The sequence below is a fragment of the Vigna angularis genome, chromosome 1 (assembly GCF_016808095.1).
Source record: "Vigna angularis cultivar LongXiaoDou No.4 chromosome 1, ASM1680809v1, whole genome shotgun sequence".
NCBI lineage: Eukaryota > Viridiplantae > Streptophyta > Magnoliopsida > Fabales > Fabaceae > Vigna > Vigna angularis.
In genome coordinates, this window is record NC_068970.1 from 46,074,782 (window position 1) to 46,206,699 (window position 131,918).

Genomic DNA, 131,918 nt, shown 5'->3' on the forward strand with positions numbered 1-131,918 from the left:
TAAAACAACACCACCCTTGAGAACGACCGAACAAAACGATCTATAAGTCTTAATGAACAAGACCAGACGGAAAATCACTACCCATAAGATCATGATCGACTGGTCATTTAAAGAATAAGACTCAAGCATGAGCTAAACACAATTTTAGGGTCGAACACTAAAACAACCAAATATTATCGCCTTAGATCGATCACTATTTGCTTTGGCTGAACACTATCAGCTTAGGCCTAACACTTAGAATTTAGATCTAACCCAATACATACCGAGTGCTAGTACAAGAACGAGCACTATTGAGACCGAGCACTTAGTATAATACTGAGCACTACTGAGACCGAGCGCTTAGTATAAGATTGAGCACTACTGAGACCGAGTGCTTAGTATAAGACTGAGCACTACTGAGATCGAGCGCTTAGTATAAGACTGAGCACTACTAAGACCGAGCGCTTAGTATAAGACTGAGCACTACTGAGGTCGAGCGCTTAGTATAAGACGGAGCACTACCGAGATCAGTATGTGACCGAACACTGTTTACATTCAATTGTTATGTCTAGACCAACTACTATATTCCCTAAATATCAATACAAGACAGATCGATTATCAACTAAGGATCCTCAAAGTAAACTCTTAAGAGACCGATCACCAATACAAACCGAATACTACTAAGAACGAGTGCTAACCTATTATGACTATTATTAAAAGATAATACCTACCCTACAACTGTCGAGATCAAAACAAATACCTTTAAAACCGAACGTCAATACCACACTTAACCAGATTATCACTACGAAACTGAATATTGTTTAAACATGATACCAAACCGATCGTTCTATACTGATCGCTAGATTTTCTACAAAACGTGTAGAACCCATCAACCACCTCACATGTTTCGTTCAAACACAGAATATTTCATACAATTCAATCAAACATACAATTGTTCATACATGCAACCGCTCAAACATAGATTCCAAACACAAACACAGAAAATGTAATTAAATTACTAGCTTCCTTTACCTCGAAACCTAGAAAACTTCTATGCTTCCACCGTATTGCCTACACTGTCAGTAACTTCTGTAACCTCCAACAACTGCTGATTGGTGAAAATGAACCAATCATAGATCCAAAGACAGAAGATAGATTCAAAGGGAGAGTTTGATGAACACATGCAAGCTAAACAATGCTTGCATGTAACAGTAAATGCATAAATCCTAAAAGGACGAAGGGGTTTAACTTACCAACTCCAAAACAACAACTTGATCGGCTTAAAAGAGAGAGCTTGACACCCAGAATACTTAGGTGTTGCCTGAATGATGATCGGAAGAAGGAAAAGGTAAGAATTTGTAGAGAGAAGGAGAAGAAATTTAGAGAGAAGGAGGAGAAAACTGAAACTCAGAAGGTTGAAGAGAATGAGTGCATGTAGAAAGTGGCACGACATTTGAAAAATTTGCTTATATACTACCATCAATAAACCGATCAGTCACTCAGCTCTGCACACATATCTTCCACTTACACCTAGATTGCACTATCTACTGAATTTAAAGGTCCTGACACTCTAACTAATTAAATTTTATTTTTTGACTAAAACAAAAGAGAGTAAATTTTTCTTTTAGATTAAATTAGGTTTTAAGTTAGTCTTTGTTTTAAATTCTCAATTCACCCTAACATATTATTTTACATTTAAAAAGTAAAAAAAATGTAAATAACCGGTTTTTCCATATTTATATTATTAAATTATATTGTATGCTTTTATGTTATTTTATATATATTGTTATCGTTAATACATGCTGAATTATGATCCAATTACGAGTTCCAATTTTAGACTACTATGTTATGATGTGGTGGTGCAAACTCATATACGTGATGCACGTTCTTAATAGATTTTAGGGAAAACAATAGGTAGATATGACGAGGTTATGTATCAATTCACCCAAAAACAGAAAGGAAGTTACTTATCAGATTCAACTTAATGTTATTTGACTTTCTCAATATAATATTTGGTGTCAATCCTTATCAAACAAAACTAATGCCAATATACTCTGTTCTATTTTATTATTTTGACAACAATGTTCGTTCAATCTTTAAATTATTTATTATTTCTAAGACGTATTGATCAAGATTTATAAACCCATTTCATCATCTTTTTTCTAATTTTAAAAGATTATGCAATCATAAATTGTTGGACTTTTTTGTTTGGATAATATTTTCAAACTTAGAGTTGGTTTAAGTATATGTTGATTGCCTTGGAGTAATTTTTGTTTTGGTCCAAAATTTAGTTTTTAATTTCTCAAATTATAAATATATGATTAGAATTTATAAGTCTAAATTCGAGTGACTGAAATTAGTTGTATGGGGTTTAGGATTCAAACTTTAAGATTTAGAGACTAGGTTTGTGGTTTAGGATATAAGATTTATGGTCTTGTCTAAAAATGATTTAAATTTTTCAAATTTAATTATATTTTTTCAATAGTGATAAAAAAAATTAAAAAAAAATTGGAGATCAAACGAAAAATTATTTTAAATTTTTGGACTAAAACATAATTAAATCCTTTGTCATTTTTTTTATTATGATTGGATTTAAACAATTAAAATTACAGTTTTTTCTACATAGTAGTATTTAAACAATCAAAATACATAGCATAAATGTATTTACTATATTTAATGGAAGAATAAAGTGTCTACCGAAAGAAGATGAAGAAAGAGAAAGATAAAAAGTGTAAGAGTTTGAATACAACTATTTGATGCTTGAATAAACAGAAATCATATGAAAGTAGCTGTTGGAATTTTTATTTTTTTGAAAAACCAAAAAAATTGTTGCAAAAGTCTTAATTTAATACTGTCACATGTCGTTGTACTTCTTTTCTTAAAATTTTGATAAAATCAATACAAAACTTTAGTTATATATATTATTATAAAATCATAATTAAGTGGCATAAAGCGGTTTAGTTAATGTCATGTCAAATCTTAATTAAATAGGACAAAACCTTCCATTAAAAGTATTTTAAAATCATAATCTAGTGCATGTCCTTCTTGAAAGGACTAATATATTTAAACATATGTATCACACCGTGGAAGATATCTATCTTTTTACCTTTGAAAATCTCTACCAAATGACCTGTGAAAAGTAAATAAAACGATAAAATTTAAATTCTTGTTTGGACGTATAGCTATAATACGTCATGCATGACTGCAGCGTAAGTGACAGAAAAATAAACATAAAACCATGACTATCATAGATAAAATCGAAACTTCACATTCGGTTTCAGCGTTCAGATCTTGCAATTATGTGTCCTTACATAGAGTTTTGACATGATGTGTCCTTACATATAAAATATGAAAATTATATTTTGAAAGTTTCATTTTTTTTTTCACTTTACAATCCTTTTTAATAATAAAATATTGTATTTAATTAATAAAAATAAATATAAATTAAATTTATAAGATTTAGTTTAAAAATTAAAATGACTGTAGATTTATTTGAGTAAATAACTTTTAAAACAAATATATTTTGGAAAATAATTTGTGTGATATGGACCCATATGATACTTTTTATTTAGGTAAAATACATGGTCGCCTAGTAGCTTATTAATAAATTACGTAAATATTTAGTTAATTAATATTTTTTATTAAATAATTTAAAAGTATTATTATTAATAATTAAAAATTATTTTATAAATAATAATATATTGGTATATTTTAAAAAATAATATAAAAATATTTTTTGAATTATTTTTATTTTTATTTTAATTTAGAAAAGCTTGCAAATTAATACCATCATTGACAAGTCAGTGTCCAAGTTGGAGACTACCACGGAGTTTATTTTGCCATCTAAAATATAAAACACAAAAGTTTCATATTATGTAATTTATTTTCTTTTAAAGAGTTTATTTAATAAGAAATTATAACGAGTGTGTGATGTAGAATTTGTCCCATATATATACCAACAAAGACGAAGATATATGAATGAATCCGTAGTTAAAGAAAGTCAAATTTTCAGTTTCCCAAAGTGTGAAAGCCTCCAATATTCCATTCAAGGTGATTGTTTTTATATAAATGAAGTTGAGTGAAGAATTTGTACAAGTGTGCTCTAATAAATGGATCCACACTGTGATCCTGCTACCTTTCGCTATTTAAACAAAGCCTTCGACAGTGGGGTTTTCTAAGCTCTCACTTACGTAGGGTACGCAAATATTTTTCCTAATTACTTTTCTGTGGTTTTTTGTCATAATTAATTATGTTCACTTTTTCATAATAAGTGCGTTTATTAGCTTTCTTCTTTTGAATTTTGTTGTGCAAACTTTTTTGGCTTAATTTAGTGACTCAAATTCAGAGGACTATACCATCCCTGTGTGTCTAAATCTAAGTTTCTCTGATTTCTGATTGAATAATTATATTATAAGTGCATTTCTTTGGAATCTGCATCTGTTCAATTTCTTTAATCGATGGATAATTAGATACTGATTAAGTTTTTGTTAACAGATGAAAATGGAATTGGTTATGCCGTTGACGATACTTGTGGTGATATTGGGCACAACTTGTGGTGCTTTTGGGGAGTTGGAAAGTAACGTGAAAACAGCAGTTCTTCTTTCCCCCAAGTTTGAACTTGGACCGGGATCGGTTGCTAATAAATATGATTACGATATTGATTTTCCCAGAGGTCATATAGCTCTTAAGAGTTTCAACGCGGAAGTAGTTGATGAATCAGGGAACCAAGTGCCTCTCCATGAAACCTATCTGCATCACTGGGTTGTCGAAAGATACTACGAACCAAAACATGTGACAACACAAACAAGGTACGATGGTCATAGGTTGCTTCGCCCATCTGGCCATGTATTGGTGAGGAACAGCGGAGTATGCCAGAGAAATACGCTGGGACAATACTATGGTCTTGGATCCGAAACACGTGGAACAGCTACGGATGTTCCTGATCCCTTTGGGATAGTTGTGGGTGATCCAGCAGAAATTCCAGATGGGTATGAGGAGAAATGGATGCTGAATATCCATGCCATTGATACACGCGGTGTGGTGGATAAATTGGGGTGTACTGAGTGCAGGTGTGACCTTTACAATGTTACAGAGGATGAATATGGGAAGCCTATCAGGTCAGACTATAAAGGAGGTTTGTTTTGTTGCTACGATCAAACCCAGTGCATGTTGAGGGAAGGTTTTGATGGCCCAAAGAGGACTCTCTATCTCAGATACACAGTCAAGTGGGTTGATTGGGACAAGTTTATAGTGCCTGTTAAGATTTACATATTCGATGTCACTGATACTTTCAAAATACCAGATGATTCTTCAGGAGCCATTCCTCAGCATAATTGTTTGGTAAGTGAATTTGTAGATTGTATCAACTTGAATTTTATAAAACATAAACTAGATCGTAGAATTGACCAGCAAAACATTGTTACAGACCGAGTACAATGTTGAATCTTGCAGCCCTGGTGAAGAAAAGGACTGTGTTCATGTTAAGAGAACGAGTTTCCCTATGCAAAAGGGTGGTTATCTCATCTATGGTGTTGCTCACCAGCATTCAGGTGGTATTGGATCGAGTTTATATGGAAAGGTAATATTCAATGTTGCAGTCGTTGTTAATTTCCAATTGATGTGGATCAAAAGTTTAATTTACATGAATATTATGCTACGTGACGTTTTCAGGATGGAAGGGTAATATGTTCTTCAATAGCTACGTATGGAAATGGAAAAGATGCAGGAAATGAGGAAAACTACATTGTAGGAATGACTACATGTTATCCAAAACCAGGTTCTTTAAAAATAAAGGATGGTGAAACTGTGACTCTAGAGTCTAACTATAGCAGCAGTCGTGGTCACACTGGAGTAATGGGGCTTTTCTACCTGTTGGTGGCAGAACAACTTCCACACCAAGACTTCAGACACTCTACTCGTTCTTCATTCTTTACCAATATAAATACTTTATTTGCTTGATACATAAGTAGTGAAAGATAGTTTTAGATTAAGGAATGTAGAAATGGGATTATCAATAATTTGTGTTTATGTGTCCTTTGTATTAAGTCAGTATTCCTTATGATACTTCCATTTGTTTTATTTTATGTATTTGTATTCAATATATCAATACTCTTTGATATTTCTGTGATATGTATTGTGAAGTACCCAAATTACACTTTTGAGATAATAATACTTTATAATTTGTTATTTTCAGAATGTTTAAGGTATATTGTTGTAATTTAAATCTGTTTATGTATTATTATGTTTTAATATTTTTAATATGCTTTTAAATATCCATGTCACGTATTATTTTTGTTATTTTTAAAATAAGTGTATTATCCTATTTTATTGGCGTATTATAGTAATTATGTGATGCCCAATATTTTATTTTTACATAAATCATTATCCGTCATAGACACTGTTTGGCATGAATATTAGCAAAATAAGTTAAGAATTCTAAGCAGTTATTTGGTAACTCAAGAGACAACGAAGATGAGTAAAAGAGTTTTTTTTTTCTTTCTTTATTTTTTTTAAAGAATGCTTATAATTTGATTAGCTAAAAAGTATGAATAATTTGGTTTAAACTTGACATTTTAGATAAAGATTAAGATTGATTTATAAAATATGAATGAGAACCATTTCTATTTTACAACTTGATTTACTTGCTTCGTAATGCTATTTTATTTTTTACTTTTTCCAGGAGATTGAAATCAAGTAATCATATGATACGATGTCGTAAATGAAAAAACATAATTTTTTTGATATTTAATAAATTAAAACTTTGTTTATAAAAACTTAATTAAAAGTATTAAAATTTATAATAAAACTTAAACAAAAACATTTTTATCTGAATTTCTCAATTTTCCAATAAATATTTATTTTCCAATTTTACCCTTCAATAAATATATTTTTTAAATTAAAATAATTGCTTTATCAATTTCACTTTTTTTAAGTGTTTATTTTTTAAAGAAAATTTAACCCTTTTTTTTAATTTGATTATTTTTTAAACTTAATTATTTTACCGTAAAATAAATAAAAATAATTTACAATAAAAATATAAAAATTATTTCAATTTTATAATTATAATAATAACAACAATAATAATAATTTTATTATTTTCTATTATCATAACAAACGTAATGCATGTATTTTTACTAATATAAAATAGTATCAATATATCAGATAAATAACAATAAAATTATTTGAAAACATAAATAACAATAAAATTAATTAACATGAATTCAAGTAAAATTGTCATCCACTCAATTAAATAAATATTTTAGTAAATTAATAGTTAAATTAATAAAAACATATAAAACTTAATTAAACATAAAAGGAAAGGATAAAGTAAAAGTTTATATTTTTATTATTTTAAAATGCTAAAATTCATCCCTATTTGGATTTGAATATGAATTTGGAAAAAATAATTTGAAGAGAAATGGATGTGAAAAGTGATATTGATTGAATTAAGAGAAAGATGATAAAAAAAATAAGGATTTGAGATAAAAAATTATAAAAGTTAATAAGTAAAGTGACATAGATTAATAAAATTATATTAACATTTTACTTCTATCATAAAAATAATTTACAATAAAATAAAATAAAATTAGTACTAATTGTATTAAAATGAAATACAATTATTGTAATAATTATTATAATTATAATTATATATTACTTTATTATATTATATTAATTAATTAATTATTAATATTTTATATATAAAAAATTAAAAATACATGTATAAAGAAATCAATTTATATATAAGAAAAATGAAGGAATCAATTCACTTTGTCTGCCATAATCGATTTTAATATCATATATTTTCTCTTTTGAGTCAAGTAATCCGCCAACTGAAAAGCAAGAGTTTTGTAATCTTTTTCCAAACTAATTATATATATATATATATATATATATAAACGTAATTAAAATATTAAAATTTACAATAATTTATTTTTTTATTTTTTATTATCGTAATCTATGTATTTTCACTAATATAAAATAATATCAATACATCACATAAATAACAATAAAATTAATTAACATAACTTCAAGTAAAAAATAAATGTCATCCGCTCAATTAAATAAATAATTTAATAACAAATTAATTAAAAATACCTAAATTAATAAAAACATATAAAACTTAATTAAACACAAAATGAAAGGATAAAGTAAAAATTTATATTTTTATTATTTTTAAATGCTGAGAAACTAAATTTTAGCCGTATTTAAATTTGAATATGAATTTGCTAAGGTGGATTTGAAAAAAATAATGTGAAAAATGATATTGTTTGGATTAAGAGGAAGATAGTAAAAAATGAATGATTTAGGATAAAAATTAATTATTAATAAATAACGTGACAATAAAAATGAAAATTACCATTTTATTCTTATCATAAAAATAATTTAAAATGAAATAAAATAAAATTAGTGCTAATTAAATTAAAATGAAATATAAATTATTATAATTATATTACTTTATTATAATAATTAATTACTTATTAATATTTTATGTATAAAAAAATAAAAATATATGTATAAAGAGAGCGAAAATCAATTTATTTATACATATAAGCAAAGGTTGTGCAGGAACAAAATTCTTTGCACACGACTCACAAATAATTCTATCAATATATTTTTAAATAAATATAAGAATGCTATTGAATCACAAACTATCGTCTTTAGTTAGGTTAGCTCCACAACCTATACTAATAAATACATTCACATTTCATGCAATAAAATAAAATAAAATATAAACCAAAAACTATCACCTAAAAAAAGTTTCTGAATTTCTAAAATAACTAGTGGTTGATGGATTAAAAACTTTTATACAAAACAATAAAATCTGTTTCTCATTGGCTTGGGAAATAGAGAAAAATAAAATGTCTTATCTTGAGCATTGTGCTATTATGGAACATAATAGAATAGCTGATAAATTTGGTGAAAAATAGGCTTCATTTATGATGAAAGGTACTTACCATATTGAAAAGGCCACTTATCAGATTGAGTGTCTCAAAGTTGCTCATGCCAACATCATTTCTACTTTCTAGATCATAGTAGCATTATCAAGAAAGCAATGTGCATTTGTTCAAATCTTTAAATCAATTATTATTTTTAAACATTAACCTTTGTTTTTTCAATTCCAATACATTTATTGACAATTATCAAAGAAAAACGTTAATGATTATATTTTAATTAAAATTTTCATTTTAATACTATTAGAATCAACCTCTGGTTATATCTCTACACTGTATCCATATACAGGCCATAACTTACAATAATTATCACAAAAAAATACTCAGAAAAAATATATACATATGTATTTATCTTTAATAAATTTCGAACTAATAATAAAAATTAAGCTTATTGTATTTATTTTTCTTTTATCATTCCCATTTGTCCGGACTATGAGATGGGAATTCCTATAATTTCGCTTAAGTAATTAACTCACTTTTATCATATTTCAACAATTAGTTTTATATATTGATTATTCGTAGTGTCTTGATTAAAAGAATCTTAATTATAAATTGTGGTTTTATTGGTATTTTGAAGAATAAATGGTTGCATTCAAAAAGCTTCTCTTCTCAAATAAAGTGTTGGGTATGTGTTGGCTTATTTTACAGGAGTTAACTCTAATCTATATGGTTTATGCTAATCTATATGGTTTATGACTAAAAACGTTTATAAGATAAAAAAGTTTTTATTAGAAAATTCCACAATATTAAAATGTCCAAAATAAACTCTGAATCATGGTTAGCTCATAAACTTTCTTTTTTACATAAACAAAATGTTAATTATTTTAAAATATATTATTGGACTTGTATAAAAAATCAAAACTTTAATTCAAATCGATTTTTGAATCGGTCTCGTTTGTTTCAAACTTCATTTTATGTCAGTTTGTTTCATTTTTTGCTTGGACTGACTCATCATGATCTTCGTCTAAACTAGCTCATTGATAAATGTTCAATTTAAGTGAATTTTAAAATAATTTTGACACTTATCTTGTTTTGATTTCGTTTATATTATGCTTCATTCACCCCTATTTAGGTTGTTTTACAGTTCTTGATATTAATAGGGAGTCAAAGTGAAAAACTAAAGAAAATGGATGAAATTCAAGCAATTTTAGACAAGACTAACACCAGTGCAGTTGAGTAGAAGAGTTAGCTTGAGCTAGACAAGCAAACCATAATGGGAAACTTCAAGAACTAAACCTACGGCTAAGCCATGAAGACTCCTTCTCAAAGAAGTTACTTAGAGGCTGGAGCACGAGAGCATGAGGCTAAAGCCTCAAGAGCAAACCCTCATGGGAAGGAAACCTTAAGCACCCACTATTGAAAATATTCGGAATGTAACTTTTACAACTTTAGCTCATAATGTGCAACTTAAGCCCTAAGAAAGGCGGTTTAGAAAGACCTGAATAAAACCTCTACGGCTTAAGCACAACTGTAGCTGAGCACTACCCTAAATAATTTATAAAAATAGACCTCGTGTCCTCATTTCAGACATTACGTGGAAGATCAAGTTTGTAGTAGTAGAGTAGGAATGAGTTTGTGAGGCTCAGAGAGATGCTTTCATTGTAGATCTTATGTCTAGATGTTGTTGGAATTATGTTACAATATGATATGAGTAGCTAAACTCTCTCGTGTTTAAGTTGGATGTAATCAATTCTAATTCTCTATACTTTTATTTCTTGAATATGTATTTATGCTTTCATTTAATCTATTTGTAAATTAGTATGTTTTTGTTGTTGGATGAACTGCTCACTTGTTTTATTTCACTGGTTTAGGATCAAGTGAGAATTGGTTCTGAGTTGTAGTTCAACTAGTTCTCTTTATGCTTTTAGATGCTAGGAATAGATCTAAAGCTCTAGCTGGTTATAAAGTCATGACCTTAATACAAATGATTCATTTTAGCAATCACTAAGAATCCTATTGAAGTTTGATTACCTTAGTCTCTAGGTGCTAGAAATGAGCGTAGAGTTACATTTAAAGAGCACTCCTGAGAAAATGAATGATTTTTTTAAGTACATAGGCAAGATCAATAATGGTGTAGTGGAAGAGGATGAGATGAAATCCACTCATATCATGTACTTCACTCAATCTATATAATATATGCTACTATCAATCTTTTTCAAATACAAAAACTAAAAAATAAATAACCAATATGCTTGATAAATCCTTGTGGTACGATAACCATCATTCAAACTTGGTTCACTTTCCAATAAGTCACACAACTGGATAAATCTTTTAAAACTTGATATTTTGTGATGTTACGGATTTTGGGGGCTTAAGCCTAATGAACATAAAAATTAGAACCCATGTTTACCTCCATCACCTATCTCAACATTCGACCAAGAACAACTTGTCTTGACTATTAGCGCGAGGTGACCCCCGTGACCTTTAGCCAAAGATGACTTAGTACAACCTTCGACTCAAGATGACCTTTCTCAAATATTGGTCCGAGTTGGCTTGTCTCGACTTTGGCTTAGGTTGGTCCCTTCGATCGGGGTCTACCCATCTTGATATTTGGCTTGCATCATCTCTTCTTGAATTTGGCCTAGGTTGGCCTTTCTCGACATTTGATTCAGGCAGGCCCCTCTCGACCTTCTGTATGGGCTATCCCCTCTTGTCCTTCAGCTCGTGATGACCCATCTCGACATTTGGCCCAAGTTGACTCGTCTTGACCTTTAACCCGAGTCATCTTGTCTCAGGTCGGTCCATCTTGACCTTCAACCTAGGATGACCTGTCTTGAGCTTTAGTCTAGGTTGGCTCGTCTCGACCTTCTACTTAGATTTCTCTGTCTCGACCTATGGCCTTGACTGATCTATCTCAACCTTTGATCCGGACTAGTTAGTTTTCACCTTCAACGTAGTTCAACTCATCTCATCTTTTGTCCTAGGTCGCTTTTTCTGAATTTTTAATTTGAGTCAATCCATTTTTACTTTCAACCTAGATTAATTTATCTCAAATTTCAGTTCGAATTAACTTGCTCAACTTTTAACTCATATTAATATATTTCTAAAAAGTAATGAAAGTCTTTGTAATGGGCAATTCTTCCTTAATTCAAACCCTAACTACAGGATAGATGTTTTAGGTTTGAGACTTTTTTTTTTTAGAAGAATTCCCAAAAGGAAGCATATTCCCATATGAGCTAAAGTTTACCCATGAACCATGATCAAATTAACAACTCTAACTGTGTTGAGCGTTCACGCTTACGGGCTACAACAAAAACAAACAAATGGTTCCATCATGGAAATGGGAACACTTTCAGAATAGGAAAACCAAAAATTGAAACTCTGGTAGAGAGTTCCACACGTCGTTCTTTGCATGATCGAATCAGTACGAATTTTGAAGAGTTTTGCTATTATTTGAGAAAAAATCTCCTATTGTAGAGACAGAATTTGAAAACAACGTATGAATAAGAAACTATTCTCATATTATAATTCGGATTTATAATTTTTAAGTAGGTCTAAATTAATGTATTAATATAATATCGTAGTCTCATAAATTCCTTGAGAACGTAAATTAATCACCATATTATTCCCATTGGACATTCCATCCTCTTTGGTTAAGCCAATGGAAAATAACTTAAGTCTTACTTTAATTTAGTGGGCAGCAGTTCTCATCTGCTATTTTAAAGAGTAAATTTTAGTTTAAATTCACATTTCAAACATCAAGGACTTATTTAAAAGAACTTTGTCGTAAACATTTAAGAACAAATTATTAAATTAATTTTCTTATACGCTAAATTAATTTATTTATGAGTAAAAACTATATTTGAAGAAGCCAATAAAAGATAGTTTTTTTTTTCAGAAGAGTTCAGAAATATTTAATTTTTATCTTATACGAAAATATTTCTCCAAATAGTTATTAACGTCCGTAGTTTTAGAATATATTAGAAAAGGAGTAATAATATTTTTATATTTGTAAATTCTAGGGCACTAGACATGTATTCCTTCTCCAAAATATGTATACACTTTTAAATCACAACTTATTTTATTTTCTAAACACATTTTAAATCAACTTCCTTTTAGAAAAAGAACATTCATATTATTCTTTATTTTTTAATAATAGCTCGAGTTATAAGACTTTTGTCAAAAGACAATTTAAGAGATTGTTGAAGTCGATATAACGATATTGGTTTACTTAAAAATTTAATTTTTCTTATTTTTTATCTAAATTATCCATTGCATCACTAGTTAAATCAAGTTGAAGATTTTTACATTTTTATCAAAGGGAAACTTCATTATTAATATCTTTTTATTACATTGAATCAATTGGATTACGAAGTAGTTTATTAGTTGTTCTCTTATCTGCATGTCATCTAAGGTTTTTAATATCTTTGGTATTCTCAAACAAACGTTTAAGTTTGGTCACGATAAAAGATATCAAACTACTTTCAAAGCGGAACCATCATTTTCTATCTGACCACTATCTCTACTGTTTTTTTTTTGGCTTGTATCATGATAACCTACATTTCAGACATTTTTATAAACCTTAAAATTCTTTCATGTATAATATGCAATCATTTGGGCATGTATGTATCCTTTTATACTCCATAACCCATTGGACAAAAAAATTTCTTTGCTCACAATTATGAGTGGGTAGTGTATTTCCATCTCGTAGCATTTCATTCAACAACAACAATTTTGTGAAACTCTTATCGATCCATCCATTGGTCACTTTCAAATTCATGAGCCTTATAACACCACTGACAATCGTGTGAACTTAATTGAACCGACATACAAAGGAGTTTTTGCATCAGTGGACATCGTCTCATACACATATGCTTGGAGAATAGCTTATGCGCCAACATCGTGGATTATGTCCTATAATTTGTCTTCTTCTAGTCAATCTTCTATGGTACAATCTAATACGTATTCAGTTTGGGAGACAATTGGAAAGTCTATTAATTCATCATTTCATGTCCATGTTGTATAACTTTCTCTCATTTAAACAGTTGACATAAGAACATATAAACTTCACGTCATCAACATTTCTACCCTCATTACGTTGTGCATATTGTATAAATTATGCTACCCCTCTTTCATACTCAACATTGATGCACGGTGAATTAATCCTCGATACATACGTATGTATATTGAATTTGTTTACAAAATTTTAGTAATCTTTGATGATCACTTTTGTATTCAAGATTTGACCATATTCTATTCAAGAAGATTCACTTTCTTTAGTTTATTGAACATATAAATTTTAAACAACATATATAAAATTTCACAAAATTTTTTCAACATTACGCATTGGTCTTTAGGTTACATGAAATGAAAGTGATTATAAAACAAAATTATAAATATTCACGAATTTTAAGACATGTATGTTAAAATTTATATGCAGTAATAAATTATGAAAAAGTGATTACTCTTCTTAAATTGTCTAACTGGATAATTCAAGATTCAATACTACAAATTATTATTACCGTCTCCTCTCTTATATTCATTTTTAAAAAATACATTTCTTCAAAAAACTTGGAGACAGTAAATAAATTTTGTATTTAATCTTAAATGGAAAACTCAGGCTAATAGAACTATATTTTTAAGCATACAACTAATCACATATTCAACATATAAAAAATGAACAACCTACTACAAAATTATATAAAATTATATGTTTATATTAAAAAGTAAATTTTAAAGATAATAACAGGAACATGGAAGCGTCAAAGGCGCACAACAATGGAGAATGGTGCAACAACTTGCGTTTTAGAATGATACAAAATCTCACAAAAAAAAAATACTTGGACACAAATACAAACAACATATTAGTCTTGAGAACCAAAACAAACTAAAAAAATGCCTAAAAGAGGTTATGAACGAAGCAACCAAAGCTCACCACAAATGACGGAGAATCGCGCTCACGAATGAAAGAAGAGGTGTGGGACAACTTTAGACCAATGAGGACGGGTTCAGACCACTGACGACGGTGTTGGAGACAAGCAGTGTGTTCGGAGTGATGAAGCATAAATCAACATTGGTTCGCGAGCAACAAAGAAGAAAATTGTACATAGGTCTTTGACTTTTCGCGAATTGTTAACCTTATGAACACATATTGTCTCGATTATTTAAAAAACTAAGCAATAATTATTCTATGACATTGATTCTTCTAAGAATCTTACCTAAAGCCTACTAAAAAAATTAAAAAAATAAAAATTTTAGAGGTATTTTTGAAATTTGGTTCACACTTTTGGTCTCGGTTCTTCGTGAAACTAAAGGTGCTTACATGTAAAGGAAGCCACTCACGTTCTTTTCGTATGTGTTTTAGTAATGAGAAGAAGTGGTTTATCTACAACACCTTATGCAACACCATATTGGCCAATATATTAGTCTAACTCATGATCCTTTCGCTCCAAAAGTCTTTGACATCACCAATTGTATCGAACATTAGTTGTACTCCTTTAATGCCTTATTATCATTAGTGATTCCATCGTAGGAATACTGGAAAAAAGTTTACTTTCATTTTCCTCGTGTTGACTAATGAACATGACTTAGTGATAAACACCGAAATGACTTATCTACATGTTCAAGTTGAAACCGCAATGAGTTGGAAGAGCCCATACATGTCAATACCCTTGTGTGATTGGGATGGAGTTTTGCCCTAAGATTTTATTCACGTTGCTTTACTGATGTCACCTCTAGGATGCATGGAGGACACAAACTGTCATCGCCACCGTTGAATTGCATGGCATCGCCACAATGTGGTGTGGCTTTATAATGTGAAAGAAGTGACACTCAACGAGAGAATCTAAGAGTGTGTGCACTTGTAAAATCACAATTAAGCATGTTTATCGAGAGAGGATAAACCCAATATGCAAGACTATAAAAACTATTTCACGTCTCCAATTTCATGTTCCATATTATAGAATAGGTTCCGAATTGGAGTGCTTTTCGGAATGTTCAATTTGGAATTCAAGTGTGATTTTTGGATTATCAATTTGGAATGTATTTTCTGATCTGAAAATGCATTCCATATTGTTCAATTCGAAACTCTGATATGATTTTTGGATTGGTTAACCCAAAATGCATTTTTAGATCTAAGAATGCATTATGGATTGTTCAATTTGGAATTCAAGTGTGATTTTTGGATTATCAATAATTAAAATGTGTTTTTCAAGGGTATGAGTATTTGTGTGACTGCTTGTGTCGTGTTAGTGCTTGATACCTTTCTTTTTCCAAAAAAGCCAACAAACACAAATTTTCAAAAATTAAAAATATCAACATTTCATAGTTTATTTTGTAAGGATTGTGTGATTCTTCTCTCTCCATTGTGAATGGAGATACATAGGAACGAGGTTAGTTATTGTCACGTTCACTTTAAAAAAATCCAAATAAGTTTTAAATAGTTTTTCACAAAGAACTATGTAACCCTGATTTCTCATTTTAAATAACAATATGTAGGCGATTAACCCAACTGAAGCTTTCGGTCTCGTAAAGCGTCTGGGGGAGCCCTTCCCTGCTAAGCGTACGTTTATTACCAAATTCAATAACAAGGATTCTCCGTCTTTGACCAAGTGGTATCACATCTACATACATTTACTCCAAAGGCTAGCTCACATTATTGCTTAATAGTAATTCACTACATCATGCTTTTGAGGAAGCTATTCAAGCTTCCTGCCACTATTTGTCAATTCTTTCGGTTTGATGGGCGTGCTTGTTTCTAGGTTTGGATGTTCAAGGATTAATTTTTGTTAGTCCAAAAAATATTTTTTGTTTATTCTTTTCTTATTTTTTGGAAAAAAATAAACATTTTAAGAAGTACATCAATTTTTCACATTTGATTAGAGGTACTCACTTCAGGCGGGCGCTATAAGGTGCTAACACTTTCCTTACCCATAACAGACTACCAAACCCAAAATTCGATTTTTGTATATCATGTCTTATATTATGACTTTTCATAGTTTTTTTAGAAACGACTCCAAAACCTTTTTTTTTTAAAATAATTATTTTTTGTTCATCGTTCCATCACGATTTTGGTTGCAACACTTAGACTCATCCAATATAGTTGTCAATGATGATTATATTATATCTTTTGTCAACATCAAAGTAAATTCCTTATGGACCAAATAGATGAATATGCATTAACATAAAAGGTCATTTAGAAAAAATATAATGTTCTTGTTAGGAAAAGACATTTTCACTTGTTTTCCTGTAATGTTTGCTTCATAGATAAAATCGCCTTTGAACAAGATATTGGGCAATCCTTACAAGCTCTAACTTTTATATCTATGATAGAGATTAATCTCAAATTTACATATATTTCTTGTTCTTGTGTTAGACTCAATGATATGCTTCAAAACATGCTAGACAAAATACTTCTTAGTTTAGTTGATTACACAAATTTATCTCATACAAGTTGCATTGTCCCTTTGTAGAAAATATATGGTAGATTTGTCATTTTTCTGGGTACATAAATATTTACTAAAAGGAAACATTATAAATGTTGTCACGCATTTGGCCCGTTCATAACAAATTATGTTTAAGAACTTCAACAAATAAAATATTATTAGAGAAAAAAGTGTTAAGACAAGATCGTCTATAAGATTGAATTGTCTAAACGTCCTCACATGTTTTGAAGTTTAACAAGTAGGAATAAAAGAAACGTGCATACGACAGAGTGTCATCTTTGGAAAAGTACTATAGCTAAGATATAAGTGTTTTATGAAAAAGCTTTGTGAAATCTAAATATCTTGAGAAAAACTTTAGTAAAAGCGTCAATACATGAACAGACGCATTACTAAACGGTTTTCTTATTAAAAGCATCATTGAGAGTTTTGCTAAACGTACTCTTACTATACTTTTCTAAAAAAAAGCTAAACGAGCTTTCACTATGATTTATAAAATGATATTTTTGGTAAACGTGCTAAAAGGTACACACATTTTCCAAAAACACATGTTGAAAGGTATCTCACTAAACGCATTCTTCAATAAAATGAGTACTTACTAAACAAGGCGTTGTTAGGAAAAGCCTTTCATAGGCTAAATGATACCATGTGCTAAACAAAGTTTTCATCCAACAATGAAACTCTCATGATTTGCTAGGTATCCATTTTTAAGAATGCTTAAATGATCAAATGTTGATTGAGTAATAAAAAATTGAAATGCTTATAGTTGTTCTAAACGCGCATTAAATGCCATTAAATGCATAACGTCTCAAAATAACAAAAGTGTTAAGAGAAATGACATATTTACCTGTATGCATATCTACTTTATTATGTGTAGAATAACTATGTCAAGTATCCACCTACTTCATCATATACAAATCAAAAGTGGACGTTGGAGACAAAGAAGACATTCACGGAATGTTTTTTCTATCAGAAGTCGTGTTAGAAAGTTCGTACAACTTACTTGTGATAAAAAAAAACTTAAAAGACATGTTTGTTATGACAAGTTGACTTTAACCAATGGTTGTTACCTACGACAAGGCTAAGAAGATTCGAATATCAAAGCAAAGTATTATTTAACAGACATTTTCTTAAAGCCTATATATGTAAAAATGTCGAAGAAAAGAGTAAGAGAATAAACACATGAACACGAAAGAAAATATTTGAGAAGAAAAGAAAATCTTAAAAGAAAAAGAAAAACACTCTCAAGCTTCATAGAATCATAAGCTTATTGTTGTAAAAAGAGAGAAAACTGTAAGAGTCTGTTAGATTGAATTGTATTGTATACACATCCTCTCTACGAGAGTAATCGTCTAAGGACTTGTAAGCGATCTGTTTGATTGTAAATTATGAAGAGAATTCAAACACTTAACGCTTAACTTGGTGGGGTTAAATGGTAGTTAGACGATTTTTCTAGTGGAAACTAGGAAAGAGTGAAAACTCAACTAGACAGTGTGTCAGGAAGATATCGGGAGTGTTTAGGGATACTACGAGTGGTGAAGAATACTGCACAACCAAGAATGGGTGAAACTCAGTTCTAGTCAGAGTAACGAGGTTACTTTGAGGGACTAGGTGATACCAGGAGTGATGAGAATACTCGATTGTAATCTTGTTGAAGATTTTAGTGGAATCCTCTAAGAGGTCTTTGAGGAGAAGTAGACATAGCTCGATGGAGTGCACCAATATAAAAATACCCGTGTGTTTATTATTTCAATTCTGCTAAACACTTTTCTCACTAATCCTGTAGTTGTGTATTATCTTAACCACTATAAAAGCTCTTGTCACCAAACACTACTTTTATTAAGAGTTAGCTTTATTAAAACGCTGCATCAAATTTGATTAAACAATTGAAAAATATTTGCTTGAGAATTTATAGTTTGGACAGATATTTCAAGTCAAGCGTTTAATAACTTATATAAATCTTTTAATCCTTGACAAGGCTGTTAAACTATCTCCTTTTGAGAAAATTTTCCTATAAAATCATTCAACTTCCCTTATAGTGTTTTTCAGATACTTCACAAAGATCCATACATATTCTCAATTGCTAGTATTTTTCCTCTTTTTATTTCCTCCAAAGATGATTTTTTTCTCTTTTCCTTTTCTTTAGGTAAAATAACATAAAACTTTCACTCTTCATATGACATTCGAATCCATTATTCAAGTATCATGATAAGGTTTTTCTTCCTCGTTTAAGCATATATTCAAATAAGATTATATCTTTCTTAGGTAGCCAAATGGACTATGGCCCCTTTTTATTAGTTTTGAAATGCTTAGACACATTTTGTGCAACATGATTATGTGATGTATGAGATTTAGCATTTTTCTCCTCAAAACCTACACTTCATTTCTCAAAAGGTTTTTGGGAATATTCTATTAATAGATTAATATGTTATTTCTTCCCACTCAATTATGACTTTTCTATGACTTTCATTCCCAAAGAGTAATCCTTTATTATTTAAGAGTGGTTCTCTTTCGTCAATTTTTTTTCTCAAAAGCTTTTATTTTAAAAAGAAAAGAGATATTTTCTTTTTATGTTAAAGTATATATGGAGCTTTTCATATTTATCCTTTCCATTCTTGTTAACATTTGTTAGGTATTTTGTCAAGTAAAGTCTTCTAATACAATATAATTCAATTTTAAAAATGCAATATCTCCTCTTTTGACAGGTAAATTATGTTATCCTTAATGTAACGTAATAAGAAAATTTAAGACAATAAAAATAAATTTAATTTTTATGTAAGAGATGAAATTTTTGAAAAAACTCCCTTGTCAACTATATTGTGTCATTCATAAGTAATTATCAACTATGTTGAATCATTCATAACCAAACCTCATTGATGATATTGAATTCCATGTCGTCATGAAAAGAACTTCAAGTTGTGGCATTCTCAATGAAGGGTTTATCTATCCTAGCTCTACAATTGCATTGCTTTATTAGGATATTTTTTTTTGTTATAATATAATGTCTAGAATGAAGCTTATAAGAAAATAATTTTAGGCATGAATTGTGGAGAAATACTTTTTATTTATTTTGGGATAGTAGGGACCAGGCTTGTAAATAGTCTTCAACACTGAATATTGTTGATTTATGATGTGTTTGTCCTTACCGTTCAGGTGCCTTTGTTGCGTTTTGTGGTCGGACGGGTAATGGGTCGTTAGTTACTTGGTTTCCACGCCGTCCAAAGTTCGTTTAGATAGTATATGCAGAAGGTACTCCGATATTAAAGTCAATAGATGACTGGTTGGGTAGCAATTAATGCAATGATGCATGTTATGTGCATGTATATGAAAGTCACCCCTAAGACCTTTATTAATAGTGGTTGCTATGAGTTTTTACGTTTTTGTCAACCTAATTACGACCCAATCATACCTTAATCAAAATTAACAAATTGATTCTTCATTATCATTGTTAATTTGATCATTTTGTAATTGTTGGTTGGCCACGAGGTTATGTTCAAGAGGTTGACCCTCAGTGGTCGGCGAAGAGCAGTTAGCTTACAAGAGCTCGGTTCTAAGTGGTCTCCCAAGAGTAGTTGGCCTAGAGTGATCAGTTCCAAGGTGCTCGGACTAGAGGAGCTTGCCTTGAAGTGGTCAATTCATAGGAGCTCGACCCAGGGCAGTCGGTGTAAAGGGTCATTGGTCTTTGGAGTTAGATAATTTAGTTGATAATTGGTCATTCAAGTTTTATCGGACGAATATACGATACACATGCCCCCAAGTTCGAGCATAAAATAATTTGTGAAGGGGTTTGGATTTGGTCATTCGGTAACCGACACTCCCATATGTTGAAAGTTGTAACCCGATCAGGAGGGGTTCCATAGTTGAAACTCATCCTTAACCATTGATTGTGCACTTTGTTGTATGTTGATTAGGTGAACTTCAACAATTTTTAAGGGATCGTTTCAACAAGGGTTCATTTAGATCATATCTTTTAAAAGTTGATGTTCCTTCATGAGTAGCGCGTGAGGGGAATAAAGGGTCGAACATTTCTCCTGGAGATTCCACAACTAGGACCGAGCGGGATACGCCCAACTCTTAGGATTGTGTTCTTTTGCTTGAACGAGATATTTTGGTTTTTGATTAGTCTAAGTTGGTGGTTGTCATGCTGACTTTTTGTATAGAGTACAATTTGTCTAATGAATACACTTTACGCCAATTCATTGTTCTTTTTACTTGGTGGCTTTCACATCTTTACTTTATTTGATCAATGCATTTTCATAAAAATGTTTGACTGTGTTGTGACGAGTCCCTAAAATAATAAGTCATAAAAGTTTTTATTAAATCGTTCGGGTTGTGCTTCTAATGGGGTTTTTTTAGAACTTTTTCGTCTTCATTCAAACCAAGCAGTGGGGGTTCTTTTAAGAATGTTCCCATAATTGACCTATTGAAGGTGTGATTGAGGTTCATTTGAGAATGCTCCCATGACCGACTTGTTGATTGACTAAGTATGCTGAGAAGTTGAGGTTAATTGAGACCATTTGGTAAAGGCAAAACGACTTTGATTGAATGTTTGTTAGACGATAAAGGTTATTTTCATAACTTTCCCTTTATCTACTTTCGTTAAGGTCGAGTAGTAGGGGTTCTATAAAGAACTCTCCCTTCATTCGTGTTAGTATAAAGCTGAAGAGTAGAAATTTTGATGATGTCTCAAAGTCAAGTCTCAAGTGCTCTTTTTGTAGGAAGATCTTCATGAAGACTTGTTTTTATATAAAAGCTTTTGTAATTTAGTAGATTTATATATAGGATGTAGTTTATCTCTGATTCTATGTATTGTTTGCTTTAGGTTGCGTTAAAATTTATTTTGAATCAGAAAACCTCATTTTATACTCAAGATAATTGATTATCAAATTACAATAATCGATTATCAATAATCAAATATGACTTGCCATAATTGATTATCACGAGCAATTATGTAAATTTCTAAGCAAGTGTTTTACTATTGTGCATTCATTAAATGCATAATCAATTACCATAATTAGAGAATTGACTATCACACGTTAATTAGTTGACAACGAATTTTTGGAGGTATCCTTAAGTGAGATCTCTATAAATTAGATTGGGACTCTCATTCTAAAATACGAAATACAAAATACGAAATAAGTTTATTTCGGAAAATCTTATATGCAGTGTGTAGTGATAAGTGTTCTAGGGTTTTTTGAACCCTTATGTCGTGGCTTTGAGAACTTAGCGTGTTGGCGTAGAGCGAGAACTTTTACAGGGAGTGTGATTGAAAGTTGTTGCTATTGACATAGAGTTAGATCTTTCATAGTGAGTGTGATTGAGTGTTGTTGTTGTTGGCATAGATCGATAACTTTCACAGGAAGTGTGATTGAGTGTTGTTGCTATTTCTGAGTTAAAAGCCTATCATCCTTCGTGAAACATTCGGAGGAGGTGTTCATCCTTTGTGAAGATTCAGAGAAGGTGTTCATCCCTTGTGGGTTACAGGAAAAGTGACTTTCATCTCTTGGGGTAACAAGAGAGGTGTTCTAAGCTTCAACTTGTTTATTTTCTTTGTGATTGTAACATTTTGTTGGTTTGTGCTAGTAAAGCTTTAATTCTTGGTTGAGATTAACAACTAGATGTAGGATCTGCTTGATCCGAACCAGGATAAAAATTATCTGTGCAATTTTCTCTCTTCCTTACTCTTTAAATTTGTTTAAATTGTTTAAAGGAATTTTTTTTACGAGAAAATTTATAAAAAGAATGATTTGAGATAAGAAAACAATTCACCCTCCTTGGTTTGTTGGAAGTGTTAACCATTCTGGTTCACCACTCTAACAATTGGTATCAGAGCTTGCTTTGATAGTAATTCAAAATGAGGGTGCCTATATCAATATACCTTCGTTGTTTATTGGAGAAAACTATTCTTTTTGGAAAGTGAAAATGCAAATTTTCATGGAATCTATTGATAGTGAAATTTAGGAAATTGTCACTAATTGTCCTTTTTTTCCTACTATGCTTATTAAAAATTTGTAAGAACCCAAACCGTGATAACAATGGAATGCTAAAGATAGAAGAAGATTCCAACTTGATGTTAAAGCTCGTAATATTATATCATCTACTCTAACTGTTGATGAGTTTTATAGGATCTCAACATGTAAAAAGGCTCAAGAAATGTGGAAGACGCTGAGAGTCACCCATGAAGGAGCTATGATGTTAGAAGAGCTAGAAGAAATACTCTAATCCAAGAGTACGAGATGTTCCACATGAAGCAAAGGGAAACAATTATAGATGTCCATAAACGCTTCACGCATATTGTGAATCATCTCATTGGGTTAGGTAAGTCCTTGAAAATGAGGAATTAAATATAAAAGTTCTTAAATCTTTGGACAGGTCTTGGTAACCAAAGGTGACGACAATCAGTGAGTCACAAAATCTCAACACATGTCAATGGCTGCATTGTTTGGTAAGTTAAGAGAACATGAACTAGATCTCGGAAGATTGAACGAGGATAACGAAAAAGGAAAGAAAAAGACTTTGGCATTCAAAGCAAATCTTGATAAAAGTCTTAAGGAAGACGACGACTCTGAGGAAGATGAAGAAATGGGCCTCTTCATTAAGAAATTTAATATGTTCATGAAGTTCAAAGGAAGAAGAAGATTCAAAGGAAAAATGAAGGAAAACAAGGAATCTTCGTCAAATTATCGTTGCTATGATTGCGATAAGAAATGACACATGAAGGCTGATTGTCCAAATCCAAAGAATGGTGAAGAAAGAGGCCAAAAGAAATTCTTTAAGAAAAAGAAGGCATGTATTGCTTGGGAGGAAGACAATGAATCTACAACAAGCTCAAGCGACTCTGATGAGCAAGCTATGTTGAATGGTTGATGACCTCTCTAAAAATCAAGTAAGTTCCTCTAACGATTATGAAGATTCAAATTATAATGAAAGTGAATTACTTAACACATATAAACAATTATTAATTGAATCAGAGAAATTAGATAATGCTCATAAGAAATTGAAGAAAAAATTTAAAGAATTAAAATCAAATCATGATTATAATTATAAAAATAAAAATAAAAATAAATATAAAAGAACCCATAGAGTTTGGGTTAAAGAAGGAACTACGTATAAGAACCCAAATGTTGTTACTTGTTTTTATTGCATGAAAAAGGTCATACATCAAATAAATGTAGAATAAAACATTATGGTGTTTCAAGTGGAGAGTTTACTTGGGTTATAAAATAATTTAAATATTTGTCTAAGTAACCCAAAGGACCCAAATAAGTATTTTTGGATACCAAAATATTATTTCTCTATTTTGCAGGTTATTTCAAAATTAAGGAAGAAGCTTTTGGGTGTGCACAAAGTATGGTTTGTCAAATTAAGGGGGGAGGTTTTAGAATGAAAAAAAAATTAAATGTTTTTAAAGCTCTTTCTCCTTCTTCCTTAAGGTTTCAAATTTAGGGCAGTTTAATTTTGTTTAAGTTATTTAAAGGATTTTTAATTTACGAGAAAATTTATTAAAAGAACGATTTGAGATAAGAAACCAATTCACCCCCCTTGGTTTGTTGAACGCATTAACCATTTCGTTGCACCGCTCTGACAATTCGCTTTCGTTGAAGTTGAGCGGTAGAGGCTCTTTATAGAGCTCTCCCTTCATCCACTTTTGTTGAGGCCAAGCAGCAAGGGTTCTTTATAGAGCTTTCACTTCATCCACTTTCATTGAGGTCAATCGATAAGGGTTATTTACAAAACTATCCCTTTATCCGGTTTCATTGAAGTCGAGCGGTTGAGGTTCTTTAAAGAACTTTCCCTTCATCCCTTTTCGTTGAAGTTGAGCCAAAAGAAGCCAAGATGCAAATGAGACCAGACAACCGAGTTGTCAAGATTGAAGAGTGGACATGTTGAGGCTGAAAAAGACCAAGATATAGATGAGGCCGAACGACCAAACTGTCATGACTAAAGCCAAAATGAGGTTGAGATATCAAGTGGATGAGACTGGATGGTTGATTTGTTGAAGCGAATAATGAGTTTGAAATATGAAGTTGAATAAGGTTATGTTAGTACTACATGAATGAGTCAAGAGTAAAAAGTTGATAGGTTAGGGCCGAAAGCCTTATGGTTAGAGCACTCTCTGCCTGCTTTCATAAACCTCATGTATTACTCTACTCATATTAAGGTCTCATGGTATAAACCAAATATTCTATTTCTGGTAGTAAACATCATTTCTTATATTCACCCGAACATTTCAACAAATCATATCTTCTCATCCACCTAACTCAATCATGTTCGTTCTCTAATCATAAATTGATAATAATCCATTTTCGTGTCAATATCCAAAATAAAATAAACCTATTGTCATATATCATACTCTTCTTATAATCTTATCTTTCTCATAACGAGTACAAACTCAACATAATTTCACCAATCAAAGGTTATAGATCAACCAAATTTTTTTTATGACGTTACAAAAAAAAATTGTTCTTAATACAAGTTCCACATTTAGGATCTAAACTAGTAAATTGAATCATAATTTACCTATAATCTTGGGTAAAAATTCAGTTCAATCATTAATAAAGTGAAAATTTGAAATTTTGCATCCATAATTTCAGGAACATAAAATTTAGATCCTTAATAAACACCACTTAGTTTTTAAGAAAATGGAACAGTCAAAATACATCAACATGTCTTAGGAATTACATATCTAAATTTTAGGTTAATTTAACAGTTAACTAGGTAGAGATTGAGATTCATACAACTCGAAAACATTATTCAATTGGGTTGTCGCCTCTATAAAAATTGCGGAGTTAATTCCTCCAAGTACAGACATCTAGTTACAAATCTGAGTGGTCAAAATATAGTAATATATTTCTGGAATCATTTATCAAAATTTCCAACTTAATCTATCGACAAAAGAAGGGGAATTTAGATTTTTCGAATATAAATTAGAGATAGAAATAAAGTGATAGTCATTCTACCTAAAATTTTAATATTATTTCCTCTAAGTACAATTCTCAAATTAAAGATTCTGATGTTCAAAATTAATTTCTATGTCTTATAAACTATGTATTAAATTTCCATATTGATGTAACGATAGACTAAGTAGCAATTTCCATATGTAAAAAAAGACATGATCAAAATTTTAAATTTTACAATTTGATTGAGTATTTACTCCCACAATTTTATAGTTTACTTATTCAACATAATAAAATGTATTCATCACAGATTTTATACAAAATGAATATATTACAAAATAAATTAACAATAATAAAATATCATAATATAAATATTAAGAGAAACTAAGAAGTTGAATCTGGCATAGTTGGTTAGACAACTTCTTATCCTTCTAAAAAAATGTAATAAAAAAAACACAATAAAAATCATGGGGAAACAAGAAGTTGAATCTGGCATAGCCGGTTAGACAACTTCTTAAAGATTTCAAATCATACAAAAAAAAAAATAAAAGACTCAAGGTTAGCTTCTCTTACCTGATTCTCGCTCCTTCTTGGAAGAAGAACACCTCTTTAGAAGCTCTTGCTACCTTCTCTACAACTCAAATTCTAGTCCTAATATCTCCTTATTTTCGAAGAAAGTCTTTCTCAATTTCACTCTCCCTCCCCCTCCCCCAAAACTTCATTTCTCACCCCTATTTATAGTTGAAGTTCGGGTTACAGTAGCAGTACTGTAGTTGTACTACATTTTACTGTAGCAGTATTGTAGCTATACTACAATTCATTGTACTACATTTTTCCTGTAACAGTATTGTAGCAACACATGATTCACAAGGTATTCTTACTGTAGCACTGTACATATTTCACTATAGCACTATACATATTTTACTGTAGCATTTTACTGTAGCATTATACATAAAATTATTATTTTATTTCAAAAAAATCTAGAATCTTAATTACAACTATTTTCAAGGGTCTTATAGACTTCTTCTAGTATACCGCTCATATGGTTTCTTGTGATTACAATGCGAGTAATGAGAGATGCTCGTTCATCCCACAATGGGCACCAAAATGTTTCAAAATGGTAGGGTACAAACTTGTAGACAGTCTCCATCATTGAATATTATGAGTTTTGACATGTTTGTCCTTACCGTTTCGGTGCCCTTGCTGCGTTTTGTGGTTGCACGGGTGCTGGGTCGGTAACTGCTCAATTTTCATGTTGTCCAAAGTTTGCTTGGATGGTACCCGTAGAAGGTACTCCAATTTTAAAGTTAGTAAATAACTGATCAGTTAACAATTAATATAGTGATGCATGTTATGTGCATGTATATGAAAGTTATACCTTAAAACTTTATTTATAGTAGTTGTTACAGGCTTTTATGGTTTTATCGATCTAATCACGACCCAACCATATAGACATTAATAGATTGATTCTTCATTGGCTACAAGGTGATGTCCAAGAGGATGGCCTTGAGTGGATTGCCAGAGCAGCGACTCACAAGAGCTCGTCCTCGAGTTGTCGTCCAAGAGTAGTCAGCCTAGAGGAGCTCGACCAAGAGGAACTCTACCTAGAGGAGCTCAACCAAGAGGATCTCTACCTAGAAGAGCTTGACCTAGAGTGGTCGATCTTGAGGAGCTCGAACCAGAGGAGCTCGACTTAGAGTGGTTAATCCATAAGAGTTTGACCAAAAGGAGCTCGACCTAGAGTGATCAGTCCAGAAAGTCACCAGTCTTTGGAGTTAGATCGTTTAATTTATGATTGACCATCCGAGCTTGACTGGACAAACATACAATACACTATCCAATAAGTATCTCCTTCCAAAACAAAAACCTTATCATGGATGAATTTGCTTTTTTCTTCGTATAAGCTTCCTTCTATGTTGGAAATCTAAATAAGTGTAAGTTTCACATTGAATAAAAATGAGAAAGTTAAACACTATATAAAAATAAAAATTCATAAATTTAGTGTTTTTAAGGTTTTGATTTGAGATTATTTCAATTATGTGAGTTGAATTTGTTTTATTGATACTGTATTTTTTACTAATGAGTTGAATTTCTATTTTATTGATATTGAATGTTTTCGATAATCAATCTCTAACAAAAGACCAACAATTACTAACTCTTCGAACTTTTGAAGTTAGAGCTTCTTATTGATCAACTTGCCTCAAATCAAGGTTGCAATTCTTGATTGTTCAGGAAAAAGTGCGAAAAGTCATATGCTAGTTTTATTTTATCACGAGCACCAAAGGGTCTTGCATAAGAACATGTTATCATGACCCATATATCCAACAAAACTCATAAATTTAAGAGATTATAAAGTTAAAATAAAAAGTTATAACACCAGCATTTATTAAAATTGAATTAGAATAATAAACTACGTCAAAATATGTACAATCAATAACAATATCAATGAAAATAAAAAGTTATAGAGAAAAAAATTTAAAAACTTAGTAAATTTCAACACATAGATAATCAATTCCATCTTTATTTGAACATTGGACTTTCATCTCAATTTGAACTCTGAAATTCACCTTTAGTGCCTACATTTTAGGAAAATCATCAAACAAATTCTCATACACATCAATTAATAAATGATATGTAAATGAAACATATCTCATGGTATCAAGCAAATTAAATTGCACCTTAATATCCAAAATTTCATGAATAATATCTCAAAATGAACATTAATCTTAGTTTTAATGGTTTTAAGAAATAATTTACTTAAGATCAATGTTGATTAGTTACCCTGTAGCTCATTCTCCATGTCTAGCAAATGGGGAAAATGAACTCATTTACTATTTGTTTGAATTTGAAGACCGATTCGCCATTTACTCCAAAAGTAAAAGAATGTATAAAAACCAAAATGTAATATACACAGAAATCGAGAAAAGTTAATGATAAATATATGATAAAAGAGGAGAAACTTACTAATATAATGGATTATGAATAAAATTACAATCAATTATGTAAGTTAATAATTTATTAATAATTATAATTAAAATAGAAATATTAAAATAATAAATAAGCTAAATAAATTTGAATTTTAATAACTTATATAATAATTTATTTTGATATGCTATTGTCAGACCTTAGAAATTTAACTCAAACCCCACTTGTTTAATCGCATTTAATGCGCCCAAAACCCTGTTCAGATTCATTTAAAATCCACCCAAAACTCTGCACACTGACGCCAAGTGTCAAGAATGGAAGGTTCGAAAATCAGTAGTGGAATACCGGTGTCAGCAGGAGAGCGGACGATCGTTTCACATGGGAAGAAAAACGATTTTCTGAAACCTTCTTCCCACTCTCTCTGCATGCACCCTTCATCTTCCAAAAATCTGATCTTTCATTTTCCTCCTCCTTCTCTCTAGAAAACCTTTTCTTCTCTCTACTGTAACTCACTACTCCCTTCTCCGATCCCATTTCAGAAACCATAGAAGAAGTCTCGGCGTCGTGAGCTTCATTCTGAACCGAACAGCTTTAGAATCTGAAATTGGTAAGTCGCTCGTCCCTAGTTGTTGTTCGTATGAACATGCAAACCAAGCCTGGTTGCATGCATTCACTTTGTCTGAATCAAATCTTGGTTCTGTAACTTGTTCTAGTTTGAAAGAGTTGAGTGATCTTGAGGGTAGAAGTTGTAGTTGGGCGAACCAAGAACAATACGTTAGGACGTTTTCACTCACGAATCTAGGTAAGGGAAGCTTAATTAATTTAATTGGCATTTGTATGTTGTTTTACTGTATGAACGTCTGTTGATTGAAGGAATGGATATGATGCATGCTGCTTGATATACATGATAATGGTTGATATGTATGATTGTGAATATGAGTAATCGTTTGGAGTATGAATCATAAATGTGAAATTCTATAAAGTCTGTAAATTGATATTTGATATGAATGTATAAGGTATGGACTGATATGTTGAAAACTTGAGTTCAAAATAGATGAAATTCTGAATATGATATCCTCATTATGATAATGTACGTTCGTTATCGAACGGTCCTCTACCATTCGGTTTGTTCTAGTAAATTATTTTAAAATGGAACTCTTTCATTTGGAGAGAATTTTAGTCAAGAACGAGCGTCCTCGTGTGGAAATACTATGTTTGAGCGTTCGGCTCAGCATAGTTGTACCTCGACATCTGAAATAGAGTAATACGTATATATAAACCCTTTTATGTTAAGATTAGTAGCGTTCGGTCTTATACCTAGCGTTCGTAATAATTAGCGCTCGGTATTACACCTAGCGTCTGTCCTAAGTAGTGTTTGGTCTTATACCAAACGCTCGCATTATTGTATAACCAACCTTGATAAAATAGCGTTCGTTCAACTGTAATAATATTTCCCTTTTTCCATGTTCGGTCATTTACTAGCATTTGACTTCCGTATTTACTAGCATTTGACTTCCGTATGTGAATTATTCTAAAGATAGTCCTTAACACCTTGATTTTCTTCTTGCATTGGATCCGGTCTAAAGCCTCCATACTTGACTTATTTCTTGAGTATTGGTTTGAATTCAAGAGAGTTAGTTCATTTAACTGACTCACGTGGTAATTACCATTCGTCACCGATTTCCTTAGTTTACTCAATCCATTTCTTAAATCTATAAGATATTCTCTTAGTTTTCTTCTGTTCTGAACGGGAGAATTATTGGTCTTATTCTTATCGTTCGTCCTCGTTCTGAAGAGGGCTGAACGTTCGTTATTTTATGTCCTTGTAACTGATGATGAAAATGATAATAAAGTGGAAGATTTTAAAGGATGAATATTATATGAGATGAATAAGCGATTATGGATTTTGAACGAGCGTTCCGGGGAGGAACGACTCCTGTATTGAATATTGGAATTGGTAAAGTATGACTGTGGTTATGCTAATGCTGGCAGTTCATCCTGATGTTCCGTGAGTACTCATCCTCACGTAGAGGGGGTAGGTCATGTGTGGGAACGGCAGGAGGTCCTAGTCCTTAGGGGTACTTTGGATAGGGCTAACCTCGGGTGGCAGCTGTTGAGTGTATCCCAGTTACTACATCACCCGGGTGCAAGAACGCCTGTAGCTACACAGATTCATACAGTCCGGACGGTCCGTCTAGTGATGTTTTTCATATGGTCATATACATGTTGAACTATTCTTGTGTTGTTATAAATGTTTAATTTATATGTTGATGTGTGAATTAAATTACTTAAGCTTACCCTGTGTATTTCTTTGTGTTGTCCTGTATCTGTACGTCCGTCTTGTCATTGCAATGATCATCCGTGTGGATGTGAGCAGACGGCGATGCACTGTTGGAGGACGCGCTGGAAGAGGAAAACCTAATAGAAGTAGAAGTGAAGGCTGAGCAATAGAAGCGTTCGTCTTGTATTTCGTTTTGTATCGTTCGACTGCTTATTTTTCTTTTCTTCTAATTGAACGTTCGATAATTGTTTTGGTTGTAAACCGTTCGTTCATGTTTTCTCGTATCCGTATTGTTTAAGTTGTAAATGACTTAAGTAAGGCCATTCGGCCATAGACGTGCGTTACTTTTATTATAAGACTGAACTGAATTATTATCAAATGTAATTAATTGTATTATATGGTTATTACTGTATTTTGGGATGTTACATTAGTGGTATCAGAGCAGTTTTGTTCTCTTAAGGACACTGTAGGTTATGAGTGCACTATGTTTTGCTGTGTGCTTAATATGTGTTTGATGAGTTATTCTTCAACTCTTTGAACATGACTAACGTTCGTTTTCTTTGCTTCTCAGAGAACTAATGGCACCAAGACCTCCTCCTCCACCTCAACCCACCGACCGTGATACGTCCGACAACACCAGGTTGTTGGAGTCGGTGATTGAAAGACTACAACAGCAGAACACTACCCTGATGCAGCAGAACGCGACGGCTTTGCAGAGTTTGGAAGTCGCTCGCGAAAACTCTGAAGCTACTCAGAGGCAATTGATGGAGATCATTGCCGCTACCAGGAATACACAGGGAGCGTCTTCTTCCAACGCTACCCAACATGCTGAATGGAGCTTGGAAAGCTTCCTTCAACACCACCCCGCCAAGTTTAATGGGAAGTGCCTTCCTGATGAGGCAAATCAGTGGCTGCGGGACATGGATAGAATTTATAACGCTAAGAGGTGCCCGGATGAGAATAGCTTAGCATTCACAGAGTATCTACTGACTAGGGAAGCAAGTCACTAGTGGGCGAGTATGAGGGCTATTTTGACGGACGCCCAAAGTCCCATCACATGGGAAGTATTCCGGAACAAATTTTATGAAGAATACTTCCCAGATAGCGTCCGTTTTGCAAAGGAGGTGGAATTCCTTCAGCTGGTACAAGGTGGGATGTGTGTCTCGGAATATACCAATAAATTCAAGCATCTCGTCCGTTTCAATACGGTGGCCACCAGTGAAGAGTGGCAGTGTAGGAAATTTGAGAACGGACTAAGGAGTAATCTGAAGGTGTTGATCTCTAGTTTATGTATTCGGTCATTTCCTGCCATGGTGGAGAGAGCCAAAGTACTGGAGAAGAATATGGCAGAGGTAGAACGACAAAAGAAGCAACAACAGGTGGTTAGGGGACCGATCGTATCCAGAGGCAATGTTAATCCGAGAAGAACACCTTACACCCGTCCAAACCAACCATCAAATACAAGTGGATCTCAAGCGCTGGTCACTACCAGACAACCTGGACAACAAGGAAACGTTACTTGTTTCCAGTGTGGAGGACCACATTACCGTTCGTCATGTCCTCAGCTGGTGGGAGGAAAACATTGCACTCGTTGTGGAAGAAATGGACACTTGGAAAATGAGTGCAACTTTGGAGGACGAGCGGTGACGAGACCACTGAACGCGGGAAGGAATCAACCAAGAGGTGGTCGAGCCCAAGCGGTTGGGCGTGTATATGCTATAACGGGCGCGGAAGCAGCAAGCTCAGGTACACTTATCACCAGCACCTGCTTAGTGTATGGAATACCCTGTTGTGTATTGTATGATTCGGGGGCGACTCACTCCTTCATCTCGAAGGCGTGTGTTGAAAAACTGGGTTTAGAAGTGAGAGAGATGCAGTTCGACCTGGTGGTATCAACCCCAGCGGCTGGCGAGGTTAGGACGTCCACTATGTGCGTCAGATGTCCTATAGAAGTGGAGGGGCGTAAGTTTAAAGTTAATCTCATCTGCTTACCTCTTCAAGGTTTGGAGGTGATTTTAGGAATGGATTGGTTGGCTACCAATCGCATTCTCATAGATTGTGGTAAGAAGGGATTAGTATTTCCTGATGAAGAAGAAGAAGAGTTATCAGTGACGCTCGGTCAATTGAAGGAAGATATCATGGAGGGCGCCAGCTGTTTCCTGATAATGACGCACGCAGACGAGGAGTTTGGAGGATTAATACTTGAGCGATCGTCCAGTAACGAACTCGGTGGAGGACGATCGGTTGTGGGCGAGTTCCCTGATGTCTTTCCGGAAGAAATACCTGGACTAGCTCCTACTCGCGAGGTTGAGTTCACGATCGACTTGGTGACGACCGCAGCACCCATCTCCGTTCAACCTTATCGTATGTCGCCTACGGAGTTAGATGAACTCAAGAATCAGATTGAAGAGTTGATGGACAAGCAGTTTATCAGGCCGACCGTATCCCCCTGGGTAGCGCCTGTTCTTTTAGTGAAGAAGAAGGATGGCAGCTCTCGGCTTTGTATTGATTACAGACAATTAAACAAGCTGACCATCAAGAATAAGTACCCATTGCCAAGGATAGATGATTTGTTGGATCAACTGCATGGGGCCACAGTATTCTCGAAGATTGATTTGCGATCGGGATACCATCAAATCAGAGTTAAGGAGGAAGACATTCAGAAGACTGCTTTCAGATCTCGTTACGGACACTACGAATATGTAGTGATGTCGTTCGGTGTGACGAATGCACCAGCAATCTTCATGGATTATATGAACCGCATTTTCAGGCCGTACCTAGACAAATTTGTGGTCGTCTTCATCGACGATATACTCATCTACTCCAAGACCCAGGACGAACATGATGAACACTTGAGAATTGTACTTGGCGTATTGAGGGAGAAGGAGTTGTATGCCAAGCTATCCAAATGTGAATTCTGGATGAAAGAAGTTCAATTCTTGGGGCACGTGGTGTCGGCTGGAGGTATATCAGTAGATCCGGCCAAGGTACGAGCGGTATTGGAATGGGAGAGTCCCCGTTCGGTCACTAAAGTTCGTAGCTTCGTGGGACTTGCGGGCTACTACAGACGTTTTATTGAGGGATTTGCTAAGATAGTAGCTCCGCTAACTCAGCTGACCAGGAAAGACCAACCGTTCGCTTGGACCGATCGGTGTGAAGAAAGTTTTCAAGAGATGAAGCACAAGTTGACGATTGCTCCAGTTCTAATTATTCCAGACACAGCCAAATCGTTCGAGGTATACTGTGACGCTTCTCATCAAGGTTTGGGCTGTGTGTTGATGCAAGAGAAGAAAGCGGTACCATACGCTTCTCGTCAACTGAAGATTCACGAGAGAAATTACCCAACGCACGACCTGGAGTTGGCAGCGGTCGTTTTCGCACTGAAGATTTGGAGGCATTACTTGTACGGATCCACATTCCAAGTCTTCAGTAACCACAAGAGCCTCAAGTATTTATTTGATCAGAAGGAGTTGAACATGAGGCACAGACGTTGGCTTGAGTTCTTGAAGGATTATGATTTTGAACTGCTTTATCATCCGGGAAAGGCTAATGTAGTGGCGGACGCATTAAGCAGAAAAGCAGTTCATGTCTCGGTTATGATGGTGAAAGAACTCAGTCTGGTTGAAAGCTTTAGAGATTTAAGGTTGCAGTTCGAGTTGGAACCGAACAGTATTAGGTGCTGTAACCTTAGAATAGCCAGTGACGTATTCGACCGGATCAGAGTGAAGCAGCGAGCGGATGAGGAATTGATGAAAATATTAGTCACGCTCGGTACAGATCAAGCTAAGGATTTCAATATTGGAACGAACAGTCTCTTACGCTATAGGGACCGGACGTGCGTTCCTAATGATGGCGAACTGAAGAGGGTTATCTTGGAGGAAGGACATCACAACCGCCTTAGCATGCACCCTGGCATGACTAAGATGTATCAAGACCTCCGGAAGTCCTTCTGGTGGCCGGGAATGAAGAGCGATATCTCTCGTTTTGTAGCATCATGCCTAACTTGTCAACGAGCGAAGGCGGAACACCAGAGGCCGGGCGGTTTACTTCAGCAGTTGGAAATTCCTGAATGGAAGTGGGACAGCGTCTCCATGGATTTCGTGACCCACTTACCACGCACGGCCAGAAATCATGACTCAATTTGGGTGATCGTGGATCGACTAACGAAGAGCGCTCACTTCTTGGCAGTCAACTTGAAGATGTCGATGACCAACCTGGCCAAGCTGAATATCAGGGAGATCGTTCGTCTGCATGGAGTACCTTCGAGCATCATTTCTGACCGAGACACGAGATTCACATCTCGATTTTGGCAGTCTTTGCAAGGCGAATTGGGAAGCAAACTTCAGATGAGTTCAGCTTATCACCCTCAGACGGACGACCAATCTGAGAGGACCATTCAGACGGTTGAAGACTTATTGAGGACGTGCGTCCTAGATCATCTGGGCGCATGGGATGAGATTCTACCGCTAGTGGAGTTCACTTACAACAACAACTTTCAGCCTAGCATTGGGATGGCGTCGTTCGAAGCTCTATACGGAAGGAAGTGCCACACTCCTTTGTGTTGGTTTCAAGAAGGGGAGAAAGTATTGACGGGACCCGAACTTATTCAACAGACAACCGAGAAGGTGAAACTGATACAAAAGAGGTTGAAGACGTCTCGAAGCAGGCAGAAATCGTACGCTGACAGGAGAAGAAGGCCTTTGGAGTTCGCTGCAGGAGATCACGTTTTCCTGAGGTTGAATCCGACCACGGGAGTAGGCAGAGCCATGCGACCAAAGAAGCTATCCCCTAAGTTCGTCGGACCTTATCAAATTTTGAGAAAGATTGGGCTAGTGGCGTACGAGTTGGCCCTACCTCCTCAACTGTCCATCTCACATACTAGAGTTGGAAGACGTTCGTCTTAGTCAAGACCGGACGCTGGAGATGCAACCAGTCCGTGTGGAAGATAGCCGCACCAAGTACTATAAGGGAAATGACGTTCGTTTAGTGAAAATGGTGTGGGACGAAAAGACTGGCGACGCTACTTGGAAAGTGGAAGATGCCATGAAGGACTTGTACCCTCACCTATTTCCGGGTAAGATTTAATTTTCGAGGACGAAAATTTTTGTAGTTAGGGGGAATGTCGAACCTTAGAAATTTAACCCAAACCCCACCTGTTTAATCGCATTTAATGCGCCCAAAACCCTGTTCAAATTCATTTAAAACCCACCCAAAACTCTGCACACTGACGCCAAGTGTCAAGAATGGAAGGTTCGAAAATCAGTAGTGGAATGCAGGTGTCAGCAGGAGAGCGGACGATCGTTTCACATGGGAAGAAAAACGATTTTCTGAAACCTTCTTCCCACTCTCTCTGCATGCACCCTTCATCTTCCAAAAATCTGATCTTTCATTTTCCTCCTCCTTCTCTCTAGAAAACATTTTCTTCTCTCTACTGTAACTCAGTACTCCCTTCTCCGATCCCATTTCAGAACCATAGAAGAAGTCCCGACGTCGTGAGCTTCATTCTGAACCGAACAGCTTCAGAATCTGAAACTGGTAAGTCGCTCGTCCCTAGTTGTTGTTCGTATGAACATGCAAACCAAGCCTGGTTGCATGCATTCACTTTGTCTGAATCAAATCTTGGTTCTGTAACTTGTTCCAGTTTGAAAGAGTTGAGTGATCTTGAGGGTAGAAGTTGTAGTTGGGCGAACCAAGAACAATACGTTAGGACGTTTTCACTCACGAATCCAGGTAAGGGAAGCTTAATTAATTTAATTGGCATTTGTATGTTGTTTTACTGTATGAACGTCTGTTGATTGAAGGAATGGATATGATGCATGCTGCTTGATATACATGATAATGGTTGATATGTATGATTGTGAATATAAGTAATCGTTTGGAGTATGAATCATAAATGTGAAATTCTATAAAGTCTGTAAATTGATATTTGATATGAACGTATAAGGTATGGACTGATATGTTGAAAACTTGAGTTGAAAATAGATGATATTATGAATATGATATCCTCATTATGATAATGTACGTTTGTTATCGAACGGTCCTCTACCGTTCGGTTTGTTCTAGTAAATTATTTTAAAATGGAACTCTTTCATTTGGAGAGAATTCTAGTCAAGAACGAGCGTCCTCGTGTGGAAATACTATGTTTGAGCGTTCGGCTCAGCATAGTTGTACCTCGACATCTGAAATAGAGTAATACGTATATATAAACCCTTTTATGTTAAGATTAGTAGCGTTCGGTCTTATACCTAGCGTTCGTAATAATTAGCGCTCGGTATTACACCTAGCGTCCGTCCTAAGTAGTGTTCGGTCTTATACCAAACGCTCGTATTATTGTATAACCAACCTTGATAAAATAGCGTTCGTTCAACTGTAATAATATTTCCCTTTTTCCATGTTCGGTCATTTACTGGCATTTGACTTCCATATGTGAATTATTCTAAAGATAGTCCTTAACACCTTGATTTTCTTCTTGCATTGGATCCGGTCTAAAGCCTCCATACTTGACTTATTTCTTGAGTATTGGTTTGAATTCAAGAGAGTTAGTTCATTTAACTGACTCACGTGGTAATTACCATTCGTCACCGATTTCCTTAGTTTACTCAATCCATTTCTTAAATCTAAAAGATATTCTCTTAGTCTTCTTCTGTTCTGAACGGGAGAATTATTGGTCTTATTCTTATCGTTCGTCCTCGTTCTGAAGAGGGCTGAACGTTCGTTATTTTATGTCCTTGTAACTGATGATGAAAATGATAATAAAGTGGAAGATTTTAAAGGATGAATATTATATGAGATGAATAAGCGATTATGGATTTTGAACGAGCGTTCCGGGGAGGAACGACTCCTGTATTGACTATTGGAATTGGTAAAGTATGATTGTGGTTATGCTAATGCTGGCAGTTCATCCTGATGTTCCGTGAGTACTCATCCTCACGTAGAGGGGGTAGGTCATGTATGGGAACGACAGGAGGTCCTAGTCCTTAGGGGTACTTTGGATAGGGCTAACCTCGGGTGACAGTTGTTGAGTGTATCCCAGTTACTACATCACCCGGGTGCAAGAATGCCTGTAGCTACACAGATTCATACAGTCCGGACGGTCCGTCTAGTGATGTTTTTCATATGGTCATATACATGTTGAACTATTCTTGTGTTGTTATAAATGTTTAATTTATATGTTGATGTGTGAATTAAATTACTTAAGCTTACCCTTTGTATTTCTTTATGTTGTCCTGTATCTGTACGTCCGTCTTGTCATTGCAATGATCATTCATGTGGATGTGAGCAGACGGCGATGCATTGTTGGAGGACGCGCTGGAAGAGGAAAACCTAATAGAAGTAGAAGTGAAGGCTGAGCAATAGCATCGTTCGTCTTGTATTTCGTTTTGTATCGCTCGGCCGCTTATTTTTCTTTTCTTCTAATTGAACGTTCGGTATTTGTTTTGGTTGTAAACCGTTCGTTCATGTTTTCTCGTATCCGTATTGTTTAAGTTGTAAATGACTTAAGTAAGGCCGTTCGGCTATAGACGTGCGTTACTTTTAGTATAAGACTGAACTGAATTATTATCAAATGTAATTAATTCTATTATATGATGATTACTGTATTTTGGAATGTTACAGCTATTATTTTAAAAATATTGTTTTTATTTATTAAATTTTATAATCACTTTTATTTTAATTTATCAATAAAAAATGAGCTACAGGTAACTAATCAACATTGATCTCAATAAGTTTTCACTCTGCATAGCTTTAAATTTAATTTATAATTTATTTTAAAACTATTTTTATATTAAAAGAATTTTGAAAATTTATTTTACAAGTTATTTTTTAAATATGTACTAACAATTTCTTTCTTACTTTAAATAATTTAACTTTTCACTCTTTTTATTCTTTTCTTTCATTTGTTTTACTCTCTTCTTCGTCCAAAAGACACAACATTTATTATTTGCACTAGTTTAATCCTTCTTATTTATTAGTATTTATATATTCTATAGTTATTTTTTTTTAATTTTCATTACAAAAAAACGACTAATAAAAATTAAAGTTTTTTTATATAATTATCTATACTACTATATAAATTAAATTCTCTCTTTTAATATATACATTTTATTTCTAATTTTACTCTTTTAATATTATTTTAAATATAAATAATTATTTTATTAATTTTATCCTGGTTGTTACTTTTAAAATGTAACTGTTTTTTGGTTTTTTATTATTATATTTGACTATTCTCTTAAACTAAAATATCTATTTATAATAAAATATTCATCTAAAAAATTACCACAGTAAAATTATAAAAGTTATTTAAATTTATTTTTATAACTATAATAATAATAATAATAATTTTATTACATTGTTATGATAAAAAAATTGAATATAAATATGTTTTAAATAATTTAAATAATACTTTTTAATTAATTTTATTTTAGAAAAAGTTTGCAGACACCAACATGGTTTAGGTGTTTTGACCTGTCTGTATACATTCACAGTCAATAAAAAACTTATGAAGCAAGTAGTTAGCACGCGACCACGCGTAGAGGCATGATTCGGTTCGCAATTGCCACTGACTCCATTTGAAAGGAAAACAAAACCTTTTCCTCTTCTCTTCTCTTTTCTTCTCCATCACTTCACTCATACTTTCCAACAATCCTTCATTTTCCTTCCCATTACAAACAAACCCCATTGCTCACTCAACCAAGGTTCTCATTTCTTTCTTTTTCTTTCTTTCTTTCGTTCATTGTTCTCTTTCTCTTTTTCAATGTTGAAATGTATATGCTTTCAACCACTCTTACGTCCTCAATTTGCTCCTCTGTTCTTATTTCCCTCGCATTCGCTTAGGTATTCCGCGTTTAGTTTCCTTCGTGTCATTTGCTTTTCTGCTTTCTTGTTTGCTTTTATTACTTTCATCATAAATGCATGCTTCTTTGCTTGGGCTTCTTTATGCTGGTAATCGAGTACGTAATGATCGATTTTTAGTTTCCTTTTATAGTTAATATTGGAGAGTGTGTAAAACTACGAATTCTGATGTGTTTTTGTTGGTGAATATATATTTGGGAGTTTACTGCAAATGTTAATTTGGATTAACAAGGATTGATGCTTAGGGGTTAGATTCCCCCTCGCCTTCCAAATACCGATTACAGAAAAAGTTAGGTTTTAGTTTAATGCTTTTCAAACATCCTTCAGTTAAATATTTTACTATCCCTTTAAAGAAAATGCGAAGGTAATGTCTGTGGTTTGTATTTATTCTGTATATGCTAATAACCACTTCAAAAGTAATCTATTGTTAATATGATGACCAGTTTGAAGTGTGTTGCAATAAAACAAGTTCTTGTTGATTTATTTATTTTTTTTGGATTTTCTAGGTTAGTGGATGGTCTGAGCTTTTTGTCATGGAGACTAGGGAACATATTGTTGTTTCACACAAAAAAGCAACCCTTACACCTAAGGCCATAATACACCAAAATTTTGGCAATAAGGCTTCCTATGTGGTAGAGGAAGTGAAGGAGGTTCATCAAATTGAATGTCCTGGATTGAGTATTCCACAAATGGGTCCCTGCCTTTATCGTTGCACATTACAGCTTCCAGAACTTTCTGTCATTTCAGGGACCTTTAAAAAGAAGAAGGATGCAGAGCAATCTGCTGCCGAGATTGCTATAGAGAAGGTATCACTCATTCTGATCAGTCTTAAAAACAAGCATAAGATACAGCTTATGATATAAACAGCATTTACTTGTATTCAGTTACAGTTATTTTGAATCGAGCTACTGCCTTATCTCACATGCCTTTTGGAATTTATTTATTTATTCGAACAAGCATTCTGTAAGTCAACAAGAAGAGGTAGAACCAGTAAATGACTAATTGCTCATGCTGTTACATTTGGCTATAACTTATTTTTTTTAGTCATGCTCTGAAGATGATTGTGGTCAAGTTTGTAGGATGGTTTTGTTTTCTTGAAATTGAGAAAGTCAGTGAGTTTGCCATTGTGTGAATCGTAGTCTTTTGTCTCTTCCAGTGTAATTGAGTGAGTCTTTTAAGTAATATAATGATGTTTGTGTAATGTATCATTCAATTCACTGGAATTTTCCATTAATGTTTCTTGTTTTTTGATTGATGCCCTGTTTTGGAGACTGGGGTGCACTTTTAATGTGGCCTTGATTCCATTTTCCTGATTCATTGTCTCATTGTTTCCAATAGATTTGATGCTTTAGAGAAAAACTATCGAATTTGTTTGATTCTGAAAAGTGAACAAGTAGTGGTACAACGTGCAGACTCATGTATATATAAATCAAAGCTATGGTAAAGACTGGCTAACTAAGCTTCATAACAGACTGATTAAGATGCAGCTGTCACTAAAAGATCTTAACATATCAAGATCCAGCTATCCACTGATTACTTATACTTACGCAAACAGAAAGAGAAAGAAAAACATACAGTATAGACACAAGTATGTGAGGTGCTAATACATCTGAGTAAGTATACACTAAACGTTTCAAACTAAATATAATTTCTCAAAAATGTTATGGATATGCATATATCTTTTTGCCCAACAACGAATGTATTACTACAGTATGTTTTGCATGTGTACATTGTGGTATGGTATTATTGTGATATTTTCTTATATTTATTTCTGCTACATTGGAACTGGATTTATACTGTTATTATATCTTTTATTCAAGTGTTTATTGTCATAAGGATTATGTCATTTTAACTTCCATAATACTACGCAGCTTGGCATATGTACAGAGACCATTGATCCCACTCCACAAGGAGCACAAGAAAGTTTAGTAGCTCGAATCGACTTCATATTTTCCGAAAAGGTAGGTAAGGCATTTCAACTTTGTAGATTAGGTCATGAAGCAAGGACACTCCTCTTTGAAGTGTTGTAGTGTTAAACACATTTCTGATATGAACACATCCCTAACACCCATTAGATATGTGTCTTACCCTCCCAATTAGGTTTGCTATTAAAAATTTATTTTGTTAGTTCAGAGATGTAAGATGACATGTTTGTATGTCTTAGACAATTGAGTTGAAAAGCCAGCAAAGTATAATATATTGTATGTAAAAATGATGTCTCACTTTTTTGTCTTGTTCTTCTATAATTTAATTTTAGTAAAGAGTTTACAATTATCTTTGGCAGCTATATCATGGTTACAAATTACTCAAAACGAAATTTAATTTTTTTATGGCATGCTGCTCTGACATTATCTATTAGTGAATTTTAAATCAGTCTGATACCCAATTTTCTTTTCCATTTGGTACATCTACAGTTTCTTTTATGTGATCATCCTCTTAGTGGTCACATTCGAGCAACTTTGCGGAGTAAAGGTGATCTTTGTGGTTCAATTCCTATTTCTGTCCTTGCTGTGTATGATGCAAAGCTTCTCAGCTTGTGTAAATGTATTAATCCTGATGTGGAAACCAACCCATTTTTGGTTATTTCATACATAAAGAGTGCCACTGCAAACTTGTACCAGTATCTTGCTACTTCTGAACAACATCTCTGTATTAGAAGGCTGACTCCGTATCCACAAGATATTGTAGAGTCATTGATGAAGGAGCATGATTCACTAGAATGCATTCAGGTTGCTGCGATACGCATTCCTAGTTCAGTGGAACAATCTATTGAACAAGTTACTCTTCGTATTTCTTTAAGAGAATACTACCTTGATGTCATTGCAAATGAACTTGGTTTAGAAGATGCTGCCAATGTTATGATTTCAAGGTATGGTGATTGATGACATTACAGCAAAGTTTCTGAGTTTCATTGATAACTTATTCTTGACTTCTTGTTCTCTACAGGAATTTAGGTAAAGCTTCTTCTGAGACAAGACTGTTCTTTACTGCTCCAAAACCATATCTACTAGATCTGTCTTCTAAATTTGCAATCGGAAAAGAAACCCTTTATTTAATGGGATCTCTGAATGTAAGGGCAAGTTACTTTGCTGGGCAAGATATAGCTGGAGATGCAATATTAGCATCGATTGGATATACACGAAAATCTAGAGATATTTTCTATGAGGATGTATCGGTTCGGTTATATTACAGGTCTCTTTAAATTCAAGTGATTTATTGAATTGTTTATTGCATAGTTGTCAAACTTAAATTGGCTTTCAGAGTAAATTACAAGTTATACTTGATTAAAAAAAAGATGTTATTATCTCATGCACTTTTGCTGTTTCATAGTGGCCTACCAAAATATTCTTTTGCTCATGAATCTATGTCTCTGCAAATTGAATGTTTGCAATTGGACTATATGAAAGAGTCTATTATTCTTAAACTCAAGTCTTCCTGCTCTTCTGATAGAACTGAACCAGGGGTTGTAAAAGAATTTTATTGAATATTTAGGATATTGGATAGACCCTGTTTTCTCCCCACTCTTTTCTCCAGATGGCAGATATTTCTCTCTAGCGCCTCTTATTTATAAGCAACATAACATATTTAAATTACTCCAGCTCAATAAACTAGCTACGCAACTAAGAATGGTGTATGGATGCCTAACATCTTCAGAGTTTCGTATGTCATGTGTTACTCATTTTGAGTCTGAGTCATTTGTCCCATGAATTCATTTGTCAAATATTTATTTTGATGAACATCAACTTGTAATTTTGTCTTTTATAGGCAATAGCCAATGAAAATTTTCAACATCTATGTCTGTAAAATTGTTTTAGTTTGCATCATTTACGGATGGTTAGATTTCCATCACAGGATGCTTCTAGGGAAGACACCAGGTGGCATTTATAAATTATCCAGGGAGGCAATACTTGCATCTGAGTTGCCATCAAAATTCACAACAAGAGCAAACTGGAGGGGTTCTCTTCCCAGGGATATACTTTGTATGTTTTGCCGCCAGCACCGTTTGTCCGAACCTCTCTTTTCATTTCATCCTTTCAAAACATCGTCATTATTATCAGGATCATGTTTGAAGGTTGCAGAATCTGGTGACAACGTGATTGAGCATATCAATGGGGTCTGTGTAACAAGTTCAATGCATTCAGATTCAGAGTTGTTTAAATGTGAAATAAAATTACTCTCTAGGTGTGGAGATTTAATAATTTTGTGTTCTCCAAAGGATGGTTATAAAAAGCAGAATGACGCTATTCAGAACGCTTCATTGAAAGTTCTATCATGGCTGAATATGTGGTTTAAGAGTAGGATTGTTACTTTTGAGCGGCTTTGTGAGACTGCAGACGACTTCAATATCCAGATTTATTCCAACAACATTATCAGTGAGATTTTAGCAGGTCAATCAACACACAATGGTCAGCTTAATGCAATTCAATGCAATAATATAGTTGAACCAACCTATATGAATTCATCATTTGACATGCTGGGGAATATGGTGCAGTCTTTAAAGATAGAAGGACCATATTCTGGTGTCTGTCCATGCAATGGATCTTTACCTTGTATAAGGTATTCAGTGTCTTTGGCTGTGGAGAGTCAGAATGTCAAAGAAGTTATTGAAGTATGTGATGAGTTTGAATTTGAAGTGGGAGTCGGTGCTACAGTTTCATACATTGAGGAGGTTGTGATGCAGATGTCTGTTGGCCAGTACGCTTACTTCTCTATAAACTTCCTCTCTTCTGATTTGATTTTTGCTTCAGCTGGTGAATCAGTCAAAATGTTGTCGTTGTTATCTTCTAGTGAGTTGTTTTCTCTCAATTCTCACCCCTTCCCTGGTTCAGTTTGGGGTTAAATTGCTGACTGTCATGGCTTTATATTTTATTGTTCAGAAGACTGTTGTGTAGAATATGAAATAAGTTTGATCAAGGTTGCTGAACCTCCAGAAGAAAGAATGGAGCAGGCTCTTTTCAGCCCTCCTCTTTCGAAGCAAAGGGTCGAATTTGGAGTGCAACAAATTCTAGAATCTCATGCTACTACGTTGGTATACAAAATGTTTCATCTTTGATCTTCTTTGGTTAACCTAAATTATTAATTTGACACTCTCCTTCATGACAGATTGATTTTGGATGTGGATCTGGAAGCTTGTTGGAAGCTTTGTTAAATTATCCAACGTGTTTGGAGAAAATGGCAGGTGTTGATATTTCACAGAAGGGTCTTACCCGTGCTGCAAAGGTCACATTACATTCACTTTCTTTTAACAAAGTTTTTATTTGTTAGGGTTTGTTGGAAGTCTCACATCAACTAGAGATAGGACCAATTCAGTGTATATAAGTGGGTGCAAACCTCACCCTAAAAGCCGGTTTTATGGGGTTAAGTTAGGTTTAAAGTCCACTTCTAACATGGTATCAAAGCTATGGTTACAACCTATCCTAGCGATAATTTGTTGGTTACTGGACATATTGTTCCACCCGTCGGGCCGCTATCGGACCACCCATGTCTAATTCCACGCTCGAGATGTATATACCTCGGCGTGAGGGGGTGTGTTGGAAGTCCCACATCGACTAGAAATAAGGCCAATTCAGTGTATATAAGTGGGTGCAAACCTCACCCTAAAAGCTGGTTTTGTGGGGTTGAGTTAAGTTTAAAGTCTTACAATATGTGCATTGAGGACGCATACTACGACCACCACGTCCTCCTCGGTTGCTTCTGCCTCCTCCTCTTTCTTGTGGTGCTACCATAGCTGATGTTTCAATGCTTTAGATGTACTATAAAGAGCTAGGTTTGGTTTTTCAAAACATATAATGTTGAGGTAGTCTTATCAGAAGAAGATAGATCTTAGAAGTATGCCGAAGGGATGTGTCCCGAGCTTATGCATAATATGGAAAAGGCTTTTATTTTGTCCATTATGTGTGCCAGTCTTTTGTTTGTTCATTAGTTGATGTTAGGAAATTCTTGCTATGTACATAATAGTGTCCGTTATCATAGAAAATATCCAAGTGATAGGTAAACACTTTTATTATTTCTTTTGTTGAAGGTGTGTTTTTTTCAGTTGAGGGAATTTTTTAATATTGGAGGATGATATCTTTGATTAAATTGACAGCTTACTAGTATTATGTACAATACGGAAATTTTCATAATGAAATTGTTTCGTCCATTCGAACCAGCCCGCTTAGTGAAAAAAATACTTTGTTGTAAAAATATTACTTTGGTAGTAAAGCTGCTTTGTTTTGTGTGCACATATTTTGCAGGTGCTTAATTCAAAATTATCTACAAATTCAGATGCTGGTGGGCTATGGACAGGCGTACAATCAGTAATTCTTTATGAAGGTTCAATTACGAATTTTGGCTCTCAGTTGCAAGGATTTGATATCGGCACTTGTTTAGAGGTAAATTTCATTATCCGTTGTTTATTTTGTTCTGCCCTTGTTAACTTCGTTTTGACATGGCTGTCGTCATGTTAGACGTCATCTCTATTCTTTCTTCAAGTCAATAATATATGATTTTATTATTCTTGAGTTTAGAATATGTTGGCTCTCTGATAAACGAGTTTGCCATCAATAACTTAGGGTTTAATTTGTGAAATTGCATTGTGCCGTATGCTTTCTTTATGACTTGTCAATGTTCACATTCTGTCTTCAAGCACCTTAGCCTGGTGTAATGCTGCCAGTGATCTTTATCATTTGTTAGAATATATAGTCTTAAATAGGATTTATTGTACTTTGTGCTGAACCTAGTCCGTAAGAGCATGCTTTGTGCTAGACCTAGTTCATAGGAACATCTTCTACAGTTCTCTTCTCATCCATTGTATCTAATGTATCTCAAACTACTATAAATATGAAAACCTAAGGAGCAGAATATACTCTCTCAATTTCATTATAATTTCTTTGTATTTTTTTTCAAGTTCATTCTTAAACTACTTCTGCATTGTCATAACTAGTAATAATTTTACTTGTATAGCTATTTTTTACTTCCTGCACCAGTTCACGGCAAATATACTTCGTAGTTTATATTCATTAGTTGAATTGGTCTTGTATTATGCTATCACTTTCATGTTCCTATGTCCTGTGGTTACATAGTTTTCTTTTATGCAGCACTACTATGACCTATGAATCAACTTATATGAATCGATGATACAATGCAGGTAATTGAACATATGGAAGAAGATCAAGCTTGTCTATTTGGGGACGTGGCATTAAGTTTTTTTCGGCCAAGGATTCTCATTGTTTCCACTCCAAATTTTGAATACAATGTAGTACTCCAGAAATCGAATCCTCCAGCCCAAGAACAAGAGGAATTAGACGATAAAACCCTCTTACAATCATGCAAGTTTCGTAATCACGACCACAAATTTGAGTGGACCAGAGCACAGTTCAGACAATGGGCATCTGACTTATCTACACGGCACAATTACAAGGTGGAGTTTAGTGGTGTAGGTGGTTCTGCTGATGTTGAGCCCGGCTATGCTTCGCAGATTGCCGTGTTTAAAAGGGATTGGGAACTTGAAGATGATGTACTGAAGCATGCTGACGAACACCATTATAATGTTATATGGGAATGGAATAGTAGAAAGGAATAAACTATTTGGTGTTTGAAAACTATAGTGAGATAAGTAGAGTTATTTTATTCAGGTAATCAGATTGCTGGTGATTTTGAAAGCAGAGTAGCAAGGTAGAAATGATGCTTGGAAAAGACTAGGTGAATTGAAAGGTTTATGTAGTTGGGTACTGACTAGGAAAAAAAGGATAGTTGATATATTTTCATCCATTGCATTTCGTTTTAGTGTATATTGCATCTATTACCTATGTCCCATGAAGAATAAAGAACTTCGAATTAGAATACCATGTGGAGCTCTAGTTGTGATAGATTTTAATATTTTACTTTTCATACTTTAATCATTTCTTTTTTTTTTAAAATTGTCCATATTTTCATCTATATTTTAATTCTTTAATATTTTGGGAATGAAATATGACTATTAGAATAAAATAATACAATGTGAAAAGATAATTTTTCAAATAAAAGAAAGATGAATTTAAGAGAGTGAAAAATAACGAAAGAGGAGAAAAAAAAAAGTGAAATGTAATTATTTGAATTAAAGGAGAATAATGAAAAGAAAAAAAATTGTAAATATTCGTAAATTATATATAAAGTGTAATATATAAAAATATTTTAATTAATAGATTTGTAAAAATAAAATTGAAACAAACATAAATTATTCTTTTAGTTTAGGGCGAGACAATTACTTACTCAAACAATTCAACGGGAGATAAAAACGACAAAAAGTAGCGCGTTAGTGTTGGTTTATGTTCGAAGATGTCACTTTATCACGTGGAATGAGCGCACGAGAAGGGAAGAGAGAAGTTTGAAAATAAACTAGGCAAGAGCGAGTAAAGATAAGAGAAGAAGGGTTTGGTTTGCGTTGTGTTGGTTGGTCACTGATCTTACTTGAGTGGGTTATTATGAAGTCGTATAGATTGTCGGAACTAGGCGATGCTGAGCTTCGCAGCCTAATTGCTCGTCCTCGTATCGATTTCTCTTCCGTTTTCTCTCTGGTCTGCCCCTCTCCGTCCCTTCACTCTTTCCCTCTTTATCACCGTCGTTTTCAATCTCTCACACTTCTCTTTGCAGGTCAACCCCATTCTTGACCATGTTCGACAAAGAGGCGATGCTGCTGTCAAAGAGTGAGTTCGTGCTTCTTTCTTCTTTGCTCTTTTCATTCCCCTTTGTCACTCTCGTTACGATCATTTTCAACCTCGCAATTTTTTCCGTATTTGTGTAGATATACTTTGAAATTCGACAATGTTCAATTGGATGACATTGTTCAACTTGTCGCCGACCTTCCAGATCCACTGGTATTTTTTTTTTTGTTTATTCGTATTACCGTTCCGTTATTTGTTTGAAGTATTCAAGTTATTCAATTTTGACTTTCTGCATTGCATTGCAGCTTGATGCGGATGTTAAGGAAGCTTTCGATATCGCCTACAGCAATATATATGCCTTTCATGCTGCTCAGAGGACTCCTGAAACAAATGTTGAGAACATCAAAGTACGATAAAATCTTATTCTTAACGTATTCACGTTTCATTAGTGGACCTGGGTGTGGCTTCTTTTCTCAAACTTCTTTTTGAGTTGGTTCTTGTAGGATTATCTTGCCAGTAGATAATTCGAGCTCTAATAAAATAAAATACCTTTTACTTACTTTACTACAATTAATTGAACTAGTTATAATTATATAGAGTTAATTATAATTTTGGTTTTTCAAGTATTATAATTCGACTCGACTGTTCTAGTCCATAAGAAGCGCGGACACACGATACAACTAAAGTAATATAAAACACGGCTCTAATATATTCCACGGTTAGAAATAGAATAAGTTTCCTCTGTTTTTGTTCTTAGCCACCGTCACCACCTGCTTCCTGCCGCTGCACAGTCTTGTCTCAGGCTAGGTCCACAACAGAAGTTGGGACCTCTAGAGACTGATACCTTGAGAAATGTGCTGACACTGACCCACCACTACCACATTTTCGAGGATGGGTGGCATCACTTCCAGCGCGTTTTACACCTCGTCACTTCCAACACATCCAAGGATTGGGCCATGCCCCGCCTAAGGTGTCCTTCACTCTGTTCTGCACGCATCTATTGTGTTTCTGGGTCAAAGGCGTGTTGGAAGCAGGAAAACGGTTTCCAGTGATAGCCTCCGAGCTTTATAGGTTCTAGTCCACCTAGTTCCAATTGTGCAAAATTAAATCTTTGGGGTATCATAATTATACGATTTTAGTCTCTATGTTAGTTTGTCGTTAACATGACAGTTAACATGTTTCATGAACATATGCTGTCGTGATTCAATTGCAACTTTTATCCCTTCTTAGACCACAATCATGAAGGACTAGAAGTGAAATTAAGTCATATCACTAAATGTTTTAGACATCATATTAGCTGCACGTCATCATGCAATGTTATCTCAGCAAAATCTTTTAAATTTTAAATAGAAAACCGACGAAGGGAACACAAGTGCAATATTTGAAGAACTCAATTGGTGCAATAGGACATAGGGGGACCAAAATTGCACGACTGAGAAGCTAAAATTGCAATTAAGCATTTTTACTATTCCTTTTGGTTGTATTGTATATGCATCCCTTCTCTGGATTGGTTTTTACTATCTATTCTCTGCTGATGACAAGTTATTTTCGTTTCATTATCTTCCCTTCGTGTCTGTCTTGTGTTAGTCTTTTGAGATTTCTGAAAATGTCAGGGAGTCCAATGCAAGCGAGTTTCAAGAAGTATTAATACTGTGGGCCTTTATGTTCCAGGGGGAACTGCTGTACTACCTTCAACAGCCCTCATGCTTTCAGTTGTAAGTTGAATTTATTTCTTATTAGTTTGTGTATTGCTCTCCATCCTATAGTGGCATCGGGATTGTTGATAATCATCATCAACTTCTTATCAGATTTTATTAATCTTTGACTGTTTTATTTATGTGCAGCCTGCTCAGATTGCTGGATGTAAAACTGTCGTCCTTGCTACTCCTCCAGCTCAGGATGGCACTATATGCAAGGTACTCATCTTTATTGTATAAAAACATATTTGAGGGTAGTATCTTTTCGGACTAATGTTTTCTCTGCAGGAGGTAGTGTATTGTGCAAAGAAGGCAGGGGTTACTCACATCCTCAAAGCTGGCGGAGCTCAGGTTTGAAGCATGATAAAATTTCATCCTTGTCTTATCTGTTTCAATAGTTTGAAGTTGATATCCTTATGTTTAATTTAATTTTATGTTTGTGTGTTTGTATTAATGATTAAACAATCATTAATTTGACATTGTTTGACACTATAGGCCATATCTGCCATGGCTTGGGGAACTGAAACTTGTCCCAAGGTAGATCCGTTTTTCTCATTATAATTTTATTTGTTTTATTGTTGAAATTTACGTTCATTTATAGTTTATAGCTATTAGATTGAGCTCATTTCTTTTCTTACTATTTTCTTACTATTGCATGTTATAGTATGTGGACTTGATTTACTTAACTTTTTTTATATCTGATAAGGAGCTGAGACCTCCTGTTAAGAGTGTCTACAGTAAGCAAAATAGGAGGGACACAAGTGATGAGACCATTTATAATTTTAACAGAAATAACTAATAGCTAATACAGTAAGTTGGTTGTTGATCAGGTGGGTATTATAAAATGGGGGCTGGGTTAGTAAGGGGGTATCGTAATTGACTCAGATGTCTCGAAAACCTATAATTCAGTTTCCGTGCAAGTAATAAAAAATATTTCTTTCATTTTCTGATCCAGTTTGTATATTTTCCCCCACTACCTCTGGTAGGTTGAGCGTCTTAATGTATTTTTTAATTATTGAATTGTATATAGAATGAGTAGTATGAGAGAGAGGGTATTTACAATTTTATCAGACCTATAAAGAACCTAGTTTAATCTTAGTGTCGCAAACCATTATTTTTTTTTTTTGCATACCAGAAAGCATTTTACATTCTTTATTTTAAACAGAAGAAAACGTAACATGAAACAAAAAAGGAACTTTTAGATTGTTGAATAGCAAAAGGATATAAGAAAAACAACAGAATCATAGTAGTATTTTCAAGTAGTTTCTGAAAGAGAAAAAAAGTTGGTTTGTTTGAAAACGCTATAACCAACTGTGGTATTATGTTAGAATTTGCTTATATTCAAGATTTATAGGATCTATAAAATGTACTTTGTAGTTTGTAAAAGGTCCAGAACATTATTTGAAATTTCTCCATTTATTTTGTGACCGAAAAATTTAAATACTTCATAATTCTATTTTTTTTTTCATGATTTCTTATTTTGTGTTTTTGTGATAATGCTTTTGTAGGTTGAGAAGATTTTTGGCCCAGGAAACCAATATGTCACAGCTGCAAAAATGATTCTGCAAGTGAGCTGTGAAGCGCTGTTTCTCTCTATTATATGTTGTGCTTTACTCTTCAGATCTTCTAGTTCTTCCTGCTTTGCATTACTGCTCAAAATCTTCTGCAGAACAGTGAAGCCATGGTTTCAATTGACATGCCAGCCGGTCCATCCGAAGTTTTAGTTATTGCTGACAAGCATGCGATTCCTCGTCATGTAGCTGCCGATTTGCTTTCTCAGGTTTAGTTAGTTCTAAAATTTTCTATATGATATATGAAAGGCTATCTACACTCAGTAAGAATTGATTATCTTTCTTTTTTACTCTTTTAGCAAGGTATCTCATGCTCTATCGTAACTTATTTAGGTATAACTAATTCTAATTTCTAGAAGTTTTTTTCTCTGTATTATGATGTTAATTATTCCAAAACACAATTCAGTATGAATCGTGATGTCTGTTAGAAAAAAGACTTGCTTTTGTCTTCTAGATTATTCTGTAAAAGCTGTTTTGGCTGTGGCTGTCAATCATGTAGGGTACTAGGTGTTTTCTGTCAGCCATATGGTATTTATCTTTAGATTTAACATATGGATGAAGCATTTTTCTCTAAGACACTTCCACTAAAGTTGGTATCAAAGCATGTCTCCAGCAGCTGCAGGCCAATGCCACTTTCTCCAGCTACTACCAGATTTGGATCACCTCCTCAATACAAATTTGTGGTGGTCGTGAAGGCAGAATCCACTACACCCACGGTCATGCACAGCTTTTTTACGTGGCCTAGTCACCGGCGTGTGATGTGTGGCATGTGGTTTCATGCTGCCCTCGAGTGACTGCAACAGAGCCGCATCTCCTGCTGTCTTGTTGCCTTCTCCCAGCCCGACAGTCTTCCACTATTGGGGACCCTTTGAACCTTTAAAACATGTAACTCCTTTTGGAAGAAGACTAATAATGTCTATGCAAATGATATTCAACACCTCTTTTTTTTCCAATAAATTAGCATCTCCTAAATAGACAGTTAGATATATTGCGGTTTATATTAATTAAGGGAAAGTAGACTTTTTATATTGGTACTATTTACCATATTTATGTTTGGTTGCCATATATACTTTTATCATTCTTCATTATAAATATATTTTCCTATGTGTATTTTAGACACAAGGAAGATTAATCCTCTACCTAATTTTCTACCAACTTGCATTTCTTAATCTGTGAAAGTCAGTCTATGGATAATTGATTCAGGTATTTCTAACATAAACCATATCTTTGGAAATAATTCCTTGTTCTCTTCTAATTCCTCATCTAAATTTCCTCACTTTATCGCAACCAATGATTCCAAAATTGCTTCTCATGGAGTTGGACAAATCTCTCTTTCTCCCTCCTTGAACTTATAATCTGTTAGGTTTCTTGGAAAAGAAACCTACTCAAGACACACTCACACACAGTAATGACAAGTATGAGTATAGGAAAAAGAATAGTATCTGTATTGAAATGTCTCCAACAATCATGTACAGCCCGTAACTAGGGAGCCTAATCCCCCTCCCAGGACAATGTGTCCTGCAACTAACAAATGAAAACTCTCAACACTCCTCTACAACACCAAACTCTACCTTATATACACAGTTACACTTCCCGCCCTGCCTAACTGCTAAACAGTTAGGTAATTAATGTTTTCTCCTCCTTTCATACACTTTCCACTCTCTAACATAATCTGTACTTGTTTAAACCGTCCTTTTAGTCTAATCTCTTTTAATTGATTAACTAAGTCGTTAAATTGCTCTTTAACATCTGGTGCAATTCTTCTGTAGTACAAGCATGGTACAGGTTGGCTGATTTACATATATAACATGAATCCAGAGGACAATGTTATCTTGCTCTTCCGCAGTGCCTTCTTTACCCAAAATCTCGCATGCATGATAATGAGTCATCCACACTTATCAAAATCGAAGAAAGTCGATCTTGGATTTAACAAACATCAAAGTCTTGTAGCATAAGTCATATCAATTAGGAAGATATGTTAGATCTTCTTTTCATAAGAAATATGTTTTGTATCAACCTACTTGTCCCGAGTGATATCACCAAAAGAAAAAATAGACTACAAAGTGATGTCGCCAAAGAAAAAATAGATTACAAGATGATATCGCAAAAAGAAAAAAATAGACTACAAGGTGATATCGCCAAACGAAAAAATAGATATTTATTTTAAAATACGTACCGCTACTGTAATATAGCTTTTTCCACCATCATTTTGACATTTGGGGTCTAAATCGGCATTATATCTTTTAGGTTTATATATTTTGTTACATTCATTGAGAATTACTCCATATGAACTTGGGTTTATTTAATTGAAATGATCTGAAATGTTGTTTATTTGCATGTCTTCTTCCTTAATTACCGCGTGGTTTACAATGTGAAAAATATGGAAAGACAAACATGTTTTTTTGGTTAGGTACAAAGACAAGCACACTCTATACTTATCAATTGTGGCAAGTGTTTACTCTTAAACAAGATATATTTTGTAATTATTAAGCGGCCTAAGAACTTTTTGTCCCTTCTATATAATGCTGATGCGTCTGCAATTACTGTACGATGTTCAGGCTGAGCATGGCCCTGATAGTCAGGTTGTGCTTGTGATTGCTGGTGAAGGCGTGAATTTGAATGCTATAGAGGAGGAACTCAGCAAGCAGTGCAAGAGTCTACCAAGAGGAGAGTTCGCTGCTAAAGCCCTGACCCACAGTTTTATTGTTCATGCATATGATATGCTTGAGGTCAGTAGTGTTGCCCAAGTTCATCCATGTATTCTCAGTCCCACTAAAAGTGAAGAGCAAGAGAGAAAACAATTTGTTCGGAGGCATTAACAGAGATGTTTGGCTTATCTATGCCTATGTTTATATATATGTGCTGCAGTAGTTGACACAACTTTGTAAGCTTAATCCTGTTTTCATAACAGGGGAACCACAGTGCTATATAATGCTGTAGCATTATCTCTTGACATGCCATAATTCATAACTTCGTTGTCCTTGAATTTATAATGTTCACTTAAATGCTATCCTCGTTAGTTTGGTTACAATTTATCAACATCTTTATTACGTCTTTACTGGTGTTTCAGAACCTGGTGTTTCTTTTTCATGTTGCAGTCAATCAATTTCTCAAACTTATATGCACCTGAGCATCTAATTGTCAATGTGAAGGATGCAGAGAAGTGGGAGAGTTTTATTCAGAATGCAGGTATGGCTTTGTCATATCGTTAGTTGCTCTTATGATTGGGGTTTCGGAGATGACTTTTGTTGCTAGCGTACATATTATATCTTCACTCTCATATGGCTCAGAATTGAACTTGGTGCCAATTGTAAACATCTTCCTCTTTGTTAAAAAAACTGCCAACGTAGATGTAACTTTGATAATGTATTAGGCACTTTGATATTTTTTCCTTGATCTTTAGATTCCTGATCTAGAATTACATGCCCGTTTGTTGCCTCTGCAGGGTCTGTATTTTTAGGGCCGTGGACACCCGAGAGCGTTGGTGATTATGCAAGTGGGACAAATCATGTCCTTCCCACTTATGGTTATGCAAGGATGTATGGCGGTGTTTCATTGGATTCTTTCTTGAAATACATAACAGTGCAATCTCTCACAGAAGAAGGCCTCAGAAAACTTGGGCCATACGTAGCAACGATGGCAGAAGTTGAAGGTCTCGATGCCCACAAGCTGGCAGTTACCCTCAGACTAGAGGACATAGAAGGCAGACAGGTTTCAAAATGACAAGATAATTTACGGTAAGCCTACTATCATTTGCTTTATTATTTCTCTTACATAAAATTAGTACCAAAGCAATTGCCATTTTTAAGTCATGTGGGTATTGAAATTTTAAATTTTGGTGAAAATTGGTTTTTGATAGAGTCGACGTTTTTCATCGTTGAGTTTCTGGAGGGATCGTATGGGAGAAAGTGACCTGTGCACAAGAGCTTTGATACCATATTTGAAAGCTAGAATTCAGAGAAACAGAAGTGAAAAATCGTTGGACCATGGTTTTCTGTGAAGGATGATGGGTAAAAGTTTTGATAAGTTTAGCAGGTTAGCCTAATGTGAAGGGAATGATTGAGCAAATAAAGAAACATCAAAGACAAAAGTTAAACAACCGTTCATGATTCCTCACAAATTTTAAAGACATTTCCTTGAGTTATAGAAATTTAAAATAATATACAGTGAGACAAAGGCAAAAGTTCATGAAACGCAGGAGCACTATGGAGCACGTAAGCTAGAACATTATAACTATGCTTGAAATATCATCACAGCTTCCTAGAGATATTGCTTCTTTAACTAATTTCTTAGCTGCTTTCTCCGCACCATCTACATTCTTGATACAGTCACAAGCCTCTTGATTTGTCATCACCTGCGATACATGGGCCAGTGCTGTTTTTCAAGATCAAGGTTCTTACATGTCATTTTGTTATTGCATGTAAGTGCATACTTGAGAATTAAACTCTAAAATAATTCTAGAGGGTTTGATTGATCCCTCTCACAATCTTCTATTTATAAAAATAAATTGATACAAAAGTATATGATAAATAAGATAATCCTAGACACAGTATAATCATGATAAATAAAGTAATCCTAAACACAATATAATCATGATAAATAAGGTAATCCTTAACACAATATAATCATGATAAAATAGGATAAATATCTAACACTCTCCCTCAAGCTGAAACATACGAATTGTATGTACCAAGCTTGGAACAAATAAACTCAATCCGAGAACCCCTTAATGACTTGGTCAATAGATCTGCGAGTTGATCGTTTGACCCAATAAATTCAGTACATATTTCTTTAGTCAACAACTTTTCACGAACAAAATGACAATCAATTTCTATATGTTTAATCCTCTTGTGAAATACTGGATTTGATACAATGTAAAGAGGAGCTTAATTGTCGCAATACATCTTCATAGTATGGATGTCACAAAATTTAACCTCTTGAAGGAATTGTTTCACCCATATAAGTTCACATGTTAGTGATGTTATTGTCCTATACTTGGCTTCCTCGGTTGATTAAGCTACTACATTTTGTTTCTTACTTTTCCATGAAATAACGTTTCCTCCTAGAAAAACACAATATTCTATAACGTTTCCTCCTAGAAAAACACAATATTCTATAATAGACCGTCTATCAATAGGTGAACCTGCCCAATCTGCATCACATATCAATAGGTGAACCTGCCCAATCTGCATCACAATACCCAGAGACCTGAATGTTTCCTTTATCTTCATATAACAATCCTTGTCCGGGAGCCTTCTTTACATACCTTAGAATGCGAATGAGAGCATTCCAATGGTCAACACATGGAGCCTACATGAACTGACTAACCACTCCAACTGCAAAGGATAGATCTGGCCTTATAATAGTGAGATAAATCAGTTTTTCAACCAGCCTCCTATACCTCTCTGGATCGGAGAATAATTCACCTTCTTCTGTCCTTAATTTCTGGTTTGGGTCCATGGGACTGTCTACGATCTACAATTAATCATGCATGTTTCTTGTAATATATCAAGAGCATACTTCCTTTAGAAGATTACAACTCCATCTTTTGATTGCGCTACTTCAATGCCTAAGAAGTATTTGAAACTTCCAAGATCCTTGGTTTGAAAATGTCTACACAAGTACTCTTTTAGTTGAGATATTCTAACATCATTTCCTGTAATGACAATAAACATATACTATTAAGTAAACACATTTTCCGAGAGAAGAATGACAATAAAAAATTGAATGGTCTGCTTCACTACGTTTTAGCCCAAATTTTTGAACAATGGAGCTAAACTTTCCAAACCAAGCATGTGGGGATTGCTTGAGGCCATATAGAAATCGATGCAATTTGCATACCATACCAGACTCTCCCTGAGCAACAAACCCAGGAGGTTGCTCTATATAAACTTTTTCCTCAAGATCACCATGTAGAAAGACATTCTTGATATCCAATTGATGAAGTGTCCAATGACGAATGGCTGCCATGGCAAAGAAGAGGCGAATAGTAGTTATCTTGGCTATAGGAGAGAAGGTGTCACAATAATCAAGACCATAAACCTGAGTGTAACCTTTTGCAACAAGCCGAGCTTTGAGCCGATCAGTTTCACCATCAAGACCAACTTTAACTGCATACACCCATCGACAACCAATTGCCTTTTTGCCTGGGGGAAGGGGCACTAGCTTCCAAGTATTACTGTGGTCAAAAGCCTGCATTTCTGCAATCATAGCTTGTTGTCATCCACGATGATCAAGTGCTTCTTTCACATTCTTGAGTATAACAACAGAAGACACTGAGGATAAAAGAGAAAAATAGGAGGCCGACAATCGATGATAGCTTAGAAAATTATAAATGGGATGAGGGTTTCGAGTAGAACGAGTACCTTTTCTGAGGGCAATAGGCCATGATGAATCATTTTCATCAGGAGGCGTGAGGTGACGAGGGAGAAGAATCTGAAGTAGGAGATTCACCATTATCTTTGGGGAGGCAGACTATCCATTGGGACCCTATGTAGGATGATCTCAATATGTGGAGAAGCGGGTTTAGAAGGATCGTGATCAAGACTTGGAATGACAGAGACAGTGGAGCTATTTGATTCATCCATTAGAATAGGAAAGACCTGCTGGAGGATAGAAACATCCTGAACAGATGGAGAGAAGTAAGGAGTCTATTCAAAGAATGTGACATTGACCGACATGTAATACTTCTTAGTTTCAAAAGAGTAACACCGATATCCTTTTTAAAGTCGAGAATAACCTAAGAAGACACATTTGAGAACGTACAGCCAAACACTCGGGGAGATGTATGAAAGAGAGGAACATTAAGAAACAAAATGGAGAAAGGGACTTTATTATCAAGAGAGGAGGAGGGTATCCTATTAATAAGATAACATGCATTTAAGATGGCATCCCCTAATAATGGGGAGGAATATGGGCACAAAACAAAAGGGTACAAGCAATTTCAACCAAGTATCTATTTTTGCATTCTGCTATACCATTTTGCTGCGGTGTATGAGGAGGACAAGTAGATTGATATAAGATACCATGGAAACTCCAGATGACAGAAAAGGACGATGAGAAATACACTTTTGCATTATCACTTCTTAATATTTTAATTACTTAACCAAATTGATTCTTGATTTCATTCAAAAAAGATGTAAAGATAGCTAACAATTTAGAACGATTTTTCATAAAATAAACCCAAGTACATCTTGAATATCCATCAATAAAGATAACAAAATATCTAAAATCAAAGGAAGAGATACGACTAGGTCCCCATATATCAGAATGGATGATGAAAAAACTAGAATTACATATTAATTGAAACCTTTTAGGAAAGGAAGATCTAACATGTTTTTTTAATTGACATGACTCACATTCTAAGGTTTGGAGACCACTAACTTCAGGACACATCTTTCTTAATTTGGACAAATGAGGATGACCAAGTCGATCATGTAGCACATTAAGATTAGGAGCAGCAACACAGGACACCCTTGGATGAAATTCAAAATGGTATAATCTGTCAGCTTAATTTTCTCCAATCTGTCTCCCCGAACCACGCTCTTGTATAACAAAAAATTTATGATCAAAGGTTATTGAACAATTTAACATTTTGGTCAACTGACTTAGGAAAATTAAATTAAAAAGATAATTAGGGACAAAAAGGACTCAGTTGAGATTGAGGGAGGGAGACAAAAAAACATGACCGACTCCTTTGGAGAAGTTTTAGATAGATCCATTTGCAAGGGCTATGAAATGAGGTTTTTCTCGAAAGAAAATAGATGAGAACAGAGAGGTATTACTAGAAATGTGATCAGAAGTACCTGAGTCAATTACCCATAACTTTTGACTTTCCATAGATTGAAAAACGCAAGCTGTACTGGGAGATTGAGATGGTTGTGCCAAGCTGTTAGACTTTAACCTTAAATATTCTTGATATTCATCCTCAGAAAACATAGAAGTGGGAGTTTCCGTCTTCGAAGTGGAAGTTTCAGTCTTCAAAATATTGACGATTTTGAAAGGGAAACCATGTAAGGAATAGCAATTCTCTTGAGTATGACCCATCTTTTTACAGTATGTGCATTGAGGACGTCTCCGACCTCCGCGTCCTCCTCCTCTAGTGCCACATCCTCCTCTTCCTCGTGTGACAACCATGACAGATGATTCCACTAGCTCATACGCTTCTTGAGTTTGAGGTACTAGAACACGCAGAAGGTGAGTGGTCAATGTTTTCATAGAAGAGACCTCATAACTAGTTAGAAGTTAATCTCTTAGATGATCAAAATCGGGATGTAGGACACGAAAGATCAACACTATCTAAAATTTGTCTATTTCTTTTTGATATCCTCTAATGGGTCCACTTCCAAAAACATCCTGAGTTCTTCGACAACAGATTGGGTTTCAGCCATAAAGGACACCATATCATAGTCTGCCATTTTAAGAGATGCAAGCTTGTTCGTAGTGTCATAGAAACGTTAAATATCATTAGCATAAATGCTTTAAGCTTTCTTCCAAAAGGAGTAACAAGTTTTGAAAGCCTTCAAAGATACAAGAAGTTTAGGTTCCACTAATTGCCATAACAGGGCACACAACAGAAAATTTGCTTATTTCCACTGGTCAACTTTTTTAGAAGGCACACAGCTTCTATCTCACTCAAGGTGGTCATAATGCCCTTGGCAAAAAAACCACATTTCAACGGCAGTAGACTATGATAGATATTTTTTTCTATTTAGCTTCTTAGAGGTAATTGATGGACTTCCAAAGAAAGAAACAGTACTAAGAAGACGAATAGTACCAACGAGGAACAAGAAAACCCTAAGGGTTTAGACGAACGAAACTGTGACAACGATGGACGATGATGGCCAGCAACGCGGACTATGGCTGGACGGTGGCTGACGGCGGACAATAGCGGATAGTGGCGGGTGACGACGGATTGTAGCGTCGGACACATCGGATAGATATTACGAGACAAAAACCAACTTGAAAATTAAATTGTAAAATAATTCTAGAGGGCTTGATCCCTCTCACAATCTTCTATACAATCTTCTATTTATAAGGAATAAATTGATATAAAAGTACATGATAAATTAGATAACCCTAGAGACAATATAATCATGATAAACCCTTAACACAATATAATCATGATAAGGTAACCTTTGACACAATATAATGATGATAAAATAGAATAAATAATAATTTGATATATTTGTATTTTCACTTGATTTAGATTGAAAGAAAATAAAATTCATGTATAAATAAAGAAAATGACTTTCTGCACATATAAGAAATCTAAAAGTACAGATGGCATGGTTCTCGTGCGTAATTAAGGGAAGAAAAACGAACTATTAGGACCAAAGAAAACAAGGGTAGTTTCCAACTGTTCAGACCATGTTTCCGGAGCTAAGAGCACAGTCAGAAAATGTGCAAATCCTAGAATTTGGTTTGGCACCAATGAGCCCATACAGAATTACATATTACGGTGTAATATAGGATAGATTTTGACCATAAAAAATGCAAATGAACTTAGCTTGACATGCTATGTATTTCATTTCACCTTACTTCCATGTTTCTTCTTCCATGTTTCTTCTTGTCCCTAAACTATTTTTTGGCTAATTTCTTAGTAATCTCACTCAGTTATTCCGCAATGAGTTAGCAATTGATTAGAAATATGAAATACATAGCATCTTACTATTTTTTGGCTAATTTCTTATCCTTTATATTTTTGGTTTTGCATCTACGGTATATTTCTTTAAAATTTTAAAATTGTAGAGTTTAGGGTTATGCTTGCTCTGCATCAGCCAATATGTGTTCATCTGTAATTATAAGATGCATGCAATATTCATGTACCTTCCACAGACCATCACTTGCCAAAATAATGAATTCAGTGTCTTCATCAATCTTCTGAATGGTCACATCTGGTTCTGCCGTAATGTGCTCCTTTAGTTTTCCATCTCCAAATGCCCTTGTCATTGCTAATTGCCCATCCACTCTTGGAACATTCCCTGATTAAGTCATGTTTTTGGCAATTTAGATAATGTTCAGTACTGGCAATTCAGATAGTGTTCAGTACTGGACTTGGCAGGAACAGCACAAGTTCACGAATGAAAATATAAATAAAATCAAATGAATGAGAAGAAAGGCTACAAGGTAGGTGAAAAAAATTATTGGGTATCTATATTATAACCCTAAGAACATAAAGTCACTGGTGAATGCAGCAAAAGTAGGAAAAAGGGGGTCACAGTCACAATTTTGAGACACGAAAGTTTAGGGCGAGGGAAGGCTTGTCCATTTGGAGGACAGGGTAAGCTACTACCGTTAACAAAGATTTTCAGTTAGATTACATGAACATTGCATGGAACATATCAAATGTCAGATTCCTGAATTAGAACAAGTTGTTCAGTTGACATAAGATGTTGAGCCTCACGCATGCATGCTTAGTCTACGTGATCCTCTCGTTATAGTAATTACATTACGTGATTGGGTGTTGCAAATTAGGGCAATAGAGTTATCTTGTACGATAATTAATGAGCTGTAGTTTGGTAGTAGGTACTGCTGTGCATACGGAAGCTTGGTATATTGAAAATTCATATTAACAGTATTTGACAAGATGCAGCTCATGACTAGAAATAAGGCAAGCATATCGGGCACACAATTGCGGGTTATAAAGCATTAATAGTAAAGGATACTTATTCTCTTAAATCTATGTATTGACAGTGCAAGACAGACTTAGAAGCCCCAATTTCACAGACGTCAAGAATTAGCATTATACACAAGCCTTTGGTAGAGATTTTACCCTTTAAAAGCTATCATCATTATTCTAGTAAAACTGCTCTCATACTAGTAATAATGTTCTCATGTACAGGATAGAAAAAATGTTGTATATTTGCACTATCATAAAGAATGATGCATGATGCATATGTAAAGATTAAATTTTAAAATATAAATATCAGTTATGAATTTCCAAAATTAAACTTCTAATATTTTAATTTTTGCCCTGAAGTAGTTATTGGCTACTCTAAAACTAACTTTTTTTCTTGGATGAGCAAGAAAGTTGAAGTTAAGTGTATAAATATTGATGAATTTTTGTCATCATTACCGGGTCTCTTAGACACAAAACCCCCTCTGCTCTCAACAAGAGCTTTTTCCTTCTCTGGATCATGATCCAGAGTAAGTGGCTTTGCTCGACCTTTGTTGCATGATATTGCTCGAGAATCACCAACATTGGCTACCAGTAGCTTTACTCCATTGACTAGTATTGCTGCAACTGCTGTTGATCCTCCACGTGAATCAGCTATGTTTTCTAAAATCTCATCATCCGTTGCTTTGCATGCTTTCTTAATAGCCTGCCCTGGATTTTCCCAGAAACCAGGCTATTGATGCATGATTAAGAAAACAAATATAAGTGAGAATAATAATGGTGTGGACTGAAATATAACAGTTACTAAAGGATATACCTCACTCAGTATATTTTCAAATAGATGGTTTCGTAAGTATTTGGCAACTTCATGACCGGAGTGACCATCAAATATTGCATACAATCCTAAGTCATAGCCATCGAGATTCCTACGTTGAGCGAAAATATAGTCTTCCATTCCATGGTTCATCTGTCCTTGTATTAGGTGATATCCATGGATGAAATGTCTAGTTGAAGGGTTATTCTTTTCATTTGGGTATCTTGTGACCATACCCTTGTGAGGTTGCTCCTGTGTTTAGTAAAGTTCAGGCTTTCCTGTTAGATTGTGTGATAAAATCCATGTCTTTTACTAATGATCATTTGATTTTGGGGAGAGCATGCATGGGAATGAAGTTTTGTAGAGAACGAGAAGCTAAAAATGGTTAACCATAAGTCTCAAGATGCAAAAGCTATTTCTCATAATCTGTTGACTGATATGATAAAAATCAAGTAACCTATTTTAATGATTGTACTTGAGCAATTGTAAAATCCCCACAAGTGCTTGAAACGATAATATAAGCACAAAACATAAATAGATTGAAACGATTATGTAAGAACAAAGGAGTTATAAGTGGTAAAGTTGGAAGGGAAGGTAGGAGAGGTTGAGTTCAACTACCCCATTAACAAACATTTATAATTTTAATAATTAATATTATAAGATGAAAATGCATAGAACGAAAATGAAAGAGGATAACCTTTCTTTCAAAAGAATCCAAATCGCTTCCTCTTCTTGATATCCTCTTCTAATAGAAAAGGAATTCTATCAGAACATCGGTACTAACTGTTTCCTAAATTCAGGTGAGGTTTTAAATCCTGAGAGTCCTTGCAGTGAAGAACTATAAGGATAAGGGGGTTTCAAATGATATATGTAGCACTAAAAATGATTAAAAATAATGTGTATATTTGATAAACCAAAGGACTAAGTAATTAAAATTTAAAAAAACTTTTTTTGCTTCGAACTCGTCCAAACAACGGTATATACATAAAAGTTGCTAGATATACCTTGAATGGAGAAGGATGTTCATCGGTAGTCAAAGTTGACTTTCTTTTTTGCAAGTTAGATTTGGCCTGGTCAAGACGAAACAAGAAAAAAATATCAAGCCGGAACATGTCATGATGCTTCATAAAGCCATTACTTGATGTCAAGAAACTATTTATTTGGATTACACTGAATAAAATTCCAGCTTTTATTTAAGAAAAAAAAAAGGTTACATAAATATTGCATAAAATAACAATTTAGAACACATGGAGTTTTGCATGTGCGTGATGGAAGAGGTTTGATTTCATCCAATATCACATCATAAGTGCATGAGTTGGTGCCTCCATTGTTACGACATAGGGATATGCGTCAATGTCTCCAATTTTCCAATTTTAGATGGGTAACGGGACAGTATTTTCCCTATCACATAAATGCAAAATTACCTTTGTAATTTGTTTTATTTTTTTACTGTATTTAATTATTATTTTACGGTTCATCCCGTAAAAAGGTTTAGATTTTCTTTACATAAAGTTTTGGTTGGAAATATATGGGAGGAAATAGTTTCTTTTTGAAATAACTTTCAAATATTTTGAATAGATAAAACTAAAACCCAGTCCGTTGCTTCCATTCTTTTTGTAAATTATCTCTAACAAATAATTAAATTCATATTTATAGATAATAATAATAATAAATTCTTTATTCTGTTTCAAATATAAGTCTCTTTAAAATCGTTAATGATGTGGTTTTTCATGTCTTTCACAGAATCCAAGTTGCTGCTTAGCTTCTGTGTTTTTCTTTCCTTTGAGGCGATTTTCTTGCTTATGAAAAATTCTTAGTCTCCTATTAAATTCTCATGTGTTTTGAATATCCATAGTCACTTTCATATAATCTTCTACTTTTTAACAGCATATAATCTGCTGTTCACTTAACCCATCATGACAAGTAACTACCATGTTAGCATATACATATGCATACTTATCCTTTACCAGTACAATTACGAACATATAGTGGGGTGTTATACATACATATTAATTCACCTCTTGCATGAAATGAGCTTACGTACGTACCTTCATCATATTCGTTTGATGCATGCCTTTGTCTTTGAGTTCAGATTCAGAAGAAGTTGAGGAATAACAATGGCTGTTTTTGAGACTGAGAAAGAAACGGAAGCATGGTAAGCAATAGATGATACTGGTATATGTATATGTTTCTGAAACATCATGCGCAAGTGTCCTTGGTGGGAAGGAAGGACATGTGGCTAAAGAATGCATGGGGTAGTGTCATTCACCGCTTATTGTGTTTGCTTTTGCCTACTTCACAATAATCTATTCTAGCTTCTACTCCAGAAGGAACCAGATTCGTTACTCTATCGCCAATAGATTTAAACAAAAAAAAAAAGAAAAGAATACCATAGCCAGCAATATTATCATTTTACTTTTCCAGAAATTATATCCTTCAGAATATCGTAACTTTCCTTAAAATGAATGTTATAACTAAAAATGCTTTCTACAACCTTATAACTAGGAATGTTCTTCCTTAATATATCTAAACAAAATGTTTGGTTAAACTTAAGTGGATTTTTTAATTTAAACAAAGCAAATAACAAATAGAAGTAAAATGTTTATTCGACATTAACTTTTTATATTGCGCAGTGATTTTTTTGGTTAATTATTTATTAAAATTTACGTTGATTCCTCTTTATCATACCAAAATTTTAATTTTTATGTCGATCCATTTATGTTAAACTAAATTTATGTGTGACCTAAATGGATCATAACTAAAAATAAAAATGTGCATCTAATGGGGAGAGTTCAAATGTAAATGGCTTTAAAAGAGAAATGATCGTGCCTTTTTCATTCTACTTTCTTCTTTATTGTGTATATATAAACGCAACAGTATTCTTGAAGGCAGTGTGATTTTCGAATACTATAGGGTCTCTATTAGTTCTTGAAGCTTACGATTTCTTCTTATGTAGTGTGTGGTGTGCATTGAGAAACTTTTTTCCTCCTGATTATTTTTTATATTAAGATTGGTTTTTCTTATTTCCGTTTATCTTGCCATTGTGATAAAGCATTAACAATAACTTTTCTGATTTTCTTTCTTTGCATTATTATTGCGTGTAACAAAACGTGATTTTGACTTGGTTTTTTTATTAGTTTTTTCTTAGATATTTTAGAGTTTGGATAATTTTATAGTTATGAATTATTTTATACTTATTAGATTTTTTAAGTTTATATTATTTTAGAATTTTTAGACTTTAGATAATTTTAAATTTACTAAATATTTTTTATGAAATATAAATTCTTATTAGTTGAATTGTTAAGATTGATTATAATTTTACATTTATTAATCTTTTTATTTGATTTATTATTAGATATTTTATTTTTATATAATTTTAGGTTTTTAAATATTTTATTATTTAATTAAATTATAAATTATTATTAGGTGCTTGTTAGAAATATTAGACAATCTTGCGATGCTAAAAACAACTGAACATATGGAAGAATAAAGAATAGATGAATGATCATTTAGAAGACATGCTACGTAATGTTAGTGAAGAAAATTTATTTCTCAAATCTACGTTTAACCTAGAATAAAACTAAAAAACTAAAAACACAATACGTAAAAGAAAACTTTTTCTATATCAGTGATAATGTTGTTGATAATAATTTTTGAAGGCATGTTTTTAAGAATGTAACATTCTCATGTTACATTAAAAAAAACTTTTAACATACAAAAGAAATACATTATATTCAAGAGTTGCTTTGAAAACTTATAATGAAAATTTTTCATGGTCCACGAAGGGTTAGTAGAAGATTATGATTGTGAAGCTCAATAAGTGAAGGAGTAGGCTCAAACGTCACAACATCAACCTTACACTTTAATGACTATGACTCCACTCTTAATGGAAGTAAATAATAAAAATTTACTTATAAGTGGAACATCTCAAGAGTGTTCGAAGGAGAACTGGAGGTAGCTTAGTTGGAGTGAATCGATATAAAAATACTCATTGTTCATTGCTTTATCTTTCTAATCTTCTCTTGAAAAGTTTTTCATAGAACCTAACATCTATGCAACTCTTGTAACAATCTTTATAAACCTTATTCTAGAAGTTGAATCATCAAACATATTCCTTGTGCTTACTACATTGTTTTATTGAACATACCTTTATACGAGTTTAATAAAATAACAACGTTTAAGTGAACCCCTTGATCAAACATATCTTACAATATTTGTCAGGCACTATATTGCGAAAGGATTTTTGAAAACAATATTCAACTCCCCCTCCTTCTAGTGTTTTCTTGTGGTTTCATCTAATCCCTTTACCTATCAAAGTACCTTGTTTGGTTGTGATAGCCTTGCATTGTTCTTTGGGATTGATTCTTGTATTGGCCGAGAGTTTTACTTTTTGTTGGTATGTCAATTGTTGAGGTAGTTGACCAATATGCACTTACATGTTTCTAAGAGATGCCTCTTTATTCTTTTGATTGGAGGTCAATACCTAGATAAATTGAGTTCGTCCATCCTTGATTTTAGATACTTTGTATTGTTGTTGAGGTTGTTGCCCTTGATAAGGCAATTGTGCAATTTTCCTACTTGATGATCCTCTTTCTTGTCTCGAACTTTGATGTTCATTTTGAGTTTGATTTGATCTCTAGTTATGATAGTAGTTATTTGGCCTCCTACTACTATTCATGTAGTTCACTTCTTCTTCCTTTAAAGTTTTAGTTGTAAAGGAGTGATCATTCTAATGTTCTTTAACATAAAAGTCACATTTTAGAATCTGTAATGTTGATCCATAAGATCATGGATTAAGCTACACTTTTGTCATCTACTTCTTTAACTCTTCCATTTCTTGAGAGATGAGTTTGGTTTGTGCTAGAATGACATCTTGTGTACCTAAATCTAGAATTCCTTTTTGGAAGATTGACTTCTATCATATTGGACTTAATGATCACTTGTTGCTAGTGAGTCAATGATGATGATAACTTCTTTAGCACTTTTCGTCATCACGATTCCAGTTGCTGAAGCATCAAGTAACATCTTGGTATGTGTCCTGAGCCCACTATAAAACATGTCGAGTTGTGTTATATAATCAAATCCATGATTAAGACATTTCTTTAATATGGCTTTATATCCCTCCCATGTTTGACAAAAATGTTCATCAATTCCTTGGGAGAGAGTTGCAATGGTAGCTTTAGAGCTAATATATTTCAAAGGTGAGAAAAATTTTGCTAGAAACTTTTTCTCCACATCTTCTTAACTTGTTAAGCATTGATTTGGGCGAGATTATAACCATATTTTGGCCTTGCCTGTGAGTGAAAAAGGAAATAGTCTAAGATAAACAACATCCTCGTCATCATAATCTATTCAAAGAGTTTCACACAGCTTGTAGAAGTGGCTAAATGATCAAAAGAGTCTTCATGATCTAAACTAACAAACTGATTTATTATCATCAGTGAGAGCAATGTAGGCTTCATCTCTACACCTTTAGCAGGTCTGATTGTACTTGAAAAGTGACGTGGTTCCTACTATTGTGTGTAATCCCACAACAATCTTTGTTGGTTCTTTCCTGCAACCATTTGAATCAAATAATGAGTGTCCATATCAGAGTGTGAAATTATGGTCTTTGCTTGCTAAACTGTTGTTTCAAGTGTTGTTTTTTGCTTCCTATTTATGTTATTGAGTCTCCTTGTTGTATGTTCAATCTCAAGATCAAATAAGAGAACATGTTTTTGTTTCTTTCTTTGTATACAAAATGCCTTAAAGAATAGTGAGTATCCCAAATAATACAAAGAAAAATCATGTAGAAAATTATGCAAAAGATCTATGTAACAGTAAAAGGAAATATGTTAAACTAACTAAAATTAAATACAATTTATACAGTGGCCAATCTAGTTTGAAATAAAAATTCTCTTCACACAAATCCTCGATAAAAATACCAAAAACTTGTTGGGTTCCCACACAACAACCAAATATATCTGTAAGTATATTTGATAGTTTGTAGTATGACAAGTGTCGTATCCACATGGACTTGGCAGAAAACACAATGTTCTAACTAGTTTGAACATGAATAAAGTTTTACATGGATTACATAAAGTATGAAACAAAGTTGATTTATGAAAACAAAGCAAAAAAATGCACTGTAAAACAATTTAAATTTGAAAATGATTGACTTCTAGATGATGAAAACATGTTGCAGCTCGACTACATCACTTTATCCCTTTTTTGTACCTGTTATTAAATATGAAGTGCAAGAAATCATGTTTTGGGAGTTTTCTTTGAGTGTAACTCTAGGTCCATTTTTGGAACTTAAAGCATCACCAAAGTTCATTATTATTTCTCTGTGACTGCTTAAATGGATCACTTACATTAAGATCAGAACCCTATAGCCAGTTAGAGCCTTAGATCTATTCATAGCATCTAAAAGTAGGAGGATAATTGATTGGACCACAACTTAGAACCATTTTCCATCCAATCCCAAGCTATTGAAATAAGATGAATGATATGTTCATCCAACAAAAAACATAAACCAATTCACAAACATGTAATTAAAAGCAAACATTCATAAATAAAATAATACAAAATACAAGAGAGTTTTAAAGGGTTACATATGACTTCAACACTTAGGAGATTTAACTCCTCATGATGGATGGGAAGAATTTAATACAAAGAAGAGACATAATCTCCTAACCTTCTAATGATGTTCTTTAAAGTACAAAGTACAAAGAAAGTGTATGAGAAAATCTTTAAAGTTTCTTTAGAAAAGTTGTCTAGAATTCTCCTAAAACAAAGGAACAATTGTGTTTTTATAAAAATTTCAGTGCATGACTTCTACGGTGACATCATGGCTTTAGCTGCAAGGTTTCTTACCAAGCTTGGTTTTCTTTAGGAGAAGGATTCTTCGTGACTTTAATCTTAGGTCCAGTGCTTGAGGTTTTTCTCTAAGGTGTGTTTCTTTATATGACATAGGCCTTAAATTCCACACTTCAACTACGCTCAAGTCAGTTTGCCAGAATTTGCTTAGAATTCTTCTACTTTCTTCATTTTTCTCTTCTGACTCTCTATGTTCATCAAGTTTGCAAAACAAGTAAAATTAGAGTGACTTATCTAGATATTTAACAAAATCAAAACAATATTGTCAACACCCAATTTCGTCCGGATAAATATAATTTATCACAAAAAAAATAATAATAAAAAAATAATCAAAAATAAACCAAAATGAAAAAACTATTTATTTTACTTTTTGCACCCCTAAATTTTCTTTTAAACACTTAATCCAATGACCCAAAATAATCTCACTTTTTTTTACTTCCTCACCACCCATCTTTTCTTATCACACCCCATTCTCCACATCACCATCCACCTCACCCTCCACATCATCTACCTTTTTCATTTACTTTTTCCACATCATTTCCATATTAATTTTATATATCAATTTTTCTAATTATTCCACTTACATTTTTTAATTATATCTTCTCCATCAACATTTTTTATTATCCATTTTTCTCCACCTTATTTTTCCACCCACTTTTTATATTATTTCTTTCACTTATTTTTCACATTAACTTTTACTATTCACTATATTTTATTTTACCTACTTTCTCCACCAACTTTTTATATTATTTCTTTCACTTAATTTTCATACCTAATTTCTCCACCACCTTTTTATATTATTTCTTTCACTTAATTTCCATACCTAATTTCTCCACCAACTTTTTATATTATTTCTTTCACTTATTTTCCACATTAACTTTTACTATTCACTATATTTTATTTTACCTACTTTCTCCACCAACTTTTTATATTATTTCTTTCACTTAATTTCCATACCTAATTTCTCCACCACCTTTTTATATTATTTCTTTCACTTAATTTCCATACCTAATTTCTCCACCAACTTTTTATATTATTTCTTTCACTTATTTTCCACATTAACTTTTACTATTCACTATATTTTATTTCACCTAATTTTTCCACAAACTTTTTATATTATTTCTTTCACTTATTTTCCACATTAACTTTTTCTATTCATCTTTTATTATTATATTTTATTTCATCTAAATTTTCCACCAACTTATTATATTATTTTTATTCATCAACTTTCTTCATCCTTAACTCTATAAATACCTACATTCTCTTCACTTCACACACACAAAAAGTTACATAATATCCATCTTCTTTCTCTCACACACCAAACCTCTTCATCCTAAAACTCTACTTCATTTTTCTCTCACATTTTACTATCTCTCTATACATATAAAATCTCATACCACATTTCTACTACAAATTCATCTTCTTCACCATCAATCTACCTCTTCTCACAACTTATTACAAGCAAAGTCTTACTTCATCTTTCAAATCTTTAACAAGGTACACATTTTCTTTTCATTCTACTTATTCATTTTGATCATTTTTTAGTTTATAAATTTATCCTATTTTCTACCACAATTTTATCCTATGCTTTTTGATATTTTTGCATCATAGATATTTCAACTCACCTCTCTTTCTTAATAAAAAAATAAAAAAATATAAAACTTTAAAAAACATGTAATAATAAATATCGGTATGAGTACTCGTGCGATCGTACGCATCAGCCTAGTACTCGTTACCCAAAATATAAAAAAAAACAAAAAAAGCCGTATGAGTGGTCGTGCGATCGTACACATCAGCCTAGTACTCATTACGCAAAACAATAAAAAATAAAAAAAAGTCGTATGAGTGCTCGTGCGATCGTACGCATCAGCCTAGTACTCATTACGCAAAACAATAAAAAACAAAGAAAAAGTCGTGTGAGTGCTCGTGCGATCGTACGCATCAGCCTAGTGCTCATTACGCAAAAAAAAAAAATCTAAATACTACATCAAAAAATACCAAAAAATATAAAAATCTTCAAAAACTAAAAACATCCACATTTTCAAACAACAATCAATATTGCTAGTCAGAACTACGTGATCCTTGATTCTCCATCAAAAGTGGAGATACGTAGGAGCAAGGCCAGACCTTGTCAGGCTCACTCTCCCAAAAATCCAAATTTATCCATAATAAATTCTCAGACAATTTCCTAAACAAAATTTCAAGCAGTTTTCTAAATGAACTACGGAACCCTGATTTCTCATTCTGAATGAGAATACGTAGGAGCAAGGTCAATCCTTGTCGGGCCCAAAAAACTAAAAAATATTGTTTGTTTCTTTCGAGTTTTATTTTAAGGGAAAATTAAACATTTTGAAAACCACATCATATTCGCATATTTAATTAAAGGTACTGCCTTAGGGCAGGCGTTGTAGGGTGCTAATACCTTCCCTACACGTAACCGACTCCCGAACCAAGAATCTGGTTCTATTTGACCATGCTTTATCATTTTATGGTTTTTCCGTAGTTTTCCAGAATAAACTATGGTGGCGACTCCAAAATCTCTTTTCAAAACCTGTTCGTTTTTTCGGATCGTCGTCCCGTCGCGATTTCCCGGTTGCGACAGATGGCGACTCCACTGGGGATGTCAGAGAGTCAGGCCATTTAATTAGATAAGCGAATTCGATGTGGTTTTTCTTTGTGTTTTTATTCCCTTTGTCTTTATCTATGTTTAATATTTGGAATAATTGCATGTGAGTTTCTTTTACTTTTTATTTATGTTTGAAATAATTGTTTCTACTTATCTGTGTTTATTTTTGCAATTGTTGTTTTACAATATAATCTCCCTCCACACAATATGCATATCATGAGTAAGGCCCTATACCCGGGTCTGAGCGCAACTTAGAAATAGAGGGGTTGTGTAGCGGTGTCACTCTGGGATGTACTTCCTGTCTGGCTATCGTGAGAACTCCAGCTAGAGTCTGTTCTCTTCATTTGTGTCTCCACATCTAGTTGATTACTCTGACTGTTGTGGAGAGACAGTGGAAAGAGCCATAGCTCTGGTGGCCTTGATTTAAGAATTAGGAAACCATCCTGGTGAGTGCATGTATGTGGTCTTAGAACTTTAAGTACCATCCTTCGATTAAGACACGAAAGGGAGATCGTTTTGTCATTTCTTTTTCATCTTTTCTTTGTATACAGCAAATAAATGTACCTAAAGAAAAAACGTAAAAATTTTTAGAGCAATAAAAATGTACATGTTCTGATTCATATGTATTTTGTTTCGCATTTATCTTGTTATCGAGTTCATGGAATAATTCTCAAAAAAAAAAAAAAAATATTTCCCTCATCATGTTTCATAATTTTCACATAATGTCAAACTTCACTTTAAAACAAAAAAAAATAAAAATATTTTCAATTCCTTGTGTCGCACTCACATTTGGGTACGTCCGGCCCGTTAAGCTCAGACTGCTTTGCATTTGGTTCGATTTTTGTTCAGGTCCAAGCTTGACCTAGTTTTCTTTGTAGTCTTGCAAAATAAAAGTCAATCCAAAAATCTCAAAAAAGTATCAAAGTGCAAATTTTCAACAATGTCTTTAGAGTACAATCTTCCAAGTTGTCATTTTCTTTGAATTTGTAGTAAAAATCTGAGAATGAAAGATGAACAGTTTTTGAGCCCATTAGGCCCCGTTGTCATATGCGGTTTCTCTTGAACCAGTGCATCTGAATTTCTGAAAAAAATAAAAAAAATGTTTATGAAGATTTTGTGTTTTCAATTCATAATTTCCCTTTCCATTTGTGTGAACAAGTATTTGTGCAAAAAAATAAAAATAGAGGAATTCACACCCTTGTCATGGTTGTAAAAAGAATAGTGTTGGGCCCATTGAGTCTAGTAGTGTTGCAAAATTTTCTTTAGTTCAATCTTGTGAAATCCTCTCATAACAAAAATGAAAAAAAATTTCTTTTAGCTTGTTCCATATACTATAAAAAAAATGTTTTCTTTGTCATCTTCTTGTGTCAAGTTCAACGGCTCAGGTCATCTGATACATTGGGTCAATATGCCTGGTAAGTCCAACTTCCTTCTATGTTACTTCTCCTCAGGTCCGATTTGATCTGGATTTTCCCGTGTCGGAAAGTAAAAAAAAAAAGTAAAAGAAAAAAAAAGAAAGGATCGGTTCGGAGCCCTTTGAGTCCAATTGTCCTTCTCTGTCAAAAAAAATACAAAAATATTTCTTTCCGTAAATTACATAATTCTCCTTCAATAATATATTTGTCAAATAAAAAAAACAGCATAAGTGTGAAAGATACAATATGTTAACAATGTGTTTTAGTATAGTCTTCCAAATTATCAGCATGATTTTCTTGGAATTTGTTGTCAAAAAAAAAAAATAAGAATTAAAAAAGCCCAGTTCCTACACTGGCCCACAAAAGCCCAGTTCCTACACTGGCCCACAAAAGCCCAGTTTCCACATTGGCCGAAAAATCTCAATTTTCACATTGGCCCAGAAAAGCCCATTTCCTATACTGGCTTGCAAAGCCCAGTTTCCATGCTGGTTCGCAAGGCCCAGTTTCCACATTGGTCGAAAAATCTCAGATTCCACATTGGCCCAGAAAGCCCATTTCCTATACTGGCTTGCAAAGCCCAGTTTCCATGCTGGTTCGCAAGGCCCAGTTTCCACATTGGCCGAAAAATCTCAGATTCCACATTGGCCCAGAAAGCCCATTTCCCATACTGGCTTGCAAAGCCCAACTTCCATGCTGACCCGCAAGGCCCAGATTCCACATTGGCTGAGAAATCCCAATTTCCACAATAGCTCTCAAAGCCCATTTCCCATACTGGCTTGCAAAGCCCAGCTTCCATGCTGACCCGCAAGGCCCAGTTTCCATTGGCCAAGAAATCCCAATTTCCACAATAGCTCTCAAAGCCCATTTCCCATACTGGCTTGCAAAGCCCAGCTTCCATGCTGACCCGCAAGGCCCAGTTTCCATTGGCCAAGAAATCTCAATTTCCCCAATGGCTCACAAAGCCTATTTCCCATATTGGCCCGCAAGGTCCAGTTTCTAGGCTGGTCCGTAAAGCCCAATTTTCAAAAAAAAAATATACAAAAACAAAAACAAAAAAAATCTGTTTTTCAACTGGTATCATCATTTTCATTTCATTTTACTTTTTTTCATGCATAAAATCAAAAAAATACACAAAAGTTAAGTCAATTATTTTCAATGCAAATCATCCATTTTATGAGCTCTGAAAAAAAAATGTAATGGATGTCATAATCTCTTGTAGTCAAATGTTTAAACCACATATTCTTAAGAGATATCTGTGTGTGCATTGCTTGAAAACATCATCCTTCAGCCCTCGCTAGACCAAAAATTAACTCAATCACGTTCTTGAGCCCAAATAATAAACACAGAGTTTCACACTGGGGCAGATTTTCTGTTACTTCCACTAGCTTTCATTTGGGAGATCCTGAAATCCGTTATGAAAAAAAAAAGAAAAGAAAAATGACTCTTGTTGAGATCATGTAGTCTTGTCTCCTAATTAATCTTTTGAAAATAAAACAACCAAAATTTGAAATGACGTGTGGCCATTTTTCTTCATCCAAAAAAAAAAACAAAAAATATATCCATTGATACCAAATTTGAGCCAATAAGAAATTTCTTTTCAAATTTACCCAAACAAGGGTTACCATCACAGTAGAAGTCAAATTGCAAAGGAACAGACTTAGTGATCAAATGAAGAGAGTTCATCAAAAGTAAAGCAAAAACGGAAAGAATCACAAAGTGATGACAAACAAAGAGAGAAGTTTGCAAATTAGCAAGGAAAGTCAAAACATATTTGACAAATAGCTGATACAAAGTGTAGATGGTAACTCTTGTTTCAAATAACCCCAAAAATTTATTTGAGCCTTTATATCCTTTCTTTCAATACCCTTCAGCCCAAGCCACATTACAAGCCCAATAAAAGTCCACACGGATTGAATAATGGTTGCTTAAATTTTCATAAAGCTTAATTTTCAGACAAGACAAAAATGACTAACAATGCAGTTATAAAAAAAAATGATGATGAAAATGAATGTCCTCGGAAGAAGGGAACTCCGTGTTGATCAATTATACAAAGGAAAATCAAGCCAATTGGGGCAATCCTTTCAAGCCAATCATTTCCATATCCATCACAAATTCATATCCCATTCAAACTCTTCCCCCGATTCCCAAACTAGGGGGCAACTTTGGGCAACTTTTTGAATTTCAATGTTTTGGCCCATTCAAAATATTGGGCAACTTTGTTAATCTCGCATTTGTTTCATCTGTATATTCAAAGTTCGTACCAGGACCGGGGCATCCCTTATTGGGCCTCTCAGATTTGTCCACACTATTTTCATAAATCCACCCTCAAACAGGGGCAGACACTTTAGGGCTTTGTATGATTTTGAGTCCATCTTATCATTCGTAAACCCAAAGTGGGGGGCAACCTCTTTTTGAACCTCACTTAATTGACTCATACCCGAAACTAGGGACAACTTTGTGATTTTCATGTGTTTTGACCCATTCAAAGTATTGGACGTCTTTGTTAATCTTTCATCTGAATATTCAAAGCTCATACAAAGACTGGGGCATCCCTTGTTGGGCCTCCCATGATTTTTGGTTCGCCCCGAACTTCAAAAATCCATCATCACCAAAATTGGGGCAATTTGTAAATCTCACATGATATTCTCACTCCCTGGTTCATGACTTATTCCCTCACAATTCACAAATACATTTGTCCATACCTATCTTTTTACCATGCCCCCAAACTGGGGCAACTTCTGAGTATCTACGACTTCACATTGGCATTTGTAATTGTTTTAAGGAGTAAGAGGCCCAAGTAGCCAACCCGGTACTCTCCAAATCCTTCCACATATTTGTCCCAACCCTTGATATCAAGCATGTACGCACTAATATTTCGTCAAGAAATTTCTAGCACAGAAGCTTCATTTTGAACATTTAGCTTTAGAATTTGACATCCATTAAAAAAATATGATGAAAGTCTAAATCTTCATAGACCGGATGATTTCAAAGAAAAACAACTTGACTTAGTAAAAAGTGTCATAGTTTCATAATCTTCCATCACGGATCAAGAGTCAACATCATGTACACATTTTCATGAATGTTCATCAAATCTTCAAAAAAAAAAAAACATCAAATTGCATCAATGTTTTCTCCTCCAATTTCAAAATTACATCAAATCTTCTTTCTTCAAAAAGACAAAAAAATTCAACATGCATCAAAGTTTTCTTCTCCAAATTTCAAAATTTACATCAACCATGTTTCTTTTGCATATCGAGGTTTCAAAATCCAAATACTTGTACAAAAATGCAACACTTTGTTTCTTAATTTCAACCTTATGAAAATTTTGTTTCTCATTTCAAAAAAAATAGACACTCATTTCTATCTCAAAAAAAAAAAAAAAATCAAAATCATAAAAAAAAAATCAAAATTTCAACAAATTCCAAAATTTCAAATTCAAAACAACCACACAATTTTACTTTCTGCTATTGGTATCTCGGCCCTCTGCAAGACAATGGTCGAGTCCAGCAATCAAACTCATTCCTTCTTCCATAGAGTTACAACACCCTCCACGAGGTTATGACACCTCATTCACTTCCATAGGGTTACGACACCCTTCACGAGGTTATGACACCTCATTCACTTCCATAGGGTTACGACACCCTTCATTAGGTTATGACACCTCATTCACTTCCATAGGGTTACGACACCCTTCACGAGGTTATGACACCTCATTCACTTCTACAGGGTTACGACACCCTTCACGAGGTTATGACACCTCATTCACTTCCACAGGGTTACGACACCCTCCACGAGGTTATGACACCTCATTCACTTCCACAGGGTTATGACACCCTCCACGAGGTTATGACACCTCATTCACTTCCATAGGGTTACGACACCCTCCACGAGGTTATGACACCTTATTCACTTCTACAGGGTTACGATCACCCTCCACGAGGTTATGACACCTCATTCACTTCCACAGGGTTACGACACCCTCCACGAGGTTATGACACCTTATTCACTTCCACAGGGTTACGAAACCCTCCACGAGGTTATGACACCTCATTCACTTCTACAGGGTTACGATCACCCTCCACGAGGTTATGACACCTCATTCACTTCCACAGGGTTACGACACCCTCCACGAGGTTATGACACGTCATTCACTTCTACAGGGTTACGATCACCCTCCACGAGGTTATGACACCTCATTCACTTCCATAGGGTTACGACACCCTCCACGAGGTTATGACACCTCATTCACTTTCCTGTTGTTCATTGTCCATTTTGAAATCCAGACGAAATTAGTGTTTCTTTCTTTACTTAGCTTTTACTCCGATAATACAAAAATATCAAATTTTCATATTATCCAGTAATATCTAAGTAAAGAGGGGCAGCTGTCAACACCCAATTTCGTCCGGATAAATATAATTTATCACAAAAAAAATAATAATAAAAAAATAATCAAAAATAAACCAAAATGAAAAAACTATTTATTTTACTTTTTGCACCCCTAAATTTTCTTTTAAACACTTAATCCAATGGCCCAAAATAATCTCACTTTTTTTACTTCCTCACCACCCATCTTTTCTTATCACACCCCATTCTCCACATCACCATCCACCTCACCCTCCACATCATCTACCTTTTTCATTTACGTTTTCCACACCATTTCCATATTAATTTTATATATCAATTTTTCTAATTATTCCACTTACATTTTTTAATTATATCTTCTCCATCAACATTTTTTATTATCCATTTTTCTCCACCTTATTTTTCCACCCACTTTTTATATTATTTCTTTCACTTATTTTCCACATTAACTTTTACTATTCACTATATTTTATTTTACCTACTTTCTCCACCAACTTTTTATATTATTTCTTTCACTTAATTTTCATACCTAATTTCTCCACCACCTTTTTATATTATTTCTTTCACTTAATTTCCATACCTAATTTATCCACCAACTTTTTATATTATTTCTTTCACTTATTTTCCACATTAACTTTTACTATTCACTATATTTTATTTTACCTACTTTCTCCACCAACTTTTTATATTATTTCTTTCACTTAATTTCCATACCTAATTTCTCCACCACCTTTTTATATTATTTCTTTCACTTAATTTCCATACCTAATTTCTCCACCAACTTTTTATATTATTTCTTTCACTTATTTTCCACATTAACTTTTACTATTCACTATATTTTATTTCACCTAATTTTTCCACAAACTTTTTATATTATTTCTTTCACTTATTTTCCACATTAACTTTTTCTATTCATCTTTTATTATTATATTTTATTTCATCTAAATTTTCCACCAACTTATTATATTATTTTTATTCATCAACTTTCTTCATCCTTAACTCTATAAATACCTACATTCTCTTCACTTCACACACACAAAAAGTTACATAATATCCATCTTCTTTCTCTCACACACCAAACCTCTTCATCCTAAAACTCTACTTCATTTTTCTCTCACATTTTACTATCTCTCTATACATATAAAATCTCATACCACATTTCTACTACAAATTCATCTTCTTCACCATCAATCTACCTCTTCTCACAACTTATTACAAGCAAAGTCTTACTTCATCTTTCAAATCTTTAACAAGGTACACATTTTCTTTTCATTCTATTTATTCATTTTGATCATTTTTTAGTTTATAAATTTATCCTATTTTCTACCACAATTTTATCCTATGCTTTTTGATATTTTTGCATCATAGATATTTCAACTCACCTCTCTTTCTTAATAAAAAAATAAAAAAATATAAAACTTTAAAAAACATGTAATAATAAATATCGGTATGAGTACTCGTGCGATCGTACGCATCAGCCTAGTACTCGTTACCCAAAATATAAAAAAAAAAACAAAAAAAGCCGTATGAGTGGTCGTGCGATCGTACGCATCAGCCTAGTACTCATTACACAAAACAATAAAAAATAAAAAAAAGCCGTATGAGTGCTCGTGCGATCGTACGCATCAGCCTAGTACTCATTACGCAAAACAATAAAAAACAAAGAAAAAGTCGTGTGAGTGCTCGTGCGATCGTACGCATCAGCCTAGTGCTCATTACGCAAAAAAAAAAATCTAAATACTACATCAAAAAATACCAAAAAATATAAAAATCTTCAAAAACTAAAAACATCCACATTTTCAAACAACAATCAATATTGCTAGCCAGAACTACGTGATCCTTGATTCTCCATTAAAAGTGGAGATACGTAGGAGCAAGGCCAGACCTTGTCAGGCTCACTCTCCCAAAAATCCAAATTTATCCATAACAAATTCTCAGACAATTTCCTAAACAAAATTTCAAGCAGTTTTCTAAATGAACTACGGAACCCTGATTTCTCATTATGAATGAGAATACGTAGGAGCAAGGTCAATCCTTGTCGGGCCCAAAAAACTAAAAAATATTGTTTGTTTCTTTCGAGTTTTATTTTAAGGGAAAATTAAACATTTTGAAAACCACATCATATTCGCATATTTAATTAAAGGTACTGCCTTAGGGCAGGCGTTGTAGGGTGCTAATACCTTCCCTACACGTAACCGACTCCCGAACCAAGAATCTGGTTCTATTTGACCATGCTTTATCATTTTATGGTTTTTCCGTAGTTTTCCAGAATAAACTATGGTGGCGACTCCAAATCTCTTTTCGAACTTTACTTTTCTTTTTCGGATCGTCGTCCCGTCGCGATCCCGGTTGCGACAAATATAATTACCAAATTGAATATCAAAATTAACTTATATTAAACACTTATCAACGGTTCCAACTTTAAACTTTGTTTGCCGTTAAACAAAACTAAAAACTAAAATATTGAAGACATATATACCACCAAAGGTTAATAGACAAAGACTTGTTTCTTCTTTATTAGTTACTGCAAGCTAGGATAAATATCAATTTTTCAATTGTTTTTCATATAACATACGTAAGTTTCATAGCTTTGAGATCATGCAAATTTACTCATGTGTTTCAGTGTTGTGCAATTAAACATCAGAGTAGTGTTTTGTTCTCAATCACAATTGTAGTAAGCCAAGTCTTTAGTTTTATTTTATTTTTATTTATTAAAATTATTATTATTCATTATTTATGAAAGAATAAATAAGTAAGAGAATTTTTTTTTCAGATTTAAGTGTTTTTAATTAAATTGTTATTATTATATTTTGTCTAGATATTTAATTTATATATATTTTAATTAAATTATTATTGTTTAATATTTTTCATTAATTGAATTATTTTATTCTATTTGTTTTTATGTATGTTTTTCAATTAATAAAATAATATTATAATTAAAATAAAATGACTTTTATTATTTTATAACATTTTTTATTTTTGAATTCGTAAACATAATGAAGTAAAATGATAAATAATAATTAAAAATTAAATAATAAAACTTTAATTACAAAATATAAATTTTTTTATTATTAAACAATAAAAATTAATAAAAGCTTATTTAAAAATACACTAATTTATCAACCATTTGAAATTTAATCTATACAAAATTATTGTTTGGTGAAGAGAAAACAAATACTATAAAAGGTATATTATTGGCCATTTATTTATGATATATTGTTCTTTCTTGTTATTAGGATAAAACGAAAGGTTAACATGTTTTTGAAGCAAATCCCAAAGTGTAATGAAAGGTTTTCCGATCTGTGTGTAGAATGAATAATAGAAAAAGTGAAGATTAATGGCGTTGAAGAAACAATAGAAGGTCTTCTTTCTCTTCCTCTTCGTGCTGAAGAAAACGGGCTGCTCCAGTTCGACAACTTTAGGTTTCCGACCGATTGGTACTCTTTCCCTCCTCCTTCCCCTCTTCCTATTTTTTTGTCCTTATTCCATCAATGCGCGTGCCTTTCTTAATTATAATCGGCACAAATTAAAGTTTTTCTTTTTGTTTTCTTTTGAATAATCTTAAATTTCAATGAAGTATTTTTTATTTGTAATATTGTTGCGATCTTTGTCTTCGATAGGCCTGTGCCATTTGAATAGTAATTTATAATTTGTTTTGCGTGAAATAGAATGTCTTTTTAACATGATGATGTTTTTGAGAAAGTGAAAGAAAGAAATTGCCGAGCTATGCTTTTTAGATTAATACAATGTAAGAAAATAAGAATATACCCTTTATACAAAAAATAATTGAAACAACTTTTCATAGTATTATTTTGTGCAGTTGTCGTACAGGTATAAAAGGTTGGTTACTAGGATCTTTAATGAAACATTCTACTGAGTTGAACCAACCATAAAAGTGGATCATATTATTGAGTTGAAAGATGGCCTTCATTTTCATCACTGCTCCTCTCTTCTTTCTATTTCTATGGATAATTTCTCTTTGCAAAGTTCTTATTCTCCCTCGCATCCCTTTCGCCAAACATTTTACTCAAATCGGTAATGCCTCTCTTTTTCCATTCCGCCTCCATTTTTGTTGTTCTTCCTCAATATCTCCGATGTTTTCTTTCAGGCAGATCATTTCGAAAGAGAAATGTCTTGTTGGTTACTGCTCATCCGGACGACGAATCCATTTAAGTTCCAAACCCACGTTTTTCATATCTCTAATGCTAGTTTCTTCGATTCTTGAAACATATATTTCTAAGGCTTTTGAAGTTTGAAGATATATTTCCTGTATTATGATTTAGCACTATGTTGAAATGTTGTTTCATTTCTGCAGGTTCTTTACTCCAACTATAAATTTTCTGACTTCCAAGGGACATAACATTCAAGTACTATGCTTATCTACTGGTGAATAGCTTTGCACACTCTGTTTTTGTCTTATGGCAGTTTTGTTATGTATATGTCTGTTTATTTTGATCTTTCTGTCACTTTATACTCATTTCTATTAATTCCAATTATAGTTTTCCTTCTCCCCATTCTGTAGCTGAATTTTCTGAAGGCGACATCTTCCTAAATTGAGAAAGTTTACTATTTTGTATTGATAAAGAATGATTTTTTAGCTATTTTCAGTATATGGAGTATGACTTTATTAATGAATCATATTGCCACTTCAATATTATTTCTCAGATCATATATCAAAGAAGTTCAATATTATTTCTCATATCGTATGGTAATAGACTTCAATGTTATATTATAATCAAACTAATGAATTCTTGGAGCATTATCAATCTTGCTTTAGCTTAAGCCGCACAACTCTGGTTATTTCTTGTTATCAGTTTTTACTGTATATTTGATACAAATTTTCCTTTTTCTCTTTTACAATTCTATTCAAAGGGCTTCAAGACACCCTTTGCCTATATATATAAAAGAAAGAAAGTATGGGCAGGGAAAGAATGGAACTAACAGAATAGAGGGATGCTTGGGATGGGTGAGAAGGATGTTGCGGATTGTATCAATTGTTCTATGATAGAGGTCAGGTAAGTCAAGTTACAATTGAATTGTGGCTTTTGGGTTGCTACATTCTTAAGTAGTATGAGTTCACCATGAGTATTAGTTATAGTTTTTTGCCTAGTGACAAAAACTCAATCTTATAGAGGAGATGAAGGAAGATCTCTGAATGGGAGAATAAGAGGGAATGATTGCAAAGCCAGTTAGGAGGGAGATCTGAAAGTTTGCCGGGAGTTCTTTATGGGAGGCTGGTATTGATATTTGAAAGAAATTATGAGGGTTGGCTACAGGGAGTTCCCTGGTTTATAGGACCCAATCATTATTCCTTTTCTATTTTCCTGTCCATCACTGTATTTCCTTTTTCTTGTAAAGTTGAGGATCACCTTTAGTTTCTTACAATCATTTGTCCATTTTCCGTTGTTACCATATTCGTATCTCTTTCCTTAACAGTCTTTAATTAATATAAGATTTACTTTTACATTTCAAAGATGTAGGACATGAAATCTATCTATCTTAGATGGTTAGATATGAGAATTTCAACATAAAAAAATTAAAGCTTCAAGTCTAGCCTCTTAGAAAGCTTTAAAGTTATTGTTTCCGTCCATTGGATAGTTTTACATTTTTATTATTTTTCTGCAGGTGGTGCAGAAGGCAAAGGCAATATCAGAAAACGAGAGCTTTTTCAGGCTTGTGTAGCCCTTAAGGTGATTTACATAAATATATAAAATAGCTGTAGTTTCGAATTTAAAATCATAACTTTTCTATACTTACAAATGAAATTTTGTATTACATTGGATTTTGTTCCCAGGTTCCAATGCAGCAAGTAAAGATTGTCGACCATCCTGATGTGCAGGTTCTATTCCAATAGGTTTTTGGATATAATATTTACTATTACTTCTGAAGCTTATTGCTAGGTCCTTATATTGTTGTTGTTTAACTTGTCATACTTAGGACGGTTTTGATAAAGTTTGGAACCATAGCTTATTGGCAAAGATTATCGAGGAAGAAATAACCAGTTGTTCAATTGATATGGTAAAACTGTTCTGCCTGCCTTAAGCATCTTTTTGACAGACTAGTACTACCAGTGCAAATTATCTCTCTTAATGATCCTTCAACTACCCTTTTCCCCAGATTATTACCTTTGACTGCTATGGTGTCTCCGGCCATTGTAATCATCGTGATGTGCATTATGGAGTATGGTAAGTTAAGCATTAGTATTGATCAACATTGAATAACTATGACTGGAAAATATGGCAATATTAGTAGCATGATTGAATGGTCTTTTATTTCAAGGGAAATAGTGGTTTGTTTCTTAAATGCTCTCTCGAAAACCTGACAGAAAAAGTGATTGTGATTATTTATTCAAAATAAATTGAACCAAATTGCTCTAACATTTGTACATTTTGAGATTTATTTGAAACAATATAATTTTAAAATTGAAATAACAATAAATAAGTCATATTCATATACACCGTTAATATCTTTTTTTAAATGCTTAAATTTTTGTTTGAAAAGTTCCTGCAAGCTGCTGCGTAGGCAGTGGTTTTTAGATTATTAAAATTATTAATATATGTTGGTATTTGTTCATGCACACTTCTTATAAAGATTATTTTAACTTGTGCGAGTAATTTTTATGTTTATTGTGCCTACGTCTCAAGTCTGGGTAAAGTTGGAGGATTGTGTTTGGCTTCGACAATCCATGCAAATTTGTCGATATCTCAAACATGGGTCACTTACAACAGACTGTGTACATGAGAATTTGGTTTTTAATTGACCCCAATGGTGTCATTGATCCTATAGTTAACCTAATCACGCGGGTGACGCTTTTGCTATTTTGTCTTTGCCTGTTGTTAGAATTTATCGTTAACTTGTCCTCGTGAATGTGATATTTTGTACAGTATCCAAGAAAACGAAGGTTATGGGTGTTAAGTGCAAGATGACATCTTCCATGATTTATTTAGTAAACTAATTGCATTATTTTCTCTTCCTCTTATGGTGCTGTCTCTGACATTGAAATTTTTTCCATTTTGTGACAGCAAGCTACTACATGATACTTTACAAAGGGATATTGAAGTTTGGGAGCTTGTATGTGTTTGTTTTCTTGGTTTTATTTTCTCATCTTATTGGCCAATAATTTTTTTTTAAACTCTCCCAAATTGCCTTATTTTCCTGGGATGTCTTCATTGCTTATAGGTTAGCACCAATATTTTGCGCAAATATAGTGGTCCAGTTGATATTTGGTTGTCCATATTTTTGGCCATGTTGCACTCAAATGGAACAATGCATTGCATAGTCAATGAAAATTCTCGTAGGAGCTTTAAAGCAATGGCCCAACACTCAAGCCAGTGGGTGTGGTATGCATGCTTTACCATACTGTTATTATAAACCTACATATACTAAATGCCTTTGCTTGAAATTTGCAAATGTTTAGTTTGGATTTTCTTCTTTATTCTTTTCCCTCGTGTCAATATTGCAATACATGACGCAGGACATCTATGTGATAGATATTTACAAACTTCATCTGAAATGATCTCAAAGAGGCATGGCACAATAACACATCTAAATTCATTTTTGCAGGTTCCGCAAGCTTTTCGTGGTCTTGTCCAGTTATACTTATATGAACACTCTTAGAAAGGTAAGGTAAAGTTGGAATGCTGAAGGAGTTGTGGTGTTGCTTGTGATATAAGCTTTCATTTGTTGCAATCCTGGCCCTTCTCTGTATCTATCAACTTTCATCCTTTCATCTGGGTTCAAGCTTAGTACAGTGTGCGGACTGTACCCTGCGGCTCAAGCAGCCTTTCACTTCCAGTGCCATGATTGAAAGAAATCACTGCTAATTTTCTTCACAATATTCCATGACATTTAGAATTTCGCATAGTACATATGTTCATTAACAATGGTTTGGTATAAGTTTGTCAGATTTTGTTTACTACGTTTTCAATTTTTTGTATGATAAAGTAGCAGAATATTCTTTATTGTCGGTGTATTAGCAATATCATTGAATTCGTTTTTTGACTTTTATTGTTTTCTTTCTATTAATCTTGATTTACCACAACCTACAACTCGTAATTGTCCTGTAATTATATTTGGCCATCCTACTTCTAATCTTCTGTAATATAACCTCTGAGAGCAATTGCATATGCAGGCGCTTAAATTGAAGATGTATTGGGAACTTGTGTGGGTAATGAAGATGTAATGTGATAATCATGCGGTTCTTTACACTGTCTCTAATATCTTGTGTTCCATGTGAGGATCAAACACAAATTGACGGTCATTTTATTCAAGTTCTAGTAATCAACTTGCAAATATCCTTCGACCGGGATTTATTTGTTTAAATTAATTAGATTTTGATATTTTTAATCTAATTGGAATAAATCTAGATTAAATATACTTTCTCAGTTGGAATAAATTTAATGAGATTAATCTAATATAATTGACTATGAGATCTATTAGATACAAATTGTGCCGGACTTGTGTTCGGACTAACTTAGGCCAACCTTTAGTTAGGGTTGACACAATCGACTTTTGTTTGAGACCGACATGAACCGACTTTTGACCATGATTGACATGTATCGACTTTTGATTGGAATTTAAAGTAAATATGTTTAAATCATTAGTACAAGAAAGAGCTTTGACGTCTTGCATTCAACATCATAATGCAGAAAAGACAACGTAAAAACACGATCAATAGCATTTTTGTAAATAAATGATTAACTTTAGCATTTTTGTAAATAAATGATTAACTTTGATGTCATATGGTCATTAGATGTAGGAAATTGAGAATTTCGATGTCATATTGGGTAATCTTCACGAAAATCATTAGCGTGAAGATGAAAATTTACTCATGTATGACATCGAATGTCTTATTTTCAGATATCAAAAGGTATAAGAGGTCGAAATATTACTTTTCAAACATTATATGTTATTGAATTCATTAAAAATTTGGGTGGAAGGTTAAAAATTCATTCATTTTATCTTTGTGCGAAACTCTTTTCCCTACTCAAACCCTTCTCGAAGGAAGGTTTCAGCAACCAACACATGTAAAATTTCTTTCATTTTATACAAATGCACTTTGAATAACAACTTTAGGTATGATTTTCTTTAGAAGGATCAGTAGGCTATGATTGAAAATTTTGTTCTATTCCAAATCGATATATAATAATAGAGAATTGGTAATCCGGAGCAAATGTTATGTTCGTTTAAAGACCTATCACAATTAACTTTCCAAATAATTTTTATATTTCAGACCTAAAGTAAGGACTCGTGGGATTTTTCTCCTGAAATATGGGTTCTAAAGAGTGTAAAAAAATTTTTTTGACAAAAGAATTACCCATAGCTATCAAAACCATAAATCACATAAGTTAATAGCCAACATACACTACTATTCACTATAGCACCATTCACTTGTGATTACTTTTATTTATAGTTCATGTTGTATAAAACGAAAAAAATTAGACTATATTTGTTGGTTTTATGTTTTCAAGTCTCCTAAAATTGTAAAAATGTATCATTATCAATTAAAAAAACAAAAGAGTTGATTGACATCCAAAAATGACATAAAAGACATTGATTAATTTAAAAAATTACCATTTTTAGACGTTAATTAACGTAAAAAATTATTTTATTTCTTACGTTAATTAACTTTTGACTTTAATTAACATTGAAAAAATGATAATTTTTTATGTTAATTAGCTTCTTAATTTTTTGCTTCCCAATATGAAATTAAGTTCTTTCAATATGATATTGATATTTTTTTTTACGTTAAAGACTAAAAACATAGATATCAAATCTGTTTTTTTTCCACCTGAATGAACTAAAAGAAATATAAATTTAGATTATTACATATTGAATATTAAAATTTGAACAGCATGCCTTGTTTAAGTTATTAAATGATTCAAATAAACTATTGAACAATTTATTAAATGATTTTACTTAATATCTATTAAGAAATCACTATAATTTTTTCTTACTTATTTTCTTATTATTAATACATACCTAACGCAAACAATTTAGTAAAAAACTTTTAAAATAAATGAAACAATTTGTTACAAAATTTCTTAAATAATTAAAAAGATTATTAATTTCATTTATATACAATTTTTTGTCCTTAATTTTAATAATTAATTTGATATAATTTTTTTTATTCAATTATTATATTAACATGTAAAAAATATATTAAGTGCATGATTTCAATTTATTTAAACTTAATAAAAGTTGTCACACTCATCTTAATATATTTTAAATGAATAGAAGCCATGCATCCTATATAATTTGAATACATTTTAAATGAATTGTGAAACCCATATATGACTTCTAATTTGTTAAAAAGAATTGCAAGTCATCTTTCTCCTTCAGAATTTCGTATGTTAAAACATAATTATCAAAATTAAAATTGTGCTTAGCTAGCACAACTTCTTTTCTTATCCATGATGCACATGACTTCTATGTATGAATTCGTTTTTTTCAAACTCAACTTACCTGGAACCGGTAAAATTTTTAAAATCTGTCATTTCTTGTAATTTAGATTTAAAATTGTATCACTTTGGTAAAAAATACCATCAGATTGTATAGATCTCCCTTTTGTACAAATAATCTCCTTGGATCCAATGTCAATCCAACATTCAATAAATTTTCTCAGAATACTCCTCGTATGCATATTAATTTATGTCTTCGAAATAGTATAGTGAAATTTTTATACCAAACAGATATTTAAACATAGACACTTACTAAAATACTAGAAAGCTCTAGTATTCCATTTATTTTAGAGAAATTATATTCACGTAGGTATAATTTTTTCTACAAAACAAAAGGAAGAAAAAAATATCAGTTTATGGAGGATATGTTTGTATCAGGGTATACACGTTTGTTTAAGAATTTATTTTTTTGAAGGAAAAGGTTTCTTCGACAACGCCAATTTGACAACGAATTAACAACGACACGTGGCGTTCTCTGATTTGCTGTTGTAATTGGGAATTTGAAAAGAAGAAAATCTGATTTGGAGGGCAGTTTCGGAATAAGCAGTTTCGTGCAGTTGGCGCCTAAGAGAGCCATTCACTTTCCCGAAACTGTGCGTCCACCATTCTAAACTCTGGGCAGGGCAAAAAAGACGGTCTTTAGGAAAACCTTGGAAAGTGAGTCCTTCACAATCGTCTTTGCAACTATTGAAGTCCGGCATTGAAGTGGTTTGTCTTCGTCGGCCATTGAAGTGTTGGTTGGAAGTGTATTGAACGGGCAAGCGTTGTCAGATTTTGTCGAAAGGAGTGGTTTTTTGGGTGTGGCAGTAATGTACAAAGTTGGTTGTGTTCACTGTTAATGGGAAGGTATTTTGTATGCCCTTGTTCGCTTTCGCCATTTATGTATGTGGTTGTTTGGTTTTCCCTTTTTTATTGTGAGTTAGATTGTGTATGGTATGTTTGATGGCTGAGTTCAGGATTGGTGACTCCATGGTATGGCTACTTGCGTTTTCGAAGGAGTTTGAGTAATAGTAAGTTTATCAGCCTTTTCAAAATGGAATCCTCTAATAACAATGTAAGTAACAATGTAAGTAGACCGTAAACATGAATGCTTTCTTTGTTGTTTTTGTGAAGTGAATTGATTGTTATGATTTGGAAACTGTTTTATAGTGGCGCCTTCGAGCTTGGATAGATATATCGTACATTGCCAACATGAACTCGTTACTGGCAGCAACACATAAGATGCGCATTTTACAAACTCCGTTTAAGTGGTGTTTAGAAATTGTAGATCCTTTAGAGGTGAACCTAAAATTGTTGAAAAAGATGGTTCGTCGATGGGTTCCCCACCATCAGTCGTTTAGAGTTAGCCAACATCTGGTGCCTTTCAATGTGCAAGATGTGTTCATGACTTTAGGGTTAGGAGTAGGGGGTTTGGATGTTCCTTTTGATGAATCAGTTGTGGGTAAAGTTGGTGAATCCTTTAATTCAAAATGTACGAAATTGAAAGACCTCATAGATATGTTCAATGTGCTTGTAGGTAATGATGATAGTGAGGTAGATGTGGTGTGTCGCTTGTATGTATTAGTTTGTTTTGTGGTGTTCTTTTTTCCTAGGAAGGCAAGATATGTGTCGAACATGCCTTGTTTAGTCTTAGATGACTTAGACAGTTTGTCTAGTTATGATTGGAGTAGTGCTGTACATAAATATCTTGTAGATAGTCTAAATAGATGTAATAAGAAACTACTTTCTGGATGGATTGCTGATTCATTGAGCATAAGTGGGAATGCTGTTGTTTTGCAGGTATGATTTATATTGGTTGTTTGTTGTATTAAGTCAATCCATAGTAATAACTGTTGTGATTAGTTTGATTGTTTTAACTGTAGCTTTGGGCGTATGATCGGCTTGGTTTGCATGATGATTGTTCTGCCAAGGAATTTCCGCGCGTTAGGCGATTTTCTTCGTTAAATTATACAAAAAAAAAATAGATGTTATGTTTAGGACTGCCGAGGTAAGTAACTTTGTTATGAACTTATGTTGTTATTTTTTATGATTTTTGCTGTTCTTATGTGATTGTTGTATATTTATTGTCATTGTCAAAGGTACAATTTGATTGGTACCTCAGTGAGAATGATTGTTTAAATCCCATCATACGTCGTGCTTTCAATTTGGATGAGGGATTGAGGCGTGAAGGTTCCAAGCGTGAAGAAAAACCAGCTGAAAATGAATATGGTGAAAATTGGCTATTAGCCACTTTGGAAAAACTGAGAACAAACAACGCCAGGATAAGAAAAGTCAGAGATGAAATTGCGGCTGTTAGGAAGGTTGATGGAACCCTCTCCTAGCATTAAGCACGCAAGAAGAAGCTTTGAAACAGATGCACAGCGGAATGAGATTTGGTGCAGTGAAATGGATGCACAGAAAAGTGTTTGGTGAAAGTTTGGATGAAGATGTGGTGTGTGTATGATGCCTCCAAGCTCAGAAGGCCTTCCTACTAAGGAAGGAAGCTAGAGGGGAGTATCTGAATTCGAAATTCAGAGGTGACTAAGGGATATAAGAGGCTGAGCAAACAATTCTGCAACATTTCATTACATCCAAAAAAGTCAGTAAATACAAAGAAAAGGCCCTCTTATTTATAGGTGAAGAGGAGCCTAATTTCTGATTTTAATTCCCTCCTAAATTCAAATTATTCAGCATACAAGGCACATTTATTTTGATCAAGCAAGGTCCATGCCTCATTCCAGCTCAGCCAGCAAGGTGCATGCTTCCTTCCAAATAAGCCAATTCACGTGGAAAATGCTGGTGCATTTTCCATTCCGTAAGCACCTCCTTTTTGGCTCCTTTGCTTGGTTCTATTGATTTAACTTCTTGGATGGCTCAATCATGGTCTCCAAGATTTATTAGTTCCTACAAAACAAAGTATAAGTATATTAAAGAAAATCCTACTAAGACTTAGAGAAGAAAAATCAAGAAAGAGTCTTTAACAATCTTTCTTCACTTCCCTTTCTTAGCCTTAGCTTAAGTTGATACTCCTTTGAATGGAATGCCCTAAATGGGTTTCCATCATACCCTCCTTCTTGAAAAACGATTTGTCCTCAAATCGGAAACATATAAAGAAGCACAACTTTGGTTTGTTACTTTCCTCCTGGATCAAAAATATATCTACAATAAGCATCAAATATATCTCTAATTAGTATCAATCCAAGAAAGAATTTTTTTATGGAAGTAACTTTACAATAAAGACTTTGTTTTATAGTTTTAAAGAAATATGAAAGTCCTAATTCACAAGTCACTTTGCTTTTATCTTGAGTTTCTTGTATCCCTAAGAGTAACAATAACTCAAGATTTAAATTGCCATATTTTGAAGATGGTAGTATAATGATAATTGGTGTGGCAATTGGTTTAAAAGAGAAGTTATCATGCAAAGATTTAAAGATAACTGAAGAAGAATTAAAGGATTGGAAACCTTCCCTTTTTGGTTTTCTTTGAATTGTAGGAGTAGAATTTGCCATCAGTAGCAAATGCTCCTTTTCTCTCTTTTCTTTTTCTCTTCTCTCATCTTCTGCTTTCTTCTCTTCTTCTCTCTTTCTCTTTTCTTCTTCTATCTTTTCTCTCAATTCCTCTTCTCTCCTTCTAGTCTTTCTCTTTCTTCTCTTATCCAAGAGTTTCTCAAGTTTTTCTTTAAATTCAATTTCCCTTCTAGAGAAACCATCTAGACCTTTCATAAATGTTTTTCCCTCTTGAATGAGGTGTCCCATTAATTCTAGGTCTCTCTTGGCTGAAAGAGGAACAAAATTTCTTCTCATGCAAGCTCTTAGTTCATACCAATCATGAATGGAGGATTTTCTACCTTTCTTGACACGATATTGCCTATGATTCCACCACTCACTTGCATGTTCTTCTAATCTAGAAAGATATATGTTAAGAGCAAAAGATTCACTATCTCTAGCAAGAAAAAGATGTATTTTATCAATTTTTCTTTCCCAAGCTAAATATGTTAAAGCACTAATATCCCTACCAAAGAATGGAATATCTTTCCTAGCTTGCTTGTACCTTTCATCCTTCCTTCTTTCTTTTTGTTCACCTTCATTTTGATTTTTCATGTATTGGGCAAACAAGTTCCTAAGCTCACTCATTTCTATTTCTTTCTTGGTGATCATGATTTCCTCATTCATGTTTTTAATTTCAAAAGTGGATTCTTAGTTTGAAAAGGTTTAAGATTTTACCTAAAGACAATTCCCAGGTAAGAGAGGTGAGCCAAAGGCCGCTTAAATACCAAATCTTACCTAGCCAGAATGTCTAAGGTTACTTACTTGACCATTTTCAAAGTAAGATTCACTATTGAATTTAAAAATGGACTCAAACAATCAAAATGAAAGATAAAACACCTAGACTTCTAATGGAACAAAAGCCTAGAGCGTGAAGATAAAACAAAGGAAATCCTAGGTGAGGCTTGTAGCTTTGGCTAACAAGACACACTCACCGTCTACTATCAAAGCAAGCAAAGAAAATTGCCAAGATTGGAGAGAGAACCAAGGACTCTTCCAAACACTTGGTCTTAAATGGCCTTTTACAAACAAAACTGAAAACTAAAATGGAAACATATTACAAGTTCAAAACTCAAAAGAATAAAGCTAAACTACTCTGCTGATCCATATGTGCACTGATTTGAAACTTGTTTTTGTTGCTATCTTAGTGCTTTAGCCCTTCAATCCTTGCTCAAAGAGGTTTCAAGCTTCTGGAACAGTGTTGGCTACTGCAGAGTATTGATTCTGCTGTTTAGTTTCTGTGCAACCGTGAAACTCCAATTAGAGCACGTTCATCTCACTTTTAATGGTCTTCACAAAACTCGCCAAAACAGTTTTTGAAAATCTGCTGCACAATCTATAAGACACCCTTCAAGTGAAAACCTGCACTATTATATCAAACTAGCAAGAATATCTAATGTTCCAGTTCAGCAAATCAATTTATTCAATTGGTCCAAAATTGATGATGGAATCAGCTTGAATTTAAGGACCAAACTGGTCAAAACAGAACTGAATGAAAATTGGGTTATTGTCTAGAAGACAACACCAAACTGCACCAAAAATCAAAAAGTTGAATTGGTTAACAAGGTGTGATAAAAACTGTTTTGAACAATTTTTTTAAAAACTGAAATCTGCACCTTCAATTGTAAAAACCAGTTCAATCAACAAGTTTCAAAATCCTTTTGATCATTTAAAATGTTTCTCAAATCAGAACTATATAAGCCAATTGCATAACACAAATCAAATTCTGAAACTGGACTGTTTCAGCATTGGACAATAGTGCAGTATTTCTCTTGGCCAAGGCTATTTGGCTTCATGTGCATGCACTCAAATCTCACTTCCTTTACTGTTTCAGGGTGCTCTAGCAAGCTTCTTTTAGGTTCCAAACACTCAATCTCTCATTCACTTTCGTATGGAGCTGGTCTCTCAAAATTTGGCTATAGGAGTTGCCAATTTTCACTCAAATTCTCACTGCAGAAAAGTGTTTTATGCTGTTGAAAAAAAAATATAATTAATGTTTGCTGGACAACACACTTGGATTCACAAATTCAGGTTCCTCTCCACTTCCTAAGATGCTACCTTGGTAGGGAAAGGGTTCTGCAACTTGAATGCTCCAATTGGACTTCACAACACCATTGCAATCATCCAAAATAGTCACCAAACAGATTAAAAATCTGCACCAGTTTCAACACCAAAATTTGACTTGAACTTGACAATTTAAGAGGCCAAAAACTCAAAAGCAATAAAAATAGGTTTACAACAGAAGTAGGCACTCAAATGGATCCTAAGAAAGGTGCTAGAACAGATTAAGAAAGCAAGAAAACTCAAAATGCAGGTTGAAAGACAATTAGCACGAAACTGTTTGATAAAAACAGAAGGTGTTCGATGAAATGCCTTAAAGAAACCCAGATTTTGTGTTTTTGGGTTTGGACTAGGCTGCACGGTTCATAATCCCTTTTAACACTTTGCTTTGCTTCTTTTAACCATTTAATTATAATTTTAATCACTGAACCAGGTATTGCTGCAAGCCAAATTGGATTTCAAAGTACATTCATCAAAACAGATTCAGTTTTCAACACTACACCAGAAAATTGGCTTGGTTTTGGTGGTTTGAAACTCAAATTTGCACAGAAGTGGCTTAAACTCGAAATGAATCACTTCAGCAACTTTAATTAGTGATTTGAAATGTGTTAAAACTCTGAAATGAGTTAAAAACAGATTGCTACTCAAATTGACCTTGCCACTTCCTAATATAACTCAAAATATGATGGTTTAAGACACAACTCTGCACTTAGGCCAAGATATTACTAATTGAAATCTGCTAGCAACTTTTAAACACCATTTTAAACTTGTTGAAGCTATCAAATAGCTCAGAATTAGCCGAAATCAAAATCAGACTTTGTTATGGCCAATTTATGCAGAAAAATACCCCAACAATCCACCAAAATCAAGTTTGATTGATTCAAAAGCTATAGCAACAATGAAAATGACTCAAGGAAGTCTTAATACACTAGATCAAGCTGGAATTTATCAGCTAGAATGAATTAAATTCATATTAGACATCCAAGGATTTTTAAGCACGGTGAAAAGCTTGAAATAAGACCAAAATAGTGGAATGCTATTAATTGTGAGCAACCAAGCTATGCAAATTGCATTTCATTGCTTGTAATGGTCTGCTATACTTTCAGCATCATTCAATATCATCAACCAAATTTGTATAAAGCACTAGAATAAAAAGAAATCAACTGGAAAACAGATTCATGATTTAAAAACAGAATTGAAATTTTGCAACAGAGTTCAACACATATTTGAAATCAAAATGGATTTCTAGTGCTTTAGCTTGTATCACCAAGGCTAGAACAAATTCTCATTGCCTTTATTGGTTGATATACGGCTTATCTAGCACTTGAACTCAAGCAAAACGAATTAAACCAGCAGAAAAGAATACCAAAGCAGACAAAAACTAAAACTGCAATATTCACTTGCACATGACCAAGACAACACTGAAATTGAAAATTAAAGCTGGAAATGACTCAAACAAAGAAAATTCACCGTTTAAAATAAAGGACAAACATGATAACAGAATTGAAGCACACTGAACAATGATTAAACACACCAAATTAAGAAGAATAGAACCAAAACAGAATGGAAACAGTGCTGGAACAAAAACTGGACAGAATGCAAAAAAACAGGACAGAATGCAAAAATAGAAACAGAATTGGAATAAAAATGGATGAAATAGCTTAGCTCTTGGTGCGTGGACGACCTAAGCTCATGATACCATTTGATGGAACCCTCTCCTAGCATTAAGCACGCAAGAAGAAGCTTTGAAACAGATGCACAGCGGAATGAGATTTGGTGCAGTGAAATGGATGCACAGAAAAGTGTTTGATGAAAGTTTGGATGAAGATGTGGTGTGTGTATGATGCCTCCAAGCTCAGAAGGCCTTCCTACTAAGGAAGGAAGCTAGAGGGGAGTATCTGAATTCGAAATTCAGAGGTGACTAAGGGATATAAGAGGCTGAGCAAACAATTCTGCAACATTTCATTACATCCAAAAAAGTCAGTAAATACAAAGAAAAGGCCCTCTTATTTATAGGTGAAGAGGAGCCTAATTTCTGATTTTAATTCCCTCCTAAATTCAAATTATTCAGCATACAAGGCACATTTATTTTGATCAAGCAAGGTCCATGCCTCATTCCAGCTCAGCCAACAAGGTGCATGCTTCCTTCCAAATAAGCCAATTCACGTGGAAAATGCTGGTGCATTTTCCATTCCGTAAGCACCTCCTTTTTGGCTCCTTTGCTTGGTTCTATTGATTTAACTTCTTGGATGGCTCAATCATGGTCTCCAAGATTTATTAGTTCCTACAAAACAAAGTATAAGTATATTAAAGAAAATCCTACTAAGACTTAGAGAAGAAAAATCAAGAAAGAGTCTTTAACAATCCTTCTTCACTTCCCTTTCTTAGCCTTAGCTTAAGTTGATACTCCTTTGAATGGAATGCCCTAAATGGGTTTCCATCAAAGGTACTTGGTGGTCGTCTAAAGTATCGAAAGGTGGAACAATCTCCTTCATTTCATGAACAACCTGTAGATGAAAAAGATGAAGAACCTGCAGATGAAGAAGATGAACAAGCTGCAAATGACAAACCTGCTTCTACAACTGTTGAAGAAGATGAACAAGCTGCAGATGACAAACCTGCTTCTACAACTGTTGAAGAAGAAGAACGAGTACCCCTTCACCATGCAGAACTTTTGACTGACATTGGCGATGGTGTTCATCATGGCGAAGGAGATGTCGTTGTACAACCATTTTGTTCAGGTCCTGAAGGTGTTGGTCATGTTGAAGGTGAGGGTAATGAAGGAGGTGCACATGTAGATGAAGAAAATGAAGAACCTGGACATGAAGAAAATGAAGAAGCTGGAGATGAAGAAAATGAAGAACCTGCAGATGAAGAACCAGCTTCTACAATGGTTGTACAAGAAGAAGGAGTAGCTGGTGATCATCCAATAGTTGTCATTGACGTTGGCGATGGTGTTGATGATGGTGAATGAGAAGTGGATGTAGAACCCTTGAATGTACTGCCTTTGTGTTCTTTTGTTGGTGATCCAAAAACAGTGGTGGATTTGGATATGTTGTACCACGCAGTTACGCGAAGAGACATTCCACGGAGGTTTGTCAATAATAATTTTTTATAAGTTGTTGTTATCGGTAGTTGAATTTGTGGTCAATGATATTGGTAGCTGATTTAATGATGTTTTTTCAGGTACGTCTCTGAAATTATGTACAACTGTTGAGCACAAGTGAATGTAGCTCTTTAGGGCCAAGGCAATGTGTAGACAACATGGTAATTATACAGTTGACTTTAATTACTGCTGTCATTCTATTTAGAAAGTTCATAAATTTGATGTTGAAGTTCTTAATTGTTGTGTAGGCTTTAATTTTTGCAGCAACAATGTTCATGTACTTTGAAAAAAGGTTGACTGGAGTCATAAAGAGGATTGTATTCAGTCCTATGTTTGGGGTAAATGGTTTAAGTAGATGTTGTTGTTTTTTGGTAGGCTAGAATTTAACATTGACATGGTTGTTTAATGATGTTTTAATGTGAAATTGAAGACCCATGTCCTGCACGACTATAGGAAACGACCAGTGAATCAACATGTGTGGCAACTTCTTGACTACCAGCCATATTTTCGATACGATCTGGTTCGACTTCAGGCCTTATTGTCTGCTGATTGGGTGAGTAAGATGTACTTTGTAAGGAGATACTTGGTTTTTAATGTGGGTTACTATTTTGACATATTCCAAACAATCTGTAGGTGTTCATCCCAATTGTAAGTGATGGTCATTGGTGGTGTTATGCACTGAAGGTCTGCACTTTTCAGTTTTATGTCATAGACTCACTTGCCAATGGTATCAAAGGACGTTGTCGGATTGATAGAAGCATTGTAAGGTTTACCTTGATTAAAAATTTGTTTGGAAAATGAGTGCTGAAATCGTACTTTGTTTAAAGTCAGTGTTTTCTTTATTGTAACCGTACAGGCTCAAAATATTCAACGCTTTTGGGGTTTGTTGACGGATAAACTTGAAGAATCTAAGTGTCCTTTGTTAGTTCAGAAAGCCAACATCCCAGTCCAACCAAACACGTAATTTTATTTTACCAATGTGTTCAAAAATTTTGTGATTCCATTGACAAAATTAATGCATGTGTTTTTTAATTTGAACAGATACGATTGTGGTGTAATCATGATGAAAGCTATTGAAATTTGGGATGGAGAGGAGAAATATGATGGGAAAAGCATGCCTGATTATACAAATGTATGTTAAATTATGAATTTGTCAATAATACATTATTAGACCCTTGACATTGGTTATGAATTCCAATATGTTAATTTCAGGAAGAGTTGGCTGCGTTTAGGAAAAAGTATGTATGTGACTGGATCCTGGACGAGGACAACGTGCGAAGATTGGAGACGCTGCAACATTTTGGATTACTGTAGCATTAGAAATGTGTCCTTCGTTTACATTCTTCATGACTAGTAAAAGAATATACATTGTAGACAATTATACTATTGGAAATGTATTACTTGGATTTATGTACATGTCAACTTGTTCAAGTAATAATGAATACAGGTGAACTATTCGTAATATTCATTTTGGTTGTGTTTGTTTTTAGTTGGAGTGAGTTTATTCATTACCGTAAGTTCATCGCTGCTCCCCTATTTTCATTGAACAACTCCCCATTTAGTAGGTCGGATTAATTTGTTCCATTTCATTGAGACAACATGAGGTGGTAGGTGGTTTTTTTGGCAACTTGTACCTTTGGCTGTAGTTATAAGGCAATGGGAAGGCAGGGGTGGGAAGGCAGTATTGGCCTTCTGTAATCGATTACAGTGACGCGTACCGAAAGTGCGTGGCTGGTCCCCTCTTTTGACTGAGTTGCTCCCCACTTATGGGCTGGACCTAAGTACTTTGGCTTCATTGACACAGCATGACCTGGTTGCTGTTTTTCTTGGAAACGTGTACCTGTGGATGTAGTCATAAGGGAATGGGACAGGATTAGGGTGGCCCGAACATTGTGTTTTGATGACTGCATGAAGGAACTGGCTAAGGCAGGGGTGGGAAGGCAGTATTGGGGTTATGTAATCGATTACAGTGACGCTGTAATTGCTTACGATTGAAATGTACCGAAAGTGCGTGGCTGGTCCCCTGTTATGAATGAATTGCTCCCCACTTATGGGGTGGACCTAAGTACTTTGGCTTCCTTGATACAGCATGAAGGAACTGGGTAAGGCAGGGGTGGGAAGGCAATATTGGGCTTCTGTAATCGATTACAGTGACGCTGTAATCGCTTACGATTGAAATGTACCGAAAGTGCGTGGCTGGTCCCCTGTTATGAATGAATTGCTCCCCACTTATGGGGTGGACCTAAGTACTTTGGCTTCCTTGATACAGCATGAAGGAACTGGGTAAGGCAGGGGTGGGAAGGCAATATTGGGCTTCTGTAATCGATTACAGTGACGCTGTAATCGCTTACGATTGAAATGTACCGAAAGTGCGTGGCTGGTCCCCTGTTATGAATGAATTGCTCCCCACTTATGGGGTAGACCTAAGTACTTTGGCTTCCTTGACACAGCATGAAGGAACTGGCTAAGGCAGGGGTGGGAAGGCAGTTTTGGGGTTATGTAATCGATTACAGTGACGCTGTAATCGCTTACGATTGAAATGTACCGAAAGTGTGTGGCTGGTCCCCTGTTATGAATGAATTGCTCCCCACTTATGGGGTGGACCTAAGTACTTTGGCTTCCTTGACACAGCATGAATGAGTTGCTGTTTTTCTTGGAAACGTGTATGTCCGGATGTAGTGATAAGGGAATGGGACAGGACTAGGGTGGCCCCAACATTGTCTTTTGATGACTGCTTGAAGGAACTGGGTAAGGCAGGGGTGGGAAGGCAGTATTGGGCTTCTGTAATCGATTACAGTGACGCTGTAATCGCTTACGATTGACATGTACCGAATGTGCGTGGCTGGTCCCCTGTTATGACTTAGTTGCTCCCCACTTCTGTAATCGATTTTGTTTGAATTTTTATTAATTTCATGAATTTATTCAACAACATTTATTCATTATGATTTAATGTTGTTGTGACTTTGAAGCGTCATAATGAAGCAGTGTGGTGTATACCTTTTCCCGCTCTCCCATGCATTTGGAAATCTTTTATCTTAATTAATCAGAGTTGCATTTAATGTGGGGAAATGGGATGTGACTGCAACACTCCATGTCTTGCCACCTGTTACGTAGTCTATGACAATGCATTAAATGCTCCTTCCTTAAACACTATAATTCTTACCTTGTGCATAACTTCTGCTCCATCATGTACTTTGCATTAAATGATCCTACCTTAATCCCTACCATGTGCATTACTGGTGCTTTTTCTTCCCCATTTGGAAGTCCACTTTCATTTGTCTTTCTTCGAACTTTGTTAAACTACACATTAAAGGCAATGTTTCCAGGTTGGTAAGAAGCAGATCAAGATCATTAAAGAAGGAGTAAATTTCTTCCAACACCTTGTCTGTAAGTATACATGGTTATAACGTCCTTTAAATATTTCTTCATTCGTCCTTTTCAGTAGGGGAAACCCTCGTTATTGGTCGTCTTTCTTACATAACCATGTATATAACACGTCTGAGTTAAATAAAACAACATCAGACACTTCATTAACACTGTTAGTGATGTCTGTACTGTAATAAGTTTGTTTATATATTGTAACAAAACTGCTTTATTATTTTCAATTGTATTCATTAACCAATGTTTGCAGGGAATAAATTATTTTGATGGCCACTTATCCCAACAACGTCAATGTGCTTGGACAAACCATTGACGATGATGACAATTGTATAGAGTTGGTTCCTACTTTAAACATGTGTTTTGACACAATGGACGAAGCAAAGAAATTTTATTCCAATTACGGGAGAAGATGTGGTTTTGGAGTCCGAACCAGAACTTCTAAAAAGGATGACAACAACGAATTGTACTACCTCAGATTGGTTTGTTCTAGGGAAGGTAAATATGTTTCCACCCTTCGTCCAGAGGTGAAAACTCTGCCTAGTCAGACTAATCAATGTCCTGCTGGAATAACCATTGCACGAAAAGAGGGGAAATGGTTTGTAAGGACTGTCGTTATAGAGCACAATCATGCCCTGTGTCCAAAAACCTCCAATCTAATCTCTTCTAATAGACAATTGAACATGCATGCCAAACACACTTTGGGGGTGAATGATGATGCCGGTGTACGTATTAATAAGAGTTTCCTTAGCATGGTTAGTGAAGTTGGTGGATATGAAAACATGGAATTTGTGGAGCGGGATGCAAGGAACTTCATTGGTCAACGTAGACGGTCACTGTGTAAGGAGGGTGATGGACAAGCATTGCTACATCACTTTTCAAAAATGAGACAGCTCAATAATGAATTCTTCTACGAGATACAAATGGATCAATATAATAGAATTACTAGTGTATTTTGGGCAGATCCTCGTAGCCGAGCTGCATGTGAAGAATTTGGTGATGTCGTCTCTTTTGACACCACCTACTTGACAAACAAGTATGACATGCCATTTGCTCCATTTGTAGGAGTTAACCATCATGGACAATCCATTCTACTTGGTTGTGGATTGCTCTCATCTGAGGACACTTTGTCATTTGTATGGTTATTCAAATGTTGGCTAAGATGCATGGGAAACAAGGCGCCTTCCAATATTGTAACCGATCAATGTAAGGCGATGGCTAATGCTATTCAAGATGTCTTCCCTAAAACAAAGCATAGGTGGTGTTTGTGGCACATCATGAAAAAGGTTCCTGAAAAATTTCAAGGGTATAACAATTATGTTGGGATCAAGTGTGATATAAAATCGCTTGTCTATGACTCTGGTAATGCAGCAGACTTTGAAAATGGCTGGAATCGACTACTTATCACACATACCTTACAAAATAATGAATGGCTATGTAATCTGTATGAAGAGAGACAAAAATGGGTCCCTTGTTACTTGAAGAATCATTTTTGGGCTGGTATGTCCACAACTCAAAGAAGTGAGGGAATGAATGCTTTCTTTGATGGATTTATCAATTCTAGTACCACACTTCAACAGTTTGTAGTGCAGTACGATAATGCTCTTAAATTCAAGGCCCAAAAAGAAATTGAAGCTGACTTCTCCTCTCTTAATACCAATATTGCATGTGGGTCTCAATCACCAATTGAGAGACAATTTCAAGTTCAGTACACACATGCAAATTTTGAGGAAGTACAAATGGAGTTTCGCTCCAGGATGAATTGTTTCATCAAGAACACGGTCAAGGACTGTATTTTCAACAAGTACATAATAAAAGAAGAGTACATGTCGGATGGGAATTGTGACGCAAAATATTACGTCGTTGAATTTGATCCTGTTACAAACGATACAAGGTGCTCTTGCCTACTGTTTGAGTTTAGAGGCATCATATGTCGCCATTCGTTATTGGTTCTGGGGCAGGAAGATGTACAAAATGTCCCCTCCAAATATGTTCTTCGTCGTTGGAGCAAACTTGTTCGAAGAAAGCACACACTTATTAGAGCATCTTATAGTCAAGTGCATCAGGAACCGAAGATGCAAAGATATCAATCGTTGTGTAAACGGTTCTATGACATAGCTGAGGCTGCGTGTGAATCTGAAAGTGCTTCTAATGACTTGGAGAAAGAATTGGAATGTTTAGCTCAAAAATTGGGTTTCACTCCATCACTGAAAAATAACATCATAAGTGAGGAAGGACAACTAAGGTATGAGATCCTTTGACCGATAATCCATCCAACCATACATGTGGAAGCACTGATGTACTTGTTCGAAGTCCAGTCGCGGTTAAGCGAAAAGGCAGACCGAGAACTAATAGATTGAATCAGCTGTTGAAATAAGAACTAAAAAATCAAAATCGGCTCGAACAAAACATTGTTCAACAACATCTGTTCAACCAGCGGTGAGTACTTCAAATATTGTAATAGTAGTAATATTGATTACTTTTCTTACATGTTGGTAATATGTGTTCCTCTGTGCAATCAGGAAACCACAACAAGTACTGTTGCAGAACTGCATCACCGCGGGGAACATACAACCCAAAGCAATGAAGTTTCCCAACTATCTGAAGTTCCTCCAATTGGATTTATCCAATTGTTATCTGCTGTTCATAACAATTTCCATAATTCACAGTGTTGATATATATGGGTTTTAGATGATATGGTTGTACATCATCTGTTACTGGAATGATGTCCATAACCTCCAAAGGTTAAACCTTCAATATCAAAGAAAGCACATGCAAGGCAGTAGTAATCGAATACAAATTTTATTTAATCGATTACATCACTGTTTTTGACATTTAATTTGGGTCCTGACGGTTCATATCAAAATTTTTTCTGTTACACAGGACAATGCGCTCACAGTTACTACTGTCACCCACTACCACAATTTCATATTAAATACAAGTGTAACCTACTTCAGTCCTTTGATAACCCTCTACCACATACCATTTAACCTCCTACCTCCTTTGGAAACCGTAGTAACCGAAATGGTAGATCGGGCTCACAAGAAAATCAAGGCTTCTTCTTCGACAGGGGGGCCTCCAAATCGGCCACCGCCATCCCCACCAGTCTCTCCACCCCTTACGAGTAATGAACTGTTCTCCAACGACGAGCAATATGAAAGGTTCTCTACACATTTCTTTGAGCGTCCAATCTTGCAAGGGAAGTATCTTGATGTTGAATTTTTTGGTGATGGTACATTCGAATTCTTCGACATCTTGACAAAAGCTGGGCTAAATGATTTTGTCGCTTGTAGACGCCACTACTACCCTGAATTAGTCCGTGTTTTCTATAGCAATATGCGGGTTTCCGATTCCGGAGTAATAAGAACTGAGGTCAAAAAGGTGAAAATCACAATCAAACCTTCACTTTTTCATAAACTAACTTCCATCCCTTCTGTTGGTGCTCCTTTTGAAGGAAATGTTGTTGACGACTGGAAAGATCAATACAATTCTGTAAGTGCTAGGCAATTGATCTGCAAACCAGGTTCAAACATACAAGGTAGAATACTGGCCGACACTATGAAGTTTCAAACTAGGATACTACATTATGTACTTTGTCGTATATTAGTTCCTCGATCAACGAATGTTGCACAGGCAACATAGGAGGACATTATGTTGTTGTGGGCACTAATGAATTCTGTTCAGATTAATTGGGGGCATGTAATTCGAAACAGGATGAAAAGGGCTACCAGGGACAATGCCCAACTACCATATCCCCATCTAATAACCACATTCATGGAACACTTTGGTGTGCATACAGAAACTGATCCTTTTACCCAAGTTAAGAACAAACAGAGGATTGGTTTGGAAGTTCTATCATCATTTGGTTATCACAAAACTCATGAAGGAATTTGGGTACCCAAAGTTGACGTTGGGAATATACAAGAACAAGTAGGGATTGAACAAGATGTGGAAGTTGGTAATGAATAACATGAAGTCGGAGAACCCTCTCACAATCCACAACCAACCTCTTCTCAGACATTGACTGAAGTCATCAATCAAATACAACAACTCCGCACTTTCGTGGAAGACAGATTTGACACCATTGAAAATCGTGTTGGAGTCCTTCACGAAGAAGTCATTCAATTCCGCAATCAACTTGAGAGACAACCACCTGCTTAGATAACATTTATTTCTATTTTGTTATGTCCCTTTTAATTTTAGAACTTTTTCTCTCATGTAATGTTGTTAAGTCATTCTCTTAATGTACGTGGTTTTTATTATTGTTATCAAGTACTGCAACAACTTCTTACGTGACTGAATACGTTATTAGTGTTATCAAACACTAAAAAAACTACTGGGGAGTTATTCAAGCTTATGTGGGTAGACCAGGCATACTTTTTGTACAGAATGAGATTGTTGTAGTATTAATCGATTACGAGTCCTTATTAATCGATTACACCAACCTTAATTTGTCCAAGGTTTCCCTGCCACCAACTCTGACCCTGGCAAACACTAAACAAAACTACTGGGGAGTTATTCAACCTTATGTGGGTAGACCAGGCATACTTTTGGTACACAATGAGATTGTTGTAGTATTAATCGATTACGAGTCCCATTTAATCGATTACACCACCCTTAATTTGTCCAAGGTTTCCCTGCCACCAACTCTGACCCTGGCAAACACTAAACAAAACTACTGGGGAGTTATTCAACCTTATGTGGGTAGACTAGGCATACTTTTGGTACACAATGAGATTGTTGTAGTATTAATCGATTACGAGTCCTTATTAATCGATTACACCAACCTTAATTTGTCCAAGGTTTCCCTGCCACCAACTCTGACCCTAGCAAACACTAAACAAAACTACTGGGGAGTTATTCAACCTTATGTGGGTAGACCAGGCATACTTTTGGTACACAATGAGATTGTTGTAGTATTAATCGATTACGAGTCCCATTTAATCGATTACACCACCCTTAATTTGTCCAAGGTTTCCCTGCCACCAACTCTGACCCTGGCAAACACTAAACAAAACTATTGGGGAGTTATTCAACCTTATGTGGGTAGACCAGACATACTTTTGGTACACAATGAGATTGTTGTAGTATTAATCGATTACAAGTCCTTATTAATCGATTACACCAACCTTAATTTGTCCAAGGTTTCCCTGCCACCAACTCTGACCCTGGCAAACACTAAACAAAACTACTGGGGAGTTATTCAACCTTATGTGGGTAGACCACGCATACTTTTGGTACACAATGAGATTGTTGTAGTATTAATCGATTATGAGTCCCATTTAATCGATTACACCACCCTTAATTTGTCCCAGGTTTCCCTGCCACCAACACTGAACCTGGGAACACCTTCATTTCGTCTTCCAAACGCATACATCTCGGACGGTTTCAAATATGGTTCACAAAAGCTTGCACAATGACCAAGAGGGTGCGCCCCTATTGACAACACTGAAAAAACACCAGCAAACACTACTGGGGAGTTATTTACCCATTTCTGGGTACCGCGGACATAGTTTTTGTAAAAATTCCGATTTTTGTACTAGTAATCGATTATAACTCCCCTGTAATCGATTATAGCTTCCTCATACCTGGACATTTCATATAAGTACCACAATTTCAACTTCCCACTACGACCAAAAAACAAATGGAATTAATATAACATTGAAAACTGAAACAACCACTTTCTTTATCAACAATACTAAAGAAAAGTGTTCCAAATACAACTATCCATAAGTAAACATCATCCTAATACTGGAATAATCAGAAATTACATTAATCAATCAAGTTTCGGACTATATCCGGTGTACGGAGTTCTACAAACTTGGCTTTTGTAACGTTTTCTACGTACTCTTTCGTTCATAACGGTTTCATGGCTGTAAATTCCTCCCTCACAGTCAAAGTTATTGTAAAAATCATGTTGGTTACACGGTGTACTGTCACCACCTTCATCTTTATTATTTCCTTCAAGCAGCTCAGCCTGCAATCTAGATAACTCTTCTTCAAGTTCTTCAATTACACCATCTTGTTCCTCTAAAGCATCATTAATACCTTTTATCAGTTTCATATTGATTGTTGATTTGTCTTGTTTATTCAATGCCTCTCCATTTGAATTAACTGATGCTTTGACACATGTTTCACTATGTTCTGTCCTTGATGCACCATAATCATCAAGCATCTGCAATTTCATCACAATTACCATTAAATCAAACATTCATTCAAAGAAATGTAATAAAACAATAAACTACATACCACACCCGTCTCCATTGCACGTTTAATGAACTTGTCACCTACATTTATATTCATCCAATGCAAAAATCTTGGATATTTATGTACACAAACATTCGAAGGAATGAAACGATCACAAAACCATACCTGAAATACATCATATACGTCATAATTAGTCATCTCAATTAACAAACAGCAAACAATCCATGGAACAAATTTACCTGGAACACGTATACACAACCATCCACATAAACAGTGGTTGCACCTTTTCCTCTATTCCACGCTGTACAAGCTTTGCACAGACTGCTAAGTAGATAATGGTACACTATGCGAGCCCAACAAAAAGTTCTCAGATCATTGATTCTATCAACAATTTCAAACAAAATTGGGAATATTGTTCTGCTGCGATTAGGAAACAGTACCTCACTAATTGCTACCAAAATGTACAACCTACAAACATCTATTGAAGGCAACTTTTTGTGTTGCTTCAAAATAAATTCATATACCAAATCCAATTCATATTTTCCATCAGCAAAGTACTTCCGACAATGACTTTCACTGAGTTTGTTTTCATTCAATTTAATCTGCTCACCAACCAAACCCAACCCTAGGCTTAAGCTCACATCTATTTCCTTGAATTCAACAAATTTATCTCCAAAACTAAAACCACCTCTGTCATCATCCCATCTAATCAGTAAATCGCTCAGAATATTCCTTCCAATCTTAATATTATCATGTAATTCTAAAAACCATCGAAAGTGAGTCTTGGAGATTATGGACTTCTGTTCCTCACTCAAAATGTCATTCAAAGAAGCAATACGTTTCGTTTTCAATGAGTGACGAACAAACAACTGCAAAAAAATTAGTTTTTTCGTCAAAATAACCAGCGTACGTCGCAACCCATTAACCAAAAAACACCAAAAATATTTCCAACACATGCAACACCAAAATCCCCTCCCCAAAATACGAATACGAGACAGCAAAAAGTTCATACCTTGTTCGAACAACCATTGTCACCGGACGAACCCATTGCACAAAAAAGGTAACAACTTCCACCGAATCCACACCGAAGGACACAGAGATTGAAACGATAACAATCGTCACAGGGAAGCGGGACACACAGATGTTGAAAACAAACGAAACCCTTAAGGATAAAATGGAGGACGAACAACAGTGCTATGAACACAGATGTTCAAATGAAATTTCAATCCCTAAAATGGAGAGAGAAGACACTGATAAGCAGAGAAGATAGACTTCGAAAACGAAGAGGGCAGTTTCGGAACCCAAACTTCAGCCCATTCTAAATGACATTTTAAATTCACAAAAAATTTTGAAATTGGACCACTAAAAACTTGACACGTGGCGTTGTCAAATTTTTGTCAAATTAGCGTTGTTAGAATATCGGCTTCCTTTTTTGAATATGTGGAGTTCATCGAAAAAGTTCTCAAAAATTCCAAAAAAATATTATAGTATGCCTAAATATACTTTAAGAAAGAACTTTGGATAGAATAAAATAATTACAAATGATGTGAATAAAATAGTTACAAATAATGTCGTAGAGATGTTTTTGTATAAATATAGCTCTTAACAAGATAGATCATGAATATAAGAGAGTTGTTCCCTCCACCACTCCAAGTGCTTCCTACACCTTCCTACTATTTTTTTTATTTCAAAAATATCCTACGTTAATTTAACTTTTATCATTTAATTTTATTTACTTTTTTTAAAATCCTAAATCTCCTTGTATCTCTCCACGCTCCTACCTGCGCATATTGTAGAAGGGAGTTCCACCCAAGCATCACACAAAAAAATACAAAGAACTTCAATTGCCACATAAATACAAAGAAAGCTTATTTAAATTTCTTCTATCAGGCATCACACAAAAAAACTAAATATTGTGCCAGTTGTCTCTTGCTTCCACAGATAGAACTTACTCTTTAACGTGTTTAAATATCAACAAGATACATTAAAATGATGGCAGGAAATCTTCACATGAAATTAAGAAAAAAATTAAATGAAGCAAATAAAGAGAAAAGAACCAAATAAACAACATGACATTACATCTATGAGCCAAAACCTTATTAAAAACTTATGTTTTCCTTTAACTCTACATTGATACAATTCTCCTATATCTAAGGTTGTCATCATAAAAATATGAAAAAAAAAACAGAGAAAAAGATCGACATAGTTCAAAATCAAAAACTTAAATTAAGAAAATTTAAAAACAAAACATAGGATTTACGTCATGTACCTTTGTAATTTACTACTCATGAAGTAGCTCTAATATAAAATAAAAATAAAAATCACATTCATCATCATAATAGAAAAGTAAATATTTGAATACATCAAAACTATATTATAATCATAATAGAAAAGTAAAAATTTGAATACATCAAAACTATATTATAATAATTGATAAGTTTCAAGATTACTTAATTTTGACATATGATTTTTTACATTTAAAATGCATCTAATTAATATATTTTTCTAGTGAATCAAATTTCCTAAACTTAGAAATACAAAATGTGATAACGAAAATTGATTATTTGTCAATTTAATGAAATTATGATAAAAATGAGATCTTTTGTAGGAAACGATGGACTAATGTAGTTGAGCGCTAAGGACTCTAAAAGACGGTATGAAAAGATCTAAAATATAATTTTTATAGTTGAGCACTAGGATTGGTAGAGAATGCGGAAAATTTTGTTGTTCTGAACAAACATTAAATGTAATTAAATGTTCAACATTCAAAAACAACAAAAGTGATAAAAGAAAGAATATATCTACTATATGCATATCTACTCCACCTTATGCAAATTCCCTATTACAAGCGTCTATCTACTCTATCAAATACAAGTGAGAAATAGACGTTAGAGATAAGAAGACACTTGTGGAACGATCTTCTCATCAAAAGTCGTGCCAAAGAGATAATACAATATACTTTTGATAAAATATTGAAAAAGTAAGTCTCCTCTGACAAGAAGACATCAAACTATGACTATCACTTATGACAAAGCTACAAAGCCAAATCTTGAGGAAAAACATCGTCTAACTACTACATTATTACCAAATTTTGAGGACAAACATAGTCTAATAGCTACACTATCAAAAAGAGTATAAATAGAAGATCTTTGAAGAAGAAGAGTGAGAGGATAGACACCTAAAGATTGATATGAAAATCATCCCCATGTAAAGATCAAGGATTCTCTCAAAACTGTTTAGAGTTAAATCATCTTATGAAAGAAGAACGAGAAAGAAAGAAAAGCTTAAGAAACTAAACACTGTTAAGCTTCATTGATGTATAAGTTTACTTTTGTAAGAAGAAAGAAGAGAGAAAATATTCAATGAGTCTATTAGATTGAATTGTATTGAATACATATCCTCTCTATGAGAGTTATCGTCTAAGGACTTGTAATCAATCCTTTGATTGTAAATTCTGAAGAGAATTAAAACATTTTATATTTAACTTTGAGGAGTTAAACGATAGCTAGACAGGTGTGCCTAGTGGAAACTAGGAATGGGTGAAACTTTGACGTTTAAATTGTTGAAGTTAAACGGTAGCTAGACGAGTATGTCTTGTGAAAATCAAGAGTAGGTTAAACTCAACTAGACAATGTATTTGGAGGATATCGGGAGTGGTGAAGAATACTGCACAACTAGGAGTGGGAAACTCAGTCATGGTCACAATAACGGTAGTTACTAGGGTGACTACGACAACCAAGAGTGTGTTAAACTTAACTAGACAACATATCTGGAGAATACCGAGAGCGTCTAGGGATACTAGGACTGGTGAAAAATACTGCACAATCAGGAGTGGGTGAAACTTAGTCATGGTCACAATAATGATGGTTATTAGGTTGACTACGACAATCAGGAGTGGGTTAAACAAAACTAGACAATGTATCTGGAGGATACCGGGAGCGTTTAGGGATACTAGGAGTGGTGAATTATACTATGTGTTGAGATTGTTGATAGGGGGAGCACTGGTTTAGCTGAACCCACAATCTCAATGATATCTGTGTTTTTGATGATGACAACACATAATTAATAACAAATGAGTATTATGTGTTACATGTTCTATGCTTACATGTTATATGCTTTTGTTTACTATGATAAATCTGTATAAGCATATTTGTGAACATGATTGTGTTGTTCATTACATATCACTGTGTTTAATATGTGATTTTATATGTGTATGCATGACATAAGTTTTTGGAAATGGAAAACCACAAGCACTTTGGTTGAACTTTAATTTGTAGCAAAACAACAATTTTAAGTCGATTACATTATGGGATGAATCAATTAAACCTCGTGGGTTTGCATAAACTCTTTTCAAGTGTGGTGCGAGATATTTTGAAGAGAAAAGTTTTCAAAAATTGTTCTAAGTGTTTTTACTTAATCAACTGTATTCTTCTTGTATTCGATTAAGTCTGTTAAGCTTTTGAAAACTGTTAAATGCTTGTGACAACTGACATAACAGTCATATTTTTAAATATGTTGACCAAGCATTTATTATGAGTCGATTGTATTAAATGTGCATTCAATTAAATGTTATGATTGTTGTTAGTCTGTTATAAATGCAAGTATTCGAATAGATTAATAGCTAAATTGATTAAAATGCGTATGATGTGTGTAATACTATAAATTGATGCTGATTTGAATTCTGTAAGAACTTTTGAGAGAATTAACATTTTCACATCTTTCAGAGAACGTTGTGTGTCTTACAGAGAAAAAGAAAAGCTCCAAGAACCAAAGATTGACCGTGGTGATCAAGGCTTAAAGGTTTCTTGAGAAGCAAGATTTGATGGGTTTGAACGTCTGATCTATCTGCACAAAAAGGTGTAATCTGCGTGATCAGGAATTTGCAATCTGTGAAGATTGGCTTGGATTCCCTGCGGTGATTGCAGGAAGAAGAACTGTGTTCTTGACTTTGAGGGTTGACAGCAGAAGATGATGTTCTTGTTGCGTGTTTGTATTGTTTACTGCCTATATTAGATTAGAGCGTTAGAGAGGTGTTTTACATTTTTGACGTGAGGTTGCTGTAAAAACCTTGGTGTAAAAGCCTTGATCTTTATAGTACATTTTCTTCCTATGGTTGGAAGGACAGTAGATGTAGGCTTGGTCGAACTAGTATAACAACTAGCGTTTGAATTCTTTAATCCCTACACTTTTTCATTATAGTCGATTAAACTATTTGTGTATTCGATTAAGTGAATTGCTGCATTACATATAATTTTACTTCCGATTCAAAAAAAGTGTAAAGACATCTTATTTTGCGAAAAACTTTTTGAAAGCTTATATCTTTACGCATCACCAATTCACCCTCCTCTTGGTGTGAGAACTTAAGCCATTCTTTTTTAACACTATGCAATCAGGATTGGGTGATACTGAGTACTAGTCACAATAACATGGTTATTGAGTTTGACTATTGAAACCAAGAGTAACAAGAATACTCATATCACTACAAAAAAAAACACTTATTTAGAGGGGATTATTTTGCGAAAGTTATAAAACCTCCTCAAATTAACATAATTTAAGATGTTTAATTTAAATTATCTAACTAACAATATTTGTGGGGTTTTAATTCCTTTTAAGAGAGGTTTATAACCTCTTCAAATAATAATATATTTTCTTTCTTATTTTCTAATTCTTTTACATTTCTTCCCTCTACAAATTTTAGACTAAGTTTCTTTTTACCAATTCTAAAATTTTGTTCCCTCCGGTTCTAAAACCCATCTCTGCCCAAACCCTTCATTCTTCTAAAAATCTCTTTTCCTCTAAAAATCCTTCTAAACCCTAAAATCAATTTCTCCCTTCATTCCACCCGCTTTCTCCCTTGCAGGTACACTATCTTCCTTTCTTCCTTCTTCTATTTCCTGTTGTCATTGATTTCTTTCATTTCTTCTTTGGATTGCCCGTGTTTCCTTTTTCTTTCAGATTCGCAATCGCGAAACCACAGGCAGACGGAGCTGTAGCGGTGGTTCTGCGGACCGGTAGACGGCGAAGCTCATAACGTCATGGTCGACCTGAGGTACATCGTTCTACAACCCTTTGTGCTTCTCTTTGGTGTAGCGTTTTATTTTTATCTCTGTTGTCCTAATGGAAGTTTATCTCTGAAAAAAAAATTACGCATGAACTTATATATTGGACCGTGTGAGTATTTATATGGTTGGTTTAGTGCCTGGCATGAGAAAATGGGTAGCAATATTCTGCAGCTGCTAAGTTTTTTTTAGTGCTTGAGGTTGAAGCTAGATTTGGTGACCCTTCTACTGTTATTGATTGAGGATTCTCTTTCATTGCCTAGTGTATGTTTTATTAGATATTCTTCCTTTGTTGTATAGGTTTTTCAAAATATCCTTACCAGTCTAAAGTATTTCTTGATCATGGTCATTACTGGGATCGTATGGTTTCTTCTTTTTAGATGGTTGTTTGGTCAACCAGGATTAATGTACACTTATTCTGAATCACATCCAACTAATTTATTCTACACGGATTGTCATAATTTAAGACAATTGTATGCCAAACAGAGTTAGTCAAGTAATTAGTTACTTGATATATCAAACTGCATGTTAGAAGGTTATCTTCAAGTGCAAAGTATTCCAATCTGATGCCATTCTTAATGATAATATTCAGCACTAGTTGCTTCTGGAAAGATGAGAATTGTGGCTACTTGCTCACATGAAGGACCATTAAGGCTATTGAGTTCTTCTAATTTAGATGGCTGGACTTTACAAGAAGGATCAGATTACGTTGAAACAATGATGGATAAAAAAGTCTTGGATGCCCAAGAAAATGTTCCATCTGATGCCATTCTTAATGATAATACTTGAGATCTAACACAGAGAAAAATAGTTTTGAAGGGCTCCAAAGACCCTTCTCAGTTCTATTATTTATATAGATAAAAACCTGATACAATAGATAGATGGAGGATAAAGAGATTGTCCTAGACTACTAGGAACAATCATTATAGATAACCCAACACACAACTACCTACTTTAGGCCCTGCTATACTAATCATAGGTAGACTTAATAATTATTCTAACACTCCCCCTCAAGTTGGAGCATACAAATTGTATGTACCAAGCTTGGAACAAATAAACTCAATCCGAGGTCCCCTTAACGACTTAGTCAATACATCTGCGAGTTGGTCATTTGATCCAACAAACTCAATACATATTTCTTGTGACAATAATTTTTCCCGAACAAAATGACAATCAATTTCTATATGTTTGGTTCTCTCGTGAAACACTGGATTTGATGCAATGTGAAGAGCAGCTTGGTTATCACAATACATCTTCATACTCTGGATGTCACAGAAGTTAAGCTCTTGAAGGAACTGCTTCACCCATATAAGTTCACATGTTAATGAAGCCATTGCCCTATATTCAGCCTCAGTTGTTGATCGAGCCACTACATTTTGTTTCTTACTTTTCCATGAGATAATGTTTCCTCCAAGGAAAACACAATATCCAGTAGTAGATCGTCTATCAATAGGAGAACCTTCCCAATCAGCATCACAATATCCTGATACATGAAAGCTTCCTTTTTCTTCATATAACAGCCCTTGCCCGGGAGCCTTTTTCACATACCTTAGAATGCGAATGATAGCATTCCAATGGCCAACACATGGAGCTTGCATAAACTGACTAACCACTCCAACTGCAAAAGATAGATCCGGCCTTGTAATAGTGAGATAGATTAGTTTTCCAACTAGCCTCCTATATCTCTCCGGGTCGGAGAATAATTCACCTTCTTCTGTTGTTAATTTTTGATTTGGATCCATAGGGCTATCAACCGGTCTACAATCAATCATGCCTGTTTCTTGCAAAATATGCAGAGCATACTTCCTTTGGGAGATTACAACTCCATCTTTTGACTGAGCTACTTCAATGCCTAGGAAGTATTTGATCCTTGGTTTGGAAATGTCTACACAAGTACTCCTTCAATTGAGATATTCCAACAGTATCATTTCCTGTAATAACTATATCATCAACATATACTATCAAGTAAACACATTTCCCGGGTGACGAATGATAATAAAAGACTGAATGATCTGCTTCACTGCGTTTTAGCCCAAATTTTTGAACAATGGAGCTAAACTTTCCAAACCAAGCACGTGGTGATTGCTTGAGCCCATATAGAGATCGGTTCAATTTAGAAACCATACCAGACTCCCCTTGAGCAACAAACCCTGGAGGTTGCTCCATATAAACTTCTTCCTCAAGATCACCATGGAGAAAGGCATTTTTGATATCCAACTGATGAAGTGGCCAATGACGAATGACTTCCATTGCAAAGAACAATCGAATGGTAGTCATCTTTGCCACGGAAGAAAAGGTGTCACAATAATCAAGACCATAAACCTGAGTGTACCCTTTTGCAACCAGCCGAGCTTTGAGCCTATCAATGTCACCATTAGGGCCGACTTTAATTGCATATACCCATTGATAACCAACAGCCTTTTTGCCCGGGGGAAGTGGCACAAGCTCCCAAGTATGACTGTGGTCAAGAGCCTGCATTTCTTCAATCATGTCTTGTCGCCATCCAGGATGATCAAGTGCTTCTTTCACATTTTTAGGAATAACCACAGGAGATACTGAGGATAAAAGGGAATAAAAGGAGGGCGACACACTCTGTGATAACTAAGAAAATTATAAATGGGATGAGGGTTTCGAGTGGAACGAGTACCTTTTCTGAGAGCAATGGGCCAACCAGAATCATCTTCACCAGGAGGCGTGACAGGAGATGGTGACGGAGAAGAATCTGAAGGAGGAGATCCATCATTTTCTGGAAGAGGATTACTCACCGGGGTACTATGTCGAAGGATATCAGTATGTGGAGAGGAAGGTTCGGGAGGACCTTGGGCATGACTTGGATTGACTAAGGCATTGAAGATATTAGACTCAACCACTGGAAGAGGAAGGACCTGGTGGAGGATATGAACATCTTGAACAGAGGGAGAGAAGAAAGATGTCTATTCAAAGAAGGTAACATTGGCAGACATGTAGTACTTTTTGGTTTCAGGAGAGTAACACCGGTACCCTTTTTGAAGCCGAGAATAGCCCAAAAAGACACATTTGATCGCACGAGCAGAGAGCTTGTCGAGCCCCGGAGACATGTCGTGAACAAAACAAACATAACCAAAGACTCGAGGAGAGGTGTGAAAGAGAGGATCATTGGGAAAGAGAATGGAGAAAGGGAATTTATTATTGAGAGAGGAGGAGGGCATCCTATTAATAAGAAAACATGCAGTTAAGATGGCATCCCCTAGTGATGAACAGGAATATTAGCACCAAGGAAAAGGGTACGAGCCGTTTCAACCAAGTGTCTATTTTTTCTTTCGGCTATACCATTTTGCTGGGGTGTATGAGGACAAGTGGACTGATGCAAAATACCATGGGAGCTAAGAAGTGAAGAAAAAGTTGATGAGAAATACTCTTTAGCATTATCACTTCTTAAGACTTTAATTACGTGACCAAATTGGTTCTTGATTTCATTCAAAAAGGATGTGAAAATGGGTAACAATTCAGAGCGATCTTTCATTAGATAAACCCAAGTACATCTAGAATACTCATCAATAAAAGTAACAAAATACCTAAAACCAAAAGAAGAGACGCGACTAGGTCCCCAAACATCAGAATGAATAATAGAGAAACTAGAAGTACACATTGATTGAGACCTTTTAGGAAAGACAGATCTAACATGTTTTCCTAGTTGACAAGACTCACATTCTAAAGTCTGAAGACCACTACGTTCAGGACACATCTTTTTTAACTTTGACAAGTGAGGATGGCCAAACCGATCATGTAACACTTTAGGGGGAAGAGCTGCAACACAAGATACCCGTGGACGAGATCCAAAATGGTATAAACCTCCAGCTTCATATCCTTCTCCAATCTGTCTCCCCGAGCCACGCTCTTGTATAACAAAAGATTTTGAATCGAAAGTTATTGAACAATGTAATATTTTGGTTAACTGACTTAGGGAAATTAAATTGAATGGACAGTTAGGGACAAAAAGAACAGATTTCAGAGTTAGAGAGGGAGACATGAAAACTTGACCAACTCCCTTTGAACAAGTTTTAGAGCCATTTGCAAGGGTAATGAAATGGGGCTTTTCTTGAAGGGAAAGGGTTGAGAACAATGAGGAATTACCAGAAATGTGATCAGAAGCACCCGAGTCAATTACCCATGAATTTAGACCTTCCATGGATTGAGAAATGCAAGCTGTGGACGTACTTGAGGACTGAGATAATTGCGCCAAACTGTTAGACTTTAATCGCAGATACTCTTGATACTCTTCCTCAGTGAACTTGGAGTTGGAAGTGGAAGTTTCAGCCTTAGAGATATTGGCGGTTTTTGAAGGAAAGCCATGCAAGGAGTAGCAGTTTTCTTAGGTGTGACCCACCCTCTTACAGTAAGAGCACTGTGGACGTCCTCGACCTCCACGTCCTCCTCTTCCTCGCGTGGCAAACATGACAGATGGTTCCATTATTTCATGAGCTTCCTGAGACTGAGACACAGGAACACGAAGAAGACGTGTGGTCAAGGCTTCCAAGGAAGGGACCTCATGACTTGTCAGAAGTTGATTTCTGATGTGATTCAAATCTGGATGCAAAGCACGGAGGATCATCACCATATAATATTTGTCAAGCTTCTTTTTGATATCTTCCGAAGAACATTCTCAATTCTTCCACTACTGCTTGGGCTTCAGTCATGAAGGAGACCATATCATGGTTTGTCATTTTGAGACAGGCGAGCTTGTTTGCGGTATCATAGAGACGTTGAATATCATTAGCATAAATGCTTTGAGCTTTCTTCCAAAAAGTGTGACATGTCTTGAAGGCTCTAAGAGATATCAAAAGTCGGGGTTCCACAGATTGCCACAATAGGGCACACAATTGGAAATCATCTTGTTTCCATTGTTCAGCTTTTTCAGAAGGTACTTGGCTCCCATCCTGCTCAAGGTGGTCATAATGTCCTTGACCAAGGAACCACATTTCCACAACAACAGGCCAACATAGATAATTCTTTCCGTTTAGCTTTTCGGAAGTGATGGAGGGACTTCCAGAGAAAGAAAGAGCACTTCTAGACGTCATTCTTTGATAAAAACAGGAGAAGGAACCAGAAAAACCGTGAAGAACCAGAAAACCCTAAAGGGTTTCTTAGGGTTTTCTTAAAGGAGAGCTTCTAGACACACCAAAGTAAGATTTTGAGGGTCAGAACGGACAAAGGAGCAGACGACGACAGTTATGGACGTGGCGCGGCGACTTTCCGGTGAGCAGAGGGCGGCGCGTGGACAACACGTGCCTGTTCGCAGCGCACAAAGAGGTTGTGCGTGGCGGAGCGTGGAGGAGAATCAGGCGAACCCACTGGTGGGGTTGGCTGTCGCGTGAAGAGGCGAACCAGATTCAGTGGTCGCCGGACAGAACAGTGACGACGGCCGGCGGCTGACGGCGGCGAACGACGGTGGACAACAGCGGACAGATGCGAGATGGCGGACAACCAAGTTGAAGAACTTCAAACTGCAGTTGACAGCTGCAGATAGTGGCGAGACAGCCACGGACAACGGCGAACGGCACCGAACAGGTGCAAACAGCAGTGACAGTGCTGGTGGACAACCCAGGACGGAAACCAGAGCAGGATGAACCTGCTCTGATACCAACTTGAGATCTAAAACAGAGAAAAATAGTTCTGAAGGGCTTCAAAGACCCTTCTCAGTTCTATTATTTATATAGATAAAAACCTGATACAATAGATAGATGGAAGATGAAGAGATTGTCCTAGACTGCTAGGAACAATCATTATAGATAACCTAACACACAATTACCTACTTTAGGCCTTTCTATACTAATCATAAGCAGACTTAATAATTATTCTAACAATAATATTCAGCACAAGGTCTGCTGCAATTGTTGGTGAAGTTGATGAGGACTTTCATGGGTTAGTTGAAGACGATGTTTCTCGAATTAGCCCTAAGTTTGGGCTAAATCTATCAATGTCAAAGCAGCCCTATGATTATATCATGTCAGCGAAGCTTAAGCAGCTTAATTTTAATGATGTAGAACAGAGAAATTCGAGTGGAATTTGTTGTCCTGATTTGAAGGAGGGACAACAGAGAGTGCCACCAGGAGAAGAATCTCTGAATTTGTTGGAATCTTTAAATTTACTTGGAGAGGAAATTTCTCCTGCATGCGAAACTAAGTACAACTCTTTGAGGGATATACGTTTGATGAAAATGTAGGAAGTACTGATTAGAAAAGAGGGACACATATGGAATCTCATAAGTTTAACCTGTAAATCAAAATATCAACAATGTTTTAACTTAGTATACTGATTGATAACTGTAACGTATTTATCTAAAACTGTTTTAATTTCACTTTCGAATACTGTTTTACTATTATATAACAGTAATTTATAATTTTTTTCAATTATAATGTTACTATATATTTATATATTAAATTTCTAATGTATATGAAAATATAATTTATTGAATTGAAAGAACATGTATTAATATTAAAATTTACTATTGATGACTCGTGGATAACAAGAGGTATAATAGTCTAAACAGTCACATCAAGCCACCAAAAAACGTGTTATTAAATTAGATGAATTATTTAATTAGTGCAGTACTGATTTAATTACAAAGTTGTTAACTAAAATGAATAAATGAAATATATAAAATAAATGAATATATTTACGCTAGTGTATATAGTCCTTATACTTTTCACAATTTACGACTATGTTTTGTGTATATGATTTTACCTTAGATGGAGAAAGCATTTTCTATATTATGATAAGGAGGATCTCAGGAACGGTACTAACAACTTTTACTTTTTGTATTTTTTTATATGTTTGTGTATTTTTTGTTATATTTTGAAATGAAATTGCCATAACAAAACACTACTTAATTGATGTTGCAAGTTTCTCTTTAAGTATTGCAATCTCACAGTTGTCAAGGTTAGTAGAAACAAGTGTTTAATTTTTTTAATTTATTATTTGTTTGTATTTTCCATGAATATTGTATTCTTTTTCATGTGTTAGTGTATTTAATTTTGTTTAGGAATATTTTTGAATGGATAAGTCTTGGATAACTAAGCCTCAAAATACACTTGAATACTAAATTGGTTTAGAAAAATTTTTAGATTTTGCTTTTGAGAATGGAGCTTCTGGAGACACAATTCGATGTCCATGCCCCAAACGTGGGTTTGTGAAATGGAAAACTAGAGGCATAGTTGAGGAGCACTTGATTTTAAAACAATTTCCTATATATCATGTTATTTGGAATCTTCATGGTGAATGGAAAAGACAAGATATTTCTAAAAATGAAGATGAGTCACAAGAGGCATTTCATTTTGAAAATCCAATGGAAACAATGATAAATGAAGCATTTGGACATTATAGGCAAGATTGTACTAATATAAGCAGATCACAACCATTGGATGAAGATGATGTTAGTAATGAAAGGCCAAGGGAGAATCATAATGAATTTAATGAGTTTCTCAATGATGGAAATCAAATATTGTGTGACAGGAGCAAGTACACAAAATTTGAGTTTGTAATCAAATTATATCATATCAAGGTTCTGTGTGGATTAAGTGACAAGGCAATGACTATGATCCTAGATTTGCTAAGAGATGCATTTAGTGAAGCAAAGTTGCCTCTTTCTTTTTATGAGGCTAAGAAAATCATCAACAAACTTGGTCTTAACTATACCAAAATAGATGCATGTCCGAATCATTGCATGTTATATTTAAGAGATGATGAAAAAGATTTGCAAACATGCAAACATTGTGGTACATATAGATGGAACCCAAAGAAGAAAAAAAAAAGCAACCTGCAAAAGTTTTATGTTACTTTCCTTTGAAACCAAGATTGCAAAGATTGTTTATGTGCTCTAAGCACGCTTAACCATGGAGTTCTTATGGGTCAGGCTACCGAAAAGCAAATGCATTTTGGTGATATGAGTAGTCAAATCAATTCCTTTAAGCTATCCTTCAACCGTATAGTCCCATACCTATACAGTCTCCAAATCCCTCTCATTCCGGTGTATGCTCGATTCGTCCATGTACCCCTTCCACCCGAAGCTGCCAAGAGTCGCTCCTTGTCTGTGCCCCCTGCACCATGCTTCTTGCACCGGCGTCACTCCCCGCCCTCGTCTTCGTGCCCGGGTGTCACACAGAGCATATGAGATGGCATTCTTTAGAGAACAAGGATGGAGTTATAAGGCATCCAAGGGATGGTGAGGCATGGAAGACATTTAGTTTAATGCATCCTGAATTTGCTTTAGATCCTCGAAATGTTCGCTTAGGCCTTGCCAATGATGGTTTTAATCCTTTTGTCACTACGAGTTCTACTTATAGTATTTGGCCAGTGTTTTTAATACCATACAATCTTCCACCTTAGCTTTGTATGAAGCACACTTCATTGATCCTATCCATGATCATTCTAGGTAAGCAGATGCCTAAAAATAGTATTGATGTGTACTTACAAACCCTTGTGGATGAGTGATGAGTCAACATTTTCTCGATTTCACTTAGCTTATTGTGTTAGATTTAATCAGGGAATTATGCATGAATGTCCAGTATTTTCCCATTTTTGCTAATTGTGCTTAATTTGATCAGAAATTCTTATTTTAATTAATTTGAATTATCTGAGACTATTATTTGCATTATTGATTGTAGTGAAATTGTTGAATAATATCTGGGACATTTTGGAGGTCAAAAGAAAATGCCACATCAAATATACTTTAAACTAAGATGAGAGAGGAGGTGTGGATTTCATTTTTTGGGGGTGCACATGGAGAAGTAACTCACGTCCACGTCTTGGAATGTGAGGGAAGAAAGCACTGTCACGGTTGGAATTGGAGCTGGAAGGCATTGATTATTCTTAGAAGCTCACGACCCACATTGAAAAAAAATCAGCAAGGCAAAGGTGACATCCAGCAACTCCCATCCAACAAGCTTGGAGAGATTAGGAATTGGAGAAGCCACGTTAGCAGCAAAGTGGTGTCTCGACTGGAGCTGAATGTATGCTTGGACAGGTGCACACGCGGCCCAGCAGTAGAAGAGAGGTGCACAAGGGAGGGTTGCACCGTCCAGTAATTGGTAGCACACGGCCCATGAGAAGCGTTCCAGCAGCACACGTGGAATTGGAGGGTTTTCATCTTGCATTTTAAAGGAAGCATCCAAAAAAGAGAGTGTCCAGCCGCCACCCAAAAGGGGGGAAGGAGCATGAGTGCTAGAATGGAGGATCACAGTTAGAGGATTCAACACTTTGCTTGGGAGTGAAGCACACGTTGTGCTGGAAGGGGACTGGATGGTCTAAGAGCAGACGCCGCTCATTCTAGTCTTTGTTGTTTTGAGGGTTATATTCTATGGGATGAAAAGAAGAGCTGAAGTTTTTATTTTTCTTTTGCTGAATCTCATTACCCTTTTTTTCATTTGGTTTTTATATAAACTGTTGATTAATGTTTAAATGACTGGGCTGGACGTGAAAGAAAAGGAGGCATGCGAATTGGAGGAAGAAGTGCTCTCAGTTTTTCTTTCTTTGAGAATATGGCACGCTGATTCTGGGTCTGGAGCTGGTGCAGCCGCCACTTTCCCAGATTTTTTTGGCTTTGCTTTTGAATGTTGTTTGTAGAGCTTCTATGCTTAGGCTTGAACATTTTTTTTACTGCACGGAGATTAGATGGAGAACATCGTTTGTATTTCTTTTAAAGTTAAAACAACAGCTTTAGTTTCTTTCTCTTCCAACAGCCAGCCGCCACTTAGGGTGTTTGCTAATTTGTCCGCTGGGTTCACACACTCTTGCATTAAAGTTTTATTTAAAGTCACAATGTGCAATTCATTTACTACCAACTGCTTCTTTTATTCCAACTATCGTGCATTTAAAGATTATTCCCGCTGGTATGTGTATTTAATGTTTTAGCTTAAGTGTTGCATTTAAATATCACACCACATGTTTCTTTATTATCTGCTGCATTTTAATTAGTTTACACACCTTGCTTTAGGACCGTTCAATTTACTGTTTTCGTTCATTATGATGTCTGTTATGTTCAGTTTATTGTTTCCGTTCACTTTAATGTTATCTATTCTGTTCGGCTTCTTTATCCCTCTGCATTTCCAATTTCCTCACTTGCTTTAGAGACTGTTCGGTCTCGATGTAGAATCGTTCAGTCATCTGTAGGAACGTTCGGTCTTCAATATGTTTTCATTTACTTTAATGTTTCCAATTGTATTCGGTTGTGTTTAATTCTCATTTTTAATTTCGTCATTTACTTTCACAAAAACACTCTCAACCCCCCCCCCCCCCCCCCCCCCCCCCCACTACGTGTTTGACCTAAGATTCGAACCACATTTGGTCCTTGAGAGACAATCTAGGAGTCACTTCCTAGCACTGTACTGCATTTTTAATGCACAACAAATTTGATGGGTCGCGACAGCCGAATCAATGAGTTATGTGAGCTATGGAGTGATAGGGTGCAGACCTTTGATTCTTCATTGAATGAAACTTTTAGAATGCGAGCAGCTCTTATGTGGACAATTGGTGACTTTCTTGGCCTTGGTATTTTATCTGGTTGGAACACACACACAGGTTTAACTTGCCCTAGTTGTAACTTTGATGTAGAACCTTGTCGTCTTCCTCATAGTAGGAAGTGTTGTTTTATGGGATATCATCGCTTCTTAAGTAGAAATCATAGATTTAGATTGAATCGTGTTCACTTTGATGGAAGCACTGAAGAACGAAATCCACCACTAAAATTATCAGGATCTGACCTTTTTAGGCATGTGGAAAATACTAATGTTACATTTGGGAGAGGAATTCATTTGGATGGTAGAGGAAAAAGATGTAGACAAGAAGTTAAACAGTGGAATAAAAGAAGCACTTTCTTTGAACTTCCATATTGGGAGTCTAATTTGTTACGTCACAATTTAGACTTCATGCACATTGAAAAAAATGTATTTGACAATTTAATCTATACTTTGTTGAATGAAAAGCCTAAATCCAAAGACAATCTTAATGCAAGGAAAGATTTAAAGGAACTGGGCATAAGATAGGATCTTTGGCCGGATGATAATGGAAGATATCACCTTGCTTTGTTTTCACTAACTCGTGGTACCAAAATGTTATTTTTCAAAACTTTGAAAAATGTTGTAGTACCTGATGGTTACTCAAGTAACATTTCTAGATGTGTTGATAATGTTCAACATAAAATATCAAGACTAAAAAGTCACGATTGCCATATTATTATGGAGCAATTACTTTCGTTGGCAATACATAAATTTGTTACCAAACCATGTCACTGCAACCTTGGTGGAGTTTTGCTCATTCTTTAAGGCCCTTTGTAGTAAAAGCTTAAATCTTGAAGACCTTGAAATGCTTCAAGATCGTATTGTGGTTACACTTTGCCACTTAGAGATGTTATTCCCACCATCATTCTTCATAGTTGTGGTTCATTTAACTATCCATTTGGTAGAGGAAGCAAAGCTTGGAGGTCCAGTTCATTATCAGTATATGTATCCTAGAGGTAATTGCTAACTACTTTTAGTTCAAGGTATGATATTATATGTAGCCAAGTTTTCTTTAATGTAATTATTTATCATTATTATAGGGAATTAGGTCATTTAAAGACCTTTGTACGAAACAAGGCACAACCAGAAGGTTGTATTGCTGAGGGATACTTAGCTAAAGAGTCTCTTACTTTTTGTTCTAGATACATTGAAGATATAGAGACAAGGTTCAATAGACTATGACGTGTTTGTGATGACCCAGATGATAATTAGTGTTTTGTGTCATCTATATTCCACTAGGTGGCAAGGTGGTAGGAGGTTCCTCAATGTTTACTTTAACTCAGATGCAAAAGCTACAAGCCCATCGATATGTGCTTTTAAATTGTGCAATAGTCACACTGTTTGTTGAGTAAGTACACTACATTAAGTGTGTGATTTGTAGTTAAACAAATTGAACTTCATTATTCTTGTATTTTATGCATTTAATGTAATTAATTTTTGTAGTGAATTTAGAGATCTAATAAAAAGATCAAGAGGAAGACGACCTTCAACTACTAAGATAGAAACTAGAGTGTTTAAAGAGTTTGTTGATTGGTTTCAAAGGTGGGTGGGTGATCAAATAGTACACTTTCTCTTACTTACCAAGTTTTCTTTTAATTATAACTAACATTATTTCCTTATTTAGATTATGAATCCAGAAACAATAAATTCAATGTCTACTGACTTGAAGTTTCTAGCACAAGGTCCATTGGATAATGCTAGAAGATTTACTGCTTACAACATCAATGGGTTCAAATCTCAAACATTGACTCGTGATGAGGGATTGTGAACAAAATAATGGTGTCTTTTTAACATCTAATACAACTTGTGTTTCAAGTACTACTGATAGGAACTTAAGGCAAGCAGACTTATCTTATTATGGAAAGTTGAAGGATATTATTGAGCTTAATTATTATGGTTGATTCAAAGTTGTTCTTTTTAAGTGTAAGTGGGTAGATACTACACGAGAGAGAGAAGGGATTAATGGAATTTTAATTGTGTTAACTTTGATAGACTTATTCATATTGGAAACCGTGAAGAACATGAACCTTATATTGAGGCATCTCAAGCACAAAAGGTATATTATGTTGATGATGTGGTTAATGAAGGATGGAGTGTTGCTGTGCATTTAAAGCCAAGAGATTTGTATGAAATGGGAGAAGAAGTACAAGAAGAGTTATATGAAAATGAACCATACCAAGATCAAGAGTTGGACCTCATGTTTGATTTCTCAGTTTTAGGTTAAGAAGGAAAAGTTACCTTTTCTGAATTGTGACTCTTTATTAGCTCGTTCTCTCATTCGGAAAGGTAATAAGATCCTAACTCATTTATATGTGTAATCTATTTGGCTGGATGACATAAATTCTTTTACTGCATAGATTCTTTTGCTTTTGGACTTCTTCATATGTGTGATCTATTGAGAAATATGTTAATTTTTGCAAAAGAAAATGAATTGAGATGACGATGGATGAATGAAGGCAGGTGGGGAAGATATTTGCATAGGTGATAGGAATGTTGCTATGAATCTATGCATAACACTTGCACCCATCTAACATTTACCTGAGAACCGGTCCTAAATAGGATTCAACTGGCAAAGCTAAGTTGTATTTTATTTCTAGTAACTAGGATTCTGATGGGTTATTCTTTATTAGACGGTGCATGCACTTTATCATTTATTGTTCGTTTGATTAAAATACGTTGCTCCTGAAAACGTATGAGAATATATAAACTCTTTGTTTTCAATTTTTTCTTTTACCTACAAAACAATATGTAACCCAACTTCAAAACAATATGTAAACACCACATTTCTCAATGTGAAGAATGTAGAAAATAATTGAAAAATTAACATGTTTGGTGCTATGAATCTATGCACTAAGCAATTTAAAATCTACCAAATGGTGATCCTTTCCTATGTAAGCAATTTACTCATCCTCTATTACATTTACTTTTACCTAAGTTGTGTTGATGGGTATTTGATGCTTTAATATGTTATTATGTAAATTTTGTTGCCTTAACTATGTGTTTTCATTATTGGAATGACAAAGTTGACCAATGTTAATCATGAACACACTGACCATATCATATAATGACATGCAATTGATTTATTGTTGTACTTAAACGTTTGGAAATTTTCCTAATGCATTTCTTTCTTTTAATATGTGATAAATATGTAGCCATGCCAAAGGTCAAGCAATTCCGAAATCTACAAAAATCATCACCTCAACCTGAACCTTTAGGTACTTTACCATCAACAAATGCTGCAGTGACTTCTCCATTGATTGAAGACCAATCAGCATCAACAAATTCTACAATGTTTGAATTGATTAAAGTACAACCACATGTTGTAATAAGTCCTTCACCAACAAATGAGACCTCATCACATGATTCATTGAACTCAACACCATCGATGCCCACGGAAAACATAGAGCGACCTACAACATCAAAAAAACATGTTGGACGTGAATCTTCATCATATTGGAATGTCAATGCAATAGGTATATGTGTCATTTATTTTTTCTACATGCATAATTTTTTCAATTTTACTTATGGTTGAGTAAGTTGTTTTATTGTTAAAGACCTAGAAGGAGTTATCAAGAAAATAAAGGTGAAGGTCAGAGAAGTAAATAACTTACCTAGTAGGCAACACATCGTTATGGAGTTTGATGAGGTAGGCATGGCTATAGGCAAAGGACAAGGAGTGCTTGCAGGATTTTGTGGGATATTGGCAATGGATGACAATTTATTTCCAATTAATTTTGAAAGGTGGTCTGGGAAAAGAGACATGCCTAACAGCTACATTTTAGAATGCTTTAAGGAAATGTTACATGCATATATATCATTCATGTATTCAAATGCCGCACACTTACTTTTTACTCACTAACTATCTTTTCTTTTTTTCAAAAGTTTCGATTTTGTTTTAAGACTATTGAAGCTACTATCCAACGATATTGCAAATTAACTCTGGGTAAGAAGTGGGCTGCACATAGACAAAGTTTGTGGAATGAGTTCTATGATTCAACAAAACAAAAGATTAAATCATATATAATGTGCCAACTAGTATAGACATAACTCAATGGGCTCATTTTGTTACTTATTGTCTAAAACCAGAGATAATGGTACAAGTTTCATTATTGTTCAGGCAATGAATTGTTTGTGTATATTATTATTTTGATTGTTATGTCAACTTACAATTGTTTTTTTCATAGAAGATTAGTAAAAACAATACAGAAAATCGCAAGAAGAAAGTAATTTCTCATACTGGTGGCTCTAAACCTATCTCAAGAAGACGGGAGATGGTAGTGATATTAATACACATGACAATTTTTACTATTTTTCAAAATTTACTATTTATTGTAACTTAACCTTTTATTTAGCATTTGGAAAGTGGACAGTTGCCTAGTCGTGTAAAGTTATATATTGAAACTCGTAAAAGAAAGGATGACTCATTTGTAAATGAGGCGGCAAAGGCTATAGCAGTTAGTTTTACTATAATATGATATTTTCAAACATTATGCTTCAATATTTAGATCTTTAACTACAACTTGTTATATGCCTATAGGAACAAATTGAAATGGGTTTAAGTCAAAGCACTACTGATGAATCACAGGTTTCCCCTCATGATGTTGTTGGTAGAGTGTTAGGCTTAGAGCATTCTAGGAGACTACGATGCATGGGGTTGGGAGCAGCTCCTACTAACTCATTCAAAAATACAAGAATACGACTTTCAGATTTAAGCATCGGTTCATCTGGTACTGCCACATCATCAACATCTTCTAATCAGTGGGAACAGAAGTATATGAATTTAGAATCCCAGGTTCAAACCACCTTGGGTGCGTTGAAAGCATACATGATAATGAATGAATGAAAGATTCCTGATGAATTGGCTACCTTCTTTGATCCTCAACCACAATTAAGTTACTAAATAAGAATAAGTACTATGCTTGATATATTGTAATTACTGTGAGCACATATAATTGAGTTTAGGAAATTTTGAATTTTCATGGTTATGATAATATATCATTGTTTATTTTATTAATTTTTGTTTATATTATTTCAGCAAATTGGTGATGTAAATGAGTCAGAGTATCCTTTGGATACAAGATAATCATCTGCTGGAAGTAACATTTAGAGAGTTTATGATATTGTTTTAGGATAAAACTATACCTAGTTTATTATGAATTGAGTAACATTTTTTTCTTTAAAACTACTTCTGCTAAGGGATTACGTTGACTTCTAACATATCATGTCATTCTGCTAAGTTCAGAGAAGTGAAAAAAGAGTGTGGAAACTAGATCAATTCAATATAAATTTTGGTTAAGGTTGTTTTAACTACTTTTCTTCTACCTTACTGTTGTAATTGTGCAATTGTTTTTCAATTTATTTTTCTAAATTCCTTCCCACTTAAGGGCTTTTGCTCTATAGTATCATTTTTTATTCCGAGGAATCATATTTGTTTGGTATTTAATAATTTTAAAAATAATTTAAATTTATGCAATTTTGAAATTAAAAAAAAAGAATTTAATCCCTTCTCATTGGAAATGAAAAAAATTAAAATGTTAGGGGTCATTTTTCTTGGAAAAATGATATTACGTATATATTTGAATAATCATCAAACAAAAATAGTGTCAAAAATATAGATTTTTTTTTGTGATCAAACAGTTGAAAATAAAGGAGGTTAAAAACTCCCACAAAATAATAGCCAGTAATAGAAGAGGTTTTTACCCTATGCAGAAAAACCTCTGCAAATTGAATGTGATACCAGGGGTCGCAGATTGTGGCGACTCAGACTGTGGGATTTGAAAAATCCCAGGAAATTACTTTGCGGAGGATAAAAACTCCTGCAAATCGAAAAAAAAAACCTCCACTAAATAACATTTTTTTCATTGAAAATTTAGTGAAACCCTTTAAGTTATGTTAGAGAAGAACTAGACGTAACTCAGTTGAGTGAACTAGTATAAAATGTATGTGTGTTATGTTTTAGATTTACAAATGTTTATCTATGCAGAAAGCAAATCCTTAACATGCACACCTATTAATAAACATCTTTTTCTTTAAGAGTCACTTTTCCTAAATGCTATGAAGATAAGCTAGATATCAAAATCATAAACGCATCTATTAGAACGTTTATAACATAAGAACCAAGTTAATCATGAGGAATATCCCCTTGGTCAGCTCCAAAAATATTAATAGAAGTACTATTCAACACCTTCTAGTGTTTCCTTACACTTCAAATCACGTTAATACTTTAATTAATATAAAAAACTTGAGTTATTAATTGTAATGAAAATATGTAAAATGTGTACGTTTAATTTATGTATTATATTGTAAAAGATATTTTAAAAATATGAAAGAAAGTGTTTTATAAAAAAAATAAGTACATTTAATTTGTGGATGGATGATTATTTTTCAGAAATTTATGTTCATTTGTTAGTAAAATAAATAATTTTCATTCCATATTTTTTAGTTTTAATTATACATTTGAATAAATGGTCTATAAAAAAAATTGAAGTAAAAAATATAAGAAGTTAATCATAATATATATATATATATATATATATATATATATATGTGTGTGTGTGTTAATAATTATTAAAATTAGTTTTTAACTGTAAACATGAACATTATCCGATTGTCATGCCTATTAATAATTTTGAATATACGAAAAAATTATTATTTGAATAAAAAACATATATTTTGAAATGTTAAAAAATTGTCATTTAATATTTATGAATTGTTAAAATTTTAATTTTACCTACTTACACTATGTTGATACAGTATATAATTGAAAATTTTAATATATTTGACAAAATAGCGAAAAAAATGAAAAATTAATTATAAAATATTCTTTTTAATATATATATTTAAAATATATTTTAATAATTATTAAAATTATTTTTAAGTGTAAACATGATGATTGATTTCTGATTTCTCATGTTTATTAATAACTTTGAATATATGAAAAAATGTTGCCTATTTATAAAATAAAACATATTTTTTGAAATGTAGAAAAATTATCATTTAAGATATGAATGGTTGAAATTTCAATTTTACCTATTTATATTATGAGCTTATGCAGAATACTCGTGCTATCAAAATGTGTTGTAGTTCACGGGTCAATTCAGTCCATCACGGATTTGAAAAAAATGTATTTTTTTTTATACGGGTTAGTTTTCAACCCGGCTTACCAGGTTGAACCCGTAGTAGGCCGGGTTGGCTCACCAACCCACCTAATTTAATTTAATTCTTTATTATTTTGTGTTTCAATATTATTAGTTAACATTTTTTTATTATATTCTAGATGGTGATAAAAAAGAATATGTTTCAAGTGAGAAAACTATTATAGATTTATCTTTTCAAGACTCTAATATTATAAATGGACAAGTGATACAAAAATTATCAATATTAAAAACTTATTTGTTTGCCTTTTTACATGTTTTTGGATTACGCTTGGATTGTATGATATTTTATTTATTTATTTTGAATTGTCTTTGAAATTTAACATCATTTTAATGTGAAATTTATTTAGATTTGAATTAAAAAAATTGTAATTGTTTTTATTTTAAAAAAACTTATAATTAAATGAGTCAGTGAGCCAACCCGTTTAACTCACCAACCCGTGGTGGGTCGAGCCGGGTTCGAATTTTTTCAGCTTGCTAATAAGTGAACCGGATTGGGTTGGCTCCCAACCCGTGGTGGGCCGAACCGGATTGATTCGAGTTACTCGTTTTGACAACTCTAGTAAATACTATCGATAATCCAATTTT

General features: G+C 34.2%; 7 protein-coding genes across 17 annotated transcripts; 6 read left to right on the forward strand and 1 right to left on the reverse strand.

Annotated features, from left to right (window-relative positions):
- The first annotated feature begins 4,018 nt into the window (after positions 1–4,018).
- LOC108319375 (uncharacterized) lies at positions 4,019–6,165 on the forward strand. Its single transcript, XM_017550485.2, has 4 exons — positions 4,019–4,174; positions 4,474–5,319; positions 5,405–5,557; positions 5,650–6,165. Exons 2-4 carry the CDS (start codon positions 4,474–4,476, stop codon positions 5,935–5,937), a joined length of 1,287 nt encoding a protein of 428 aa, XP_017405974.1. The 5' UTR covers positions 4,019–4,174; the 3' UTR covers positions 5,938–6,165.
- A 33,752-nt stretch (positions 6,166–39,917) lies between these two features.
- Positions 39,918–48,093, forward strand: LOC108319414 (small RNA 2'-O-methyltransferase). Of its 3 annotated transcripts, none has more exons than XM_017550538.2 (10): positions 39,918–40,107; positions 40,771–41,070; positions 42,136–42,225; positions 42,679–43,133; positions 43,211–43,456; positions 44,117–45,051; positions 45,145–45,293; positions 45,368–45,484; positions 46,501–46,638; positions 47,394–48,093. In XM_017550538.2, the coding sequence occupies exons 2-10, from the start codon at positions 40,798–40,800 to the stop codon at positions 47,826–47,828; spliced, it is 2,838 nt and encodes a 945-aa protein (XP_017406027.1). In that variant the 5' UTR covers positions 39,918–40,107; positions 40,771–40,797; the 3' UTR covers positions 47,829–48,093. The 3 variants fall into 3 exon arrangements, with proteins under 3 accessions (XP_017406027.1, XP_017406025.1, XP_017406026.1); XM_017550536.2 differs by having other exon boundaries at positions 39,919–40,107; positions 45,142–45,293; XM_017550537.2 differs by lacking the exon at positions 39,918–40,107 and adding an exon at positions 40,117–40,246 and having other exon boundaries at positions 45,142–45,293.
- A 464-nt stretch (positions 48,094–48,557) lies between these two features.
- LOC108319403 (histidinol dehydrogenase, chloroplastic) lies at positions 48,558–66,030 on the forward strand. 2 transcript variants are annotated; one of them, XM_017550518.2, is made up of 14 exons: positions 48,558–48,801; positions 48,878–48,930; positions 49,029–49,101; positions 49,194–49,295; positions 50,502–50,603; positions 50,733–50,804; positions 50,874–50,936; positions 51,081–51,122; positions 52,094–52,153; positions 52,255–52,365; positions 54,715–54,885; positions 55,255–55,345; positions 55,602–55,893; positions 65,681–66,030. In XM_017550518.2, the coding sequence occupies exons 1-13, from the start codon at positions 48,709–48,711 to the stop codon at positions 55,877–55,879; spliced, it is 1,311 nt and encodes a 436-aa protein (XP_017406007.1). In that variant the 5' UTR covers positions 48,558–48,708; the 3' UTR covers positions 55,880–55,893; positions 65,681–66,030. The 2 variants fall into 2 exon arrangements, with proteins under 2 accessions (XP_017406007.1, XP_017406006.1); XM_017550517.2 differs by lacking the exon at positions 65,681–66,030 and adding an exon at positions 56,016–56,256.
- LOC108319404 (probable protein phosphatase 2C 28) lies at positions 56,240–65,758 on the reverse strand. Of its 5 annotated transcripts, none has more exons than XM_017550520.2 (7): positions 65,637–65,758; positions 64,593–64,658; positions 64,286–64,330; positions 63,592–63,840; positions 63,234–63,507; positions 61,985–62,139; positions 56,240–56,510 (listed from the first exon to the last, which is right to left on the reverse strand). In XM_017550520.2, exons 1-7 carry the CDS (start codon positions 65,658–65,660, stop codon positions 56,376–56,378), a joined length of 948 nt encoding a protein of 315 aa, XP_017406009.2. In that variant the 5' UTR covers positions 65,661–65,758; the 3' UTR covers positions 56,240–56,375. The 5 variants fall into 5 exon arrangements, with proteins under 5 accessions (XP_017406009.2, XP_017406008.2, XP_017406010.2 ...); XM_017550519.2 differs by having other exon boundaries at positions 64,286–64,333; XM_052875571.1 differs by having other exon boundaries at positions 56,439–56,530; positions 64,286–64,333.
- A 16,043-nt stretch (positions 66,031–82,073) lies between the features above and the next one.
- Positions 82,074–86,856, forward strand: LOC108319347 (uncharacterized). Of its 4 annotated transcripts, XM_017550452.2 has the most exons (11): positions 82,074–82,286; positions 82,670–82,884; positions 82,958–83,018; positions 83,165–83,235; positions 84,475–84,539; positions 84,644–84,688; positions 84,787–84,867; positions 84,967–85,034; positions 85,872–85,920; positions 86,029–86,189; positions 86,413–86,856. In XM_017550452.2, the coding sequence occupies exons 2-11, from the start codon at positions 82,770–82,772 to the stop codon at positions 86,477–86,479; spliced, it is 783 nt and encodes a 260-aa protein (XP_017405941.1). In that variant the 5' UTR covers positions 82,074–82,286; positions 82,670–82,769; the 3' UTR covers positions 86,480–86,856. The 4 variants fall into 4 exon arrangements, with proteins under 4 accessions (XP_017405941.1, XP_052727364.1, XP_017405943.1 ...); XM_052871404.1 differs by lacking the exon at positions 82,670–82,884; XM_017550453.2 differs by lacking the exon at positions 82,074–82,286 and having other exon boundaries at positions 82,962–83,018.
- Positions 86,857–90,500: 3,644 nt separating this feature from the next.
- On the forward strand, positions 90,501–99,995 carry LOC128195163 (uncharacterized). The gene is made up of 15 exons (XM_052872126.1): positions 90,501–91,088; positions 91,172–91,231; positions 91,388–91,609; positions 97,341–97,668; positions 97,765–97,860; positions 97,933–97,987; positions 98,081–98,106; positions 98,265–98,338; positions 98,431–98,553; positions 98,634–98,762; positions 98,857–98,960; positions 99,042–99,132; positions 99,213–99,310; positions 99,491–99,513; positions 99,853–99,995. Exons 1-15 carry the CDS (start codon positions 90,501–90,503, stop codon positions 99,993–99,995), a joined length of 2,160 nt encoding a protein of 719 aa, XP_052728086.1.
- A 1,652-nt stretch (positions 99,996–101,647) lies between these two features.
- On the forward strand, positions 101,648–103,639 carry LOC108319360 (protein FAR-RED IMPAIRED RESPONSE 1-like). Its single transcript, XM_017550469.2, has one exon. It carries the CDS (start codon positions 101,648–101,650, stop codon positions 103,637–103,639), a length of 1,992 nt encoding a protein of 663 aa, XP_017405958.2.
- The last annotated feature ends 28,279 nt before the right edge of the window (positions 103,640–131,918 follow it).

Excerpts from the sequence above, each read along its gene's own strand:
- LOC108319375 (XM_017550485.2), top strand. The coding sequence starts at position 4,474 with ATGAAAATGGAATTGGTTATGCCGTTGACGATACTTGTGGTGATATTG. Across the intron at positions 5,320-5,404 it reads TTCCTCAGCATAATTGTTTG|ACCGAGTACAATGTTGAATC; the intron begins GTAAGTGAATTT and ends ACATTGTTACAG. Across the intron at positions 5,558-5,649 it reads GATCGAGTTTATATGGAAAG|GATGGAAGGGTAATATGTTC; the intron begins GTAATATTCAAT and ends TGACGTTTTCAG.
- LOC108319414 (XM_017550536.2), top strand. The coding sequence starts at position 40,798 with ATGGAGACTAGGGAACATATTGTTGTTTCACACAAAAAAGCAACCCTT. Across the intron at positions 41,071-42,135 it reads CCGAGATTGCTATAGAGAAG|CTTGGCATATGTACAGAGAC; the intron begins GTATCACTCATT and ends AATACTACGCAG. Across the intron at positions 45,485-46,500 it reads GTCTTACCCGTGCTGCAAAG|GTGCTTAATTCAAAATTATC; the intron begins GTCACATTACAT and ends CATATTTTGCAG.
- LOC108319403 (XM_017550518.2), top strand. The coding sequence starts at position 48,709 with ATGAAGTCGTATAGATTGTCGGAACTAGGCGATGCTGAGCTTCGCAGC. Across the intron at positions 48,931-49,028 it reads GGCGATGCTGCTGTCAAAGA|ATATACTTTGAAATTCGACA; the intron begins GTGAGTTCGTGC and ends GTATTTGTGTAG. Across the intron at positions 51,123-52,093 it reads GAACTGAAACTTGTCCCAAG|GTTGAGAAGATTTTTGGCCC; the intron begins GTAGATCCGTTT and ends ATGCTTTTGTAG.
- LOC108319404 (XM_017550519.2), bottom strand. The coding sequence starts at position 65,660 with ATGCATCAAACGAATATGATGAAG. Across the intron at positions 64,659-65,636 it reads ATCAAACGAATATGATGAAG|GCCAAATCTAACTTGCAAAA; the intron begins GTACGTACGTAA and ends CGTCTTGACCAG. Across the intron at positions 56,511-61,984 it reads CAAGTGATGGTCTGTGGAAG|GTGATGACAAATCAAGAGGC; the intron begins GTACATGAATAT and ends CATGTATCGCAG.
- LOC108319347 (XM_017550452.2), top strand. The coding sequence starts at position 82,770 with ATGGCCTTCATTTTCATCACTGCTCCTCTCTTCTTTCTATTTCTATGG. Across the intron at positions 85,035-85,871 it reads GATGTGCATTATGGAGTATG|CAAGCTACTACATGATACTT; the intron begins GTAAGTTAAGCA and ends ATTTTGTGACAG. Across the intron at positions 85,921-86,028 it reads ATATTGAAGTTTGGGAGCTT|GTTAGCACCAATATTTTGCG; the intron begins GTATGTGTTTGT and ends CATTGCTTATAG.
- LOC128195163 (XM_052872126.1), top strand. The coding sequence starts at position 90,501 with ATGAACTCGTTACTGGCAGCAACACATAAGATGCGCATTTTACAAACT. Across the intron at positions 91,089-91,171 it reads GGAATGCTGTTGTTTTGCAG|CTTTGGGCGTATGATCGGCT; the intron begins GTATGATTTATA and ends TTTTAACTGTAG. Across the intron at positions 98,961-99,041 it reads ATCCCAGTCCAACCAAACAC|ATACGATTGTGGTGTAATCA; the intron begins GTAATTTTATTT and ends TAATTTGAACAG.
- LOC108319360 (XM_017550469.2), top strand. The coding sequence starts at position 101,648 with ATGGCCACTTATCCCAACAACGTCAATGTGCTTGGACAAACCATTGAC.